The sequence below is a fragment of the Anopheles maculipalpis genome, chromosome 3RL (genome assembly GCF_943734695.1).
Source record: "Anopheles maculipalpis chromosome 3RL, idAnoMacuDA_375_x, whole genome shotgun sequence".
NCBI lineage: Eukaryota > Metazoa > Arthropoda > Insecta > Diptera > Culicidae > Anopheles > Anopheles maculipalpis.
This window is the reverse complement of record NC_064872.1, coordinates 91,997,526-92,135,149: the sequence shown is the minus strand read 5'-3', so window position 1 is coordinate 92,135,149 and position 137,624 is coordinate 91,997,526. Positions and strand designations below refer to the sequence as shown.

At 44.8% G+C, this 137,624-nt stretch overlaps 19 protein-coding genes across 22 annotated transcripts in view; 11 read left to right on the top strand and 8 right to left on the bottom strand.

Annotated features, from left to right (window-relative positions):
* LOC126561551 (ras-related protein Rab-32) overlaps positions 1-1,001 on the top strand; it is a 7,868-nt gene extending 6,867 nt beyond the window's left edge. For all 3 annotated transcript variants that reach the window (XM_050217767.1, XM_050217765.1, XM_050217766.1), the window contains 4 exons: positions 1-128; positions 187-368; positions 446-589; positions 667-1,001. The exon at positions 1-128 is cut by the window's left edge and continues 89 nt beyond it. In XM_050217767.1, the coding sequence (XP_050073724.1) occupies positions 1-128; positions 187-368; positions 446-589; positions 667-777 (565 nt within the window). In that variant the 3' untranslated portion in view covers positions 778-1,001. The remainder of the gene's footprint in view (positions 129-186; positions 369-445; positions 590-666) is intronic.
* Positions 1,002-5,498: 4,497 nt separating this feature from the next.
* Positions 5,499-8,391, bottom strand: LOC126563596 (protein brown). The gene is made up of 7 exons (XM_050220242.1): positions 8,220-8,391; positions 7,962-8,010; positions 7,484-7,673; positions 6,942-7,318; positions 6,558-6,876; positions 6,117-6,480; positions 5,499-5,893 (listed from the first exon to the last, which is right to left on the bottom strand). Exons 1-7 carry the CDS (start codon positions 8,389-8,391, stop codon positions 5,499-5,501), a joined length of 1,866 nt encoding a protein of 621 aa, XP_050076199.1.
* Positions 8,392-17,155: 8,764 nt separating this feature from the next.
* LOC126562020 (homeobox protein 5) lies at positions 17,156-18,813 on the top strand. Its single transcript, XM_050218430.1, has 2 exons — positions 17,156-17,670; positions 17,745-18,813. The coding sequence occupies exons 1-2, from the start codon at positions 17,156-17,158 to the stop codon at positions 18,811-18,813; spliced, it is 1,584 nt and encodes a 527-aa protein (XP_050074387.1).
* A 3,219-nt stretch (positions 18,814-22,032) lies between these two features.
* Positions 22,033-35,408, top strand: LOC126561221 (syndecan). Its single transcript, XM_050217169.1, has 5 exons — positions 22,033-22,197; positions 33,087-33,206; positions 33,281-33,521; positions 34,804-35,082; positions 35,173-35,408. The coding sequence occupies exons 1-5, from the start codon at positions 22,033-22,035 to the stop codon at positions 35,343-35,345; spliced, it is 978 nt and encodes a 325-aa protein (XP_050073126.1). The 3' UTR covers positions 35,346-35,408.
* A 5,283-nt stretch (positions 35,409-40,691) lies between these two features.
* Positions 40,692-42,084, top strand: LOC126562531 (DCN1-like protein 3). Its single transcript, XM_050219076.1, has 2 exons — positions 40,692-41,032; positions 41,115-42,084. The coding sequence occupies exons 1-2, from the start codon at positions 40,897-40,899 to the stop codon at positions 42,032-42,034; spliced, it is 1,056 nt and encodes a 351-aa protein (XP_050075033.1). The 5' UTR covers positions 40,692-40,896; the 3' UTR covers positions 42,035-42,084.
* A 6,066-nt stretch (positions 42,085-48,150) lies between these two features.
* On the top strand, positions 48,151-58,316 carry LOC126561615 (nose resistant to fluoxetine protein 6-like). The gene is made up of 10 exons (XM_050217875.1): positions 48,151-48,806; positions 55,356-55,594; positions 55,681-55,874; positions 56,248-56,505; positions 56,580-56,855; positions 56,959-57,204; positions 57,285-57,510; positions 57,594-57,768; positions 57,863-58,005; positions 58,104-58,316. The coding sequence occupies exons 1-10, from the start codon at positions 48,164-48,166 to the stop codon at positions 58,314-58,316; spliced, it is 2,613 nt and encodes an 870-aa protein (XP_050073832.1). The 5' UTR covers positions 48,151-48,163.
* Positions 58,317-64,505: 6,189 nt separating this feature from the next.
* On the top strand, positions 64,506-66,503 carry LOC126563614 (synaptic vesicle 2-related protein). Its single transcript, XM_050220258.1, has 6 exons — positions 64,506-64,985; positions 65,054-65,178; positions 65,245-65,308; positions 65,390-65,515; positions 65,629-66,125; positions 66,203-66,503. The coding sequence occupies exons 1-6, from the start codon at positions 64,506-64,508 to the stop codon at positions 66,495-66,497; spliced, it is 1,587 nt and encodes a 528-aa protein (XP_050076215.1). The 3' UTR covers positions 66,498-66,503.
* Positions 66,504-66,845: 342 nt separating this feature from the next.
* LOC126561220 (protein MTO1 homolog, mitochondrial) lies at positions 66,846-69,063 on the bottom strand. The gene is made up of 4 exons (XM_050217168.1): positions 69,011-69,063; positions 67,158-68,948; positions 67,013-67,073; positions 66,846-66,944 (listed from the first exon to the last, which is right to left on the bottom strand). The coding sequence occupies exons 1-4, from the start codon at positions 69,061-69,063 to the stop codon at positions 66,846-66,848; spliced, it is 2,004 nt and encodes a 667-aa protein (XP_050073125.1).
* Positions 69,064-78,776: 9,713 nt separating this feature from the next.
* On the top strand, positions 78,777-82,295 carry LOC126562233 (retinol dehydrogenase 12-like). Its single transcript, XM_050218680.1, has 4 exons — positions 78,777-79,293; positions 81,253-81,358; positions 81,427-81,992; positions 82,061-82,295. The coding sequence occupies exons 1-4, from the start codon at positions 78,812-78,814 to the stop codon at positions 82,275-82,277; spliced, it is 1,371 nt and encodes a 456-aa protein (XP_050074637.1). The 5' UTR covers positions 78,777-78,811; the 3' UTR covers positions 82,278-82,295.
* Positions 82,296-83,151: 856 nt separating this feature from the next.
* On the bottom strand, positions 83,152-84,097 carry LOC126561219 (27 kDa hemolymph protein-like). The gene is made up of 4 exons (XM_050217166.1): positions 83,629-84,097; positions 83,424-83,568; positions 83,244-83,361; positions 83,152-83,169 (listed from the first exon to the last, which is right to left on the bottom strand). Exons 1-4 carry the CDS (start codon positions 84,095-84,097, stop codon positions 83,152-83,154), a joined length of 750 nt encoding a protein of 249 aa, XP_050073123.1.
* Positions 84,098-87,087: 2,990 nt separating this feature from the next.
* LOC126562622 (coiled-coil domain-containing protein 34-like) lies at positions 87,088-88,414 on the top strand. The gene is made up of 5 exons (XM_050219175.1): positions 87,088-87,167; positions 87,238-87,625; positions 87,700-87,797; positions 87,871-88,133; positions 88,203-88,414. Exons 1-5 carry the CDS (start codon positions 87,088-87,090, stop codon positions 88,412-88,414), a joined length of 1,041 nt encoding a protein of 346 aa, XP_050075132.1.
* Positions 88,415-88,502: 88 nt separating this feature from the next.
* Positions 88,503-90,210, bottom strand: LOC126562628 (27 kDa hemolymph protein-like). Its single transcript, XM_050219182.1, has 6 exons — positions 90,149-90,210; positions 89,558-89,891; positions 89,321-89,484; positions 89,096-89,249; positions 88,889-89,018; positions 88,503-88,823 (listed from the first exon to the last, which is right to left on the bottom strand). The coding sequence occupies exons 1-6, from the start codon at positions 90,204-90,206 to the stop codon at positions 88,707-88,709; spliced, it is 957 nt and encodes a 318-aa protein (XP_050075139.1). The 5' UTR covers positions 90,207-90,210; the 3' UTR covers positions 88,503-88,706.
* Positions 90,211-91,680: 1,470 nt separating this feature from the next.
* Positions 91,681-95,344, bottom strand: LOC126562943 (calcyphosin-like protein). Of its 2 annotated transcripts, none has more exons than XM_050219547.1 (4): positions 95,292-95,344; positions 92,215-92,492; positions 91,975-92,127; positions 91,681-91,909 (listed from the first exon to the last, which is right to left on the bottom strand). In XM_050219547.1, exons 2-4 carry the CDS (start codon positions 92,490-92,492, stop codon positions 91,693-91,695), a joined length of 648 nt encoding a protein of 215 aa, XP_050075504.1. In that variant the 5' UTR covers positions 95,292-95,344; the 3' UTR covers positions 91,681-91,692. The 2 variants fall into 2 exon arrangements, with proteins under 2 accessions (XP_050075504.1, XP_050075503.1); XM_050219546.1 differs by lacking the exon at positions 95,292-95,344 and adding an exon at positions 93,354-93,410.
* An 8,763-nt stretch (positions 95,345-104,107) lies between these two features.
* Positions 104,108-111,427, top strand: LOC126562034 (facilitated trehalose transporter Tret1-2 homolog). The gene is made up of 3 exons (XM_050218444.1): positions 104,108-104,403; positions 109,953-111,095; positions 111,167-111,427. Exons 1-3 carry the CDS (start codon positions 104,175-104,177, stop codon positions 111,364-111,366), a joined length of 1,572 nt encoding a protein of 523 aa, XP_050074401.1. The 5' UTR covers positions 104,108-104,174; the 3' UTR covers positions 111,367-111,427.
* Positions 111,428-112,829: 1,402 nt separating this feature from the next.
* Positions 112,830-113,837, bottom strand: LOC126562797 (eukaryotic translation initiation factor 3 subunit G). Its single transcript, XM_050219379.1, has 2 exons — positions 113,374-113,837; positions 112,830-113,284 (listed from the first exon to the last, which is right to left on the bottom strand). Exons 1-2 carry the CDS (start codon positions 113,822-113,824, stop codon positions 112,920-112,922), a joined length of 816 nt encoding a protein of 271 aa, XP_050075336.1. The 5' UTR covers positions 113,825-113,837; the 3' UTR covers positions 112,830-112,919.
* Positions 113,838-114,454: 617 nt separating this feature from the next.
* On the top strand, positions 114,455-115,424 carry LOC126563675 (serine/threonine-protein kinase Nek7-like). Its single transcript, XM_050220319.1, has 2 exons — positions 114,455-114,580; positions 114,639-115,424. The coding sequence occupies exons 1-2, from the start codon at positions 114,516-114,518 to the stop codon at positions 115,387-115,389; spliced, it is 816 nt and encodes a 271-aa protein (XP_050076276.1). The 5' UTR covers positions 114,455-114,515; the 3' UTR covers positions 115,390-115,424.
* LOC126562869 (probable U2 small nuclear ribonucleoprotein A') lies at positions 115,412-116,565 on the bottom strand. The gene is made up of 4 exons (XM_050219464.1): positions 116,380-116,565; positions 116,165-116,312; positions 115,611-116,098; positions 115,412-115,500 (listed from the first exon to the last, which is right to left on the bottom strand). Exons 1-4 carry the CDS (start codon positions 116,459-116,461, stop codon positions 115,475-115,477), a joined length of 744 nt encoding a protein of 247 aa, XP_050075421.1. The 5' UTR covers positions 116,462-116,565; the 3' UTR covers positions 115,412-115,474.
* Positions 116,566-116,898: 333 nt separating this feature from the next.
* On the top strand, positions 116,899-118,156 carry LOC126562734 (uncharacterized). The gene is made up of 2 exons (XM_050219310.1): positions 116,899-117,188; positions 117,263-118,156. The coding sequence occupies exons 1-2, from the start codon at positions 117,165-117,167 to the stop codon at positions 118,109-118,111; spliced, it is 873 nt and encodes a 290-aa protein (XP_050075267.1). The 5' UTR covers positions 116,899-117,164; the 3' UTR covers positions 118,112-118,156.
* Positions 118,157-119,599: 1,443 nt separating this feature from the next.
* On the bottom strand, positions 119,600-127,110 carry LOC126561969 (pancreatic triacylglycerol lipase-like). The gene is made up of 6 exons (XM_050218366.1): positions 127,016-127,110; positions 122,814-122,956; positions 120,718-121,593; positions 120,418-120,636; positions 120,004-120,337; positions 119,600-119,920 (listed from the first exon to the last, which is right to left on the bottom strand). The coding sequence occupies exons 2-6, from the start codon at positions 122,941-122,943 to the stop codon at positions 119,815-119,817; spliced, it is 1,665 nt and encodes a 554-aa protein (XP_050074323.1). The 5' UTR covers positions 122,944-122,956; positions 127,016-127,110; the 3' UTR covers positions 119,600-119,814.
* Positions 127,111-137,624: the final 10,514 nt, after the last annotated feature.

Below are 137,624 nucleotides of genomic sequence, written 5' to 3'. Positions count from 1 at the left end.
CATCAAGCGATATGTGCATCAATTCTTCAGCCAAAACTATCGCGCAACTATCGGAGTAGATTTTGCGCTGAAAGTGCTGAACTGGGACCAGAACACAATCATCCGTCTTCAGTTATGGGATATTGCGGGTAAGTTATCCCGCATCTCGTACTATCCAAAGAGGTCATCTTTTTTTTTATCTTTCAGGGCAAGAACGGTTCGGGAACATGACCCGGGTGTACTACAAAGAAGCAGTTGGTGCATTCATTGTTTTCGACGTAACTCGCAGTGCCACATTCGACGCGGTAATCAAGTGGAAAAATGATCTTGACTCCAAAGTGCAACTTCCCGATGGAAAACCTATTCCGTGTATACTCTTAGCCAACAAGGTGCGTTTGAAAGAATACATCGTAATACCCCAGTTCCTTGCTCTCCGTATGACATTCGCTGTTGCTTCTTTCCGTAGAGTGACCAACAAAAGCAGGGAATTGTGACGACACCCGCCAAACTGGACGAGTATGTCAAGGAGCACGGTTTCGCGGGATGGTTCGAAACATCGGCAAAAGAAAACGTTAACATTGAAGAAGCGGCCAAATCGTTAGTTAATAAGGTAGCGGAAGTTTCTCGTCATTCATTCTCGTGTTATGATGAATTATGCTAACGTTTCATCTTCTTTTCATTTCGTAGATTTTAATGAATGACAAACTACTGAACACGGGTGAGGTCATCGATTCCGAACGGTTCGGCCTGGTCGGAGGAAAGGCAGAAACGAGCCAGAAAAAGTCCTGTTCTTGCTGACCAAACCATAGTCCAAGCAGAACACGCCCCAACACACCTACACACCAGCGACCGTATTTGTTTATATCGGTGTGTTGGAGCGTGTGCTTTGTGTGTGTGTATGTGTGACCATTTTGCTGTTACATCGTCGCTTATGATTTGCTTACGTTTGATTATTTGTTTGTTTGTTTGTTTGATTAACTTTTAATTGTTTTTATCATGTTTGACTTTCCCTGTCTTTCCCTTTTGTTCTGCATTCCCAACGTTGTTTTTGCCCCTTAACAATACTTTGATTATCACTAACTATTATACTACTCTTACACTGTACGCTACTCTCCCCAACTATGAACATAATCGCGTTGTTACTAAAACACTAGGCCATTAACTCAACCAAAAGCAAGCCAAGTTTACCTTCTTAATGCCACCATTAATCAACTTTTGTTGCATACGATTCGCGATGTTTTCGGTTGCTGCAAACTACTAGGGTAAACTAACGTTGCCACCTAGAATCATCTAAGCCGAGCCACTTACACGATGGCACCCGCCAAGGATGTCACCCCGAGACTATCCACAGAGAAGAGATATACAAAAAAATGAAATTAGGATCCAAAAAATCCCCCCTTCCACACCGTATTGGGTGGGCGATTGATTGTTATTGTTGAAGGTGTTTTAGATCTTGTTGGCTTTTATTATAAAAAAATGGCAAAATACCACTGGCGTAAATTAGATTCAAGTTGATCGTAAAACCAAACAAAAAATTAAAAATGTTGCAGGAACATGTGTTTGTAATGTGCTAGTAATGAAAGGGCAAAGGAATATTTACAGCTCTAAAACACAAACAATCACTCGCTTTAAAACACATGCAAAATATGCCGGTTTAAAGAATAGAAAGTGTAACAGAAGCATATTATATTGAGAGCATCTGCATCTATACAGATGAGCATTTGCCCTTCCGTTTGGATACCGTTTATTAGTGGCATCGTGCTTTTATCGTAAAAAAAAAACAAACTTGGCTAACACTGCGCTCAACAAACCCATCGTTTAGCAGGCAACCGATCAAATGCTACATTTAGGAGGTAGAACGCCATTATCGGTGTAACTTATTCGATTAGTTTGTTCGCGCCTCATATTGCGTAAGATTCTTGTGCAACCGAATGCAGCTGAAAGGACATCGTATGATAATTTGATAGGTTAGAAAACAAAAGATAAAATCTTTTTGAAAGAGGTCAAATTGTTTGCCTAACTATGAAAGAAATCAACGTGTTGTAGGGGATAAGCACACAAGCAGCAAATAACCAGAATCAGTGGTAAATGTTACACCACGCAGACCGAAAGTAATCGCTCCTTGCTGGGTGTAGCCTTCCAAGGTAATGATAATCTATTTTCATTTTTATTATTCTTTTCGTTTTTTTTTGTGTATGATCTTCTATAGCAGCTAAAGCTGTGCGCACTGAGTAAGAGTGAGTTAGTATAATCCTGCTTGTGAAATTAAGGTTTCAAATCAGTACAAAGAGTTTATGACACTCTCTTTGCTATTCACTTTTTCTCACTCACTCATCCACTATCTGTGGCGATTAATAACTCACTCTTTTCACTTTATAGTCATTAACTCACTCACTCTGTGTACGAAGTACTACCGTGAAGTGATCCTTTTGTGAAATTGCATAGGGGTTAAGGAGAGTTTTTTTACAAGGAGTTTAAACTCATCGTAGACACCCTACGGACGGGACTTTAGCACTTGCAAAAAACTTTCCTTGGGCCCTATGCACCCTCCCAAGGGATCACCTCATGGTTTAATGCGACACAGCGTGAGTGATTGACTATAAATCGAAAAGAATGAGCTATTAGTCGGGACTGCGAGTGAGTACGTATAATTCGAATAAAATGAATGTAGTGCATTACTTTTTTATGAATCTTCAAAGAGTGAGTGAATGATATACATATTTTTAGTCACTATTCATTTTTAAATTCATAAATGATGCCCTTTAGTAACTCTTCATTTTTGATTCAAATCACTAAAAAGAGTGAGATTTTTCATCTCTATTAGGAACCGGAACATTCCGTCAATTAGAACGAAAGTGCCAGGATAAGTAGCACTAGCTCCCGTTCTGATTGTTTTCCATTTCCGCTGTGCAGCGTACCAGCTGTCGGCGCTCGTGCTCAGCCACAACTATTGAGCAGTTTGTGCTGGAAAATGCCAACGAGTAGATGAAGGGGACCGTACTGCCGGGAAGGAATCTTTGGTAAAGGGTAAGTTTGAAAATGCTTTTTTGTTTTGGTTTATTGGTGGTGGTTGGTAAAGGAGTTATTACAGAAAAACTACTTATTTACATGCATACATATTAGATACTAAGCCGTGTTCTTTGGTCGTATTTTTGCTGAATTTGTCATTCCGAAAATAGCAGTGGCTTATTGTTAAAACTATCAAGTTGAAAAGCAGGTTATTTCTTTTTAGAAAACTAACCAATTAGCCCTTTGAAGGAATACTCAACATTGAAAATAGAATCATCTCGTAACCACTTTTTTAAGACTCTTCACTAATAGCGCACGCATCCATCCAATAGCCAGATCCATTGGTACGCACCATAAGAGACAAGGAGCTAAATTGACCTATAGGATTAAGTACTAGGAAACACCACCCGCACAGGTGGAATCGTAATAGCTTTCGTTAAAAAAATCGGTACAGATTAAAACCGGAACTTCCGCGAAATGTGGAAGGCAGCACCAGCCCAGTACGATCGGAGTTGCGCTTCACTTATGCACGATCGACCAAAATGAAGATTTCAAACGGTAGCAAATGATGATGATGCCCATTTTTTCTTCGCCGATTATAGTTGGCTATTTACGCTCGATTTTGGGCACGCGTTTAGGCCATCTTTAGGTTTTTTTTGTGGCTGTACACCGCTACCCCTTTGCTCCTTCGTTCGCCCAGTTCGATATACTTCTCTTCTTTCGAACCACCTGAATTCCACCTGATGCTGGAGCTGCCTTGAATGTGTTTCTGTTTTAACAACTAGCACAGTTTAACGTATAATTAATCCATCGGGAACGCAAAGTAGCACCATATCGCGGCCATGGAGCAATGTGGCCGTGTGGAACAAAAGGGGAGAAGGATAACAGTGAGGTAAAAAAGGCGCGAGTAAAATCAATTAGCCCAAACCGATGAGAGGCGGCCGTGAGGCCAGCATCGTCCGCTTGGGCGTTATTAAAAGAGTACACGAAAGCACCATCAAAGGGTGCGAAGAGATAAAAAAGAGGAGAAACACAAAACATAACTGCACCTGCTCGTCTGAACTTCCGCGTCACCGTCCGGCCATAAAACGGACCCATGGAAGAAAAAAAAGGTTCATCACTGAGCTCGGCAAGGCATAAATGGTGAGAAATGGAAAATAGGAAAAAGCGCGCACCCAAATATCCAGCAAAACACCCCGTGCCACAAAAAGTGCCACAAACAACACCGATTAGCGAAGGGAAAATCTGGTCAATCTGGTCCGCCGGTATTTTTCGGACCGCCAATTATACGCCTTTTTTACACACACTTACGCACTTATTAATTGTGGGGCGAATGTTTAACGATAATAATCGGTGGCTTGCTCCTGGTGTGTGCCGTTGTTGATTATGTTGTAATTGTATCCTGACGACTTCATTTCCTTCGAGACTATTCTCTCTAAATGAGCCCGCAGAAGATGCTATTGGGAATAGTTGAAAAAAGGTTTAGTGCTGTCTATTTTGAAACGAAAGTTATCAAAAACAGTTTGTTAACTTTAGTATTATTGCCAATTTGCCAGTGGGTTTGGCCGGCGTACAGAATAGAAATTACAATTCAGAAAAAAATATAGCTACACGTCCAAAAGCCCCCCAATATCCATTATAAATTGAGGGGAAATAGTTTTGCGGATGTAAAGCGGAAGAATGTTTCCGAAGCACCTCGTGCTGATCTTCTCCCCCAGCTCATGCAGAGGAATGCCGGATGAAAATCTCTGTTCGATTGAAAAATAATCCACGTAATGCTTTATGCTATGTATCAATTAGCTTAGGATAAGCGCGCATGAAGAAATGTTGTTTGATGGATCTCTCACATGTGCATGAACAAAAAATGTAATTGCATTTTTTGTTGGATTGTTTTATTGTGCGTATCTGAGTATCTGAGCATCTGGAAACATTTGCCACTATGAAATGAAAAATACATCTCCACTGTATATATTCCGAACCTCCGCAGTGTTGAAGTAGGGCTGAGGCTTTGAACCTCCCGATTCCGGTGTGCAAGCGGCATCTTCTGTTTTTTTACTTTTTGTTTTTGCGGCAATGCGCTAAAAACTATGGAAATAATTGTTTTCTCGTTTAATGTTGTTACCTACTTGATTAATGCTTTGGTGAGCTCGACATGCTTTTCGAAGTGCAATTCATGAAGTTTTCCTTCATGCCAGACTTTCCAGACGGAGCGGTTCCAGCCCTAAGGCCGGCATCGATCGTACAGAAATAATCATACAGAAGGAAGCTTACATTAAAGCCCATTACGACGAAAGTGTGGGCTAGCAAGCAATCTTAGTTTTGTAGTAGTGTAGTGTGTGTATTGACGAGTGTAAAAAGCACACAAACATAAGTGTAAAGTTGATGGATGCATCCTGCAATGGTCTGGAGCACTGGAGCAAATGGGGAGTGATGGAATTATAGCTGCAAACGTGTCTTTGCACGGACGCACAACAGCTTCCACCGAACAGCTTTTACTCGGATGAATAATATCAGTAGAATCCAGCCTTGCGAACAAATTTCCGCAGCAACACGTAAGACACCAGATGCACCAGGATAATTTGTACCGTCAGGACAAGGAAGTTCAGGTGGAGTTCGTCATAAGACGTAGCGTATCCTGCGTCTTCTAACACAGCTTTCCCGTTCGCCAGGCAGGTGATCGTTACGTTCCCGTCTAAGGAATCGTTGCAAGGGATCGATTCCACCGGAAGCCAATAGTACACGGAAACGCCCTCGCTGGCGAAGAAGAAAAATGAAAGATACTTCAGCAGCGGGAAAGCTCGTAGGTTGAGATACAGACCGCCAAGTAGCATAAAGGCTAGGAATACGATATTGCTAGTTTCGATGGCCATGTTCATGGTACCAGCTGTGCAGGAAAGTAGATAACCTGGTAAGAAACGTAGAAGAATCATCACAAAGTTTAGTGTTGTGAACTACGAAGGGAAAGGCTTAAGAGAAGTGAAAAGAACGTGGTCTCACGATGAAGATCAATGTGGAAAGATGTTCGTTACACTCGTTTTCGTTGATGTACGTCCTTTTCCATATGTATACTGAGTGAGACCGCGTTCTTAACCTTAACTTGGGAGGTGATGAAACAAAAAACTCTATACCGTAAGCCATTGCAAGTATACTTGCACCACTAGCCACTAGTGACATGCAGCAGTACGTTAGTACATCCGTGGTGAAGCCAACAAATGCATACACCACACCAATAAACAGGAAGGATTCTAAAAACGCTTTCGGGACACTGTACAAGACTTTGTGAACGTAGTACACGGAAAGGTTGTAGGTCTTTTCGCCAACCTCCCGACGAATCAGTGGCATTTCGGAGGGAAACGTGTAAAACACACCGTAGCTAATCGTGTAGACCAGTTCGCTTATCATTAGAAACAGTGCTCCACGTATGTCCTGGATTGACGTTTGAGATGTTGGACGTACTTCGTAGTACAACGACGCTATCACCACGCTGGTAAACTGTTGGGATTGCAGAAAAAATACTAATGAAGCAAAGGGGTGTAACTACATGGGTGCATCTCTTTGAAATTTCTTACCAGAAATATTGCCGTCACAGTAAGATATTCGCGTACGTTTCGAAAACTATCGAGTGCTGTCCGATGCATCAGTATCATCAGTTGTTTTGCCCGGGATACGCGATGTTTATCTTTGGCCAATTTCTGGATAATCTTTGCCTGATGATACCGGGTCATGAGACACTTTCGGGCGATGTTTTCTCGACAGGCCTTACGCACAATCTCATACCGATGGATGGCTTCTTCTGCTTCACTGGCCGCGAACGTACTTGCATCGGGGCTTACGAGCTTGAAGTAAAAGTCGGCAGGATTTCCGCTTGCCGGAAGTTGCTTGCCGATGCTGGAAAATCAAATGCAAATGTAAATTGCTGCATATAGCGAAAGCGACACGCAGTGTTGACTTACGAATGGAAAAAATCTATCCGATCTGCTGTTGGTCCCTGATAGAAGACGGTTCCACCATCCTGCATCAGGATAACATCGCTAAAGCACTGAAACACTTGCGAAGGGGGGTCGTGTATCGTGCATATGACCGCGCGTCTACCGTTGGCACACAGACCCTGGAGCGTTTTCATGACCGAGGCAGCATTGAAGCTATCTAAGCCAGTCGTTGGTTCGTCGCAGAAGAGAATCTCTGGCTCGGTCAGTAACTCACCTGCCAAATTGACCTTCTTTCGCTCCCCGCCTGATAGCTGGGCAATCCGCGTCCCCCAGCAGCCATGTAGGCCAAGCTCGTTGACGATGCGCAGCACAGTGGCACATGTGACATTTTTAAGCCTAGCCTATCGGAACCCAGACAAATGAGGCAGACTTTAATGAGTGGAGTAGTTAGATGGTAGGACCAGCCCCAACATTCTCGCGATTGTGCTCTCAACAGTAACGGTTTTGCTTTGGCAAACAAAGTTTCTGAAAGCGATCCACAATCACATGCTGTCTACAGGACCTACCACAAAGTTTAGATGCTCGGCAAGGGTCAGCGTCTGTAGGGCGATTTCGTACTGCGGCACGAACCCAGTCAACTGTTTCATCTGCGTCCTGGTCACGTACAGACCGTTGATAAGCACCTTTCCATGAACGTTGGTTGAGCCAGAAATTCGCATTGAAATGGCGGCAAGTAGCGTTGTTTTTCCAGCACCACTAGGGGGATAAGAACCAAACCATTGATTATAGTTTAACTGACTGTGACTAAAAGCAACCCCCATTTAGAGTTACACTTGTTAAACTTATCCACATTGAGCGAATGTTAGAATGTTTTGTTCATGCTTATTAGCACAAAGTGACTCAACATCGAGAACAGACTTTAAGTTAACGCATGGCAGTTTCGTAATACTATTGAACTGTTGTTGATTTTACACTTTGAGCGAATGCTTGTTGTATTACGAAAGGCTATGCGGGTCCCATTTCGTGTAGCTTGCCTCTACTAACCTTGGGCCCATGATGGCCACTAAGTTGTCGGATCGTGCTGCTCCGCTAGCTGCAAGGGAATTAGCAAGTGAAGTAAAAAAGGTTGTTAATCGATGCGGACGATGAAGATATTTAGAGCTCGGCTCAACAACATTATCACTGTCTTATTTAAATGGCAGTAACAACGTTCAGATCAAGGTTTGCGAACAGACTCACTATCAGCACAATTTGAGCGTATCGTTTCCTGCCTGCGACAATTTGAGGAAGCCATTAACGTACCATTTCGAAGAAGAGTGATTTCTCGTTTTTGTTGATGTCCGGGTCGACCGTACCATTGGTTGGCGGATGCCCCTTGTCGATCAGATGATGGTCGCACACTGACGGTCAGGTTTTTCCATTCAAGCAAGACTGCGCCATTTGGTTTACTAGGATCTGGTTTGTTTTTACTCATTTCGTTTTAGTCAAGCTACGTAATTCACAATTGGCATCACCTGGCAGAGAACCATACACTATAAGTAATCGAATCGACTTCTAATAGTGGCACGAAATAGACCGCTACCGTACGAAACACTGTGCACGATCGCTGTTCGGTTGGGACTGATGCGATTGCATTCTTTGGAGTCTAGAAGATACGCTAGGTCCGAGCAATCGGCATTCAACGCTGATAAGGAAAGGCATGCATAGGCCCACTTGCCGTTATTATTGTTTCAGCCTTCTCTAGCGACGCTTTTTCAAAATAAACCATAGTTTGTATGCTTATTACGAGAGAGCTGGTCGATTCGAACGTCTGAGCTGGATTATAATTTTTGCTAAATTGTGAACCAATGGCAAGGTTTGCGTCCGAGGTTCGATGTCAAGTATGTTTGTGTGTTGTATTATGAGTAATTATTTGAAAGCTGATAAGATACTCATATGATGGTCAAACCAATCCATAAAAGGAGGAAAAGGAACCAAAACAAAACGCCACATACAGTCATAGTTTAGCAGCCCAGTCGTTGACAACGATTAGTTAGCGCACGTGTTGGTGTGAATAAACGCTGTTTTAATCCTTTCTGGCGGTTTAATCCTCTCTGTGAAGAAACGCTGTTTTAATCCTTTCTATACATAATTCTTTACAACAATTTATCATAATATGTGGTAATAAAAATATAATCTAATACGCTAAACTTAGAGAGGCGAATGTAGTCTCTAAGACTCAAAGCCTCTATAAATAAACGAAAAAAAGAAAATACGCCAAATTGTGGCCAAACCCATATCACGGGTTTGCTTGCTCTGGAAAAGGGAAACAGCAATAGCAAGCATAATGTCAAGCGATAATTATATAACATAATGATGGGCGTCCCGATGGTTTAGGCGACAGCGGTGCCGGTCTTCAAACGGCAGGACCGGGGTTCATATCCCATCCGGACCGTGTCCCCCCGTAGTGAGGACTGACTATTCAACTACGTGGTATCGGCAGTCTAGAAAGCCATTTCGATGGCCGGCATGACCTTAGAGGTCGTTAAGCCAAGAAAAGGAAGAATGACAAGAAAGGTAAGGTGTGCAGTGCTCTCAGGATTTTGGACATGAATTGCAGGCTGTATCGACTTGTAAAACAGGTGTAGAAACAATAGGAAATTATTTAAGGACGAAATGAGTAAGAGTAGCAGTTGTGCTAGTAAAAACAAAGCACCTTAGCTTGATGCCTAGTTCCATCCTGATTTTAAGACAGGTAGGGCAAAGATCATCAGTGTCTTAAAGGATATTTTCAAATTCCAGCTGAAAATAGAGACAATAGAAAATGTCTGATGCGATGGTTTAGAAAATCGAATACCAGGTAGCGAGCGAAAATTATTCTGTACCTGTGTTAGCATTAAACCCCGTAGAGCAGGACTTAAGATAACCTTTAGACAAATGATTACCCACGGCAAACCGACCTTCTACCACATCGAAGCGGATTAGCTTACAACGGCTGGCAAACGTTCCTGTTCGGCTACGACTTGAACTGCTCAAGGACGACCCTAAAAATATAACATAATACCGGTCAAACCATAGCAGCATGAACCCAAAAGTATGCCATTGTCTTCCAAAGTACCTGATGCAGCCAGAAAGGTACCGATGCATATTTAACAGCTAATGCAGTAAAAAACAATATCTTGTACTGGCTTTTTTAATGTTGCTGCAGACCATTTGTAAGCTTACTCGCCGCTCCTTTTTGCCGGAGGAAAAAACAGGCTGGAGCTCAAAAGTGGTAAACTAATATATGCCTGCCCTAACGAGTACAAACGACTTACCCTCGAAAAGGGTGTAGAAAGATTGTTTGGGATAATTTCCGGTAAAAATGAGGTTCTACTACTAGCCAGCCAATGGCCACGGTGGTCATTGGCCCAACCGCCTCTAACTACATCGAGATGTCTCGAAGTGTGCGAGGCCGTAAGCAGCAGGTTCTTTTTGGGATAATTAGAACGAGGTAGAACATTTTCCTCTCCGTGTGTGCTAGACGGTGCCTTCCGGCACTATTTTTTCTCTAAAGAGCTCAAATCATCCTGCACAAGTACTTCCTAAACTCGTTCCGCTGGAGGTCCCAGCTTTTTGGTAAGGGATCGTTGGTGAAGCACGGAAAGTGGCAGACCCAAGCGAGAATGATTTATTGAGCGCGCGTAGGCTGCACGAATTTCTTCCTCCACAGTACCAGGTGTCCGTTAGAAAATGGGCCCTCATTCCCCTTCCTTCTTTTGTCGGATATCAAAACGGAAGGAACAAACGGAAAAGAACGTTTGATGTGATTGATCGATTTGAACGATCGATGGATTGAGCAATTTTCCAGCTCCAGTTACCACCGAACCCCTGTTTTACGGATCCGGGGCTACATGATGGGGCTTTTCCTTTGGTTTCGAGTACGGATACTTTGCGTACCATTTGGCGGATGTGTGGTTTCGTTATGCGTTATCTGTATGCAGGTGATTTTGAGCATGGTCTGAGCTCTTTTTTCTGCTTTTTGCAAATAAATGCACACACAATTCATTATTGTCTAAAGTATTGATTTGTAAGTACTGAATGAGTAGTCTTCACGTCGTTTGAACTTCACAGGATAACTTTTCTCACGCCACCAATAATACCCCGCACGGACCACTTCATAATAAGCACCAGCACACAGCTCTTAAAGCGAAAAAGGCAACTCAATCAAAATTGTTCCAATCCATCGATTAAGGCGAAATTTTCCATACGACCTCAATAGATTTTCGCCATTTTCACGACGCTTCGGACGCACGGCGGGTGTACAAAAAATCAAACTATTACCCTGTGTTCAATTCTTCTCCCGTGTTTCTCGTACTGCCTCCGTTCACAAAGATCATGAAATTGTTCGCGATTTCATGGTTAATAAGCTTGGCGAGGGCGGCTTTTTTGTTTTGTGGGAAAGGCTAGACTATATTGAACAATTAACGATCCTTCCATTTACGTCTGCGCGTTGCTCAGTCGATTTACCACCAACCGAAATGTTGGAAGGTGCAGTAAAAAAAAAAATGCAATTTTCCATGGCAGTTTTCCGACCTGGGGAAACGGGTACGGTGTGTATCGATTATGCTACACAGCCCTGGATTCTTCTTCTTGGCTTAACAACCTCTAAGGTCATGCCGGCCATCGAAATGGGTTTAGACTGCCGATACCAAGTAGTTGGTTAAACAGTTCTCACAGTTAGACAGGTAGACACAGGATGGGATTTGAACCCCGATCCTGCCGTGTGAAGACCGCCGCCGCTGTCGCCTACACCACCGGACAGCCCCAAACATTCCTGGATTATACGATTGATAATCAAGCGCCGTAACAACACGCAACACAGAAAATTTTAGACGACTGAGGAAAATTTCGAAGATTTTCTGCAAACTTTTCTGTTGGTTGAAATCTAAAGGTTAAAAGCGTGTGTGTTTTTCCTTTACGTGAAACGTGACTTTTCTATTCCGATCATTTGAAAAGTACAAACCGAGTACACCCGGGATAAGGTGCCTTTCTTAAGGATCCGGTGCCGTTCGGGATAAGGTTCGGCGGAGAAAATGTCTCCCAACCAGAATGTGAATTGTAATTCGTGGTTTTCGAAAGAGTTTCAAAAGTAACATTCAGTAACAGGGGTGAACCCTTCGTCGGCGGTAACTGTTTCTTTCATAAGGACGAACAGACATAGAAACGCACAAAAAGCACATCCGTCCTTCTAGAATGCAAGGATAAAGCGTAGCCAGATTAAACATTTCCATTTCTGCTGTATTTTGCAGATGCTCAGTTTGGCAATACACCTGTGGTACCCACAAAGGCTGTCCAGAATGCATTTTTGAAGCAATGCGTCTCGGTGATCTCTTACGTTAATCTTTTGTCCTTATTTTCGGATCCTTACTTTTGCATCCGAGATTTTGGTCTAGCACAGAATGCTAGGAAGCATACAAAGTCGCACCCTCGTGTATGTGTGTAGAATAAAGTGTATGTGTGTAGAAGACAGCCGGATCACAACTCTCTATGCTGGCAACACGAACGGTCTCCGGACGGACGCACATGCGCACATGCGTACTTACAGCAAATGTTCGTCTGTCGAAAATACGGTAAACAAATAAGTCAAGGTTTTTTTTCTCTCTCGCCTCCTGTTAAGCACCTTGTCTTCGTCTGCCTGCGCCATGTGATTCACCCGGCCTCCTTAAGACGTTTCGCTTCTCCTTCTAGCCCATTCACGGCGGGACCGTGCATTGCTGTGGGTCAATAGAGTGTAATTGTGGTGCCTCTATTGGTGCCTGCTCGTCTCGCTCCTGCGCGCTTTTGGGCGGTGTGGTCCGTTCTCTTTCCCGTGTGCGGCTCGTACTTGCGTTGGTTACGGATGCTGTATTGGCATTGTTATTTTCGTTGCCCTTCCGCCGGGCAGCATCCCGTTCCCCGGTGCCCGGGAACCTTCCTGCCTCCTTTTGTGTACCAATATCCTACCACCGCGGGACTGATCTTCTCTTGTCCATCATCTGCTTTGGGGGGTTTTTATTTCATTTTTCTGCTGCTGCCGTTGCTGTGTTTGCGTGTGCACGCAGCCACACACACATTTGTGTGGTTGTACGGCAACGAAATCCCAAATTCCGGCGCTCGTTTCAGGGGAAAATCAATTTTAGTCATTAGTAATATTTTATTACCAACGTACCGCTGAGCTTGGAAGGAAGTACACAGCCGGGCAGCCTCCGTTGTGGCAATTTAAAGTGCGAGCGAGATCGCACGCACAGTTTGATACGGTTGCGTCGGCGTTGTGATCGCGCGTGCCGTTCCAGCATTCTGGCGTGTGGAGAAAATCACAGTTTCGCGCAGTCCGGCAGGCCACACTCAGATTCGGTGGGTTGTGTGCCGAATTGTTTGTTTTCATTTGCCCCACCCTCCGGAGCAGTTGCTGCGGCTGACGATCAGACGATCTAATCCGGTACGGTCCGGTGCAAGATCACGCTGCAGCCTCCATCAAACGGGCAGGTGCGTACGAGTCGTCTGCGTGACGTCTCATTCGGTGCGTGGCTCTGATCGGGCTTTGATATCGGTGACAGCGGAACATGCTCGCAGTTCTGAACCGCAATCGCACTTGTCTTCCTAACGGATGACTAATTTTGTGTGTGTGTTTTTGTGAATTATCATCAGTGAATCAGCCATTCAGTGATCAGAAGTGAGTGTGAGTGTTATAAATTATGCGGTTTTGATATTGTTGTGTTTGACGTATGATTTAATTCCATCCTAAGTACAAGTTACTAAGATCGAGGTGATGTTGTTAAGTCCTTGTCCTCACAAGTGCTCGCAGTGCTAATCAGTGTGTGAAATCGTGCAGAAGATTGCTGCTAACTCATCACCCTACGGGCCATCGTCGTACCATGTCGGAATGACGATAACGAGACAAATAGCAAATACTGACTGTCAAAAATTGATTCCTCCGTTCCCCGGACGAGTGCCTCCGCGGAACGTGTTTGGTTAAACTGAAAAAAGCTATTCCTTCATCATTTGCTCCGTCCCATTGTGAGTGTGTGGCTCAACTGTATGACCCGCTAAAAAGGTGCTAACGGACATCGCAACGCGTCACCGACTGTAACTAGGGAGCAATAGAGTCAGCCAAATCCGTCCATGAGTTGATCGGTTGGCGATTTAGCAGTCTCCCAAGTGTGTTTGTGGCTATTGGAAATCAGAATCAACCGCCGTTGCGTGCAGCTGTAAAAGGTAAGTCGTCATGATTTCTATTACACTTTCTGGTGGTGGTGGCTCATTGGCTCTAACGATTTCCGCTCCATAGAATAAAAAAGGCGATAAAAACTAGAAGCAATGCGAGACGATCGTGTTAACAAATTCAAAACGCTGATAAAGCGATTAAGCAGCCATGTTTAGCATAATGTGCATAGAAAGACTTCAACATACAGATAAGACACGAACATGCGCTTGATTGTGAGATGCATTCTTCGCATAGCAGCGTCGAGTGATTTCTTCAAGCGGGTATCGAACTAACGCCACTGCTTAATGAGGAACCTTTCTTTCGTCCATTGCTCCACTGTTTTTGTCATGCTGAACTAAATCATATTTTTTATTTTGTTTTTTTTTTTTGCAAACGGGCTTTGCTACCAACATTGACCCGCATCCGTTCGGTATGGCTTTGAGCCGGACCAGCCCAAAACCACCCAAACGCGATGATAGGCGAGGATTCTTCAAACAGGTTATATAACCTTTGGTCGACAGTTTGTCTAAAATTCCATTGAGTTTTGGGGCGAAATGCCACACCATGCGGAGCCATGCATATAATTTTTTTGGAGTTTTTTTTCTCCTTTTGCATCTGTCTCGACCATTCGAGCACAAAAAAATGATCGTCCATAAGATTCTTTTTTGCTCAGCGTGGATGATGATGGTTCAGATGTTGATTATGAATGTGGGAAAGATGTGGGACAATATCGATTAATTACCATACCTTTCGGGGCAAACAATCCGCCGAATATGTTAAATTCAGCACACAGCGCAAGTACGCGCGACAAACGGCGTTAAAAAGTGGACGGAAAGCGAGGAGGGGGAAGTAGACAGAAAGAGCTAGAAACAGTAAGTGTATTTGGCTCTTGCCTGGGACTCTTCCCTTTTCCTCAATCACCTTAAGCATCTTTACTTTGCTTAAGCCTCTTTACGATGCCTGCTCATCGCGTACCATCCGGAAACTTGTCCTGATGGCCAAAAAATCCAAACGTTCGCTAGTAAGTACTGTCCTAGAGGGGAACCAAATCTCGACTCGCGCTAGCCCTCTTAATCATGTCGATGTGAGATTTTTCGACGCTTCACCGACAAAACAAAGCCAAATCCACTCGACTAAGCGGTCGGTGGTGTGCGTGTTAGTAGTTGACGTGATTGGACAGCCGTTTTTGGGGTTTGAATTGAATTTAACTTATTCACGTACCCTCTCACCTTCACGAAATTAAACGCACCGAGATTTTGTTTGAACGTCTCAACGCGCTTCGTATACATTCGGGTGCTCACACATTCCCCGTCTGCCTTCTTTTGTCTTCCCTCCAAACGCGTGAAGCTTAATCCCCAAAGAAGCAACAAAAAACTTTTCATCCCCAAAAAAAAATGGAGTCTTGAACGAAGAGGGGCAGCCGATGGTCGAACGAAACATGCGCATGGTATTGAATAAATTCGATAAAGATAATAACAGAAACTACACAAGCACTAACCACCAAGACCAACAAGAGGAACATCAAGATCAGCAGCAGCTCCAGCATCATCATCACTCATAACTGACCGGTACATGATGACGATTGTTCATAATTGTTCCTGCAGACCATACCCATCACAACAACAGGCTGGCAGGCAGGTCGAGGCAGAGGAGGCAGGGTGTAGGGTGGTCAGGTACTTGCGTTTGTGTTGTTACTCGACGAAGTTGCTCTTAAAACTTGCGCCCTAACACAGCCGCATCGCGCCCTCTCGTCTCCATCACTCCACCGGTGTAATTCCTCTGTAGTTATGAAAAAAATGTATGTAGAAATGACCCCCGATCTTCAGGCGTTTATCTCACCCCTAGAGCCTGGTGCGTATGCCCCAATCGGTCAGCATGTATGTGTTTGGCTGAATGAGAAAACAACCCCTAAAAAAGTGCCTCCCGATCTTCTATTGAACTGCTTCGGACCACGATCGTCATCTTCCTATCTCGGTCTCTCTAACTCTCCAGCCCAACACCTTGCCCACCCTGTCAATTCCGACTTGTGTGTGAGCGTAAGTGTATGTGGCTGCTGTACCTGTCCTCGGGGTTGCTTCTGCTCTCCATGCCCAACCGTAGACAGGGGTAATATTTTTAAGAGGCTGAAGGTTTTAAGCGCGCATAAGTTTATTTAAAAATAGGAGAATAAAGAAGGTAATAATTAGATATTCGATTGTACCTCTTTTGCATTTACACTGCCTTTACCCTGGTGTTCCCGGTTCGCCCTACCGTTTGTATGCTAACAGTGTTAGGTGTAAAGATTGAGGCGAACTACTTTCTTTCTCTCACTGGTGTACCCTAGTTTGATCGTACGCTTTTCGAACGCACGGGGTCTGATTTAAAAGATCGTTATGTTAAGGAGTATGATTATTGTTGCATTAACCACTAAGTGACACACATGTGCGCCGCAGCGTGAAAGTAGCCAGTGTGCCAAAAACTAACATTACTTTGGCAACAGTTCTAGCACGCATCCTTTAGAGCACGGCATCCAGCGCAACGGGGGTGAGTTTCAGCCTCGTTCAACCCTTTTCGACCGGTTAGATGTTGAGCGAGTGATAAGAACGTGCGCTGGTTGATTAAGAACCGTTTGCAATCAACCGTAAATAGGCGAATTAGTGGATCAGTGTAGCGAACGATTACGATCGAATCTAATTATGTTTCCTTTCCTGCTGTAAATACTCAGCAAGGGAGAACGCTGTGCAACTACGGCTCCTATTTTCCGTTCGGATTCGGATGGTCCGACCCTTACTTCTGACGCCTGAAGCAAAGATTGTTACGACCAGATTTTTGCTAGTCTGCTAGATGATCTGCTCCAAGCAAGCGGAAGGAAGTCATTTGTAGAGTATGCTATCTTATTTAACACGCACTTCAAATCCGGCTGTCTGTCGGGAACTGGAAACTGCTGCTTTTATTGTGTTCTCTCGTTTTCGCTATTTTCACTAATCATTGGAAAATGTTTGCTTTCTTTACAGATACATTAACACCGGAATCGAAAACCTACCTATTGACCACCATGCTGCAAAGTAGTCTCGGACAAGCGCAGCGCTTTAAAAAGCGTGAACGCACACAGAACTGGGCTTACGAGGAGAAACATTTTCTGCTCGAACTTTGCCGCAAGGATATGCACATCATTGAGAACAAGCGGCTCGACAGTGCACTAACGACGCTGAAGAACCGTGCGTGGAAGATCATCCACCAGCAGTTTGCGATCGCGTTCGGCACTGACCGGAACTGCAACCGGCTGAAAGAGCAGTGGCGTCGCATGAAGGCTTGCACGCGGGCCGAAATGCTCGATTATCAACAGCGAATACAGCGCTTCGGACAGGAGGTGGCTGATCGCAAGAAGCCAAGCCAGTTCACGTTCGAAATCTGGGAGTTTATGCAGGAAGCGAAGAAGGTCTGCAAGAATGAATTAATGGACGATGTTGACTACTCCAAGATGAAGCTGTCGCTCGAGGAAAATCTTCCGCAGGGTGTTTCGATAAAGGACTGCAGCGATGAAAATGACGACGAGAGTTCCTCCATGTGGTAGGTAACGGTGTGGTAATTTCTCTCTTAGATCAAACAAGCTAATCACTTTTATTTTTTTATCAATTTCGTAGGGATAAGAACTCACAAAACATTTGCGAGGTTCAAATCAAGGAGGATTCGCACGACGAATTGGATGAATACGATAAGGGACCGGCGACCAAGTACCCCCGATTGCGGGGACTTTCGAGCACTTCGTCACCCTTCGGAACGGGTTCTTCCGCAGCGGATGCAGCCCACAGCCGGTTCAGCGAGCTACTAGCGTCCAGCTTTGCGAACCGTCTGGCCAACAGCGATCATCATCATCTTAGCAGTACCGGTGGATCCGGAAGCAATCACAATAACAACAATAACAACAATACCGCCAGTGGCAACAAACTGCTCGAAAGTCTTGACGCGTTCAACCGGACAGCTTTCGGCAGTGAATCAAGCCTAGCCGATCTGACTGCTCACGGAGGTGCGGCAAACGCAAATCTGTCACAGACGGATCTGAGCAACACCCTCGAGGCGCTGAACCTACTTAAGAATCGTTTCAACCGTATGAGCGAGCTAGGCCACTGGAAGAATGCTTTCCAGGAGGCACACAACCTCAGCACGGTAAACCACCATCAGCCACCGGATTCACCGACCGGAGTAGGACACAGTGCGGCGGCCAACCATCTACTACAGGGTCTCGCAAACGGAGCCAATGGTGCGCACCTGCACGATGATGAGCACGACGGTGGTGCACATCCCGGCACCGACTCACCACTGCTGACCGGCAGAAGTGCAAACGCCGGTCTGAAGAAGTTGCTCGAGTCGCAACACCAGAGTGAGCACGAGTTGCGCATGCAGATACTGAAAACTGAACTAGAAACAGCTAAACTGAACAAAGAAACGGCCGAACTGAACCGACAGTTGGCACTACAGAAACTCCGAAGGGGCGACAGTACCGGTAACAGTGTAGGTGACGTTATCAATCACTCCGACCGAAGAGATGAAGACGATCCGGATGCGATGGACGACAATACCTCCAACTCGACCGTACTCGAAGGCAGATTGGTTGTCCGATCGTTATCATCTTTGGAAGCACCGGCCGCCCCACTACCACCCTCCGTTCCATCTTCACCGTCGTTGTCCTTAAAAGGGTCCAAAATCGAGTAGTGAACTTAATTGAAGAGATTAGTGGAGGGTGATATCAATCAGAGGCCACCAAAGGCTAAGCTCGTAATTCCGTCTGTTAGCATTTTAGGACACCCGATGCCCGGCTTTGTTTTGACGACGCATCAAGCCCTTCGGAACCGTATTGTAAAATAAAAGTTGCTCTAATCAGTCGCACAACAGTTATCGGTAATCACGATAGCCGATCGCAAATTTTCTATGGGGGGCTCTTGAATTTAATCCTTAGCTCAATCCGAGAACGTGATGAGCGGTGCATTTACCGCACGATCAAGTGAAATAGGTACTTTAAAAAAAAACTAACGAACAGCAACAAAATGAAGATTGTTTGAAAACAAGAAATCTAAAAGCAATTTTACGAGGAAGTATATTAAAGACTGCCGAGGACTTATCGATGGCTCAGAAGATGAGGGAAAGTGAGCATTAAATTTATTATTAGTAGCCAGTTTTATAAAAATAAAATAATAGTGAAATGAACCATGTTTCGTGTTGAAGTAGCAGTAGAGGTAGCTAGAGTAAACATAATTAGTGGCGCATAATGGAAGCAACACTGTGTAGGTTCAGTACGTGCGTAGGTTGGAGAAATTGGCTCAAGATAATTTCCTATCGAGTCAAAACTAAACAAATGCCGATAAAGAAAATGCCAGCAAGAGAGCGTCTCGCCAAGCTGCTTGTTCTACGACGGGCAAAAGGAGGGGCACTACGTACGTACCTGTGCTTGCAAATGCCGAATCATGGGGGTGCGGTTAGGTGGAGAACAACGGGGTGGTTTGTGGAGAGGCTTTATCATGTTATCGATGATTTTTTTCCTTTTCCGAGTGCTACTATTACTTGGTAATTTTTTCATATTTGTTTCGCGGCTGTCCAAAATTGCAACCCAGATTTAGTGTGTAATTATATTTGCCCCACCCTGGGGCGTTGTGTGGCTGCAATTTAATTATGGGGAAAGCGGCACCCATCAGACAGCAGTTTAATGGTGCGGTGTAATTTTTAGGCATTTTGCACAAATGGTTGGTACACTTATGAGGTCAGCAGCGCCTACCAGAGATAGTCAAGGAGCTGAAGGGGCTTTGGTGTTGTTTAACGATTGGATGTATGACTTCGAGTTCGATTTTTGTAGGTTTTTGGGCGTTAATAGCATACGCGTGAAGCGTGTGCTTTGCTAATATGGTATTTAGATGTTGATATCTTTGTAGTGTGTGGTAGTTTCTTGGATTTAAAATCCAAATTGATAACGGTAACGCGCTCTTTTTGCCCACATGCTCATATCCTGTTGTAATGTAATGTGTGTTTGAGTATTTTCATGTATCGTATAATTTCCTTTTTATCATTGTTAAACGTGCATTGCGCTCGCAACATGGACCCCAATTGGATAAGAGAATCATTAATTTAAGAGTTGTGACGATTCCTTTTCACCCAACCGATTGACTGTCCGACTGAGCTAGCTAGTGCTCAGTTGTGTTTGGTACTCAGCTTTAGTTGTGTTTTATTCTCTATCAGCAAGATCGAGACTTCTACTATTTTAATTTGCAATGGTCGGTAGTTAATGTGTTTGGTACGCTTTTTACTCATAACGGTAATGCACATATCCAGCACCAAAGATGAGAATTTACCGCCAAACACACTCTTGACAAGTCGTCATTTCAGTCAAGATGCAGATAAAACTTTACTAAACTGCGACTTTTTCAATCCAAAATAACATCCGGTGGGTTGTATTTATGAGATTGACTTTAGAAAAAAAAACATTATTTGATTTGAAAAGTGGTTTTCTTTTGCTTAAATTAATTTGCATCATTAATGAAGTAGGAAAAGGCCGTTTTCGGACGGCTTGATCTTTACGTCTTCTTATTCAAGCTCACAACCGGTGCCGTAAGAATAAAGTTATTATATGAAAATAATGTTATTTTTAAGTGTTTCAGTGTAAAGGGTCAAACTGCTCAAACTGAATCGGTAAAATAGAAATGTTTAAAGGCCACTTTTTTACATTACCCACGACTTTTACGACACCTTTGTAATACTCGTCTTGGTTGTAATTTTCAGTTGTCTGCCAATCAGACGTTAGAAAAATGCTACTTGGGGCAATGTCAAACGTCTGACAGATCATTCCTTGTGTAAAGTGGAGCTGTGCAAACTAGCTGTCGGGAACATTACAAGCCAGCAAAAAGCCAAGAGCCGTGGAAAAGGGCAGGCTGACGCAAAATTTACGCAGTTTCCAATCGTCAAAACTGTGCGTTGTTACATTTGCTGATTATGCACCCAGTTCGAGGCAGTAATAATTGTTCAGTTTGTGGTGTGGAATTGTAGAAAGTCAGCAGTCGCTACAGCGTTCAAGGAAGAGAGAAAGAAAGAGCGTGTGTGTGTGCGCGAGAAGTAGGTGTATGCGTGTGTTTTTTTGTTAGTGCGTTGCTGTTCGTCTGGATGTCGTGGTCGTCGTCGTCGTGGTTTTACGCCAGGAATGTGCGTTGATATTCACCGTCACTTGTGTTCTATTGCGCTGGAAAGCAATTGTGTGGTGTAAAATTGTCGCCCTGATCGCAGCAAAACGTGTACAACGGCAGCGCTGACAGTCAACACGGGCAAACACAGCAACTGCATCGGCTGCTAGGATTGTGTCGAAAATTGTAGTGTTTAGTGAAGTTATCGGTACTACCAGCGACGCACATCCGTCGCGAAAAGTTGAAATTGGTGGAAAAAGCGACCAAGTGCATCGTTTTTGCTCACTCCCGTGGTGTTGTGTACGGAGCAAAGAGTGTGTGTAATCGTGCGTGTGTGTTCATCCCCATATCCTTGATCTAAGAGGAAGGAGCCTTCCTGTGTAGCAGTAATTGTATGAGTGCGTGTGGTGTGTAGGAGCGCGCAGTGTTGTATTGTGGTGTTGTCTAGTGGTAAGGGATTTTCTAAAGCCACCTTTAACATCTCCGTTTCCACCGTTTTCCGTGCTGTGCTCATTGTGTGCCCAAGTGTATCCATATTTATTTATACACATGTGTGTGTGTATGTGTGTGAGTGTTAGTGGAAATTTGTTGTGGGCAAGTGCAGGCCGTAAAGCATAAAATAATATAGATAATAAAGTAAAGTAATCCGTCCAAATAGGAGCTAGTGTCGTGTGTTGTGTAGTGTAAAAGTCTGTAACTCCATTACACGTTTCCTGTCCCACCGTAACGTGGAGAAGTGTCCGATCTAATTCTGAATCAACATTGAAACATGTCGCTCGCAATGCTCAACATCAAAGACGACGGCGTTAGGCACGGTGGCAACCGGCGGAAACTGGCCGCATCGTCAACGGCGACGGCAGCCACCTCCTTCCTGCTGGTGTTGTTCCTGGTCGCGATCCCTTGGACGTTGGCGGCTGCAGCCGAGAACGATCAGGTATTGTATTATTATTGTTCATTTTACCGATGCCTTCCGTCCAACATGAAACAATAAATTGGTAGCATAACTGGTACTGCTATGGTTTGTCCAAAACATCGCCCTCGACTACAAACATCCGTTCGACTACAAATTGCAGAACCTTTCTCGCACTCAAGCCCCCCAAAGCCCTCTGGAACTTGGATGGAAAGTGTGGAACGAATCGGATCAAGCGAAAGGTGGCTGACAATAGGTGAAGGGCAAGAAACGATCGGCATTCAGCTCTTCGGATGATGCTCCCGGTGCCGTCCTCTTGTGCGTGCGTGCGTGCGCGCGCGCGTGTGTGTGTGTGTGTGCATATACGCACAAGATAGCTCATCCAATGTTGGTATATTTCAACGAATTCCTCTCGCCATTGCACAGACCCTTTGGACGTGTCGCCCTCGTCATCTCGGTTACCCATGATGAGCTGAGATGCTCGTACGACGTTATTCTCACTGCTCACTCCATTTCCAAGTTTATGATCAGTCCAACGATCCCGCTTTTTCCCGCAACACCCCACCGTTAAGCTCGTAAAGTCTATAAGCCGTTCGAAACATACATACATACACACACATACACACCTGTCTCAACATAAATTTCAGGCCTGTTCGACTAAACCTTTCGTTCCCTCTCTGGATGAGAAGTGCTACGGGATGTAGAAGACGGTAAAAGCAAAGGAGCGACCGAAACGGGAAAAATCAGTGAAAAAGGGCCGCCCTTTTAGCATGAACGAGGCAGAACGAGATGTGCAGGGAGCAAATGACTGAAGCTGAGTCTGGAATATAGACAGCGATGTGTCGTGCGTCGGTAGTTGTGCGGGTGCTTTCCTTTTGCATTTGGAAAGGTGTGGGCTGTTGTCGGAACGTAGGGATGATGGGAGGGTTGGCTGGGTGATGGGGTGCTTGGGCCCGTGGAATCGAAAGAGAGCGAGATTTTTGTAATGCGTACATGGTGCGTGTGTATGCGACCACAAGAGAATACGCATCGTTGTTGTGTATGCTTGCTTGTGTGTGTGTGTTGATGTGAGATGTTGTGTATTTATATTGATTTTATGGTCCCTCTAGCTGTTTCCACTGCGGCTGGTGAAGCAGCTTCGCTCGCGACATTCGACAGCGACCATAAAACGTCCCGCCGAAAAGCAGCTGCCAAGTACAATTGTCTTGTAGTAGACCGGACTTGCTAGATGAAATCCTCAAGTGAACAGCAATATTTTCATTTCCGTTTCATTTGGTACCGGAAGAGAGAAGAAGAGAGTTTTCCGAACGTTTTTGCTCAACATTGATAGAGATGGAGTGAGAGAGAAAGAGAGAGATAGACAGAGAGAGAGAGAGAGAGAGAGAGAGAGAGAATGAGAGAAAGGAAGCAAGGAAATGTACGGAAAAAAATGCCAAGATCTTGCATGGAAAGAATGAATGAATGAACCGAGTACGCGACGTACCTCCCCGCGACGAATTGGATGTATTGGTGTAATCTTGGGTTGGAACCCTTGGGAGAGGGTGTGTGTGGGCTTGATCGAGAACCGCAAACGATGGCCGCAGTGGATAATACCGAACGACACCCCATCTCCAACCCTGTACAACTCTCGTCGTAGCAACAATAGAGAACACGCATTGGAAATCCCAGCCCCCCAGTCCCAGCACACTGCAGAACGGGAATGTGGAGGAGTGTGTTCGAAATTCCACCAGATGGCGCACTCGTGTGGTTGCTACGTGCACGTGTGTGTGTTGTTGGTATTAGTTGTTTTGAAACCAGCGATTAATTCTTTCAGATTGTAGTAGGCTGCGTTTCTGTTTAGTAATTGTTACTGCTGCTGCTGATGTTAATAATTATGGGTTTGGAAGTTTGGGCGTTAACTACGGTGGGCGACTGGACGCAATCGAACGAAGGATTGATAGTCGGGCCAGGCACGAAAAAGCACCTGGATTGTATGCTTCTCGCAAAAGAAGCCCCCGCGCGAAAACATGTTTTGAACGGTGTGAAATGCCAGCGCCATTTTTGAATGAATTTTTTATGCTGATCGGTCGGAGTGGGAGGAACTGTCTGCCCGGTTTGCTCAAGGATTAACAGCATCGGTTGATATGTGATAAAACAACGGAACGAGTATTTCTTGTTGACTGACTGTATGCTAATTAGTAAGGCAGTTTGTGTATTCATATGGCTTAGGAGGACGTTGTACAGAAAAAATAAATTCTTTGCACATAACACCTGTCTCGCAACATTGTGGAAATCAAGAAATTCTATCCGTTTGGTACTTGGAAAATATTGTATAATAAAGGGAGCATCCGTCCTCAAATTACAAAAAGTCTAACGCAAGTACTAAGGGCAAGAAATAATCAAAGACTAGGAAAGAATGTCATAAAGGAACATTTTTAGCATAACTATCGATGATTAGTTGATGAATTTTGCATCCATTTCTTGCATTCGTACCATCGTCTCATCTATGGATCAATCCGTCACGCATACAGATGACAGAAAAATTGAAGACGATTTTTTTGTTCCCCCCAGAAAGTTGGAGTCTTTTTTCGCTATTTTCCTCAATGCGTTTCTTACCGAGACACACAAATTTTAGGCAATCTTGAGCCTAGAAAAAAAAGGTGTAAAGCTTTTGCTGGAATGTCTGCATTGTCGTTGGGCTACACGCTGAATGTATTATTTTCTTGCCAAGATTGAAAAAAAGAACAGAGATTAATTATTCAGGCATTAGAATAGAGATCGTTGTATGTTATGAGTATGAAGCAACTCTTTTTAATGAGCAAAGTAGGATTGAATTCGTTTCTGCTGCTTGTTTAGTGAGCCTTTTTTCTCACCAATAGCCATTGAAAATTTGGGCTTCGTATTAGAGATCGTTGTGTGATATGCGTGTGAAGCCACTCTTTTTAATAAGCACAGTGGGATTGAATTCCTTTCTGCTGCTTGTTTAGTGAGCCTTTTTTCTCACAAAGTGCCATTGAAAATTTGGGCTTCGTATTAATTACATTATCACTTTTTCTTTCCGGGCCATGGGCAGAAGGCAGAAGGCTTTTCTTGCCTTGTGCTTCAAATTCCAAAAGGATTTCCTTATCCTTACTCCTCCCCGGTGGGGTTTAGTTTGACGACGAAGTAAGATGGCAATGTTCGGTTCGGTCCATTTTTTGACCGCTCCAGTTGGTGTTCTGTGCTGGTTTTTAGCAATGGTTTTTAGTACCAGGTGTTACAACATTGCTACCGCACCAATGCCCGGAGGCAACAACGATGCAGTATTGAAACGGAAAGTTGTTGATGAAACAGCCTACACTACAGCAGCTTTGGACCGGTTCACCGAAGAGAGACCCGGGGGCGCTTTTTGTCAATTTACGTGGGCGACCGGGACCTTTTTTTTTGCTTTCGTTTTTGACTCGATAACGTCTCCCAAGCAAACCGTCGAACATATTTTTTAGACTCAGTTTTTGCCAACCAGTAGTGGACAGCCTCCGCTCGGCAGGCTTAGGAGTGGATCTCAGCATTCAAGGTGCGGTGCACACGGTTGCCTGATTGCGACTAATGGTAACGTTGCTGAAGTGTTTTACCTTTGCTCTTTTACAGAGGAAACGACTTAACGTATGTGTGTGCGTGTGTGTGAATGTCTAATGATCCATCACCATCGGTCCCATTTAGCTAAACCTAGCGTTGAACTCTGATATGCTGTGTTGTATTGGTTGGTGGTTGGCAATGATGAGCTTGTCTGATGCCTGCCCGAGGTAGCAAAGCATACAAGCATAGAACACTGTGGGGCCATCCAAACACGCGCGCTCACACACTTCATATCGCTTTGATTGGTGGTGGCGTTTGCGGTGGGATACACCTCACACAAGTATTTAGGCTTAAGATTCGGGTCTCGTTTTGGTCTTTGATCATGATGCAAGGCGCCTGCTAGCGTTTTGGTTCGGGACCTTGAATTTTTCGTTTTCTCCTACTTCGAGAGGCGTTTCTTTTATGTCCTAATGTACAAATTTATGTTCGCCTTAAGCAGGAAGGATGGATTCGCTCGTCCGGAGATTCGAAAATGGACATCAAAAAGGATGAACGTGGTTCGGAAGATTCGTATTCGATGCAAATGTTTAAAGCGAAGATAATATTGAATTTAATCCTGTGCTTACACACCGGATGCGCACAAGAAAGGGAAGGACAGGGCGCGGTCTTTGGGAAACGGAAGTAGCTAGGGAGCGGAAAGCTATCGGTAGTGTAGGCCTAAGGCGAGCTGCTTATAAGCGAACGTTTGTTAGGTGGAAGATGAAAGATCTTGCTGGAATTAAATATCCGTTTCGTGGTCCTTGGACGGCCTAGGCCAACTTGCAGCAGTGCGCTACGGTGGTTCAATCCGCCGTTTACTCCGTTTTCGTTATGAAGCGACTCGAAGGATGGCACATTCTTTGGCAACGGAAGCGAAGAGTGTCTTGTGTTTTGGTGTATCTTCCGCCCGATAACGACCAAGACGATGCTCGAACGAGCAAACATTCCTTGAGCGAAGGATGTCTTTCCTCGCGAGACCGGCTAACCGGGAGCAGTTGGTATGTACCAGCAACACACATCGAACCAAAGGGACCTTGGTTGACGCAAAGAGAACTTCCTACCCCGTGTACGACGACATCTCTGCAATGGAATCTAAAACTCTGCCCTCGTATCGATCTGGAAAACGACCCGCAATCCAACGAGCACCATGTCTATGTGCCTGACCAGGGTATGGGTACTAATTGATAAATTGCTACCTCTACGGCAACTAAGGAGAACACGAAGGGTGCTGCACGGATGCCATGGGTGCCATGGGTACTAAGCACGCTACACCTTCCCTTACCAATCCCAATAGGATTACAAGAAACAGGACAATTATGTTGGCATAGTTTCGATTTGCATCCATCATCACACGCCACTCACTGGCGACCGAGATCGATTGTAAATGCTTTTCCGCTCGCTGATTAGCGAGCGCTGTTGCCAATCACACATATTATGCATTTGGAATGTGATGTTGATTATGGAAACGCGCTTTGCCGCCACCGCCACACTTCGGACTTATCACGGCTCAGTAATCGGATACGAACTTGAATTTGTATTGGCAATTAAAAATTAGCTCCAGCTCTGTCTAACGTGTCATATCACAGGCGTGACTCGTAATCTCATATAAATCAGATTTCTTTTCGATTGCGCGGACAATCATCATCAATGCACAATCTTATCATCACACCGTGTCTGTTTGGTTGTGTGGTTTTTTTTTTTTTTTTGCTATTCTGGGAAGTGTCCAGGGCGTTTTTTTTTCTTCAGGTTGTTGTCAAACAACGTTGTCTTATCAGCTATAAAGAGCGGCCTAACCACTCTCCAGTGTTTGATTCTTCCTCTTTTGTGGAATACTGTTCGGAAATAATGCCAACCAAAACAAGCGAATGGTTCGACTGGTACAGCACTCTGTGTTTTGTTTAAATTTTGTTTTACGTGGAAATAAATGCACAACATAACATTGATGATTAATCACATGACCTTTGGATGTACTGGGTTGCGATTAGTAATAATGCGCAACAGCTTTTTTTCAAATAATTCGGATTTATATAAGACAGCTTGACAGTTGCTTACAACTGTAATTACGTCTTTATTTATTTCCTTTAGTAAATGCAAAATTCATCTGTGTAATCTAATGATCGTTTGTGCATCGTGCGTGCGTGGAAAAACACAAACATTTATCGAGTTATTACGCTCTGTTTAATGCTCGGGCACGTTCAGTCGATCTAAAATTGATCGTCCGCATTAAAAAAAAAAAACAAAAATCCTTCCCCGAAATACCTAGCAACCAGAGAAGGCAAAAGTGCTATCGAGGCCGACACGAAATGGGGTCGGAATGTTGGGATTCGGTACAGGATTTAAGATAAACATCTGCGGCTGATGAACTACGAGCTGAAGAAATTCGCCGAAAGCAAAACCTTTTTGCCCGCCGACTCGCTCTCGCTAAGGGTAAGGGCGAGGAATTAATGGATAAATTCAAGATTCCTTCACGCCAGTCTCATATCATTTGTCGAATGATATAACTCGGTGTTGTGCGCTCGTTCGTCGCCACAAATTGCCACAAAGAATAGCCACAAATTGCGATGCTTCAGTTCGCAGTCGCGATGTGCGTGGCCATTGATTTGTTTCGTTTGTGATGAATTATACGCTGAAAAAGACTAGACGATCACGTAAGATCATGGTTTAAAACATTTGAGCAAGCATCTCGGTCCGATGTGTTATTTGATTTGGCTAAGAGTTGGACTGCATGTTGTAGAAATTATTAGTACAATTATATTACCGCTGAATCGTGTGCACAAGCTCACCTTTTCTTCTATATACTATGAAACAGTTCAATATATGATTCATGCCTGGGACCGTTGTGATTTGTGAGCGATAATTGTCACACTTGGTCACTCTCTTTGTGATCACATTCCATTAGAGATCACAGCCATTTAGCGATATGAGCATGTTCGCAGTTCAAGTCATCTCAAAAATATGTGTGACGAAGCATCGTGTGCGGACGACGACCGTGTTTTGAAGGACCTAATTACTGCGCAAAACAAAACATAAAAGAACATGAAACTGTTAAAAGTGGAATGCAGTCAGCCCCCTTGTATTTTGTACTACTTGTCTTTATCCCTGCGTGCTGTGAAAATAACGATGATGACCTCCATCTGTCATAAACTTTTCTTTGATTTTTAGCTTCGTCCAACGTGAATCCATTACTTCTTTACTGTATGTTCTCAATTTAGTCGACAAATAAACGATCTGCAGTAGGCGCTGGATGCAGCTAACGAATTGCGCAATTTGAACTGTACGAACACAAGAACAGGGACGCTGGCAATGTGGTGAATAATAAGTTTGTGTTGATCATATTTTGTAATCCCACCTCCCATATGTGTCCTGCTGCTCCACCTCAAGCCGGCCATCGTTTGTTTCGGCCCAGCGCACACACACGCGACCATAACCGCAAACATACAGTGCAAAGTACTGCATTCAAATCCTAGAATGGACTCGAAACTCCAAAATGCATCCATCCAATTGGAATCTAGCAGCGCTCGTGTGTCTTCTGGTCCCTGCGTCTGTCACTGACACTGCTAAGCGTTTGACCACCCCGGTACATTAGTTGTATCTTCCGTGCTCTGATTGTCGTACTCATGAAATGGAGCAAAATCGTGAAAACAATAGATTAAACAACGGCTCGTAATGACGGTGGTGTAGGGTGGTGTGCGCAAAGGAGATGACATCGGATGCGAGATGTGGTCAGATTTTTGCACCTTTCCTTTAGCGTGTGCCCGGAAGTTTTTAGTATTGGTAGTGATTGGTTTATATAAAATCAAACCCTTGCTGAAAACGGGATTTCCGGGTTTGAATGGTATCTACAATTTCGGACAATAGTTTCCCGTTGTTGACAAGTAGTATTTGCGCTGTTGAGCAGGCCTGATACCAACGAAAGATAGATGCACTCTCATACACAAATCGATCGATCCTTCCTACATTGCTCATACTGAATGTACTGAATATCCAACACATAAGATGGACGTTTTTTTTGGTTTGTTATGGTTTTGCGAGATCGTTAACGATTATCTCGGTGATATATGTACATACATCGGCCCTTTATAGTTCAGGGTTGCCACAGGGACTGGGAAGGCAGAAACTTCAGCAAAATGATGAACCAACGCGGTAGAATCTAATGGTAAGGAAAATACAATAATCTTCGTTGCAATCTATTTAACGCCTCCAGCACAATACACTGTCACTCAAAGCATGGATGCGCTTTGCAGCACTCCAAGTTTTGGCACGCCGCTTGGCAAGTACTTAATCGTGGATCCTACGAAGTGCTTGCTCCCTGCGGTTATCTATGCTTGCCTTCAAAACCGTGCACTAGTAGTTTTTGGGGTGGCTTATTTATTTCTCATGTTTTTTTAATGTCAATTTTCCATTCTGTCTCTTCCCTGTTATCGTATCGGATTTGGAGCAGTTTCGCTCTGTTATTTCTTCGTTGTTTTTGTATTTTATATCTATCGTTTGTTCCGCTTGTAATTGGAGATTTTTGTGGATGATAAGAAATTTAAAGCTGTTATTTGTGTGTATGGAGGCTTACTAAGGATGGAGTATTTGTGTGTATGGAGCTTACTGTGTGTATGGAGGCTTGTAAGGAGAGTCCGAGCATTTGAGGCAATGTTCGATATTAATTTGAAATTTCAATTTCTCTTTATCAGGCCATAACTTTAGACAGACAGGCCACCTTCAGGGGTAGAGAGGGTATCCTCTATTCGTGAATGTGAAAATAACAAAAAACAGCCAAGCGGATATATTATTTGTATATTTTATTTATATATTCTTATATGCATCTGTAATATTCGTTGATTTTGGAAAAGCTCAAAACATCCGCTTGTCCGATTGCAAACGATATCAAGAAGCTTTGGACTTGAAAGCTTGCAGCCTAGTAATCAAAATGGCACCACAATGAAAGTAAGATGAGATGAGATGCTTGTGAGATGAGATGTCCAGAAGCTTTTTCATGTAACATTAGGAGGCTGTGAATTTATGCTCCATGTAGCCTTTCTCGCTCACGAGATGGAGTCCTCTGGCGTGAGAGCAAATTGTTTCGCTTCTCGCCAACGACTTCAACCGTTTTCGCGCATGTACATCGTCCAACACGGTTGTTTATCGCAATGTGCAGGACGATGTGAGCTTTGGTAGCTTTGCAAAGAAAACACCCAGTCCCAAAGGGATGATTCGTTGGAGCTAGCTTATGTAGTTGCTAGGGAAAGAGTGTTTTTTTTTTTGAAAATTCTCCTAAAACAGAGAGACACCGTTATACTCATTACTATGGGAGATGAACGGTAGAGAGAATCGATGACGGAAAATTGAATTGGCTGCGATTGTGAGATGCACGGAAGTTAGAATACATGAAATGTGAGCAAGTTTAGTTTAGAACAAAAAAGCATTGGCTTTTATGTTCTCGAAAGCTCCCATTTGGTCCAGCATGATGAGCGAAGTGGCATGCATTTATGAGATTTCCATTCCGATATGTGCGTGTGTGTGTGCGTATTCTTGGCAATCGGGTTCTCTCGTGTCTGTTTTCGGGACTGCTGCTTGTGCTGCTGCTGCTGACTTGTCTCATAATCGTCTCTATGTTTTTGAGCGCTTCTGTGCGGAGCTTCGTAGTAGACTGTGCGGATAGCAGATAACTACTGCAGTGCATTTAATTCCTATCATTCCTACCGTGTAACAGTGTGTATTCCTTATCGTACAGTTGTATGCGTCCTTAAGGGACCTGCCTACTATTAAGGTATTAATCGAAGAATACGTCGACTGTTATTTATTGTTGATTTCATTTCCGTTTTTCAGTTGCAACCCGTGCTGTATACTGTTTCGTAGATAAGTGTATATGTGTAGGTAAATGTGAATTTGAGTGCCAATTTATCCTTCCGGGAAGGCAAGCAAACAAGCAATACAAGGTTTCAAAAAGGTTGATGGAAAAGATTCACGCAGCGCTGAAAAAAAAACATGGTTTGGGAAAAACGGTCATCAAGTTCGTTCGTTATTTATGCGCCTTGTCTGACATTTACCCTCCTCTATCCCACGTCCTCCATGTCCTACACCGATGCCCTAAATGAGGAATGTATTTGTGTGTTCAATGTTCTGCCTGTGCAACGTGGCGGGTGTTGGGCTAGGGTTTGTCTGTCTTGTTCGCCTTTGTCTCATGTTGCCCAGCAGGAAGGCGGCCTGTACGCATTTTGCAGGACGTCATTGGAAAGTAACACTTGTAATGCCAGTGGCTTTGTACAAGAGTAATTCGGCATTATTTCACGGCTAGTAAAGCCCGGTCCTTTCCGGTCACCATTCCTATTCCTATCCCTAAAGGCCAAACCTGACGGTGTGTTTGCAAGTGACCAAAAGCTAATTTAATGGTTTGCTAATCCTTGCAATTCGTCATTCGTAATGGTTCCAAGAAATGAGAGATTGTCGGGAGTGTAATAAATTTGCAACAGGGGCTCTGTTTCGTTACGAATGCACGACAAAAAATGGATATGCCACTCGACAACGTGGCAGGGCTGTTAGACATTACTTAAAATGTGTAAAGTTCTACAGCGCTAAGCACCGTTCGCTTATACAATTCCGCATGCATATAAAAGAAAGGTGTGGTATATTGGTAATTGAATTAGGGGCCCTTTCGGTCTTTCAGTCCTTTGGTCTCTCGCAGCCCTAAACTAACGATGCCGATGACGCGCGAGTTTGTGTTTCTGTAGGGTTTGCCCGTCACGATGCTTACCCGTTTTTCCTGTACCGTTTTAGTGGTTGCAGAATGATGAAAGGAGTGAAAGCTGCTCTCTTGTTTCTTCACGGCGAACTAAAAGCGTATCTTTCCTTTCTGTCCCGTGCGGCATTAGGCAGTGTGTGCGTTATCAGAGTTATGCAATTTAGCGTAGCCGAAGTAACGCACCGAAAATCGATAATAATGTTTACGGGATGTTGTCCGCCCAACCGAAGGAGAAACAGAAATATATGAGAGAGAGAGAGAGCGCGAGAGAGTGTGGAGAAGAGGTAGGTGGCATTGTGATTGAAATAACCAAGTAGACGTCGATCGGTAAGAGAGAAGCGAGAATACGAAAGGGAAGTGGTAAGGGGAAAAAGGATATACCATAAACTAGGACACTCCAGTCAAAGACGTCATCATCATCCGCGCAAAGGTAGCCCCAAGGGAACGATATCTCACCTTCATTCGTAGTTGCACAGTGTCTAACGAGTGAATCCAGTGGCAAAATTGAGTTAGAAGTTAAAGTTGTAGGATTACGAGTTTTATAACACACGCCTTCGCGGTTCGAGAAAACTAATCTATTTTCCTGTGTGTGTGTATGGTTTAATTACAGAACTCTAATAATCGCAACCTAAATCTCGACAGTAGTTCGTCCTTCGGTGCGGCACCATCGAACCAAAATGATATTTACATCGATGACGAAGGTTTGGAAGGTTCTGGCAGCCGCGGTGAAGTAAGATCTTCGGATAGTAAACAATGCGGCCGGGCAGAACTTAGGAACTAACACCTTTAAATGTATTTTTGCAGGTGCGGGACGATTTAGAGAAAGAGGACGACGAAGCATCCGGTTCTGGTTTCGGAGATGATGACGAAGATTCCACCTCGAGTCGATCGTCGCTACCGTCTTCGTCGTCATCAGGCGGCAATCTAAACATACTGCGCGGTGGCAGCGATAACCTGCCAGGTTCAGGTGATCATGATGATAATGATCTCTACACAGACACCAACCTACCCACCGTTGATCCATCGACCACCGACGACGAAGATAGTCAGTTTTGTTTGCATGGCTTTATTTCTATTATAATTTATTCCCAAACTAAATCTCCTCACAACATATTGATCGCTGCACAAGTGGTCGCTGTAGTGCGGTGGACCATTAATCTCGGTTCGCTTCCCTCTGGCAACGGTAGTGCTACGTGTGCAGCGATAATATCTGTTTCATCTTAAAAACACAGAATAGAAATTAAATGAAGCAGAGAAAAAACAAACATCATCAAACTCCTCCAAAGTCGAGCGAAACAAAGCTAACGCCATCGGTGGAAGACGCACTGTGGAACATACAAAACATAAAACAATCGAATGTGTATTTTATTGAGCAACGATTCCGTTAGTTATACATTCGAGATGAATTTTCAATCCCACGTTGGGATCGTTTTGTCAATACGCGACACTAAAGGCATCCTGTATGTTTCGTTTTTCTTACTTATACCCTTAATTACGCCTTCCCTCTTTCAACCCACACTGACTATTTACCGTCTGTCTTTTCGGATTGACAATTTATATGGTCCGATTTCTGTCTAACTGTAAAAACGTTGTTTGATCGTTTGTTGAAGCCATCTGAACATATTTCCTTTATCTCTATAACGTTTTCACTTTCTAACTGTTATGCATGAATTTATCGTTAATTTTTCTGCCCTGTATTGTTGACATGTTTTTCAATCTGAAAGTTGCTAAAGATATTTTTCTTTCCTTCATCTATCGCACTACTTGCAGCATGATGAAATTTGTTGTCCTCATATTTACACCATCGCCATTTTGTGCATTTTCATTTAAATTTAATCTTTTTCATTGTCATTTTCTTATCCATCGGTCAAATTTCGTGCCTTTTTCAATCACGATTCATGTCCATTTCATGTCCATTCGCCAGTGTCGCGCAATGGTACTCTCATTGGTCACTTCATCTTTATTTTCATATGCCTTGTTCATTTTCCATTCATAATGCCATCGCTCTCGCCATCATTTTCGGGATGACGAGAGATACAGAAGCATATCATTCGGTAAATGTGTTTATGTTTTTGTTTTGCAGTTTGTTTCACTCCTTCATAATGATGTTCACGTGCGCTTAGAAGGCATCGCCTCAGAAGAACACGTTTGGTTTGAGTTTGAATTTGAGTTTGTTTTTTAAAGCGTTTAGTTGAAGCTAGCTATTTTGAACTATTAAAGTGTAGTGTGTTTTTACATCATGTTTGTTCTCATCGCGTGATCAACATCCTTCCAGTGCCATTAATGCGGTGAGTTTTGTTTTTTTATACTTTAAATCCTTGCAACAGTGCCCATTGGCAAGGATAATAGCAAATCCTCATCGTCTTCGTCCTCATCGGGATCATCTTCGTCGGGCGGAGTTTATTCACGAGGTGGAGATATCATTGAAACCGGAGAGAACGACCTCGATCTCGCTGGACTGCCCCGGCATCACATAACACCCACAGAGGGTAGCATCAACCATCACGACAACACTCAGTACGGTGCGGGCAGTGGCGTTTTGATAATGAATGCCAAGAACGATGACCGAACGGCCAGCTTCTTTGCGCAGCCTGGCATTTTGGCAGGTGAGTTTGAACACCGTGTAGTTTGCTTCGTTGACAATGTGTTACATATACTAATTCATTCAATGAATATTCCTTCTGGTTTACGTTTAGCTGTGATCGGAGGAGCTGTCGTCGGTTTATTGTGCGCAATACTGGTGGTAATGTTTATTGTTTACCGGATGAGAAAAAAGGATGAAGGCTCGTATGCGCTAGATGAACCGAAGCGATCTCCAACGGCCAATACCTACGCCAAGAACGCGAACAACAGGGAATTCTATGCCTGAGATTACTCGATAGACTCGAGTGACGGTGATTTTTAAGTGAGCCATTTTCTTCTCCATCGCAGTTACATCCACAGCAAAACACTGCGCTAGCAAATGGTGCAAGCGAAATGAGGCCCAGCACAGGAGGAAGGCTTAAAAATTGCCGTACAGTGCGAGATAACAAAGCATACACCTAGAATTAGTGGAAAGAGCGAAACGAACGAAAATGAGTGGCAGAGAAAGAGCGTACATGCATGTATGCCGCAGGAAGACGTAAGGTGGTCATATATTGTAGTAAGCACAGTGAAGCTACTGTAAGTGGGGAGGGATACAGAAGTGCATCGAACACGAAAGAATCTTTGCAAATACTCCCACAGCATACGAGGGAAGTAAACTGCAAAAAAGAAGGGATTGATTGTATGAATGTAATGCATATAGGCGCGTACGCACAAACCTACATGCACCGTTCTAGGAATTCATTTAATTTTCGGTAACCGGGTCCACCCTCTGCGCGACGGGACCTGTGAGGGCAGGGTGTTATTCGTTATTCTAGGATATGATTTCAATATGGGAAGCATTTTGATCAAAATACGAGTGGTTGATCCATTCTGTTAGCTTATAGTTCTTTTCCAATTTCCTTCGCTGTGTAGGTTTGTGCGAAACACGTGTGCATCATCGGGGCTTATGCAAATTTCATTTTAATATCTTGACCTAAGTTTTAATTTTGGGGGGCGCGTTAAGCTGGAGATGAGTTTCTCGAATAAGTAACCGTTGATCGTAGATATTATGGGGGTTGTGTATTGTGTTGTGCGTACAATATGGGATTTGGTTGCTTCGGATTGTACAACTTCGCCCAAGGTATCTATTTCTGACAAGCAGCTACAGTGAACAGGGGGGCAGCTTGTATTTCAAAATATTGAGCTAGGTTTGGCAGGATTGTAAGAAGTTTTACATTGGACTGCGTGTGTCTTTGGGTTGAAGAACTTTTGTTGAATGTGGTCCACCGACCGTAGTAGTACACTTCTTATTTTTCTAAATTAAATAACTGTCTTTATTTTCCATTTATAAACAAGAGCATACGAAATAATATGTAACCTAGAATGAGACTATCTTGGGGATTGTTCGATAAACATATAATCGAAATTTCGGATAAAACAAACCTGATAATGATATATAATTCATATATAAGCAAGAAGCATGAGGCGTATGGCGTTGCAACGCAACAAAACACAAACATACATACATGAATCAAGAAGGAAGATTGAAGGCTAAAAACTCTGTAGTTCGTAAGAAAGGATAGATGTTACTTATTTATAAAAATAATAAGTGCAACAGAGGATGAGCGGAGCGGATACCGTTGCCACAGCCACTGGTTGCAGGCATCGTGGATAGATTAGCAAATCAAATCCTGCAGTCATCTGACTAACGGAGGAAGAAAGTGCGCGCTACATAAGCTTTCTCGTAAATTCGTACGCACCCTTGGTGTATGTGTGTGTGCGTGTGTGTGTATGTGCGCGCGCACACCTCGATCAGGATAATTAATTGAACTTCTCTTTGTGTGTCTCACTGTGCGTATGTATGTTGAGGACGATGGAGAAGGGAAAATGGTTGGAAAATGGGCTATAATACACAGCAGACAACAGATAATGATTAAGATGAGTGATTATGGATTTTAGTTCCATTCGTGTAGAGCCGAGTGAACGGAACTGTAAGATCACAATTTAACAAAACACAAAACCATAAAGAATAAGCTCTGCCGGCCACGGTGGATTGAAATGTAATGGCAATACTTTGTTGTGAAAGTATATATAAAACAGAAGAAACAAAAAACAGATGGCAGGCAATGAGGATGAAAATTTGGCAAATTATGCCATAACTACGATAGTTTACAATGTTGATTTTTATACACAATCCTGCATTTTATCGCCCTATGTTTCCAAACGCTTGAATTCAATCAAAACACATACATTGTACTAATAACAATCTCTAACATGTGCACATGTGTATCATACAGGATGGAACTGAATAAGAGAGGATGGTCAGGATTTGTTCGTGTCACAAAATGTGACAAAAACAAAACATGAAAACATACAAGGAGACCAATCCATCTATTTACGATAGGTAGAGCGTAGAGCAAGCTTAAAATAGGCTCCACACTCAGGCATAAATGCCAGAAGTAAACATATACTGTTGAGGCTTTCGTTAAAGAGAGAGGACACGTTGACGTCAGTAGAAAATGTACTTCTTGACAATATCTGGCGTTGGGTTGGCTTTTGATTTAGAATTTCCATATTTTAAAGACACTTTATTGGGAAGAAGGAAGGAGAACAAGTCAGTTGAACAACCATTTCCTACACGAACAAAACAACACAATGAAAGGCATAGTGACGGCTGTATTTTTCGAAAAGAATTATCCATTTCAAGCGGACGAATTCTTATGCTGTGCTTTTGGGATTCATTTTGTTTAACTAAACAACTCGATCATCTGACTGCTGACTGGTTAAAAAATAGTTGCTGTAGTGGGTATTGGCTACTCATGAATGGAACTGGAAATGGCAAAGTAAAAGTAGCAAGCAAAAAAGCATGCGAACCCCATCGTCTGTCTGAATCGAAATATCATCATCTTGCTTAAAACAAGATCGTTGGACCATCAATAGAAATCCTTTGAAACATAGGATAGTTAAAAGAAGACATGCACATAGTACGTCTGTAACAAATGGGAATGGCTTATCAGACAGAATCACCGGGTGTTCGGTGATATTAATTCAATGAGACAACTTACTGCGCCACGAGCAACACGAAGGGATACAGCTAGTAGTTGAACCTTTTGGCAATTACCTAACAAAAAATGGGCAACAAACTTCAGCAACAACACACAGTCAATAGTAAACTGAGAGAAATGCAAAAAAAAATTATTTGACCTGAAAAAAAACAAAACAGCTTGACGAAAAAACGAGAAAAAAAGAGTAAACGTTATAATGTCTTATTGTAATATTCTAATAATCATATAATACGACATTTATATGGGAGGCGCACTGTTAAGCTATAATAACAGTAACTAATATAAATCTTTTCTTTCGGTTTGGTACTGTAAGAAATCATCCACCTCATGCTTAAAGCAAAGCAAAATAGGGACACCCGTTCAAGGTCATATAATTGAAATTTTTTTGTAATAATTGCTACTTCATATAGCGCTATCTTGGCATGTGTGTGATGTGAATTGATTGGTCACTAGTACGATGGAAATGATTTTATTTTGCTTCCGATTTTGAGATTACGTTGACGATCTGTGGCTGCTCCTTTCTGTTCTTAAGAACAATCCCAGTGTGACCGCAAACGTATGGGCTTGCTTTTAAAATTGATGATACATCGAAGACATATGATGTGAGAGCCATTATCTGTTGCACATTCAGTACCAGTTTTTCAAGTGCTTTAATGCAAATTAAAGTACGGATCTAAGTTGCGTCGCATGCAAGGCCTAAATTTAGGTTGGTTTTTGGCAGTTTCGATACAATGTCGCGTAAAATGTATCGCAATACTTTTGTGAACCGCTTTTTGACTGAAGAACTATATATGTGGCATGGAAATCTGAGTATAATAGTAGACATGCGCAGTTAGATGCTGGGATTTATTAAACACTTAAGCTTCCACTATTTTATGTATCTTTATTGTTTAAGTTCTTACTAAAAACAAACCTATTTAATCAAGAGCGTTCAAATTATTTTACTCTCTTTCTAACACTTTAATTTTGTGCCATTGGTGATGATGGACACCGTGATGCGCGTTTGATCCGTTCCTTTAAAATGTGTTTGCTTCCTGTTTCTGTTTCTCTTCCTGGTAAAATGTCTCTATCTATACATAGAATGCTCTTAAATATAGTCAGAGTCAGGCTTTCTTCAAATCATTGATCTTCATCATCAGCTTGATACAATCACTACCAACAATTATCGGACGACTCAAAAGGGACGTTGAAAGTGGGCTCTCAGGTCCAGACAACCAAAAAAAGCATTTATTAATCAAGAGAGCAACAGTTAGACATTCCGAAGGAGGATGGTCGAACCAAACAAAACGATAATTTCTTTTTCAAATAATCAAACTAAAGAGTTTTTCATTAGTTAACGGAACATTTGTTCGTTTAATGATATACTTCAAATTACTTTATTGCAAGACCGTATCACCGATTGTTTTCCATTGCTAAAAAATAGAAAAATGTTGCTAAAATGGGAACGAAATAGAACAGAACTCTGTATTTGGAAATGAAAAAAAAAAAACAAAAAAAATAAACCAAGCCAGATTTTGCCAGACATACGTAGTCAAACATGCACAGTGAAATCTATATTCAGCGAAGCATAAACAAACTAAAAAGAAAATCACACATTTTGAATACAGCCGCCGCATCAGCAAAGGAAGCGATAATGTAAACCATCGTCTCTCATATAGTAAAAGAAACAGAACGACAGACGGTTGGTGAAAAGTAAGAGAAAAATAAATTTAATATACAAACACTACAAAAAGAGGAATAAACACGCATGGAGAGTGCATACAAGAGAAAGCATTGTAAATAAAAGAATCTTTACAGTGTAATAAACAATACAAGTGGTTTATGCTCGAGGATGTTTAAAACCATTGAACAATTTTATAAATTATCCAATTGCAGTGGTAAGCAAAATGTATAAAATCGCATGGTACGTTTTAATTATTTATTAGTTTACTTGCTTCCGTTGAATTTTATCTTCAAATATTTTAATTATTTGTATTATATCATTCTGGACATACCACTGTCTAAAATGGCCGCCTTGACCAATATGGACGAACCCGGCTACTGTCAAATGGCTGCTGTCAAAAGATATGAATTGACAACTAGCAACAAATACAAAGAACAAGAAGCAACAACAAAGCATAGCAAACGTTCTCAATTTGCGGATTCTTAAAGTGATACAAAGCATCGAAAAACACGTTTTTTACTGTGCAAAATGCTTCCGTAACCATGTGCGAACATTGTATAGAATAGTGGTGCAGCTGGTTAAACAAAGTGTTGCTTCAGGAGTGGTGTGCTAGCATCGTTCAACAGCAGGGCAGCATCCCGTATACCATTCCTGTTCGAACCTGTTGTATCTTGTTGTGGCTGAAGTGCGGACCGTTCTGTTGCAAGTGTTGTACCACTTTTGCCGTGCTGCTAGAGTGGCCAAATGCAACGGAAGGAAAAACCAACTACAGTGACGTTGTGCCAAACCAGACAGAACGAAAATCGTGAGTCAGTTGCAGTTGTTTACGTGCCGCCGGTCACCCGAGCCAGCGTACGGTACCGCCAGAAGCTGCAGTGTGGCACAGTATAATGTGAAGAAGTTTTATCGAAATTCAAACCATCACACTTTACCAGTATGATCGATGCGTTTTCCGCTGGTTTGGAGTTGACGGAACCCGTGTCAAAACTATAGCAACGGTTAGATAGAATTGTGTGAAGTTATTTTTTTTTTATTGAAAGTCACTTTCCGCCCTACAATCATCGGATCCTTTCGAAAGTAATAGTTCGGGGATCGCTTATGCACAATAATTGCTTCAAATTACCAACATGGGCAGCTGCTTGACATGCTTTCGAACGCCGCCAAACGCCAATGTTTCTACTGCCACTGGTATTCCAATCAATGTCGGGGGAACGACCCAAGATACCGCTCTGACATACACCGAGATGGACGCAATTGGACATGGTAAGTACGCAACACTCTAGCCGATTGCTTTACGGGCGTCGGGGAAAGATTAATCGATGACTTCTACTGACTCTTTTTGTAGAAACAGACGATCTCCTACCCGTGAGTGTGGCCGCACATCATATGGACCATGGAGAAAAACATACCGGAGGAAGCTTTAAAAAACCCACAGTCGGTGGAATGCTGAATGGCAATATTTCATCCGCAGTGCCAGGTAGCGGCACGATCGTTGGTGTTGGTGGAATGATCGGATCGACAGGTGGTTTAATGGCGGAAAACATGAATAATAATGGAATGGGAAGCAAGGAGCTGTGCGGTGGTATGAACGGACCGCAAGTATTGCTCTCCGACAACGATTTGAACAAATTGTTCGAAAGCTATAAGGATGCACAGGAAGACGCGATACTGTCGGAAGGGATCGAGCGACTTTGTGGTGATCTCGGCTATAAGCCCGACGATTTTGCGATACTCGTACTCGCGTGGTGTTTGGACGCGAGTCAAATGTGTCAGTTTACGAAAGCCGAATTCATCCAGGGCCTACAGCGCATGAATGCGGCCAGCATCGAGGACATAAGAGCCCGGCTGCAGCAGATAGTGGAACGATTGCGAACGGACGGTACCGAAGATTTCAAGTCACTGTACCGGTTTACGTTTCGGTTTGGGCTCGAGCCCGGTCACCGGATACTTTCCCTAGACATGGCTATAAGTTTGTGGCGGCTCGTGTTTACCGTCCACACGCCAGATATTCTGCAGCGCTGGTTGGACTTTCTCGAGCAGCCCCAAAACATCCGGGGCGTCCCAAAGGACACCTGGAACATGTTTTTGAATTTTGTGGAAACCTGTGATATCGAAAATTATGATGATACGGAAGCGTGGCCAAGCCTCTTCGACGATTTCGTCGATTACGAACGTGATCGTACGGGGCATGAGGCTGCAAAGGTGAAGGACGACAATGGCGGAGAGCCACCACCACCGGAGCATTCCGAGTACACCTGCTCATAGTATTTTGCTAGGTAACGCACCCTTTACCCACTGTATTCGTCTCCCCTGTATTGAGCAATGTGCACGTCCTCCTATGCGTCTCCTGTATGTGGTGGAGGATTTTTCTGTGTTGAGAAAATGTACGTGAATCACATCGTATACTCGGGATGCTGGTTGGATCTCTGGTACTTCCTTCTTTCACTGCTGAATGTTCCGCCGTAATTAAAACTAACCATTTTTAGTCAAATGTAGCACCAGACTACATTTCCTTATCGCTTTAATTTAGTTTCTTTCTACTATTATTTATTGAATTCATCGTATCGTGTCTATAGTGCCGAAGTTTTTATTAGAAGCCCGCGAAAGATAAGCCAATTTTACAAAACAGATCACATGTACGATGGTATACAAATACAAGAAGTAGCTTCGTCACGTATTTTTATCCTTCCGCTTTTGTTCGTTCGTTATCAGTGCGAAATAGTCACTCTTCCATTCGCGTTTCTACACCAATAAAATGTTTCTAACAGTCTCTAAAGTGTGTGAAGCGCATTGATTCGTGTAAAGGTGTTGTAAAAACAAAATGTTAACACAAAGGGCAGAAATTAGCACAAAGAAAAAAGCGTGCATCAAATCATAGAAGACAAATTGGATCGTTTGTTGTTGAAATTTAGCTCGTTGTACAAGTTTTAAGATGGAAGCGATGCGACGTTCGCTTACTTACGGTTCATCCCAGGATTGTATTTGTTCGTGATTCCAACCAAACAATACTATAGCAAAAAGTGACTGTGCAGACAAACACTGTAAAGAATCACATACAAAAGCGTAGGATAAACGACGGATCACGAAAAAAATCCTAGAGACAAATATTTATATACAGAGAGCGTAATGGCTGTACCGCGCGCATTAGCCGCCGAAAGATCGCTGTTAGGCGAGTGTACTGAGTATGTAGGCAAAAGAAAATCCCCCCCCCCCCCCTCTTTAGCGAAAGCGATAATAAGCAGACGTGGATCAATGTGATTAATTAATACTATTTAGTGCACGATCTTTATTTTTCGGTTTTCAAGCGTGCTATCAAATAAGCATAGTATTTAACTACGCCGCTACGATCGATTGCAATTTATTGCTAAATTTCTGGTGGAATATCGCTGTGGCGCGTGCTGCGGTGACTAACTGATAACTAACCACATCGTAGCGGGCCGATCGGTGGATATCAAAACTTAGTGTAATTATCGCATTAACTTCAAACGGTTTTGAAATAAAGGAAACAAGTATATCTCTAACCTATTTTGTGTGTGTGTGTGTGTGTGTGTGTGTGTGTGTGTGTGTGTGTGTGTGTGTGTGTGTGTGTGCCGTCCTTGTGTATGTCTTTGTCATTCTCTTTGGTTCTTTCCTTCTTTCTATATGTCTCTTGTGTGTAACATTTGCATGTCTCGTAATGATCATTTACTCCTTTCTTTGTACTATAGGAGAAAATAAATCATCGTTATGGATCATTGGCTTCGTTTTAAAGGTAAGTTTCTTTTAAGTTTCCACTAACAATCTATGTGAGTTTTGAAGAAAGATTTACCCTTCTGCAAGTGCTTATATGAACATAAGCAACGCACAGATATATCACCAGGAGAGGAGGGAGCATTTGCATCATTTAGGGTAATATTATAGTATGTGGGCTCGAATTTGTTTATTGTGCACTCCCAGAACGAAATAGCCGCTATGGTGTAGTAATTTGATTTCCTCTGCCCTTGAAAAGCTCCCGTAAAGTCTTTGGCCCAGAAGTCATGGCCATTGCCTCTCTGGTTGAAGACCGAATGATGGATTGCTTCCTTCCGACGTGATGGAATCAGCGCAACGGCTGCCATTTATTTTGCAGAAGAAATTAGTAAAACTGCTCTTCTTTCTTTCTTGGTTGGCTAGCTAGCATACTGCTGAACCGCGCGCTGTGTCATGTTGTAGGGAATGCCGCCACAAAGGGAAATGAGTTTCGAAATACGGTTCGGCTTGATTCGTTTCGGTATTAAAGCTTTACAACCCAATCAAGCTCACCGTACGAGACGGCGTTCGATAGATTTACCCGTGTCCAAAAATTTACCAAATCATTCTATCAGGGTGTTCTGAAACTCATGCGAAGTTTCAGAACTTCTTTAGAGTTTCATGCGTACTTTTGAACAAATTTTGGTTTTAATTCCGACCAGTTGAAAGCTTATGAAGAAGGCTTAATTTGTGGCTAGCATATTAGAGAATAGCGTACTGGGAAAAATGTTCTACAACTAATTGTGCGGTTAATAGGTTGGGTTGCATCACTCGCCTGTATACCACCAAACAGAGGCGTAAAGCATTGTTTGCTTTGCTTGACACGGACTGACGACTCGGTTAGCAAAACGTGGGGCAATAGATGGGAGACCTGGAGGACAGTGAAATTGGCGCAACTCACGTATCGAGAAGCAAATAATAAGGGAGTTTGGTGAGCTTTCTGAAGCCTTCGCAAAATCTGCTACTGCAGAAGGCTTGTGGTTGCGTCAAATCAAGCATCGGATTGACGTCATTCCGGCCGCCGATGAATCTGGTTTGAAATGGAGAAGAACGTTGCAACGCAATTGCGGGCTTATTTTCCCAAAAACCCACTCGGTGGTGTGCCCATTGCTTGTTGATGGATTGACAAATGCGCCCTCGTGCAGAACTGAACCGTGATCCTGATTAAATACAATCGCGATGTACGTTTTAATGGAAAAATTAGGCAAACGGGGAATTTCCGGTACGATGGTTATTAACCGACGTGACTATCGCTTTAAGAGAAGGTCAATCAAAATAGGTGGTTAATTTATTAATCATTGTCTGTATCACGTATCTGGGAGCAACAACACGGACGATGGAAAGGAAAGTGGGCTGTGGTTGTCGCAACCGGGTAGAATGTCATCACCTTGTTGTCGACTGGGTGGGTTTGGGAAGGTCATCAGACTATTAGAACATGAATTTATTTTTCGGAAATGTGAGCAAACAAAGAACAGTTTTCCACAAATAGGAATTGTTTTCCCTGCGATTATACGATATGGAATGCTGTCCAAAAATTTATTAACTGGACGTTTCAAGGCACTGACATTCGTTCTAGAAAAATAGGAGTTCGTTTGAGTGACTTGATTATATTTGCACTGACAATATAATGCCATTTGGGATGGCTTAATTGGTTTATACCAACTATGATTCATTTGCTTGATTGCGCACATGCTATATTTCGTAACATTATTTTGTTCGACGCCACACAGTAATAACGTACGCATACTAAATAGGTTGATTTTTATGTTTTCTTTTCGTTCAATGACTCTGTTGTGCTCTTGGAGTAGATATGGTCAACATATTCCTCCGAAGATTCTAACTATGGGTTTTATCCCTGACCGACGAAATTATAAATAGAACGGTTATAATTGCCTCAAGGATTGCGCCCACTAAACAGTTTGTGTCACTCTGACGGAATAAATAAAATCTTTTCTTTGCGAATCTCTAAAAGAATTGTCGGAACATTCTTCTACATTTTGAGAAAATATCCTACACAAGATGGATATTGTTATACCGAATTCGCTGTCCATGTCCCTGTCCATGTCGATCGAACATCCTTCCTTAGGATCTTAGGTGCGATCAATTGATTTTCTAAAGGACATTTCTATCCGAGGACGACATTATTCAACCATTTTGTAGCTAGAACCCAGTAGAAACTGATCTTAATGCTACTATATGCTTTGGCACAGCTATGGCTAAGCGATCGGTATCTTCTTCTTCTTCTTGGCGTAACGACCTCTTAGGTCATGCCGGCCATCGAAATGGCTTTCTAGACTACCGATACCGCGTAGTTGGTTAGTCAGACCTCACTACGGGGGGACGGCCCGGATTGCATCTATTAAGTTATATGTAATATTAACTTTCATTTCATCGGCTTCCAAAAACAGTATACGGGAACGTTACCCCACTAACATTACATGCGTTCGCCATTCTTTACAGGCTCGTTTTAAGATTTAACAAACACGCGGAATTTTGAATAGGATTTCCGAATAACTCTATTGAATAAGTGATCCACCGAGTACACCCAGTATAAGGTGCTCTTTCATGGAGAAGGAAATGTCTTCTAATTTAAGTGTAGTGCAGTGAAGTGAAAATATCCTAGTGTCACACAGTTCACGACCTTTACGACCTTCACCTGTTGGAACTAGTTCGTCGATCGTCGATCGATCGATCATTCTTGTATCCGCTTCGCCGCAGATTGCTTCATGCGAGATAACGATAAGATCGGTCTGGGTTCGGATAGCCATTCGAATCTCAACTCGATCGATCGATAGTGAGAGTAAAAGTCGTCCTGCCGTGCCAAGCGAGAGAAACAGTTCAATGGATTGTGGACGACTACACTCTTCAGTTAAAATGAGAGAACCGTGATGGAGATGCTGTGGTTAGTTCAATGGATTGTGCTGGCTTCCACCATGCACACACGACGCATTGATTATGTTGCGCGCCGGTCAATATATCAATATATCAGCATCCTACACTCTCATCTCGCATGTGGTTTGCCACGCGCCCACCAGTTCCCAATCCCGCTCCTAAGAAGTTCCCATCGTTTCGTACGGGCACTGTTGTCATTCCCCTACTCTTGCGCTGCTGTCAACAGACGCGGTCCTCGGGTCGTGTCGCTCTCGGCGAGAAAACCCGACGACCGTGTTTGACCGGGCCCGGTTTTCGGCAGCAAGATCATTACGATGCACGCGCTGGCCCAGGTCGCACGCACATTGTTCACGCACGCTCGCCTAGCCGAAAACAAGCTGTCGCCGTGATTCAAAACGTAACGCAACCGCGTTAGCTCCAATACGGGGCCCGGCCCCAGGGTAGTGCCGAATTTAGGGGTGATTTTCGTTCGCCCGTACGGTCATCGCAAGACACATACCAATCGTTATCGTAGTGAGTGTGAGAGTGTTTTCCCCGACCGGTGGAAGGAAAATAAGCAACAAAGTGCGAAACGCCGCCAGTGTTTTAATCGTTCCGCGTATGCCTTTGTTAAGCGGTTAAACAGCCGTCGTGGTTAAAGAGATTTCGTTAGTGTGCTGCATTTACTACCCGTGTGTTCCGATTGTGTATTCTGCTGCATCTTTCTAACCTCGTTTGGTAGTATCGAGCGAAGACGTCGAGAGTCTGGAGTGGAAAACAATCGGGCGCAAAGCACCGAGCGGCATTTTGGTGTTGTGCGTTGCGTCGTCGAACGACAGCACACTCAATGCGGTCGTTGATTTTTGTTATGTGATCGATGAAATTTGCGCGATCGCAGCCTCCAAACGGCCGCCGTCTTTGTCGTCATCGCAAGGGGCTGCAGCGCTGCCCAAAAAGTGCCCAAAAAGGAAAGAAGGAATCAGCGAAGCACGCGAAGCAGCAACGGTAACAACAACAACCGAAAAAACCACCCCGTGTGGTGGTCTGTGTTTGCCCCGGTGGTTGTCCGAAAAATTGCATCCAGCAGCAGCGGGTACGGGCTGTGCCCGTTGACTGCCGTGTGCTCTGTGTTGCAAGTGGGGCGGAAAATTTGCCACCTCATTTGCCTTCGTGTTTCCCCAACGTCGGAATCAGGGTGATCTTTCCGAACCGGTCATTGGTAGGAAAGATTGTAGCGAGAGACGAGAGACGGGAGAAAGGAAACAGTGCAAAAGGGTTTTAGTCGCAAATCAGATTCGTCGGTCAAGTGAAGATCCGCGCCGTGCGTTGTGTTGTGTTCCGGGATCGCCGTATCCGTTTCGTCCACTCATCTTCCGAGTTGGCACAGTGCCGGGGTGTGATAATAAAGATTACGTAAACAAGACAGCCCCGACAATCTCCCAACAGTGTGGTGTGTACCGTTCGGCCTTTTTGGCTAAGTGATCTGACCCAAACGTGGAGTGTGACCTGGAGAGGAGTTAGGAGTTGTGTGGAAGGAAGGAGAAGCGCAAAGAAAGTGCTGAATAAAACCACACCCTTGACTGCGGTTCCTGTGTAACACGGCTGCCGAAATCGACGTGCTAAACGAAGGATTTTGACAAAGGTGACATAGAAAGGGCGAATCGAAGCGATCCGTTGGAATCGTGAGCAGCAGCTGCAGCTACAATAGCTCGTAGCAGAACACACAGGTAGAGAACTTTTCTAATTCAGCTACCAATGATGCAGAAGAAATTCGGTTCCATTATCTGCGTCGCAGTCCTGTTGGTAGGGCTGGGACTGACGATCGTCGTTGGACATGCAGCTGCCGGCGGCGATGAAGATGATAGCACAAACAATATGGTTAACGCGACCCAAACTGATGCGCAAACGTTGAACAGTTGCAACGGTACGCAGACAGTCACTTCCGACACAGGGCCCAACAGCGGCCCCTGTCCCGGGGGCGGAACGCATTCAACGCATCAGGCGCGGCTGAGAGGCAAATTAAATAATACGACGTGCGTGAATGCGTTCTGCGGTGTGAACGATGGTGACCGTCCAGTGGACAGTTCGGAAGAGATGGATGACGATGTGATTAACGCCACCGTTAGCAAGGGCAGCCACTCCCATCAGCATCAGCATCGATCGCATCTGCTTCCATCGCCGGTCGGGATACTGGTAAGCGCGGACGAGGAAGCTGTCGACGCGGCACTCGAGTACGGTGGCAAGAAGGTGGTGCTGAAGGCGGAAGTGCTCAAGCATACTTCCGTTCTGTACGGTCTCATCTCGATCGCCGAGCGGGACGAACTTTCGGAGCGGTGCTATCGTGAGCTGCAGCGCGTGTACCATGGCATCCAGCAGAAGGAGATCTGGGCGATGAAAGGTAGGCATTACTGGTTCACTTATACTTCACATTGTTTTTACGTTCGTGGAGGGGTTTTTGGTAATCACTAATCGGTGTGATACCTTGCAGCTGTTTAAACAACGTTAAACGAGCGGGGAACACTTCTCGTTAGCGTCTAATCTAATTCGATTTAATTCTACGCTACGCAGTGCGATGGATACTCCCCAATTCGCCAACACGTGTGTCACATTGCGTGATGTGGCCGTTTTGTTGTTATTCATGTTTTCGAACCGCTCTAGAATGGGGTCCTTTTCAAAACAACATTCGCGCCGCCGGGAACGAAACGATTGTTTTATTCCCTTCAAGAGCGCGGCTCCGAGCAGTCCGAGTTGGTGATTCGTGTTCGATGTTGCGCAGCAGCCTGACGCTGCTGATATTACTCAACGTACGCTTTTACTCTCCATTCGCTACCCACCAGCGCGAACGACACTAACGTCGTCATCATCGCCTTCGACGTCATCGTACACGCGGTATGCGGTGGAGCAGTAGAGTCCACCCGATTTGGCGCTATATTGGCCCTGTTGGAGTCGCCACTATCCCTTCGCCGAAACCGCGGGGAGGAAAAATGCCGGAGCGCATTTTGTGCATGCGCCGGTTCGCACAACAACAGCTACGACTAATGCATCAAATCGAATGCGCGTATCTGGAGCGACGCCAATTCATTTGGTGCGTGTATTTTCGTTTGTTTGTTGTGGCTCTTTCGCTCGAAGGCATTTGGCGGAAAGGAGGCCGGTTTGATTTAAGCTTATGCCGCAGTGGAAAATCACTTCGAGCAACAGGCAATGTTCAAGGTCAGGAATTCATCAGCAGCTCGTCCAGTGTATATAGGGGTACTTTGGCATGCGGTGTAGCGTTGTGTCGTAGTAATCCCATCAGTGTCGCGATCTCCAAGCAGTTTTGGGGGGGGGGGGGGGGGGGAGGATCTGTGATCGATCGTCACGTGATGGAAAGCTAATCGATGCAGCCAATCAAAATCGATAATTTTGGCCATTATACTATTGTGGGAACACCTTCGCTGATCGCTTTCAACGCCTCACGCCCTTGTCTCTAACCCTGGTGGAGAATGAACCTTTGTTGACATTCTGATCATTTCATTCAAGAGAATCAACTCTGCCCTGCCCTACCGATTATGCCTCGTCCGGTTGGACCTTCTAGAAAGCCTAAATTTTCATCGACCGAAGGACGATAAGCCAGCAGCAACTTTAAATGGAAATAAATTGAGGGTTACAGTGCACAAAAACCGCTTTTCTGTGCTGTGCTTGAAAGAGTAATCGCCCCAAACACTGGTCTGGTGACAGAAGGAATCCATGCTCTAAACAGTTGCACATTTTGGAATCACTTGGAGCGAGCGAGGTGGAGCAGCGGCACAAAAACTAACGAAACGCTCAACTGTTTACCTTGCTTATTTCGTTTTGTGCAATTTCAACTAAAGATTGCATTGAATCGAATGTTGCACTTTCGCACGCATTTTTTTTTTTGCTTGTCGGATAAAAATATACCCTTACCCATCTTGGTGTCCTTCGCTCGTGAGAAGCACTTTTGAGCCACCCCGTCCATGGTCCATGGTAAGACTGTACTTCAGTCTTTCATTGTTGCTGCTTTGCTCAATTGCATCACAGCACAACGCAACACAGCTTTGGTAATCTGTTTATTTGCTCACCAAAAGCTGCTAGCCGAAATGCTTCGTCCGTGATGGAAATGTTAGAAAACGAAGAATGAACCAAACGGCATGCAAAAAAAAAAAAATAATGCGCCTGATGGCAGGCTGCTGCTGATCTGAACGGGTGCTTCACTCAAGATTTGTGCACTTTCGCACTCGTGATCAAACAGGCGGAATGCAACAAACGAATCAAATGCTTAAAACGTCTCTCAAGTCCATTAGCAAACATGGGTTGATGATCGAACTTAGGTTCGGAAACAATCCGCAACATAAAACGCGTGTGATGAAAAAAAGATGCCATAAATCGTCATAAACTTTTGTCATGATCATGCTCATCTCGCGCGTCCGGAGAGTCTGCTTTCAAGTCTTCGATCTGCACAGCGAATTCCCCGTGATCTATCGAGAGGGATACGAGTACGATCGTGGGTAATCTGGCTCAAGGTTGATAAGGCTGACATATTGTTTGTTAAATATTTGTCTGATCTTCAGCGCAAAAAAGAAAAAGAAAAGGAAAAACGGCCTTAAGACACCCATCGTCTATTGAAGGAGGCAAAAGATGCCAACCTTGGCTCCAGCGTTACAAAAACATGCGCGACTAATGTGATGTATGACATTTTTTTTCACACAGGAACAACAAGTGCGTAGTGGCCACTTTGGATGGAGTTAGTGAACTAGTGGGTTATTCCACTAACCTTAACCTTTGCTACAACTTGATGCATGATTCGTTTTGTCACAGAAGTATTTTAACAATTGAGTTGGCCTGTGGCAATGGTTCTACGATTCTAAACGGAAAAACGGTTAAGAACGTAAAAGCAACGGTGAATCGATTCGTCCCCCGTGCTCGATTATGTAATGATCGGATGAGGACGCGAAAGAGACCAACTGTTCGGGGGGAGGCTGCGTTTTATTTTTTTGTGCACCGATCGAAGCGCCATCCCATTAGCATGCAACATATCAGCATCGAACAGGGGGAACTCGCTTGTCCGGTCGTCCGGGATGTCGTTGATGTATTTTATGTAATCAACTTGAACTTCTGCTCGGCTGTCACGCCGAGGCCGCCAGTATCAACTGCGGTGAGGAGTTTTGAGAGCGGCAGAAGCAGATCGGTTTGGTTTTGCTGCCAAACCATCTTTCGAGGCGTTGTACGATAAAAACAAAACTTTGTAGGTGTGCATCAGCATGGCATGTGTAAGCATTGGACGAAAATAGGTTACGTCCGTCAAGACGGCGTGTGTGTGTGTGTGTGTGTGTGTGTGTGTGTGTGTGTGTGTGTGTGTGTGAGTGTGTGTGTGTGTGTGTGTGTGTGTGTGTGATCGTTTTATTTTTGGTTATTTATGCTGCTTAATCCGTTTGATTTTGTTGACAGAATCGCATCCCTGTGGGTGGGTAAAGAAGCGTTTTGTGTGAAACAGAGAGCGAGCTAGAGAAATTACATTACGTTATTTTCATTCTCATTTCCCACATTATATGTTTATTTCATTATTATTATTTCCCTTTGCCGTTCGGCATTCGAGAGAGATTTGGCGCTAGCTCACACAGTGTTACGATAATGCGTAATCCACGGTGCTGAAAATTAATCCCAAATAAAGCTCCAGATCAGTGTAAGATTTACAGCACCGCCTTTCTAATGATCTCAATCAATGCTTTCTATCAATATCTCACTATCAAACCCAACAACATGAGAAAGCTTTCATTTTTCACACCTCTGTGGGTAGACTGTGTAGTCCCTTCTTTAATTGGTGGGTCGTGTTTCTATCATCTGCTACTTACCTGTACCAATAAATCGATCGACCAAACGACTCTACAGCCTGCATAAAGCAATACTTTATCATCACCCTTATTGAAATCGGTGGGATTGAAAGTTTTTGCTGTTTTCTATTGTATGGTTATTAAGACAAAATCATGCACTTTAAGTTGCTTGGATGTAACGCACTGAGGGAATTCAATATCCTCGATCAGACGTTATTAAAGATGATTGATCTTCTACAATTCTACAAAAAAAAAGTTGTTAACAAAACATGTGTTGCAATCATTTTAAACCAGCCTATTGTTGAGCAAGACGGGCAAAAAAGTAGATACAGATAGGAATAATACCCTAAATGACACACGACAGCGTATATTGTGATGAGTTGACTCTCCATTCTTCATAGGTCCAATACACGTGACTGTGCAGAAACATTTAACCTTATTATCGATCATATCGATCGATCGCACCATCATGCTGGTGAATTGGTAAGAATTTTGCAAACAGAATAACAAAAAAACACACACACACACACACTTACACAGGGTCAGCAATTTGACGTGCTAGGGAAAAGGAATTTTGCAATTTTTTTTCGTTGTACCATTACATGTGGGTATGTTTTTTGCAATTATTTCGTGAAAGGTCGGTGATTGAGTCACTGTTTGCGATGGGGGAAGTGCAGCGAAGGATACGCGTTAGTTATCGCCTGCCTTTTTGGGCATGAATGGGCAAGCTGTGTAGTCTAGTGTAGATGCTCATTTCATCATGTGAGGACACGAATTGAACGGAAGGAAAGATTACACTTTCAAGGTAAATCGTATTGAGTCGCTGAAGAGGCAGATCAATAAAAATCTGTGTATTGCTGCGATCACCGCCGCAGTTCAAGCCCTCGAGGGGGTTTTATATCTTGTATTGGTCACATGTAGTCACTCATAAACCAAACTTTATTTTATGATAGCTTCCAACTTGACAATGTGTGACTACGGAAATGAGCTGCGGGTTCTAATGAGCACGTGTGTTGTGGCAAGACACGGAGCATGATTGAAGGTAACCCTTTTTGATTTTAAATATTCAAACAACATAAAAAAATAAAGGCAATAGGGAATGGCAACCGCATTAGCTACTCGGAAGCTTATGTTGAAAAATAGCAGTTATAAGTGCTATCGTACAGCATTTCTGTTTCAGAGCCTCAGGCCGTCCAAAAAAGACATAAAATATTCAATTCATTGTTAGGTGGGCTGATAGAAAAAGAACGGGAATCAATTCGGCCGGCCTGCCATGTTCATTGGTCCGGTTTTAGTAGGGGTCCGGCAGTCAGGGCTGTTGGCTCATCCACAGACAGCGTCGAGTCGAAAGCCACACTTAAAGAAATAACGGATTCCTTCCGCAGGGTTAGGACTGCCACCGATAAACCTTTGGAATCCAGTGTTGCCTGTTTCTGCCCGCCTTCATAATAGAATTGTTCATCGTACCAGCCCTTTTGGTGGGAAAAAGTTCCACCGAGAACCCTATTTAGATAAGAAAATAGAAAGTGACCAAAACGGGTTCGTTCTCGGGACGCAAACTCGTACCACCATTCGAATGTTGCTTGTGCGTGCATTGAAATCGTTTGTGCTCATGCCACAGCCAACGAGAATCGAGAGAAGGCAACAAAAAGCAAAAGTGTACCCGCCCATGGAAACGCTAAGTGTACCATCAAGAAACGTTCAAGTTACCATCAAGCGAATGGTTCAATTCGCTTGAGTCGAAAATCTGACCAATTTCATTCATACCTAGCATTCAGGGATTTTGGAACGGGAACATCCGCGTCCGTGCTTTTTAGTGGAGACCGTCATTTAGACTGATTTTCTTCCCGGTTGGATCACATTCGTTCTCTGCTGATTGAGAGAGCATTTGGCGTACGGTTCGATGAGATGCATTTTCAACGGACGCGGACGTTTTGTTTGCTCCGTTTGATCCGGCGCACGGACACGAAGGAGAGCAAGAATGTGTGTGCAGTGTACGTCCCGAATCAGTTTAACGAATGGCCAAACGCGATTTAATGGAACATCAAACATTGACACACGGAAGACAACAAACGAACGATATGAGGAAACAACAATCTAACGTTAGTGTCAATCCGATGTGAGAAGAATTTGTTCTGGCCTTCACAGAAATTTGTTTCCTGTATTGTATAACCCATTCTCGAGGCTCGCAGCTTAACAGTTTGACAAAGCGTCCAGACATACTAGCCTGAACGAGTACGGGTTAAACGGTACAGTGTGCCGAAAATGCCAATGAAGGACGCTTTCGGCGCACCGTGGTGGGCTTATGGCTCACTAAAACTTATCGTACAGTGTTCTAGTCTAGCAACTATCTGTTTCCCTTAATTTATCAGGGCGAAACACATCCAACCGGTCGGTAGTGAATAAACGGTTTCTTTCGGTCGATCGACAACAACATATATCTTTGACGCTGTCGCGTAGGGTTTTTATTTCCCGCATTGTTTACGGTTAATTTTTTCAATGTCAAACAACTCGTTGTTTAAGCACATCCGATACAAAAGATAAAAAAAACTCAATCCGAAGGTGCAAAAAATATGATACGGTACCTGTCGGTGACCACCGGGCGATGTAGAATGACCATAAACGATCTTTTATGATTGGTTTATGCAAATTGGATCTATTATTCACCACTATAGTAGTACAAGCGATGCGAGCGATGGTGACTATATTTCAGGGACAGGAAAATGTATTCAATGCGACGCTCATTCACGGTATATTAGTAGTTTAGTTCGTCAAGGACATCTTTGGCTTGGCTGGATTGGATTATCTGATCGTGTGCGAGACCTATTTTCTAAAGATTTGTTACCATCTGATTAGACGAGGCATGGCTCTTTCTTGTTGTTGTTGTTGTTGATTGACACATTGATCTTTGGAGCGTGAAACAGAACTAATCAGCTCTTCTTCATAATTGGCTCAACAACTGGTGCCTCGGTTGCCAGATCTAATGGACGACAGACATTTTATTTGATGTGTTGATGCTATGTGTCGGGTCGATCAAGGGTCATGTTGATTTGATTAGTTGAACCGATTTTCAGCAGCATTTCTTTAACCATTATATCTACCACTGTTTTATCATTCAGTGCTGGACGCATCCGGGAGCCAGGAATCGGGTTTTATGTGGGGTCACAATCACTGGATCGGTTCCGAAAAGGGTTGCGAATCGACACGTACGCCACTTTCGATCACGCTATCCGATCGGTATCGGCGCAACATGAAGCGTAATCTGGTGACTGCCCTAGCGCCGTTTGAACTGGACTATCGGATCGTGTTTGCCAAGCATCAGTCAGCGTGGCAGGTGGACGTAAAGTTCCAGAGCGAGGTAAGTTTGTCCTGTGCACAACTGTCGTTCTTTCGCCGTTATGCTCACTGACCTTGCCGCTGAGCGGTTCGGTTTGGTCGTTTCAGAACATTCTCCACATCGGTGTGTGCATTCCGCGATCATGCACGAACGATGAGTTGCACAATCTGACGGCGCGGTACTTCGACGAGAACCTGGTCCTGGCGCAAGACATCTACGAGTTCAAACCGAACGTGCTGCACGTGAAGAACACCACGCTCGATCGAGCTTTCTGGTTAAAGCCGAGCATTTTCATCATCGGGTAAGTGATCATCGCAGGTCATTAATCGTGGTGTGTCCGTGGTCGTAGTGAGAGGGCGAACGCGCAAATTGAGCCATTCAGCTGAATTGAATGTTCGTTCATAATCATCGCGCCCCGTACGCGATTGGTTTGATCTTTTGTCAGCCCTCTGTGTTGCATCAGCTGGGCCCGAGCGTCGGAAGGTATCGGTCGTGCTGCTAATTGGTACCGTCAACACCAAGAATAGGCCACCATTCTAGAAACGGTGCATTCACCTCATGGTTACGGATTTCTTGTTATGTTGCAACCGACACTTACTTAGAGCATCATCTTACGCAGCTTGGTGCTAAACGGTTTGAATTTATGTACCATTTATCTCTCACCATTTGTCAAGACTCTCACTCGCCTTCACCTTGCTGATGGTCTACATGGCGCATAGCCGAGAACAACGGTTATTAGAGGAAAAGAACAATAATCATCCGTCCGGCTCAACCACTGCTCCGGCAACTGCAGCGTCTACCAATGGCGATCTGGCAGAAGAAACCACTTTCCTCGATCGAGTGATCGATAGCTTCAATGTGCGCAAGAACTTGAACACAATTTTTCGTACAGATACTGGCCCGCAATCGCTGCCAGTGATTTGCGGGATGAAGTAAGTAACGCAAGACAAAATGTTTTGCTATTTCGACCTGCTTCATGTTTGACCGTCATTCCTTCCTGTGACAGGTCAATTTGCTGCTTCCTGATTCTGTGCTTCCACATGCAATGGTACACGTTCTACACCGTGCACAATCCATCGGTGATGCTCCATTATGCTGAGCAGATTCGGTTCCAGCTGGTCAGCAATGCGCCCCTGCTGGTGGACGTCTTTTTCGCCATCAGTGGCTTTCTGCTGAGTTACAACTTCATCCGCAACCGGTCCAAAGTGCAGGAGGTCAAGGCGAATACGCTGTGGGAAAATGGCAAGTTGTATGGCAAGATGCTGTTGCATCGCTACCTCCGGTAAGCTTTTAGCAATCGTGAACGTGCGTGTGTGCGTGAGTATCACATTTAGCATTTGATCGCGGTGTCCGTTGTGTTCGTATTCCCCTCCACCGTTGTTTAGCCTTTCGCCAATGTACCTGTTCGTGACGGTTTTGGGCGAGCTGACGCACAGCTACATCGTGGAGACGTCCAAGTTTTGGGTGCACGAGCGATCGGATCTCGGATGTCAGCGGTACTGGTGGCGCAATCTATTTTACATACAGAACCTCTACCCCGTGGACGACTTCTGCCTCAGCTGGACCTGGTCTTTGGCCTGCGAGATGCAGTACTACATGCTCTTCACCATCCTGCTCTTTGTCTACGCCAAGTAAGACGTACCCAATTGCTTCGTACGGTTAAACAGCAGCTCTAAAGCTAATGACAATTCCGTCGACCGTCTTCCTGTAGGAGCTCAAAGTTCGGCAAAAAGATGTTTGGTGTGTTCGCAATAGGCACGTTGCTCTTCAACATTGGGCTGACGCTGAACTATCGCTTCATTCCGTCGTACGACGTGCTGTACAACACGGGTGATGCTCTGTACACTGCGCCCTGGTCTCGAGTGTCTCCGTACGTGGTCGGGGTCTACTTTGGATGGCTGATGGCGTCGTCTCGCGACAAGTTCACCATCACACAGGTAAATATCGAGATGCACTTTACGGAACGTTACAATGTATTGCAGCGGCAGATTTGCTGACTGAATTTATCTTTTCACTACAGAACCAATATCGATGGTACTGGCTGTTGGCCTGCTTCTGCGTGATATTCAGCATGCACTCCACGATCAAGCGCAACTTCCCGTTTCCGATCGCCTCGACCGTCATGGTGGCTGTACGGTGGCTGATCTCGTGGGCTGCTTGCTGGGTGATTCTAGCCACCGGATGCGGTTACTCAAGTAAATATCCTTCCATCGAAGAACGTTTCCCGTTTTTCTTCATCATCATAGATTAATGTTTGTTTTTTCTTATTCTTATTATTTTTTCTTGCAGATCTTGTAACGCGAGTGCTTTCTTCTAAATTTTTTGTTCACATCAACAAGCTGACGTACGGGATCTATCTGTTGAATCCCTTAATAATCATCGTCACCTTTGGAGTGTCAGATTCCAGTGCCCATGCCGACCCTATACCAGCGGTAAGTCCAAGATATTCTTACTCCTCCAAACGGTACATTTCAACCGAAAGGATGTTGTTTTTGTATTCTGGTTTCTAAATTGTGTTTCCCTTCGTTAGATCGTTATGGCGTTCGGCGTAACATTGCTTTCCTACATGGCAGCGATCGTCTTTTCCGCCTTCTTTGAGATACCCTATTGCAGAATCTCCAACGAGATCCTGAAGCTCAATCGGAAGGTTCCCATAATCACGCATCCTTCTCCCACCTCTACCAGTGGGCCCAATCACCCTTCGTTTCCCCCCGTGATCGCGAGTGAACAGAAGATAAAATGATGATCCGTGCAGTGGATTGGATCGGTTTCACACGTCAGGGAATTTTTCGCCCCCCTAAGGAGTTGTATAGATGATGCAGTTGGGTAGAAGTGCATCGTTGCTCGCATATCTTAATTCTTACTCTCCTCCTTCCCACCTCTCTCGCCTCACCCTTTGCTTAAGCTGGGCCTGAGCGTAGCAGGCGCTCCTGCTGGTTGGGGGAAGCTAGTGGTTCGTTCTCTCGGCTTAATTGTGTCAAATCCAGTCGATTTAGCTCTGTAAGGCAGTGCAGCATGTGATATCTCTTCTTATCGGTGATTCTTATCGGTGCAGAGAAAGGCATAAGGAAGCAGGATCTTGCCGTCTCCAAAAGTTTAAGTGTTAAGCGCTGCTCACTTTACTAGGTGGAAAATGTTATTTATTAATTTACTTACTAAGAGACTTGTGCAGCGAAGGACTCTCCGGTCTTGCCAAATAAACGACATGAACATTCATCACGATTAGGCCTTCACACTGAAGCTGCGCCAGAATAGAACAGCACCGGTAGCAGCATCGCATGAACAGTTTCATGATGACACGTTTTCCTGCCGTTTCTGCCCTTTAATATGCCGGCAGTTACATCGTGAGTTCAGCTATTATTTCAAAAGTTTGCTCGTCTCCTAGGGCGCTAAAAATGTTGCCATCGTCTTCATTATTCAGTAAATCGTCCCCACTGGATCAAGGTCACGCGCCTGACGTGCAGATCGTATGATGCCCTGTAGCCAACGCAGATCCCTCCATCCCATTGCCAACACTCCCCGGCGCGACCTCGTAATCTTCGCTTGTATAATGTATGTACGACGAGACGACAGACAGTGGGCACGAAAAAAAAAGGAAAAGGAGAAAGCGAGAGTGTGTGTAGATGTAATCGCAATGCTCTGCTGGAGCTTTTTTTTTGTCTTCCTCCCCTTTATTTCATCTCTCTGCTTATTATTTTCTTTCTTCCACTGCTGGTGGCTTTGCGAACAACTCGGCCGACGGTGGCATCACCGGTGTTGACTGGAGTGGGGCAGGCGACAACCGGCTGTCCCAGGTGGTAAGATGCGATCCGCTTCCCCCTTTTAACCACAACCCGGTGAACCACGACACAACTGAAACGACCGACTGATCTACTAGCATCGAATCCTGGGCGTCGAATCGAATCGCTACGAGGCTCCTTTTGCGGGTCACTTGATGGACAATCGGTAGCCATGATAAAGGCTCGGTAGGGTCGTGAAATTAAGAAGAAGAAAAGGAAAAAAAGTACAGATGGGATCAGGTCTAACTGGTTTTTCATGGGAGATCTGTTTGGGGATTTTTTTACAATTTTCGGAAGGTTCACTGTGTTGGTCAACACTGTGATCATATGATGTGCTATGTGTATGTGCGTGTTTTTTGGGAACGTATATCTCAATGGATCTGACGAGGGGGTCTATAAACTAACAGTTGGCACGTTTGATTCCATCCCCCACTAAACCCCATCCCCCCGGCGCATGAATTCGCGCCGAGGAGGGATGCTGTTTTGTTTGCTTCTCATCTATGTGGTGGCATTTTCCCATCGCCAAAAAATGAAAACACAAACAGCAGACTGCAGCGCAGGCTCCGCACACGACCTAGGATAGTTTGGCTAGCAGCAAGCTGTGTGGATGAGCGTGACACAGACCGTCGTCGTCAGTGCAAATGTGTGCCGAAATTGAGTAACCAGCTCTCGTGGCGGTCTCATTTGCTTGTGCAGACGACGAGTATGAGAAGGAACTCGACAGTTTACGAATGACTGTCGCAATTGTACCAATCACTCGCAAAAACGCTACATCGTCATTGGTGCACTTTTGGCAAACCGTTTTAAGGAGGAAGAAAATTTTGCAAATTGCGTGGAATCGTACCAGCGCGCGTGTATTAGAACAAGGGTGGGCCAAGGGTCCAAGACGGGGAGACAGAAGAGAGGGATGGAAAAAGCCATACCACCAGGGTTAAACAGTGCAACCACTGCAATTACCGCAACAATACACTTCAAACCATTTAAAGCTTGCACATGGGGCACACAAACGAGGGCTATCGGTGGCGAACAAAGTTACTCCGCGACAAATTGTAAAATCGCTTGTGACTTTTTAGGCAAGCGGACAGTGCCGGTGCCGTGTTATAACGATGGATGAGCCCGACCGTTCACGCTTGTTCGGAAGGTTATGTGATTAATGTGCGTTTTACAGCAACCGAGAAGATGCTAAGACACAGCGCGATTCCTTTCGTGAAAAGGTTTACTTTGGCGGGGTGCTTTCTATTTGACCAATGGCATAGTAAACTGTAATTTACAGCATTCCCATATGTTACATCTCCGGCTACCGTTGAGCACGGGTAGGCTGATCGGAAACCGTTCCGGTGGATCGGATCTAGCCGCGAATGTTTGTTTACCTTGCATCCAAGGTGTGTGGTGGGGGGGAGTCGTATCCAGGTCGGCGGTTTTGTGTCCAATATCGGACGTCATCCGAAATGGTGATTGCATAAGCATGAACCGCAACTACGATTTCTTTCTCTTTCGGATGCAACCGACCTAAGCAACCTCCCCAAAAACAACACAACACACTCGTCACACAAAGTCCGCTTAGATGCGCAAGACCGCATCTTAGGCGCTAGCCCAGACGGCAAAGAGGCAAGTTGAGCATATTCACTTTGCAGCGTTAATCGTGCGTTCGTTTCGTCACACGCATGCTGTGGTCTTAAGGGCTGATGGTACTGTCCAACAAGTTTCGTTCCCAAAAAAACGGTTCGCCAAAAAAACATACGAGCTCCGATAACGAACGATGTGTTTGTTCGGAGGTGGTCGTCTACGGGTGGTGTAACTAGAATTGGGTAACTCCAAAATCCGAACGATACCACGCACACCTGCCAGCCAGCCGGGTCAACCGGGTGCGAACGGAGACAAACTTTTTAGCAACCATTTCGTAACAAAAGCACTTCACACACTCGGTTCGAGTGTAATCTGGTGCAAAGTGGCAGGTGTTAATTAGATTTACCTGAACTTTCTAACCGCAAAATTGCACGCGCGGAAAATTTACTCCATCAGTCAAAATCAGTCAACAATTACCACTGACCAAGTAGCTCATGCAAACACCTACCTACCTTACATATGACCATGTGTCTTGCGATAGCTATTACAAGAAAACGACTGCCAAGGTTATTCCCAGCAAGTAATGGTACCGCAAAAGGAGCTATGAATGGCAGCATCCGACCCCCCCCCCCCCCCCCCCCCCTTCCCCATTGACGGGGTACGCTTTTCAACTTGACCATCCGAATGCTCCGGACGGTGCATCAGAATTGATAAATGTGTAATCATCGTACCAGTCGGGTGGCGTCGGATGCGTATTGCAATCCGTTGCATTGCACTTCAATGGAAGTGAAGTGGAAGTCGTATTCTGCTGGTGCCATTGAACGCTGAGAAGGGCATCCTCGCTCGCTGAAGACACAATTCAGGGCCAAATAATTGTAACCAATCCCTGTGGGATGGGTCTGTGCCTTGCAAACATTGCTGCAGGGCGGTACTGATGGTAGCTAGTCACCTCAGCCCTTTCGATTACATGCAGCTGAACGACGCCCTGCGGAAGCTATTTGTAAAGGGCTCTGAAGGCCAATCTATGCATCAAGGTAATCGTGTGCGCTAGGCTTCCAGGTCAGGAAGATCCTTGTGCACCTCGGCACGCTGCAGTATTTCCGCTTTCTTCTTTGTAGTATGGACCAAACTACCAGGCTGCAATTGGGACAATTATTTACACCTCCAGCAAATGGTCGATTACAACGTTCCTGTAGGTCAGGTACGGTGCGAATGTGATCGGCTAAATATCACCACACAAAGAGCATTGCCTCGAACCTCGGCCGTTTTATGGCTGCTAGTAGCGCCCCGATGACCCAGATTTATGTCCATCCAGCAGCAGGATAGTGTGCGGGGAGAATCTCCATCGTATTGGTAAACTTGTGAGCCTTCCCGACCTTCGTCGATCTGTTCCTTTCACCTGCGAACAGCACGTAGTGCATGCGTTGGCCAGGATATGCAGAATTTGGAGAATGGTTTGCAGAAATCCAAAGGGGGTGTGTTTTGTTACTGGCTTTGAAATTAATTTACTGCTTTTATCGTTTGCAAGCTCCTCATGTCCATCCAAATCGGGCATCGTAATATTCGAAATCTCGTCAATGTCACGCTGGCAAGCACGTGTGTGCGTATCGTGCGGGTGTTATCCAAGTCTGGTTCATTTTTTTTTTTTTGTTAATCTCATACGAATAACGAATATTAACCTTGAAAAGCCAAATATTAAAACATCATGGGCAAAAAATCTGAACCAATCGAACAAGTTTAGCGCATGGGAGGAATAGTATAAATGGAGTGGTCACAAGCCTACCAGCCAGCTGCTAGTAATAGCAACTTATGTAGAGATAATTTTCGTTTCCAATCCCGTTTTTATGCTTTCTTAGCAGAAGTAGACAAAAAAGGGACTTATTTCTGAAACTTGTACATCAGTTATGTTAAAAGTTCTTTTGGAACGTATCCGTCAATCGTCTAAACATTGATGCAGGTTTAATTTGAAATTCGATTGCATGCAGTCACGATCAAGGCTTACACACCCTGTGCTAGGGAGACCGGTCTCCGATTACTTTGATTCACTCTCCGTTTTCTCTCTCTCACGCATTTCCCTGTGATGGTGTAAGTTAAAAAATTTGAGCTATTGCAGTGGTCAGCAAAATGAGCCAGTTTAGTTGAAGAGGGAAGGCTAAGCAGGGATCATTTGAGCGGTAGTCTGTCAATTTCATTGAAATTTTGACTGAAATGAAAAGATTTCTTGCACGACATGAACAGTGTGCACCTATTCAACAATGAGCAAGGCAAAGTGAAGCCATTATTCAATTCAGAATAAATATACAACTATTAACGCTTGACGAACACTGCTTTACCAATCGGTCTCGGTCGGTCGATCGGACGATCCCGTTTTGCTTCGGGGCCAGTTCATGAAGCGTCTATTGTGCATTCCGTTGGACGCCTCGTTTAGTAGTCGTGTGCATTGAAGACGCACCGTGTTTTACTGCGGTTTGTTCGACTCGGAGGGAATGTGAATTGTGGCTGGCCATTTCCAAGTGCCACACAGTATACAGTGGACGACGTGATACAGATTTTGGGGCCAAAGCCAAGCTTCCCGTATTTGGTGTGAACTATTTGCGCACCTATTCGAAACCTCGTGCGTGCCTTCATGTGTGTGCGTGGCTATATAGTTCGTTTGCAGCCGAGTGATTTCCGTATAGCTTTCCCGCACCGACGACCCAGTTCCGGAGAAGGAGCTCCAACTCGACAGCTGATCAGCGAAAACGACACTTAACTAATAGCAAAATTCTGGCTCCACAACAACGACGATCATCTCTCCAATCGATGAGTACTTTTGGAACGATCGCACACAACACAACACAAAACAACGAGCGATCCGTTAATCGTACAACTAATTGGTAAGTATGGCACTGTGCATCTCCCCCACGTCCGACCAGAGATCATTAGAAATACATTAACATATGACGACTGCGTCAACTACCTTTCGTATAATCGCTCGAACGCAACGGTGAGAAATCGAAACGCAGCCTGCCTTGGTTTGTGAAGACTCACTCCAAAAATAATATGCTGTGCTTTTTCCGCATGCCTGTCTGTGTGCGAGGGTGCCGCTGAATGTGTGGATTGTGTGTGTGTGTGTTTCGGGTAGTTGCGTATTGCGCCTTTCTTTGGCGAGCGCGCATACAAAACCGTTGTGTGATGGCCAATGCGAGCACAATAGTGCCCAAGAAGTGACTCTACAACACACGAACAAGAAAAAAGAAGCAGAAATAGAAAATGAGTGAGGGGAATAGGCCCCGTTGCCCCAGCGAAAGCGTGCTTTTTTGCAAGTGCAGGTAGTGATGCGTATTGTGGTTTATAAATAGACGGTCACACACACACACACACAAAACAACCTGGGGCTGGTGGGAGTGTTACCGATTTTATGGACAGGAAAGACTTTTCGCGGGCCGGTTCCAAGATAGGAATGTGCGAAGATACGAACAGGAAAGACAGCAACGTGCAAGCAAGTGATGAACCGCAACTTCCAGCTGAACTGAATTTTTGCTTAATATAATTGTGTTTATTATTACCGTAGATCCGATTACATTCGGTAACCCAAGCCGGATAGAATGAAACCAAGACGTGTTGGAATGGCACGAGGGTACGAGGAGATGGATGGGGCAAATGTTCCTCGTCCGCCTGGATCCGTGGGAGCAGTAGGAGGTGCTGCCGGAGCAGATTCCACAACGGGAGTCGCTGGAAATGTATCTTCAGTTACCGCTGTCGGTGGAACAATGCTGGCCGGAACAGCGCCCGAATTCGAGCTGGCATCTGTCAGTGTAGTTCCGGATGACACGTACACCGTCACACAGGCCGTAAATGCGCTGGGGTTTGGGTGGTTTCAGGTGAAACTGTCCTTGTGCGTGGGACTGTGTTGGATGGCCGACTCGATGGAGATGACCATACTGAGTGTGCTAGGACCGGCATTACACTGTGATTGGGGTATATCCCGCTACCAGCAGGCCCTAGTAACGACAGTCGTCTTCCTCGGTATGATGCTTAGCTCCACCTTTTGGGGTCATCTAAGCGATCGCTACGGACGGAAACCGGTAAGTGGTCACGGTAAAAAAAAAACATTTCAGAGTTTTTAATCACACCATTATTATGTTTATTGCAGGCTTTGACACTATGCGGAGTACTTCTTTTTCTGTACGGTTTGCTCAGCTCTGTCGCACCGAGCTTTGGCTGGTTGTTGCTGCTGCGTGGACTTGTCGGCTTTGCCATTGGCTGTGTACCACAGTCGTAAGTAGCGCTGCACCTACATATACATACAGACAAACTGTGTTATTCTTTTTCTTTATTTTTTAGTGTAACACTCTATGCAGAATTTCTTCCCACGAAGCAACGTGCCAAATGTGTCGTATTGCTCGATGTAAGAAAGTGTGGATCACACAAAAATACCGAAAAATACAGACATTTTGATCAATTACGTCGTGTTTGCTTGCAATTACAGTGTTTCTGGGCGCTTGGAGCCTGTTTCGAGGTGGCACTAGCACTGGCCGTAACACCGACGCTTGGCTGGCGCTGGTTGTTGGGTTTATCGGCCGCACCTTTGTTTATTTTCGCTATAATTACTCCGGTAAGTTACAATGCCTCATATTATCGGGTTTTCGAGGATAAAGTGAACAAATTCGCAAATATATTGATTTGTTTAGGTATTTGCTTGTTTCAATACCTTTTCTTTTCTTTCAGTGGCTTCCAGAATCAGCCCGTTACCACGTTACCAGCGGTCAAAGCGACAAAGCACTGAACACATTAGAACAGATCGCGAAGGACAACCGTCGACCGATGTTGCTGGGTCGGTTGGTGGTGGAAGGTCCAAGTGGTTCGCGGGGAAGTTTGAAGGCACTGCTCGGTAGCTCACTAAGACGAACCACGCTGCTGCTGTGGTTCATCTGGATGTCGTGTGCCTTCTGCTACTACGGATTGGTGCTGATGTCTACCGAACTGTTCGGTGGTAAGAACAAAACAATCATCGACAGAGGCATGGCGGTAGACGATGGCATTACGATCGACTGTCAACCGTTAGCTACGACGGACTATATGGATCTGCTGTGGACAACGTTGGCCGAGTTTCCGGGCATATTTGCGACAATCTATGTGATTGAAAAGTTTGGCCGAAAGAAGACAATGGCACTGCAGTTTCTTTTCTACGCCGGTTGCGTGCTTATGATTACCGTAACGGAAGTGTAAGTACATTTAAGATATTGATTGATTTTAATATGTTTCTTATGCTTTCCTTTCCTTTCCTATCCTTTCATTTCAGGCGCGTGTTACTGACAATTATTTTGTTCATGGCACGTGGCGTCATTGCCGGTCTGTTCCAGGCGGCATACGTTTACACACCGGAAGTTTACCCGACGGCCTTGCGATCGGTCGGGGTTGGTGGTTGTTCTGCGCTGGCTCGTCTCGGAGCCATGGCAACACCGTATATTGCTCAGGTGCTCTTCCAGTCGTCAATCTGGAGCGCTGTAACGGTGTACGGAATATTTGCTGCGTGTGCCAGTGTGGCCTGTATGCTATTACCGTACGAAACGCGTGGTGCTGACCTGGCGCATTAACGGGTCGGGTACACTCTTGCGACCCTCATACTCATATCTATCAACAGAAATACCTCTTCGCGAAATCAAGTAGCACATATGCGCGCGCCAGTGGAATTCGTGTTTCCACGTCTTTGTTCTGTTTTTGCTTCTTCGTGTGCTTAAGTAAGGTTAGAGTTGCTTAAACCGTTTTGTATATAGTATATCATAGCCGTATAGTCCTAATTGTTCATAACGGATAGTTATTTATATACCTATTTATTTACCACCATATTATTAAACAAGCTTAAAACACATCGTGTGTAATTCGCTCAGAACGATTTTTGTAGCGTGACGAAAATCAGCTCTCTGGCTTGGCCAGGATCACTACTAGATGGCAGTAGCACTTAGTTTGTGTTGCTTAACGTATTTTACCAAACGCACGATAGACGATGGGGTTATTCCTTGAATACGACTAGCGGCAGCAATCTATGGAGAGATTAATCTAATTAGTAAGGTCATAGGCTCATACCCTACGGGAGGAACAATTCTCTTACCGTTTGAGGTTTAATTTTGACCAATTTTTCTTGCTCTTCAAATGAAAGATTTAGAGATTTCCTAAAAGAAAGAGCAAAATAGAACAAAATCATTATCCTTTGCCAACACTTGACGCTGTTACAGGAATAGTGTGATGTCCCTTACGATAGATAGTCAATAGCGTCCGGTATCCTTAAACTCTCGTTCCGTAATACTTCCTCCACTTCACGTGACTGATCCTCGATTGAAAGGCTGTATAAGGCTTCGATTTTAAGTCGCTGGCACAGCTCTGGATCATGCAGAATCCAGCCCAGTACGGTTGGCTCAACAGCACACACACGCTCGGTTGTGATTTCATCGTTCGAGATGGCCAACATCTCGAAGGCACTCTTATAGACGCTTGCCTTGGCCGGTGGTAGATGCATTGCTGCACGCCACTGATTGCTACCCTTCTTTACATCGCACAGTAACTCCACTGCCTTGGCCAATCGCTGCCGTATTGAAACTGTTCGCTGTAAGCGCTCCTCGGACACTAACCCCATGGCAAAGCCCTTCTCGGTGAGCCGTAGATCAGCGTTATCGGGACGCAAGCTGAGCCGGAACTCAGCACGACTTGTGAACATGCGGTACGGTTCGTTCGTTCCGAGAGTGGTCAAATCATCCACCAGCACACCAAGATAGGCCTCTGTCCGGCTCACGGTAAGCGGTGACCGGGAAAGTGCATGTGCGGCAGCATTAGCACCTGCCAGAACCCCCTGAGCGGCCGCTTCTTCGTAGCCCGTCGTACCGTTGATTTGACCTGCCAAGAACAATCCCTTCACACGTTTGGTTTCCAGCGTTGGGAACAGCTCACGAGGGTCTACAAAATCATACTCAACGCCGTACCCGGGCCGTACCATTACGGCCTGTTCCAGTCCTTCCAGACAGCGCACAAGCTTTGCCTGTTCATCGGCCGGAAGCGTACAAGACAATCCATTCGGGTAGATCAATTCACTGTCGAAGCCTTCCGGCTCGAGCCATATCTGATGCAGCTTGTGGCCAAAGCGCAGGATCTTGGACTCGATCGAGGGACAGTAGCGGGGTCCGGTTAGTTCCTCGGTGACGTGTCGATTGCAGTGCAGATTGCGCAGTACGATGTCGTTGACGTGGGAGGTCGTCTGCGTGAGAAAACAGTCCAGCTGTTGGTCCGGTTCGAGCCAGACGCGATCGTTAAGAAACGAAAAGGGAACCGGCGGATCGTCACCCGGATGGCGCGCCAGTCGCTCGAAGCGTATCGAATCCCGATGAATGCGAGGTGGTGTGCCAGTCTTCAAGCGACCTAACCGGAAACCCAACTTCTCGATACTTTTCGCCAGTCCTACAGCCGGATCATCTCCGATTCTTCCGGCAGGACGCGTTTCCATTCCAATATTTATCTGACCGCGTAGAAACGTACCCGTAGTAATGACAAGACTGTTCGTTCCAATCGTACGGCCATCAGACAGCGTTATGCCATCCATTCGAGGATGCTCTTCTGCGCAGCATAGCATAATGTCCTCTACCGATGCCTCGATTATCGTCATGTTAGGGGTATTTTCGAGCGTTTGTTGTACTTCGCGCTTGTAAAGTGTTCGGTCGATTTGAGCACGTGGCCCCCACACTGCCGGTCCCTTCCGACGGTTTAACACCTTATACTGGACACCGCTTCGGTCACAACATCGCGCACAAACACCATCCAGAGCATCTACCTCACGGATGAGATGGCCCTTGCCAATACCACCGAAGGACGGATTGCAAGACATTTCTCCGATGGTGGACCGTTTCTGCGTTACCAGCAGCGTCCGTGCTCCCATGCGAGCGGCCGCACTGCATGCTTCAGTCCCTGCATGTCCACCACCGACCACTATAACATCGAACGCATCACAAGTTGATGGCGAAGATGAGACGGCGCGTCGAACGTCATTTAAAAACAGGTTTCTAAAACAGTCACAAAAGGGATTCTTGCATGCTGATCAACTATTTTTTTCCAATCACCGTACCTGGTGAAGATGTGTGAAGAGAATACTCGCCAAAGCTGAGCTGTCCGTAACATTCCTTCGTTGTTTTAAGGTGAATTTTTGTGGCAGTTTATTTTGCAACTGCGCACCGGTTATTGAAACGTCACGTGTATTGTTTACAAACATTCTGCTCATCATATGTCAAACCGTCGTGACGTTTATACGGTAAGTTGGTTTCTTGCGTGAAATTCACGATTTTTTTCAATTCTAGTTCCAAAAACTGTGTAATAACGTATAAAACCATAAAAAATGTTTGTTAAAATATTTCCTAGCTAGGAATTTACTGTACATTTAAACTGTATTTATAAAAAGTTTACGTATTAGGATGCATGCAAACCAAGAGGCAGCATTTAAGTCTGTTCCATGTCAAATTTTACAAAGAGGGGAAATTGATCGAAACCGGAGCAAACCGTCAAAAGCAATCAAGAAGAAGAAGGATTCTTCGATCGAGGGAGTAACGCACAAATAAGATACCAGCTCGAAGCAAAATGGCGACTCGTGCTTCGACATACCCACCTCGACCGGTTCGATGTGCTTGGTACAGAACAACATGAAACAATTTCAGATAGATAGTTACCACCATACCGACTATGTGCAATCGCATCGACAGCCTTGTTGGTTGGCAGTACATATCGCTACTGAAACACCGTGGAAAGCACATGGAACAACAGCATCATCATGGCAGTGCAGTAGCTGGACCTTCTGGAACGGCAACGGCGTCTCTTGCTGTAACATCATCTGCGACAAAGTGTCCACCATCAGCACCGACAGCGCTGGTGGCCACTTTCACAGTCGGTGCCCGTGGTAATCGTTCCAGCGTTAGCAGTGAGTGATGCTGTGGGAATGAGGAAGATCTGACGGCTGTCACCGATGAGCAGCAGCAATACTATCGGCTCAGTGCGGAAGTCGTGAAAAAGGATGATGCTGGCAATAGTTGGTCGAAAGCCGCAGGTCCTGATGCAAGTGAGACTAGCGTTACAGGCGGGTTCGGAGCTGCTGAGTGTTGGTAATTCTTCACCAAGCTCGTCGTTCTCATCCACCCCACTGTCGTCCAGTTCTGTTGATACTGATCTGGTGCAGAAGAAAAAAGTAAATACCGAGGGTACGAGTTCTCTGTCGATCCGCGTCTGGAGAATCGTGGCGTGGTTCATCACACAACCATCCTCATCACATCAACCTTTGCAGCAACAGCAGCATAAAAAATCGACTCGAATCGACTCGCATCCGAAATGTTAGCTAATTCCCCCAACCTGATGATCTACCACCGCCAATGAAGAAGAAGTGCAAGAAACACAACGTCAATCCAATCTCACAGGAGCTGGTTATCGGAACTCCATCAATTTCGTTCCTGATCGACACGCTGATCGAATATCGTCACGAGGGTGAGACAGTAACATGGTGAATCCGACTGTTGAGTCGCATTATCGGCGTTACCGCACGCAGCAGCGCTCAACCCGTGTAAGATCCAGCTTGCAAGGATACATACGAGAAACAGAGTGATCGGATGCGCTACTGGTACGTACTGCATCTACGTAATATGGAAGCAGCACGGTATTGTTGTCAATTTCATGCCCTAGACAGCCATGTAATGAACCGACGGAAGGAATCCCTCCACCGGTTTTTGGTGGTGGAACAACACCGCAACAACCTTCACAGTAACCTCTCGTTGCGATTAATGCTGGTGCGGTGGCTGTTTATCAATCGATGCAGAAACACCGTTCTCACCCCTCGCCTCAAGCGTACGGAACATCACCACTATATCAATCTGTTTCAAGAATGTCTGGTGTGCCACCTCAAGAACCACCAACCAATCGCCTGACAGGCAACCGTCGTTGCAGCTGAAATCAACAGCAATTACCGGGAGTGCCTCCTATACAGGTGGACGGTCCAACAGGGAAGCGGTCCTTCACAGCTAGTACCCCATACCCTACCTTCTACCAACAAACATACCCATCTATTAGCAGCAGCAAGATTAAGAAGACTTTACCAATATGATTCGAAATACCGGAAGACAATGATCAGTTTCAAAGTTAATTGCAATCAATTAAACGGTATGTTTCGTTCATTAGTGTGAATTTTACGCTGTTGTATTTATCACTCACATTACATATTCTTCTATCATTTTCAATACTCAATCGCAAAACAATATAGCTTCCGGAGGTGAAGAATAAGCTGCTAGTACCAGTGTGTGCTATCATTTAGCAGAACAATAACAACGACAAGCAAGGACATGTACAACACCATCTTGATCGGAATAACGCCAGTCACAACCGCATGAGCAACAACAACCTTCATCAGAAAAACGCTGCAACGCTGGGCAACGATGCAATACGCAACAGGCTCTTCCGGTGAAACAACAACAGCAAATGCAACCGAAACAACTTCAGCCCAACAAGTAGCAACAAAAGCAGTACACAATCAGCAACAACAATATTTCGTGGTTCCATGGATCCAAATTTCGTTGCTGCCCACCGTTCACCATCTTTAACAGCAGCATCCATCACCTCCTCCGCCACCAACGCAACATCATCATCTGTCCCATTTGTATCATATGCACTAACATCAGCTACAGCAACAGCATCAGCACCAATACCAATTTATCAGCCGTTGGCCAGTAAAATTTTTGGCCGGCCCGTTGAAAAAAAAACATTTTTTCAACCTAGCCGTATTGGAAGGAAAAATTTATTAAAAAGCCAAACAAATAGGAGAAATCGCATCAACATCAGTGTGGAAATCGACATCGACGTTATACCTTCGTCGACGGCTTCGAAACGTCATGTTGATTGCGTCATCTGCGAAAGTGTACGTGCACCGTCCACGTCAAATAATGAAAAACGAAGATGGCGTCATTCGGAGCCATGCCGCGGAGCAAGCAGAAGGTACGCCGCTAGCTCCTGTATGAAAAATCGCGAAAATATCGATGGAAAGTGCAGTTTCCTGTTGCGCTCAGTTTTGTGGAAGGTAAACTTTGCCGAGGAATATGTCTTTCTTTGTAATTTAGCTTTTCCTTTCTAATTTCATACCGTTTTTTGTTGTAGCGCCTGTGTTTGCCAAAACCGGAGCTTTTTTTGGGCTTTTTTTCTACCAGTACTTTCTGTCCAAACAACCGATCAATCAACCTGCTTAGCATGACTGCTCCAAGTAAAAAATCCGAACATCAAACTATTTTGTCCAAAGAATCGTGACGTTACCGGATACGCTACGAAGGCCGCTGAAACATGTGTGTAGAAATCCCCCTCTTGCTAGTATTTCCATGATTGCAAGTATTAACCAGCATCAAAAAAGTGATCTGGACCTGGGAGCTGGACGCCTGGTATCCTCATAATCATAATGACACGCAACCAACGCACGTTAGTTATTTCCCCTCTCACTTTGATCGGACGTGTGTGTGTAATATCAACATTATCTCTTGAAAAACGAAGATGGCGCCATTCCAAGCCATGCCGCGTAGCAAGCAGAAGGTACGCTGCTAGCTCCTGTGTGAAAAATCGTGAAAATTTCGATGGAAAGTGCAGTTGTCTGGTGTTGACTGTTTTGTGGAAGGTAAACATTGCTGAGGAATATGTTATTTTTTCTACCAGTACTTTCTGTCCAAACAATCAATCAATCAATCAACCTGCTTAGCATGACTGCTCCAAGTAAAAAATCCGAACATCAAACTATTTTGTCCAAAGAATCGTGACGTTACCGGATACGCTACGAAGGCCGCTGAAACATGTGTGTAGAAATCCCCCTCTTGCTAGTATTTCTATGATCGCAAGTATTAACCAGCATCAAAAAAGTGATCTGGACCTGGGAGCTGGACGCCTGGTATCCTCATAATCATAATGACACGCAACCAACGCACGTTAGTTATTTCCCCTCTCACTTTGATCGGACGTGTGTGTGTAATATCAACATTATCTCTTGAAAAACGAAGATGGCGCCATTCCAAGCCATGCCGCGTAGCAAGCAGAAGGTACGCTGCTAGCTCCTGTGTGAAAAATCGTGAAAATTTCGATGGAAAGTGCAGTTGTCTGGTGTTGACTGTTTTGTGGAAGGTAAACATTGCTGAGGAATATGTTATTTTTTCTACCAGTACTTTCTGTCCAAACAATCAATCAATCAATCAACCTGCTTAGCATGACTGCTCCAAGTAAAAAATCCGAACATCAAACTATTTTGTCCAAAGAATCGTGACGTTACCGGATACGCTACGAAGGCCGCTGAAACATGTGTGTAGAAATCCCCCTCTTGCTAGTATTTCTATGATCGCAAGTATTAACCAGCATCAAAAAAGTGATCTGGACCTGGGAGCTGGACGCCTGGTATCCTCATAATCATAATGACACGCAACCAACGCACGTTAGTTATTTCCCCTCTCACTTTGATCGGACGTGTGTGTGTGATATCAACATTATCTCTTGAAAAACGAAGATGGCGCCATTCCAAGCCATGCCGCGTAGCAAGCAGAAGGTACGCTGCTAGCTCCTGTGTGAAAAATCGTGAAAATTTCGATGGAAAGTGCAGTTGTCTGGTGTTGACTGTTTTGTGGAAGGTAAACATTGCTGAGGAATATGTTATTCTTCGGTTTTTAGCCTCTCCATTCTAGTTTCATGCCGTTGTTGAGTGGTTCGAGAGTATGAGTGTACTTGCTGCAACCGCAATTCGTGGTAGTAATGTATCCGCCGCGGCAGACGCAGAAACATTTACAGTGGAAAAAACCCCCTTTGCCAGGTGTATAAATGAAAGCGGCTGCGGTCCGATAAATCGAACGATTTTTTAGCTAGGTGTGACGCATTCAGAAGCAGTGGGGCAGGCACTCCAACTGTTGAACGTGCGCATAACGCGATACCGAAACATAAATATTTTATACATATCACACGCTGGGAATATCACTTATCTTTTAATCTGTGAATCCTGTTATAAATGACACCCACACCGACGTATACTCCCCAGTGATCTCCTGTGATCGGTTGACACAAGGCTATTGTTGCATCCTGGTTTAGACGCGCTCGTGGTACTTTAATTTAAAAAAATAGACTGGTTTTATGGTAGGTGTGTTTTAAAAACAATTAAATCCGTCAGTATAAATACATATTTTTATTCGCTTTTAAAAATAACCGTAACAAAAGCAGCAACTGAAATAAAGCAAGCGAAGTAAAAATAGTCTATTGAAATTTTTTATCCAAATAATCCTGCATTTGCCTATTTCAGCACCCCTGCAATGAATATCACACGCACACTAATGTAAATGATCGATATCCCTTCTTTTTCCAACAACCAATCAAATCGCTCCATTAGATCGACATGATAAGTCGATTTCCCCTCCGAAAATAGTAGTTGGGACAGGCGAAAAATTCGCCAAATGTCACCTCCTAAAATTCCTGCTCCCCTGTTACATAGGCTGGTAAATTTAGCTGGTTTTTGGGAGAAAATTTGCCCAAGTACCAAACGAAAATCCGGCAAATGCTACCTCCTAAAGTTCCTGCTCCCCTGTTACATCAACTGGTGAAATTGGGCCCGACGAAACCGCAAATTCTTGCCCAAAAACCGGCAAAATTTACCGGCCTATGAAACAGGGGAGCAGGAATTTTAGGAGGTAGCATTTGCCGGATTTTCGTTTGGTACTTGGGCAAATTTTCTCCCAAAAACCAGCTAAATTTACCAGCCTATGTAACAGGGGAGCAGGAATTTTAGGAGGTGACATTTGGCGAATTTTTCGCCTGTCCCAACTACTATTTTCGGAGGGGAAATCGACTTATCATGTCGATCTAATGGAGCGATTTGATTGGTTGTTGGAAAAAGAAGGGATATCGATCATTTACATTAGTGTGCGTGTGATATTCATTGCAGGGGTGCTGAAATAGGCAAATGCAGGATTATTTGGATAAAAAATTTCAATAGACTATTTTTACTTCGCTTGCTTTATTTCAGTTGCTGCTTTTGTTACGGTTATTTTTAAAAGCGAATAAAAATATGTATTTATACTGACGGATTTAATTGTTTTTAAAACACACCTACCATAAAACCAGTCTATTTTTTTAAATTAAAGTACCACGAGCGCGTCTAAACCAGGATGCAACAATAGCCTTGTGTCAACCGATCACAGGAGATCACTGGGGAGTATACGTCGGTGTGGGTGTCATTTATAACAGGATTCACAGATTAAAAGATAAGTGATATTCCCAGCGTGTGATATGTATAAAATATTTATGTTTCGGTATCGCGTTATGCGCACGTTCAACAGTTGGAGTGCCTGCCCCACTGCTTCTGAATGCGTCACACCTAGCTAAAAAATCGTTCGATTTATCGGACCGCAGCCGCTTTCATTTATACACCTGGCAAAGGGGGTTTTTTCCACTGTAAATGTTTCTGCGTCTGCCGCGGCGGATACATTACTACCACGAATTGCGGTTGCAGCAAGTACACTCATACTCTCGAACCACTCAACAACGGCATGAAACTAGAATGGAGAGGCTAAAAACCGAAGAATAACATATTCCTCAGCAATGTTTACCTTCCACAAAACAGTCAACACCAGACAACTGCACTTTCCATCGAAATTTTCACGATTTTTCACACAGGAGCTAGCAGCGTACCTTCTGCTTGCTACGCGGCATGGCTTGGAATGGCGCCATCTTCGTTTTTCAAGAGATAATGTTGATATCACACACACACGTCCGATCAAAGTGAGAGGGGAAATAACTAACGTGCGTTGGTTGCGTGTCATTATGATTATGAGGATACCAGGCGTCCAGCTCCCAGGTCCAGATCACTTTTTTGATGCTGGTTAATACTTGCGATCATAGAAATACTAGCAAGAGGGGGATTTCTACACACATGTTTCAGCGGCCTTCGTAGCGTATCCGGTAACGTCACGATTCTTTGGACAAAATAGTTTGATGTTCGGATTTTTTACTTGGAGCAGTCATGCTAAGCAGGTTGATTGATCGGTTGTTTGGACAGAAAGTACTGGTAGAAAAAAAGCCCAAAAAAAGCTCCGGTTTTGGCAAACACAGGCGCTACAACAAAAAACGGTATGAAATTAGAAAGGAAAAGCTAAATTACAAAGAAAGACATATTCCTCGGCAAAGTTTACCTTCCACAAAACTGAGCGCAACAGGAAACTGCACTTTCCATCGATATTTTCGCGATTTTTCATACAGGAGCTAGCGGCGTACCTTCTGCTTGCTCCGCGGCATGGCTCCGAATGACGCCATCTTCGTTTTTCATTATTTGACGTGGACGGTGCACGTACACTTTCGCAGATGACGCAATCAACATGACGTTTCGAAGCCGTCGACGAAGGTATAACGTCGATGTCGATTTCCACACTGATGTTGATGCGATTTCTCCTATTTGTTTGGCTTTTTAATAAATTTTTCCATCCAATACGGCTAGGTTGAAAAAATGATTTTTTTTTCAACGGGCCGGCCAAAAATTTTACTGGCCAACGGCTGATAAATTGGTATTGGTGCTGATACTGTTGCTGTAGCTGATGTTAGTGCATATGATGCAGATGGGACAAATGATGATGTTGCGGTGGTGGCGGAGATGATGGATGCTGCTGTGAAGGATGGGCAGCATTAAAATTTGGATCGCACGCGTGCCAATGGTGGCACAGGCCGTGTGTGACTGTTGCTGGCGTTTTTGCAAATACTGCTTTTTAAATTAAAGTACCACGAGCGCGTCTAAACCAGGATGCAACAATAGCCTTGTGTCAACCGATCACAGGAGATCACTGGGGAGTATACGTCGGTGTGGGTGTCATTTATAACAGGATTCACAGATTAAAAGATAAGTGATATTCCCAGCGTGTGATATGTATAAAATATTTATGTTTCGGTATCGCGTTATGCGCACGTTCAACAGTTGGAGTGCCTGCCCCACTGCTTCTGAATGCGTCACACCTAGCTAGAAAATCGTTCGATTTATCGGACCGCAGCCGCTTTCATTTATACACCTGGCAAAGGGTTTTTTTTCCACTGTAAATGTTTCTGCGTCTGCCGCGGCGGATACAGTACTACCACGAATTGCGGTTGCGGCAAGCACACTCATACTCTCGAACCACTCAACAACGGCATGAAACTAGAATCGAGAGGCTAAAAACCGAAGAATAACATATTCCTCAGCTATGTTTACCTTCCACAAAACAGTCAACACCAGGAAACTGCACTTTCAATCGATATTTTCACGGTTTTTCACTCAGGAGCTAGCGGCGTACCTTCTGCTTGCTACGCGGCATGGCTTGGAATGACGCCATCTTCGTTTTTCAAGAGATGGCGTTGATGACGTGCACACACGTCCGATCAAAGGGGAAAAAGTAATCGACTGTTTCATCAAATCGTGCAAAGGAGGAGAAGTTGACCGGCAAAGTCGATCAATCAGTACCCCATCGACAAAGCTTCCTTAATAGGGTTAATAAGGGATTTGGTATACATAATACGCTCTTAATAACACTTTTAAGGGAGATTTTGTCGGTAGGGTATAAATTGATTCGTTGAAAGTATGCGTGATAACTACACACAAGGATCAGAAAAATAGGGGAGGAACTACACCAAGGGGCATTAGAATGTACCAGCTAGGTTTACCTCCTAATGTCATGCTTGACTGGTGTAAAAATCCTTCCTTCGTTATTCTACGACGGCTGCTACGGTTGCGTAGCAGCCGTATTTTGAATCAATTTTTTTTAAATTGACAAATGGTTATAATAAATAAATACTTACATTATTTACACTACTTACGAACAAAAACATTCGATTTGAAGTTTCTTTCAGAATTTTAAGTATCAGTTTTAAGTAAGCAGTTTAAGTATCCAAATATGGCAATCGAATTTTAAAACATTTAAATGGTCTTAGGTCACTCATCTGATGAGACGCGTCAGTTTTCTTTCGATTTCCCAACTTATTCAGCTGTCCATCCACGTCCTCAGCTTTGGCTAGCATTGTTCTAAGTGTAAAATTGCAGTTAAAAACATGGAACAGAACAGCGCGTTGTTCTTCAACCTCAACGCAGTGCCCGTGATCGTCCATTCTAACCGCGGCAATAAACACACACAGTACAACACGCGCGTAAGGTAACAACGAATCGATCACCTGCCATCGGGTATCCCCACTCCCAGGTAGGAGGATAGACCCTGACGATGGGGTTGATGTGGAGCCGTTGGAAAACTCGTGCCCAACGCGTGGGCAAAGCGAATGTTGCGATCGACGCGCGAACAGCATCAGCAGCTTTCTGTGGTTTCACGTAACAAGCTCAAACGAAGTCGTGCTGTGAGATTTACCGTACCGTTCCGATTGTTCGGTGAAATTGTGCCAAAAAGGGGACTCCTTCTAATAATTAATTTCAAAAGAATTATTGACCCGTGATAAAAAGGTGATGCGTGATTTTGCGATCCTTTCTATCATGTGAGCAGTGTGTGATCTTTCACGAGGAAAACGTATAATTTGAGGGTTCGAATTCGTACCAGAAAGATTTGAAAATGGTTTGCCGGAGTAATTGTGTTCGAAAATCTGTGATATTGTGATTTTGTGCGTTCGGTTAGCAAGTGGAACATTCTCGAGAGAATGCGAAAGACGTCCTTATAACTGATCAATTGATCGTTACTCCACAACCACGCTTCGATTCGTTTGCTTTCTCACTCTTGCTTTCGACAATTGCATGACATTGGACATTGTGTGTTTTAGTCGCGGCCAGTTGTCCTCGCTGGTGAATCGCGAATTGTCTACCACCCTTTCCGCCCCACGCCCCCCACAATCTCCTATCCTTCTCACCATCTTCGCATACGCTGCCACCTAATGAATGACCAACCAACATCAGCAGGAGCAGCAGCCGGGGCAGCAGGAGCACCAGCAACAACGACAGCAGCAAGCTATTGCAATTACTATTCGGGACACATGCACCACGTCTGAGGGCGTCACGGGCGAACGGAAAGTGAAGCTAATCGTTAATCGATCGTCCCCGGTGTCCCCGGCATCGGGTGAAGTCAACTCTACGCGTACCACCACTGTCAAGTCTGTCCCAGAAGTGTCGGTTAGCCTGCCAGCTCCTAGCATGTCCATTCCACCGTTACCGCAAAGTCTGGACGCTAGTCCGCATCACCAGCAGCAGCAACCCCATCAGCAATCGCACCAGCAACTTCAGTACCAGTACCAGCTACATCAGCAACAGCTACAGTACCAGCAGCGACAGCAGCAACAGCAGCAACAGCATGACCTATTCATGATCGTCAGTATTTGCCTTGGATCGTTCATCCTCATCTTCGCGATCGTTTACTTCGTAAGGTAAGTGCGACGTGTGCGCCGTTTCGCCAATGTCGTCGAGTGCGCTGCGAATGGCGTTCGATTGGCCTTCCGGTGTTCGGTGTTGTGCGATCGCTCGTGGTTGATCGCTTAATTAGAATTTGACCGTATGGGAGGTTGAGTTGGATACCTCCGATGGGAATTCCTTCCTCCTCCCTCCCCACAAGGCAAGAATGTAATCGCACCGATTCGCAAGACAATCTAATGTATAACCGTGTTGCCAATACGATACGTTTCACCAAGAAGCACAATAACAATACGTTGATGAAGCAGGGTGATCGGGTGTTCGTTTTGTTTTTTGCCAAGCGCTTATCATTCTAAGCGCGATAAAAGCGCCAACCTGAATTTGTGCAATGTACGAGATGTTCCCGCATTCCTCGTCACTGTCGACAAAAACCTTATCTATTTTGTTGCCACCAAAAAAAAAAAAAGACGACGGAGCCTTGGACCGTACGCACTATGAATTGGCCGTAGTAGGTTCGAGTGTTTCTGTTGAATCAGTTGTGTTCTCTCAGTCTTCGGTTTACCATCGCGAGGGTTCGCCAAATTCAAGGTGGAAATACAAAGCATTACCGCAACATGTACGTTTAAAATTTGGAAACGTTTAACGTTGGAAATTTGGAGCTATTTTGGAAGACGTTTGTTGGTTTTTGCTCCCAGCCAGTAGGTGCATCCATCCTAATGGTTAAATTTAAACAAATTTAATAACATACGAACGGGCCGGATATGCGGCCGTCGACAGCTGTTTTGCGTCAGCCTCAGCCGATAGAGCCTTCCGAGGCAGCGTTTTAAGCTAGTTTAAATCCGCACTCACCGCAACACAAACGATAAGTGGTTGCGTTTAATTATAGGACGCAATCGTCTGCCTACCCTCCCTTTCCCGCTGCCCCGTCCATCAATCGATCCATGATGGAGCTCATACTATAAGGCCCTTAATTGCGAAGTGCATTCTATTGTTTTTGTGGGTGCAGCCGCCGGTAATACGGAAAAACGGTGCGAGAGCTCTCTGAAGGTTCCGACTTATCGGTTGCACATCTCACGCAAATCATCCCCCATTTCAAAGTGGCCGGGGCGGTACATCATCCCCCGGCTAGTCTCACCCACCGATTCCACCCGATTTCCTTTTCAAGAGAGCATGGCGAACAAATAGTGCATTTGCGTGCCAGGTGCATTGATCAGCGTAGCTCCCGTTCCCTTTTGTCTTCTTCCACCGTTTTTGGTGTGGGGCGGTGGAAGAGGGAAGGCGAGAGAGAGAGAGAGAGAGAGAGAGAGAGGCAAGTGGAGGTTTCACGGAAAATACGAACAGTTCAACCAACCCTGCCATTGGATTCGCTAACAACCCCAGTTAGCAAAAGTGAATGATGTTAGACAAGCTCGTGAACTTACACGTGACATTATGGCTAGAGGATGAAGCAATGATTCGCATATCTATGGTGGAAATGTTTTCGACCATTGAAGGCCTAACTATTAAACAAACAGTCAATTAATAGCTTAACTTGTGTCACCTGAGCAGGTGTCTTTTAGCAGAAGCTTATCTGAATCTAAACGCCCTAAACTCCGATAGCCTCGAACAGTTGGGTTAGTTTCATTGATAAGATTATGCTAGGGTGTTCACTTTAATGCTGAATACGTGCTTTGTTGTTATATTTCACCATCATCGTCGTTCCTCATTAACAATCATGCAATTTTCTATTCATTGGCACGTGATCATCATCCCCCAGGAGAGCCAGAAAGTGTGGAAGAATGCATATTATCGCGCTCCATACGCATCGCTAAAAGTACATTAGCCAGGCTGGGTAATAAAGTGTTTTAATCTATACCAGCTTTTATTGTTGGCGATATTATTCACACATTAGCGCCACTAGTTGTTAAATTTGTTTTCGCCATCGTTGATCTAAAAATAAATACTTTTTCTCCAAATGCGTGCTCTCCAACTGGCAGGAAATTTTTTCAGGGTGGTCAATTCAAGAACAAAGACATCCGGCTTGATGCAAAGGTCGTCATCATTACTGGTGCCAATGCGGGTATCGGAAAGGAGGCAGCTATAGTAAGTAGTTTCACCCAATCAAGGTGTTACCTTCTGCTAATCCTGTCTCCCACTGGTGCTTCTAATAGGAATGTGCCAAGCGAGGAGCACGGGTCTATATGGGCTGTCGGGATCTGGCCCGAATGGAGAAAGCTCGCCAAGAGATACTGGACAAGTCCGGAAGCCAGAATGTGTTCGGACTCGAGCTGGATCTCGCATCGTTCGAGTCGATTCGCAGCTTTGTCAAGACGTTCCTCAGCATGGAGCGTCGACTGCACGTGCTGATCAACAATGCTGGCGTGATGGCCTGCCCGAAAGACTACACAAAGGAGGGCTTTGAAATGCACTTCGGTACCAACCACTTGGGACACTTTCTGCTCACGAACCTACTGCTGGACGTGCTGAAACGTTCCGCACCCAGCAGGATCGTGACGGTTTCTAGTCTCGGTCACAAGTGGGGCCGCATCAACAAGGACGACATCAATGCCGAGAAGGACTACCGCGAGTGGGATGCGTATATGCAGAGCAAGCTGTGCAACATTCTCTTCTCGCGCCATCTGGCAAAGCGTTTACACGGTACCGGTGTGAACACGTACGCGCTTCACCCGGGCGCCATCAACACCGAGCTTATGAGACATCTGAATCCATGTATTAGGTAAGCGGTGAGCGCATCAGCTTGGTAGACGAGTAATAATGTAAACCATTTTTGTTTTCTACCAAAAGAACGATGGCCAAGCCTCTATTTTGGGTATTTTTTAAGACACCCAAATCCGGTTCCCAGACTACGCTGTACTGTGCAATGGAACCATCTATCGCATCCCAGACGGGCCTATACTACAGTGACTGCAAGCTGAAGGAACCGGAGCCACACGCGCAGGACGACACGATGGCGGAATGGCTTTGGAATCTGAGCGAAAGATTGACCGGACTGTCACATTAGCGGTGTTGCTGTTGGCGTTGCTGTGTGTTTCCTGCAGACCGTGCAGGAAAGGCCCTTGTGCCCTTACTCATCCCACTCTTTCCCTTTATCTATCAATGTAAAGAACAACTGTAGACCATAATCAATGATTGCTTTGTACGTAAGGAATAGAAACAATATGTATAGCATTTCAACACTCGAAACTGATCGTCTGCGGCCTTTGTTTGTGTGTTCAAAAATGCACCAATCAAAAGCGTATGAAAGAAATTTATTCAGCTCACTCACTATTCAGCTGTTGCCCTCGTACGTTTATTGACATGGCAGAACAATATGCTTATTATTGATCAACGACCGGCGCGTCACGTTGCTCAGCTTATCACACCTACTCATCTCTATCGTACCGTACAAACGAATCGGGAGAAAGTAATGCGACGGTTTTGTTGAAATTTTGTTACTTCTGCTTTTTTACGGGAATTGATAACTTCAACCGGAACTGATAACAGTGTTCCACACTAGCAAAAGGGATAGAATTATTGAATTCATTACAACACGTTATCAGTCGCACGGAGCAACCAACCCTTTGCAGCAGCAGAATTCATCAGAATAAGCTAGTCAACTATCTGAAGAAAGCAGGAAGAGTCCACTTATCATGCAACCGCTGTAGAACCGCTTGGTTGAATTTACAAATGAGGGCAAACCAGATTAAAGCGCAGTGGGGGAACTTTCTCACACAGAATTACAGGCGCAACACGAGTGTGTCTTGCCATTACTTCTTCACTGACATCGCGTTCTAATGCAACCATTTATTTAATAACAGCAGGGAAAACGCTTGAAACGTACCTTATGCTTTAGATCTTTTGAATGAGTGTAGTCCTTCTTCCAAGGTCTTTAGTTCTTAACGTCCCGAATTGTTCTGTAAGCGTGAAGGTGCAAGTAATGATCAGCTTATGAAATTATATTTGTCATTAAACTGAGCATACGACTTACCGCACACGGAGATCCCTTGCGGACATATCGGAACAACGATTCAACCAGATTGGCCGGTGTCGATTCATCACACTGTTCCAGCTCCCGCACCATGCAGGTTTGCAGTTTGTTAAAGTCCCTAAAAACCAGAGAATATTGTGATACTCTTCGAATATCCCATCTACACTCCGAGAACCTTACTCGCATTGCTTCGGTCCTATGACTAGCTTGGGGATGGAGGTTAGACTAGTCTCTGGTATGTAGCTGGAGAAAGTTGTATTGGCGCAGGCAATCAGGTCGTTCTTTTGCTCTAGGAAACATTCGGGTCCTTGCTCTGCGATAAACACTGAAAGATAAGGTTTTAGGTACGCGATATCTACATATCTTCTACCGTTCCAACACATACGTGCAATCTGGTCACCATCCTTGTGGCACACGAAGTTTAACAGATTCTTAAAAATATCCAACCCGGATGTCTTGAACACCTTCTCTTCCGCTTCCAGGCAAGGATCTATAGCGTTGGCGAGTGTGTTCACACACTCGATCAACGTTGATCGCTTGCGACAGTATTTATTGAAAACGGTGTCCAGATCACCGGTCGGTTTGGCGGCTTCCACTTCCTGCTGGAACTGCGCAATATCGATCAGTCCTTGGCCACACTCTACAAAGGTTTTCGCAGCTTCTTTCGCATTATCGTACGCATCCTCCGGAGCACCAGCAGCATTGCATTTGTCCCGTAGCATCTTTTCCACCTCCTCCATTGATGGGATCGGCAGATTTGCCGGAAGACGGTCCCGAATGGCGTCTACGTCGATTTGGTTCGACTCGTCGGCCGTCGTTGTGCAGGCTGCTGGACCATTGAACAAGTCACACATCACGCGTCATTGGTGAGATGGCGAATAAAAGGATGCTTACCGACAAACGCTAGCACAACGACACCAAATAACTTTGCGGTAAACATTTTGTGACCGACTGAAAGCACTAAAACACACACAGTGTAGCGAAAAAGTACCGCAGCACCGAACCGACCGAAACCGCGAACGGACAATGAATTAATCGCAAGCCGTATTGGCTTTTATACGTTGCCGTTCGATTTCGTTGCAAGGGTCGTGATCTTCGGGCCCATCGGCTAGCGTTCCGAAGACGACACACCGCTAATCGTAATAATAAACTGATATGAGCTCTGCCGGGCACGGGCAACCACAGCGAACGGTCTCTCGATTCCGGAGCACAAGCCACTCAACTAGATGATCATGCACCCCTTACCCTTAGCGTGGGGAACGATGGTACTAACGATGCGCTAATGTCCGGATGCTGGGAGTAAAGTTCGTACTCGTACGACCGCTTGTAAAGAACGCAAAGAACCTTGCATACCTCCGCTTCTATCGGACGAAGCAGCCACTCAATTGAGTGTTATTGACTCAGTAATCCTCACCATTCATTCGTGGTATGATAAACGTACAAATGCACCCGTCAATATGATAACTTTGCGTAGCACGCTCTGGTCGTAAGTGTCCGTATTCTTCTTTTTTTTTTGTGTAAGGATATTGCCATTGTAGGTTATAGGCATGGTGGAGCATTGTTGTCCGGATATAGTTTTACAGATTCGTAATACTTTTCTGGATCCCGGAAGATCACGATCTGAAGTACGGAACCACTTGTCTCTTTCTTTTGTACGACTAGCAGAACTCAGCTTGCGATGGTACTAAACAAACTATCAAATATTTTTATGTTGTATCAGATAGAATATCTCTATATTTTTTCTATATATAAAATAACGTAAGGGTAACACCCGAGCGCGTGACGCACCCGAACTTCATCGTCTTCGTCGTAGCTTAGCAACAGCGAACAAGCGAGCGAAGAAAGGAAGAAGAGAAAGTTGGGGGTGCCTCCCTCCAACGAGCACTAGATTACACGATTGCAGATTGTCAAAATTATATCCACAAGCTCATACGGGAAGCATGCGCTTCTCTAGTTTTATTATTTGTTTTACGTTAATTATACATTCCTGATTGAACAAATTCGAAAAATTCTGAACTATAATTAGCATTATAAGAACAAAATACAAAATTCTTAAATTAAACCAAGGGAAGGAGTCAGGGAGGGAAGCTAGATAGAGAGAACGCATGAGAAAAAGCACGGAAGGAAGATAAGGAAATGGAGAAGTCAAACCGATCGGAATAAGAACTAATTAATTTATTGCTTACAAAAACAGATCGTTCGTACCAACAGAAGATATCTTTGATGCAATCGCAAGCGAAGGACGACAACGAACACGGTGCGTGGGTACATATATAGATTAATGGATGAGAGTTAGGAAGGAGCATCAATGGCATTAAGGAGAATGGAGGCTTGACTATGTGTGCGACAAGATTCCAAGGGCTTCAGACCCAGCAAGTAACAGTGTACAGGATACGATTTCAACGCTAGTGAAAGTCCTCTAAATCCGCTCCACTATTGCTATAGCTCCCACGCTAGAGGGGGATCAAATTATTAAGGCATATTCTAACGATGAGCAGACTAGGGAAACGAACGCTTATAGAAAGATCCGCCAATAGGACCGAGCAAAAAAGTGAGCTTAAGATTGAGTAGCGCTGTGTAAACAATCGGAGGGATGCGATGACAGTTAAAGGTATTGACAGTTGAAGGAGGGGAAGGACCTGTTGCTTGAGACCAGAACTGCACTGCAGGAGCCGCAAACAAACTAGCTTAATGTTCACCCAAAAAGGCCACATATTTCGGAGCGAAGCAATAATCGCTCTAAGTGACATGTAGGAGAGAATGTGATGTGAATTTCTGCGATTATATAATTATGATGATGATAATTATTTTTATTTTCTTTGTTTGCCACTCAGGTTATACAATTATTTCTTCATACTATATTTTAGATCCTAGATACTAGATTAGATCCTAAGCTAGATCGAGACAAAAGAGGATTGTAAAAATATTCCTGACTAGGACATGCAACTCCAGGAAAAAATATACATGAACAGACGAAAAGGGTTAGGAAAAAGTTAATCAAAACGTAAGTAAGGACAAACATTACCGATGCATTGGGATTTAAGGAAGAAAAACGGGAACGGAAATATGACAAAGATATGAAGAAATCGAAGTGGTCAATAGATCAGTGAGACTAACTAAAACAAGCAAGGTGCAAGCTCATCGGAACTAAAGCGTTTGTTACGATAAGGAAGCGCCAGTGGAGGACGAAGACGTTAAAATCTGGAGTGAATGGACATGTATATTGTGAGCAGAGCAAGAAGAGAAGGCGTATCGATAGAATCTAATAAAGGAGCTTGAGCCCAGAGAGACGTAAATTCAAAGTTAGAGTTTTCTAACAATTATCAAAGACTCAAGCCCAGCATTTGCTTTGGAAAATTGAGGATGGAAAAATAACAAATTCTAAAAACAAAGAAACGATTTCAAAACCATGACAGCCAACAAGAAATGTTGTCGGCCTATTACACCTATACAAACGGGTAAAGATGCCATTTCCTGGCCATTTCGTAGAAGAAAATGTATTCCAACCAATTGGAATATCAAACACTGCTATATTTAGTGTTAGTTATACGACCAGGCTGTCCAATGAAATAAAAAGGTTTAAGGTTTAAATGCATCTCAGAGTTTCCATGCATCTCGAAGTTTGAATGCATCCTGGAGTGTGCATTAATCCCGGAGTTTACGGACACACTGGAGTTTGAAGGTACACGGGTAGGTTCTATCGGGCCTTGACTAGTATGTAGTAAAATATTATCCAAATAGGCAGTCCAACAACACTTTTGTAAATTATTTTCAATCGAAGTGTTCTATGCTTAATGTTCAGACGACATCTTCATTCACCCAGCGAGCGAACATTGAATTAATTATGGATGTCCCGGAAGCTACTCTTGAACTACATTTAAAGAATTGTGGACAAAAAGAAGTGAAAAACGAGGAATATAGTGGGTAAGACAGAAAAGTAAAAGTAACAATCGTATTCGAGATAAAATTACCCTTCTTTCTTTTTTGTTCTTAGAATAAAAGCAATTCATGTATCAACGGGAGGAGATTCTCAAGATAGCGATACAGACGATGGCGATAATGATTGTTCCGACATGAAAAACGATGAATACGAAAATGAGCTTTGTCAAGCTTTTAAGCTTCTGTCTTTCGGTGGCACTAAACGGAAGGCCAATGAAGAGCCCGAAAGTAACGAGCTTCCAGAGGAGGGTTGTGACAATGGCGTTGATAATGATTGCAGTGTACAGGTAAACATTTCAACCGATGATCAAGAATCCAGCAAAAAAGATGACTATCATAGCTCGGGTGAATCTAGTATGACGCTCGAATTAAGTAGTGGAGATGAGGACGAACAGCAATACTTTCCATCAGATTGTGGCGGTGGTGATGCCGATTTGAATTCGGTAGGTACTTTCAAAATGACACCGTCGGGACCAACATTGTTAAGATTTCTATCTAACCATGATTATGCTCTTAGAATTCTGATCCCAGGCGTCAAATAATTAAAGTTAACGTTGTACATAAGCGCCGCGAACGTGATCCGGAAGCTTACAAGAAATGGCTCAAAGCAAAAAAGTAAGTAGGCACGTGGATAAATTACATGTAAAGAATGGATCTTTTCTTCATATCACAATTTCAATATGTTTAGCGAAGAGATACGTAAAAATCGTGAGAAGGAGATGCAGCATCAGCAGGAAATTGAACGGCAGAAAGTGCTGGAAAAAGAACAGCGCAAGGAAACTAATAAAAAAAAGATCCAAGAATGGATGGAGCGAAAGAAGCAGTGCGATACAAAGAGAAGCATAAAACCTGTAAAAGACAAACTGTCTCATACACCGTTCGAACATCTCCAGTGCAATACCGACACTACTTACAACAATTGGTTATTAAAAGTTCGAAAGCAAGAAGAAGGTAATGCATTGCAGACGTTTTATCGTATACATTCTTATCATCATACTGGCACTATTTTTGCATTCACAGAGAACAGATTACGAAATCTCGCGGTGAAGCAGTTGGAGCAGAAGATACAGCAGGAGAAAAAGAAAATATCAGAAGAAATTTACCAGGAATGGTTGAAAAACGCCAAATATAAACCGAAACCGGTCCCACTAAACCAAGGGCCCAATACTTTGCGCGGAACTGTATCGAAGATTTTCATCAATCCCGAACCGTGGAAGAGCAACATTGAATGAGGGAGATGTTTGCTAAGCTAGCCCGAACGATATGATTCCCTGTTTTCAGCCCCAAATTCGTTGTGTTTATCAAAGTTTTTCACTGTACGCGATATCTTTACCAAGTCCTGTTGGAAACGTTTTATTGTTAATTGTTATAAATTCAAACATGGAGCATTGTAAACACTTTTTTCCTACACTTCCCCTAAAGTCCCCTGAAATTGGTTTGCAGTTTCACTTAGTAGAATGATTGGTTTCTTATTGATCAGTCAGCTTCGAATTAGGAACATTCATTTGGCACCGGATGCGGTTTCTAGCGTATCAGCAATTTGGCTACCAGCGCCATTATCAATGTGGAAATTATAATCTGATGGGAAGCTGTCGTTAGTTTTCCAGCGCCTCGGGCCTGCTGCTTCCTGGGCGTTGCTTCCTGTGAACAAGTAAGATAGTCATTGATCATGTTTTGCAACACTTTCGTTCGCCTTTGCTACTTACCCCGGTAATATTGGCACATGGGGTTTCCCGACGCACAAACTTGAACAACGATTCGACCAAATTGGCTGGAGTTGACTCTTTACAGCCTTCCAGTGCTTGCACCATGCATTCTTGAAGCGAACTCATCTCGCTTGGAAACAAAAACATCACTTGGAATTAGTTTTCTTTTGCATGCACTCTGTTATCCTCGCACGGAACAATACATACTCGCACTGCTTTTTTCCCATCACAAGCTTCGGAAGGCCTTCCGTTGCCGCTGCAGAATCATCCTGCAGGTATCCGGAAAGCGTACCGTTGACACAGTCAATCAGCGCATCTTTTTGATCGGAAAAGCATTCCGGACCTTCCTCGGCAATGAACACTGAGAACGGGAGTGATGATGGATGACGCGATGCATGTTAATTGGCAACAAAATCCTACACAGCTACTTACAGGCAATCTGATCACCGTCCTTGTGGCAAACAAAGTTTAACAAGCCGTGCACAATGTTGACCACCACCACTTTGCTTTCCTTTTCGTCATTTTCCAGACAAACGTCTACCTTGTTCGAGAACGTATCGATGCACTCGATGGCAGCGGATCGCCTGCGACAGTATCTGTTGAAGTCAATCGAAGTCAATATTGATCGTTTGATTGCACCAGCATTGGGTAAAAATGCAATGATTTTACTTGTTGAACACTGTGTCCAAATCGCCCGTTGGCTTTGCCTTCTTGATCTCTTCCTGCAGATCGCTAAAATCTACCAGATCCTTCATACAATCGCCAAACTTTTGGGCGGCTTGTTCTGCTTCCTCGTACGACGCATCGCTGCCGGCTACGCGGGAACATTTGTCTTTGATGATCTTCTGAATGTCTTCCAGCTTGGGAAGGGTAACGTTTTTGAACTCTGGCGGCAGTATGTCCGCGAGAACGTCATCTTTCAGCTTATTGATGTCGATACTGTTAAGATCGATCGTCCCTTGCTCGTTGGACGCGTCTGCAACCACTTCACTGGGATGAAATGCTGGTAGAGAGTGCAATACGATACGTAAGTTGCTATTGCTTTCCTATGCTGTCTAATTTTTCTTCATTCTTTTCGTGCAACAAAGACCTTTGAACAGGGTGATGATTGTTATCGCTGAGTCTTATGTTGCTTATCAGTTTAGCCATGCCGTGTACCACATTCATGAGTAATACAACCTAAACCCCAGCTCAAGTTAGCAGCTTTGTACCTCGACCACCCACTGATCTTTAGCATTGAAATTCAGCAGTTTAACTTACCGACCAACAGCAGCAGCGCACCGGTGCAAAGATATCCAAACCGAACACCCGAAATCATTCTATTAACGTGAGACGAACCACCAAAGATTTCTACCCAGAGCTAGCCCAAACACTTGCTCGCCACTGCTTGCATCGACGCACTGCTACAGGGCAAACGATTGGAACCCGAATTGAGTGACGCGAGTGGACGCGATGCTTGATTTCTTATCAATGAAACCGACTGTATAATACCTGAAGAAACAATGATGATAACGGATTTCAGTTAGAGCAAAGAAGCGATTGAACCGAACTTTTGCACTGTTCACTCGTGAAAGGCATTTTTATTTGATGGCAAGGTCATGCTATAACCTCAGGAGATACCTCACCGCTGTCGTCACAAGCAAGCTTCTTGTCGACTCATTAGCTGTGCAAATACTGTGTAATGTACAAGGTTTGTTTTCAACCTTTTATCCCTCCCCATGGCGTACTGGCGTTTTGCTGTAATCATTCTAAGTACAGGTGCTTGCAAAGCCTTTTCGGACATTAAAAAAATCCACACGGGACAGCAGCGTGAAACAAAATTTATGAGTAAAGAAAACGAGCTCATAAAAGTGTTGAACTATGCACAAACTACATACCACGATCGCGTTAAACGCTCAGCACTGTTGCACTTTTGTAACAAGCGTAAAATGACTATTGACACTATTTCTGTATCCTGCAAACAAATAAATTGTAAGCAGACACAAACCAACAACAAAACTGTTAAGCTTGGTGTTGGGGAATATAATTATTTCATGAACATTTTTTGAGGCTGTCTGTCCACACTTGATCTCAGTGCTTCGTTCAATTCCCGTGTTGTGTATGCACGATAGGAAGATCCACCCCATGCAAATTCAGCCTATATTGACAGCCATCAAACGCCGCCGAAACGAATGCACCAACTGGGAACTAACACACTGAGACTCACTGCACTACCGGTGTTGGAAAAGAACGCTGAACACCGTTTTTACACGACTGTTTAGAACTTTGGATCATTCTGCAGTATCTTTACTTACAAAAATGGTTGCAGCGGTTCAATAAACTAGCTTACACGCTAGAGCCGCATGGACTGCTGGTGTTGTTTACAATTTGTAAATGATCAAGCTAGCAAATGTCAAATATTAACCCTTAATGCGCCAAGACAGTTGTAACAAACTAAAAATATCTGGTTATCGCTCAAAGCCCGTTCATGGCCGGTAGAACTTAGATTAAAATTATACATTTTATTGGGAACATAAAATGGTACGTTTATTGAACGTTAAGGAAACACTTGTGCATTGATTTGTGTTCTAACACTCGGAAAACATTTGCATATTTTGCTCACCCGTAGGACAAAGGACATTCGTCACGGAGCGTGTCACTTTCAACTTTGGTTATTCTCCTTCATCTCTAAAGGCAGTTTGTAGTTTAAAGTGTGTTCAAACATGTTTCGTATCGATTATCATCGGTTTTTTTAAAATAATTTGCAATATGTAAGATGTTTACTGGGTATAAAAAGTGCCATAAATCGATGAGACGGGAAATGTTTACAGCTTGAATGCCTGGCGCATCATCAGATCAAAATATGCATCCGAATCGATCGAGGCACTCAGCCCGGCATAGTAGTTGAGAAATTCCTCTTTGGTCACGGTGCCGTCTACATTTCCGTTCTCCTCGAAATTTGCCAAATACTTCCGCAAGATGACATCCTCGGTTTCTTCTCCGCTTATGTACAATGGATGATTCTTCACAGAATATACGTTCCTAAAGCGAATCATGTGAGAAACATTAGTATCCGCTACAATACACCTTCTCAAATGGACTTATACTTCAAATCCTCAATGGTTATCGTTCCATCTCCCGTCTTGTCCAGCTTTGCAAAAGCCTGCTTTACAATGTTTACCCTGGATTCTGACATGTTTGGACGAATGGCTACCAGAAATTCGGTCATGTTGATAGAACCACTGCCATCGGTGTCAAATCTGTTGGAATGAAATGGAGAAAAAAATATTCTAATCGTCAGAAACAAGAATACTCTAATTGATGTTTAGTAATCGCCGATGATGTACTTGTTAAACATTTCTGTTGCTTCCTCTGCTGAAATGTCCAACCCGGTATCATGCAGACCCTTAATGAACTCCTCAAGATTCAGCTGCTTGTTGCCATCATCGTCCATGCGGCGGAAACACCGGCCCAATCCAAGAATGCCCGACGCGCCACGGGCAAGGCACATGTGTCGTAGTTTTTCAATCGAGTCCGTTAAGGTTCCAGAGGACAGAGCACGACGACTACGGTTAATCATTTCAGATTCTTGACGAGACATTGCGCTGACGGGGCGATGTGCCATCTGCAAAAAATAGAAAATAAAAATAAATACCAAATAAAAAATACCAAATGAATTTGTAGTGACTTTTGTAGCGATATATTAAGAGCTGATTTCCTAATGAAGGTTGATGTAGCAGTTCTTGTTATACTAATGCACTACCAATACGATAGACCGTCAACGTGTTAATGACCTGCAAACGATAAATCTATTTCGCGGTGTACTAAATTATAGAGCATGTCATGGGAAAACGATTGCCTAGCAACTATTGGTAGGATTGTATGTATAGCTTGTCACGCATGAACAAGGTATCTCATGCCGGATATCGAACCGTTTATGCCTTGCCACTACCCGTCCCTTTAGCACAGACCCCAAAATTATAGATTCTATTGTATAGAGAATGATTAATATGAAGTTGCATGAAACCTCGACTTGGTGCTGACAAAGGGTATTCAATTCTGTAGGCTTCTTGTTTCTATACACCGTCCCTCCGAGAAATGGGCGTCATCAGCGTCATCGTCCTTTGCTAACTCTCTTCGATCCTTTTTAATTGAACAAGGCGCTCGAAAAGAGGCCGACAGACGAAAGAGAGGAATAGTGCGTATCTTAGTAGCACCCATTGAGGGCGACGAGCGTGGGTGATGTATTTAACTACGATGACCTCGTTTTACTGACCCATGGGGATGCCAATGGCATCCAGAAAGCAGGGCCGCCCGTTTGAGGAAAACTGAATGCGTCGTGAGGCTTGAATCCAAGGATGGAGGAGCTTGAAGCCTTGACTTGGGAAACCTATGCCCCTGTCCATACGAACTGCTCGTGTAGCTACGAATTCATCGATTGACAGCTTCTAGGACTTTCTGTACGGTAGCGACTGACCAACATTACCTTGAGCGGAATGCGATGATTGAACCGGTGGATGGCCCGCATGGTGGTCGATGGAAATTTGAGGTACAGTGGGAACTCCACGATGGCGAGTTTATTTGTCACAGATCTTGGACAAAACGGCAATTTTGGGATGAGTAACGTGCTAAGCGAGGAACGTCTGTTAGCTTTGAGGTAGTTGGTTAGTTCGAGGGATTTTCCGTTGGTAACCGCGGCTAACACGATACGTTGATCTCGCGCTAATACAAGGAACCTCCGGCTTCGAACCGACTTATGAGCGAATTTTTTATTTGTTCGCAATGTTAACCGTTGCCAGCCGTTGAGTTTTCGCGCACCACATGTACAGCTTTCATTGCACTGCTACTACGGTATTATCATTGATAACAGACCACACTAGCCACCGGAACCGGAATTGGGTTCGCTAGCGGAAACGAAAAACCCCTATGCGATTGCTGCAAAGGCACAAACTGGACTGGGTCTCTCGTTGGCAGTTACTCCGCATTGGGTGGTAACTTATTCGCATAACACTAGTGTAACAACCACAGTGTCGGCATTTTGCCCTTTCGACCACGTGAATGACGAGCGAGAGAAAGAGTGAGAGAGTATGCTAGGTGTAAAAGACCTCTGTATGTAGAGCATTCGCCTGCTGTCTACTGTAATCCGGCGAGAACGGATCAACATTTGGAATTTGAGAGTAAAAATGGACGTGTGGACGAGTTCATCGGGGAATACTGGTACGCTGGTCAACAGAGAGCCGTCAGGCACAGTTGTGGTCAGTGGAGTAATGGGTCAGCCATAGGAATGCTGATTTTCTACCTTCCAGAGAGTCCTCAAGACTGTCCTTTGCACAACCAGCACGGATGGATTGACTCGCTTAGGCCGGAGGGTGAAAGCGATCAATAAAGTAGTCACCAAGTCTAGTACATTGATTCCTTTGGGCGATTGAAAGCTAGCCTTGTACGTGACGGATTTGATCGCGTTTGTTTACGTCTTTGTTGTTTAACTCAACTGTTTGCAAACAATTGCCCCATTCATTGGCTTTAGATATTTAACCTGGATGGATGGGTTTGGTTCAGCGGGAGTTGAATGGAATAAAAACAGGGTGATTTAAAGGTGATGGCAAGCACGTGCAACAGCTTGGGTTTCCCCTATCGTTCTAAACGGTGTTGTTGAAAAAATGCGTCATTTTCTAGAAATGGTAATAGAGTACAGGGACGCCTCGGCTGAGTAACTTTATCCATAACACACACAACACAATAACACACATATCGCCATCCACAGCCGAAGGGGAAGGAACGCTGAAATTAGCAATTGCATTACAATTTGCTGATGCCATTTCCGATATTCTGTTACCCACACACGAGTGTATTAAAACTTGGCATAATCCAACCATGCGTTAAGAAAACAGCAAAACTAGTTCGCTAATTAATCCACCGCTCTCGATGGTAATAGATTTTAGCAGGTTCAATTAAATAATGACTATTCCATCTGCTGTGGATCTTTAAGTGGAGCTTCTTACTTTTGGAAATCAACTTATTGCCAGCCATGGTTCGATTTGCTATGGTTTTGATACATTCATTTTTCAAACGCAAAATCACACCCGTCTGCCGATACAAACCATCCACCGTAAAAAGCGTAGCACATCCGTGAAGGACGTAGATGTTGCGAAAGACAAAAATAAGCACGCTAAGTTGCCGCTTCTTGATTCGAGTGTGCGACTGATCATCGTACTGCTGAACTGTGTGTGAGTCACATCGCGTTATGCTTCGGTAACCGGTAACAAAATGACCACCATTTTCAATGCTTTCCACGAAGACATTCGCTTGGGGGAATTGATCACACTTTAGTGATGATGTGCATCAACAACCGAGCTTAACTCTTGCGAGGGTTAGAAACATATCTTACAGTAAAGATAGTCAAAGTATTTAAAAAAATATTTACACAATGGTAACCGCCGATCGAAAGACAAACGTTTGTTCGTTTGTTGCGTTGAAGGTGTAAAGTTGTTGCTTCTTAACTTCAAACAACTGTCGGTTGCTCACGGGATGAATACAGAACTGCTAAGACGATTAGCAAAACACTACAGCTAACACAAATTTGCGGTCAGTTTTTCGATCCGATCTCACCAGGGCACAGATGCCGAATGAAGAAACCAGTTTCACCGTGTAGTCGTACAGACCGCGACCAGCGACCAAACTGCAACCAGCGCAACAAGCCGCCGAGGGAATGGTTGTAGTCGTGTTGCCGGTGTTGGCGCGTTACTCATAATATCCAGTGTTGCTTCTCCATGCTTCAAGCTTGACCTTGCACCAGTCCGGTGGCATGCGATGAATCTGTATCTGTAAGCAATCTTCTGAATTGCGTCCGTGTGGAGGTATAAGCGCCACTCTGACTAATGAACCCTGTGTAGCTGCATTCTAATATGACGCTGTCGTTGCCGAGCGGAGGTTAGAAAACATAAAAAAGCTAATACATTTATTACACATTTCTTGGTACGGGCATTAGTTGGGAACTCTCTCCCTCTGTCTCCCGGAACTCTATGCGTAATGAATGTTATAATTTCGATACTTAAAATCCCATTTCTCATCGAATCGATGGCCTCCAAAGCGAAATTCAAAGGACCTGCGACGTAATGGAAAGCTGTGTGGTAAGTGCATTTTCATGCCGCCCCATCCTAACCACAGCCAATGTTTCTTTCTGGCCGTGGCCCACATACTGCCTGCAAACCGACTAAAGCTGTCCTGCACGTGCGCGAGATACAATATCGCGACGCTATCATCATCATCCATTTCGATCGATTTCCACCGATAGGATCGAACATCAGGGATAGAAAAATGCGACATGAGTGTCACCGGATCCGGGTGTTTGGCGGAAGTATGGGTAGGGATACATAATTTATGCTTTTCTATCGCATTTGCATGAACACAACGGACACACCAGTGTTGAGTAGGCTTTCACATGCATTACATTTCACAATAGATCGATTCGATGGTAGCGTCCCATTAGAACGTATCACACATATTGCACCCTTGGCCCTGACCTGGCGGGTAGAATTCAGACGAAAAATAGAGGAAACAGTGAGGAAGAAGGAGGTGAACGATGAGCACATGTGGAAGATTTAAATCACTGGTTAGATGTTTACCAATGCTGAATAATTTCACTTTTTGTAATGAATTGACACACATACGTGGATTTTCGATACATAAAGCAAACATCTGGTCGGGCGCTAATCACATTGACGGTTAAGTGTATGAGTCATGTTGATGAGCTTGCTGCTGTGTCGATAAGGAAAAAAAAACGACAATGTCTGCTTCCTTACCATTAAGAACTTATTGCAATACTTGGCGATTGAAATAACTGAGGAAATTTTATTTTCACAATAACGCACTCGGATTTCTGGAGGTACTGGATGAAAAAATACACCGCTTGTGTACCGTTGTGTTTACGGAACTAAACCGTTGCGACCTAACCAGTACAAAAATATTTTACGAATAAGCTCTCGAATTTTGTGCTAGTTTCGTCTTGTAGCGATGCGTCGCTTCGTTTTTCCTCACGGAACTGCTCTGCCATTTATCTCTTTTTCCTTTTTTGTTTTGGGAGGGAAATTACACCTCCCCAAGGGTGCGGCATCATGAGCTTTTTTTTATTTCGTACTTCAACACGTCACCCCATACCCGTTTATGCTGCCGTTATGCGACCGTGCGAGATACTGCCGTTAGAAAAGTAATGTACGGTGTCACACATTTCATTGTGACGCGTGAAACAGTCCCATTTGTGGTAAAGTTCTACTACACATTAGAGGGAACTCTGTCTTGACGTATTGAAATTTATTGAAATACTACGAAAAGAAAATTGAAATGATTTTAAGCTTTATAAAATGCACACTCTACGTAGGGGTTTTTGTTGGCGTCTTGCGGCTGGAGGCATATAGAAGACAATCAAAACCATCTGGAAAGGGGTTTGGTGTCTCGCCGTGTTCGTTATATCAACATCCCCTAGCTAGCTCACCCTGTTGGCGTTCGGCCAGCATTTGGAACGGCACTCTTGGGGGTAGCATGGATCTTCGGCTCCATTTATCGCAACATTTCAGACATTTCCCTTCTCTAAGGCCATAAAAAGTACACGCATCGGTGATTTTTGTTGGCAGCCGGCCAAATAACCAAGATTCACTTTCAATACGATTTTCGTACTCCGGAAGTCGAATTCACACTTGTATGCGTGTATCTTGAAGGAGTACATGTACATGTAAACTACATCATAATACAGACAAAAACTTGACTTTGGTCTTCATTCTTCGTACATTGTTTAGAGTCGCTTACGAAACCAGTGTTAGATAAATCGATCTTACCAAAAGCTACGTGTCCAACTAATTTGAAATCTTTTTAGAACAACGATACGTTTTCCTCGTATGGTTGAAATATTTCAATATGCAATGTTTCACGCTTGCTGCGTGCAATTTACACATGGAACAGACACGCCATTCTTCGGGAGTAATCAATTCTTTTTGAATAATAATAAATATAATAGCAATACGGTCTGGCCGTCCTTTATGAATAAAAAAATTAATTTAATAAAACGAAAATAAGTTTTATGAATAAATGTTCAAACGGCAGGACCGGGGTTCATATCCCATCCGGACCGTCCCCCCGTAGTGAGAACTGACTATCCAACTATATGGTATCGACAGTCTAGAAAGCCATTTCGATGGCCGGCGTGACCTAAGATATCGTTAAGCCAAAAAGAAGAAGAAGTTTTTTTAAAATTCTGTTAATAATCAATTAATCACTCTTTCTGTTGGACAATACGGCACTGGACCGTCATAATTAATTATAAATAATCACTCTTTCTGTTGAAATATTCGATTATTAAACATTATTTATTACAACATTGTATCGAAAGTATAGAACCGGTGTTTCGTTTTTAGGAAAATCAGTAATATGCTAAAATGTGAAAAACTTCTTCGAATACTCTTTTAGGATGAATGATTCTTTCGATGTGTTGCTCGGCATCCTCACGTGCACAGTTGCGCGGGGCCACTTTTCCACCACGCTTCACGCACTAATCAGTATTATGAAATTGACCCCAAGGAGAATCACGTTTTCGCGTCGTGCTTCCGGAAAGTTCAGTTTGCGTCTGACCGTGTGTGCGTGTGTTTTTTGCACACCGAACAACACAAGCGCACGTGCACAACAGCTGACAGTCATCGATAATGGCAACATCGCGCGCCAACGAGAGGGAAACATCCCATAATTGAAACGCATTGCACGACCACACAAGGACCACCGTTTTAGAGTGCAGGAGTGCATGCTGCCATTGACTGGTGGATTTTAATGTATACGATATTTTCAATCGAGAGAATGATACAAAAAATTACAAGCGGGCTATCGACGTGTGGAACACAGCAGGGTCCAAACACTGTTGAATGTAAATTTATACCTATGTAACGGAAGCCCTCAACGTTACCCGACGATCAATTCGACCTGACGGCCTTCTCGCAGCATCGAAGGATTTCTACTCCTGCCTCGGGAGCAATAAACAAAAGTGCCGTTACGACCATACTACCATACTGTGGGAACGAAAGAATAATTTCCCGACCACACTCACAACACGCGGAACAGTTTCCAACTGCTCCATATGCTCCTTTATGCAATGATAATAATGTTCGAATGAGCGGCGAGGTTGCGACTCGCCGGGAAACATATCGCAAAGCAATCAAACACAATGACAACATTTCATCGTAAATAGGCCCTACGTTTGTGGCACTATAAATAGCGTTAACCAGCACTATTTGCCGTTGCTATTTGTTCCATCTGGTAGGCATCTTCCCGGTTCACACACGTATGGGACGTCTTCGTATCTCCAGATTAAGGTATCGGCATCGGAACTATGAACAGAACTACATTGTCCGCATTTGTATTGCGATTCAAGAGTTCGAAGATGGAACATTCTTAAATGCGGTGCGTTACCTGTGCCATGTAGTTAATTCCCGTGTGCGTTGATACGAAGGACTCGTGAAACCATGAAACGATGTCATTCACCTTTGGATCCATCTGTTCACGAGCGCCGGGTGACTTCATCGGAATATAAATCGACTAATTTTGTAGTACTAGGCCTCCATCGCACAGTAAGTCGAAGGAAGGCGCATGTCATGGGAAGCATATGATCGTCACTCGACCACCGTACCGTTTACCTACCCTCCGATGAAAGAGGTTCATCTTATCATGAACATTATGCGTACTCCATAAACAAAAAAGGCAACAAAGTTCGAGCAGACCAGTCATAAGCCCATTTCCCCATTGCTCGTAAGTGTCTGCGAACGACACTAATTGTAAACAAATAAATTAAACCTTCATCGCCAGTTTTGTAGGGTAGCAGCGCTCCAATTTAAATACACAGCTGCTTGTGGTCGTTCAGTTCACTGCCGTTGTAATGATTTAAAAACTTCATTTCATAGAAAATAGGTTATATTGCCTGCGGTTTACAGTAGCAAGTGCGACTCTGTGACTCATTGGCATCCTCTAGCTCTGAGCGAGGGAATTCCTTCATAAACCAAACAGTGACCGTCTCGCTTGTGCTCGCTACTCTGTTAAATGATCCGATCACCGCCGCGATGAGCGCGAACCAGTTGCGTCGGTTACAATGAAAACTGCCCTGGAATTGACTGCTTAAATTCCACCAGTGGTCCGCGAATGTATTTAAAAGATAACAAATGATGCGTCTTCTTGGCCGGCTTCTGCTGGTTCGTTGTTGGAGTGAGGGTTGTGTTGCACTAAACGATTTATCGTGCCTCTTGTTCGGTAAAGCATGGTCACCAGATTTTGTGAGCAACAACAAGCAATCTAGTCAGCACTACAGTCAACCCGACTTATAAATATGTCCAGCGATCGTGCTTGTTAGTATGTTTTCATCTACACCTAGTTCTCTAAGGATGTAAGCTGTTGTTGTCAGCCAAATAGCACCGCTTTTGTTGTGTTTACGGTGCCAGTTATCGAAATGGTATCAACGCGCTCCCCCATTGGCAACAGTAACGATCCCTTGACCATATATGCCCAACGCATTTGATCATTTGGCACCATTTTAAAGCGTTTTATTTCCCCTACTATACAATCGTTTGATGGTTTCGTGTGTACCTGCGAATATTCGCAAATGGTAGCTATGCTTGCTATGAGGACAGCAAGCATCGACCTCGTTCTTAGCTCCCCCGTTACCGTGCTTCGCACGTTCCAAAATTCCCGCGTAACCAAGATGATAGCCGCCAATCGCAACGGCAACTAAATCCGTGTTAGTTTGATTGTCAATCCAAGCGATGACGTCAGGCTTACGGAGGACATTTGTACAGCGATAATAAGATCGAGCGATGCTATCCGTATCGCAAAGTGCAAAATATTTGCTTTGATGATTGTTATGCTCCGAGCAGCGAGCGAAATCCGAGGTAACTTAATTGCGAACCAGTGTTTAGCTCTAACGTCATGCTTCGGTCAAAATATGTTCCTGCAGGACGTTCATGTTACGTAACCCGCAGACAGGAATGAAGGACCATTAAGCATAGAAACCGGTTCCAATGTTTTATGGTTTGCAACAATGCGGCGTTGAATCAGGTTATCTCGATCGTTGCAGAATGCATACCAAGAGCAATCTGGAAGAACTTTCGCTTTCTTCCGTTCGGTTTACTGGCTGCCGCTGATGCAACGCTCATTATATGCGCAGTAATTTGTGCTGGCACGTCAACAGAAACATGCGTGCGGTAATGGAAAATATGATCTGATTGTGTGATAGGGAACATATTCAAACACTGGACAAAAAACAAACAAAAACTTTTCAGTTTTTTCTGCGATTCTACAAACAAACTTTACCAGTTCATAGCCCTAGAGCCGTGCACAGTTTACATGTGCTGAAACCGGTACAAAGAGCCCATAAATAACATCTGCTCTATGGGGCTAAAATTTAAACAATCAATAGTAAATAATCGATAATGCTAACCTTATGCAATGCACCTGCATCCCATGGGTTCAAGATTAAAATTCTTCCAATCTTGCAAATGCATCTATGACACGTGCACGAGATGCACGGATGACGTGGATTGAGACGGAGGGCGATAGTTTATAGCTGGCGATAGTAATTCGGTTTTACCTCATTTCCCATCAGGCAGAATGTATTGGAACAAGTCTTAAAAGGCTCCGGTGGGTGCTATCGGTGTCTCGAACACAATCGTTATCAGTCAAGTACCTTTGAAATGGGGCTCATTTGTCACGTGTGCATGGTAGTAACATAGAGTACGAAAACTACAAACTAATTTGATCCATGAAAGTATCCGGTAGCAGAATAGTGTATTTATTACCCAGGAGCGACATGGTGTTGTTTGATGTTGTTCCAAGTGTGTCGTGTTTGTGGACGAGTTTGCTCTTGACCTAAGCTAATTAGGCAAGTACTTTAGCATTAGAACAAAATACGAAGTTGTTTAGCACGTTATCTGGCCTGCTGGCTCAATCATCAAGCGTGCCTTTTTTAATCTAATCATATCGAACAATTCGGTTTATCAGCAATTGCAGACATATTAGCTCGTTTCATCTCGATCTGACCGGTGGTAAAATGTTTCCATCAATCATGTGTATTGGTTAGTCGGATGCACTAACACTGTCGTAACGCGGAAAGCCAGCCAGAGCAATACTAACATTCATTACTTCCGATGTTCTGCACTATGGGCGCCCGCGATACTACACATATGGGCGAAAATGCTGTAAGCATTACTATTGCGCATGAATACTATTGGTAACACAGCACGATCGCAGTAGAATATTACGCAAATAATGTGAAATTATAATTAAGCAAAAAAAAACTGGTCATTTTTAGTACTCATCAATAAAAAACAGAACGGTAGTAACACAACGTATTTTACGTAGATTTAAACAAGTGATCGCGAATTATTCCACCACTACACCGTTCCTTTACGACCAGTGTGCAAGAGAAAGATGAGGCGTTGGGTTTCACGCGTATGCACCCATTCGTGGCTGGCCCGTGCTCAAGACGAACTGCGGCCGAAAGCATTTAAGCGACTTGTAGACGTATAGCGACATTTTAGATTGAACACGGGTACGGCGTGGTGCGGTGTTTTTAGAATTTTGCTCCACCACTCCGAGGGACACGGGTGTGATGATCGACACCGGCAAGCAGTTCAAAGATCGTCAGATGCAGGCAAGTGTTCTTAAACCTTTCAAAGCCGGCTGGCAGAAGTGTAGCAAAAGTTTCTGCAACTCCATAAATTGTGCTCTGTTAGTTAAACTGTTGCATAAAACTGTTGGATTGTGCGTGTGTGAGTGGACAGTGAACTAGTGTAGTTACTAACTGAAATGAGTGTTTGGATCTCGACTGCTTGTAGAAGGCATGTTTCTGTTTTTGCTTTCGTCGACTTACTTTTCGCATAAGCAAAGTTGTGCTCTTTTTTGAGACCTTTCCTATCCTACCAAGCACGGGATATCCGCTGCAGACGGCGTGGTTCGAGCAGGGCGTTTTCTTTATCAGCCGTTGTTTGCCATATTCAAAGCACTGGCAGCTGTGCTCAACGCTGACTCGTCCGAGCAATGCGCCGAGTGAGCAGCACCGGTAGTTTGCACACTTTCCACAATGTTTGTGTTCGCTGTGAAATGGTTGTGAAAAATACGCAGTTAGCAATAAATAGTGTGTGCACATAAAAAATGTGTGCAGTTTCCTTGTGAAGGAATAAGATCAATTTGTTTTAAAACAAAATGAGAGTACAACCATCCGCCGGTTCTCTGCATAAATAGTCACTCAACACAGGCAAAGCACAAAGGAAACACCTACCACGCGGCTAGGCCAAGGCCTGTTGTTTTGGTCCGTTTAATGACGTTGCGTAGTTGTCCACTGCATGCGTGCACATGCACAAGCAACTTCCACTTCCTTAAGGATAAGAGGAGAGATCACATCATTTCCGGGTTCTTTTAGCGATCCTCCCCATTTCGTACCAAGGATTAATGTGTTTGTGTATTTTGTTTTCCTTTCCCGTTTCAGAACAGAGTGCGTGATATTGTGTTGTGCAGTGTTTTGTGAATAAATCTTAAGCAATTTCTACCGAAGATTGTACCAGTTCAAGATCCAGTAACCGTACAACACCGTACAATGAACCCAACAGTTGTGTTCGGTGGAATGCAACCGATGATTGAAGAATACTTTAAGCTGATTGCCTTCTAGCGGCGCGTATGCGGATGCGGTGGTAATTTTTGTGGCAAAAACTGAAACAACGTGACAAAATAAGCTAGTATTAAGCACTTGACAAATCTCTTCCTAACATTCGTTCATTGCTGTGATACAACGTTGACATACGCAAAAACCCCTCGAGAAAACTCTTGTTTTGTCATTCCACCGAACGACTTTGTACGTGCAAAACAATGCTGTGAGTAATTTTAAGTTGCAGTTGCACCGCGGCAAAGAATTGTGTGTTTGTGTGTGATATACGACGCATCATTGGGTGAAATATTGTATGCTGGTAGCGCGCTGTACCAAGAGAAACGTGATATTGAACTAATCGCTTACAAAATGACTGGGTACGTATCGCTGGTTTAAAGTCCACAAACCGTCAGTGCTCTTCTTTTGTACCTTGGACATTTGCGAGAGGTGTCAGGGCCACTTGGGCCACTTTTGTTGTGCACAGTCGCATTAAAGGTCCAGTGGAATAGAAGAATCATGTTATCATTTGCAGATAGATAGTGAAGGAGATAAATATCTCATGCGGATGATTTCCGTTTGGTTGGTGTTCTTTGCAGGAAAGATTCGGTAGTGCTGGTGGACAATCACACAACACCGCAAATTATGGCCACCGGTGAGAAGGGAATGACGGTCACGCTAGCTACCGTCGAAAGCCAACCGAACAAAGCGACTGAGCGAGGCAAGGCCTTGCGCCAGGTGATAGCAGCTTTCGTTGCCAATCTGGGCACGATCAACACCGGACTCATCTTTGGCTTCTCTGCCGTGGTTATTCCCCAGCTGCAGGCCACGGATTCGCTTATCCCGGTAGATGAAAGTCAATCGTCGTGGGTTGGTAAGTATCATCGGCAATTCCATGTATAGGGAAAAATCTCACGAGTCGCACACCAGCACAGGTCAGGAAGTAGGCAAATTACTCGAAACATATGTTCTCTCGCTCTGGCGTGGCGACTTGTCTGCACCTCGGGGAGTACAAGGACATCGGAAGTCAATCACTTTGCTCCGCTCGTGTACGTGTGTCGTGAGGCTCTTCGTGCACAACTAGCCAGACCGCTAAATTTAGCCGGCTGTGTGCATGTGGACCGAACTCTGATCATCGTGTACGTGTCTGTGGTGTCCGTATGTTCGCTGCTCCGCGTCAGCTGATCCAATGAAGCAAACAATATTGCTTACCAACGATTCGCAACCGGTGCATCTTGTAAGAACTATGAAAGAGAACCTGTGCAATACAAGACCCCTCCCGCCCCCCCCCCTACCCACCCCTTGCCAATTAGCCAGAACCACAGATCAAGACGGTCTGCGAAAAAACAAACAGATCTTTAACCTTTGCTCTCACTTAGATACTCAGTACACGTCGTTGGCCAACCGCCGTATCTGCTGTCCGCTAGCAAAGCACTTTCTTTGTCGATAAATGTTTACATGTTTTGTTTTAGTATTACGATGTATACATACTACCCGATGTGAAGAGTGACACCTGTTTTTCGTTCGAGCCTTTTGAAGAATACATGTCCCATCGTACAATTGATTTGTCATTAGGGTGAGACACGCTTTTCGTACCAGAAGTGACCCACATTTTCGAAGCAATGTATGAGAACTGCTACGATCTAGTTTTCGGCTGCTCACTTAGTTCCCTGCACAAGGTTACCGGTTCCTCGATTGGCAACATGCAACGGTCTGTATCCACGCTTCGGGAAATGATCTAAATGACAACAACGGCGGTATGATGGTTTGTTTATCAAATTATTTTTAGCAGCAATGCAATACGAAGAGTACCCACCGTTACATTTGCCGATGTCTTGGAAACGGTCTTTTGATTGAGCTTTAGTGCAAGCCGTCCAAACATCGCCCATGTGTTAGCAAACACGATCCGGTACAAGTTTTCTTCCGACTCGTGGCTTCACAATGATAAACCACACGTGCCGCTTATTTGGAGCAATGCAGAATTGAACATACTTGTCCTCCTTGCCTTGCCCTAGCAACCCAGGAAACGTCCATAAACGTTTCTACAGTTTCGCATAGCACTTTCCAGTTTATAAAGACAGAGCAAATGTATTGATATCATTCATTGCGGCATTAGTCTAATCTTCATTGGGAAAAAAAGTTTTCCGAATGTCTCTTCACATGCCGGCAATGTTTGAGTTGTACTGTTTTTGGTGCACATGCTATCGGCCCCTTGCGGAGTATTTTTATTTGCTGTCTTTCCTCGAGTTGAGTGCTCTGATGAGATCGATTCGCTTAATAAACAGTGCTTCTCAGCTGATTGATAAAGGGAGACATTGAAGCATTAGGGAAAATAATTGTTGTTGAGACAATCAATGTTGCTAAACGATTGTCATCGGCCCTAGGGTACGTTCCGTCGAACGTGATGATGATGGTCATTTATCTGCGCTTCTCGTTTTACCCTGACCCGGTTTTAACTTTGTTCCTCCGGAATATGTCTACCATGTCTTTGAAGGCGCGAGTCAGTGGTCGAAACATCCAGATCTGCCATCGTCGTCTTCGTAGTGGCCATCGGTCTATTGATTTTGCCTTGTGTCATGCAGCGCGAATCAGATGGGAGGGAACGCATCCTTCCGATAGCGCCCGCATGCCCACCCAGTGCCGAGTTAGTTCCAGTTCTTCATTGTTGACCAATGGTTCGGTTACGATGAAGCGATGACGTCCCGTTTGCCACCTACCGCGATAACGATCGAGCGCAAAGTATTATGGTCGGCTCGTGGACATTTCATCACATACCGCAGACATCGGCAAGCCGGAGCGATTCGCCAGAAACATCTCACCTTTTTACTATCACGCATCAGCTGCATGTTGCTTTACGCATTGCTGCCGGTAATGATTGTGTACGACTAGCAAAATCGATATACTTTTTCATTTTTGGTTCCTTGTACCATCCTTAATCAACGTGTGAGACAGGCTAAAAAACTTGGAACCATTCGCAAACCGGATCACAGCTTGGTTGATGCCTACGATTGTACAACCTAGCGCATCATAAAGCATTCGGCGTGGAGGAAGAACCAAGAAACAGGAACTTAGATAAGGACTTACGTTGACGTTGTTGTAACATTTAATCAGCAAGCACTTCGTAGCACTTCGTGCAAACCCACCACGGGTTTGCAAATCGTTGTTCAAACGCACACACCGTTTATCGGTCTCATCCAAAGTTCAAATGCACACGCCCTTCTAATGACGACAACCTGCTGACATGTGAAGCCATCCAGATTCTTGACATACATTCGCTCAATCCTCCACAAATTCGCCGTCAGTTCATTATCCTTGCTAAATGAAGTGGCGATAAATTTTGACACTCTCGGTCGTCAAGTTGAAGCGCTACTCCGCGTGAGCAGATATCAAGTCGCGGCAAGTCGCGGGGAAGTCATCGGTCAGCAACGGTTGTTATAAGGATTCGTAACGATTTCACCCGTAGTCCAATGCTTTCATTTCTCGCTACTACATGCATGGCAGGAGCAAGAACAAAAAAATGTGTCCATCAATCTCGTCTATTTTGCGTAACGCACACAGTCTAACAACGCTGACAGCATGGTTAGCATTTTGTTGGCAATGCTCCCGAGGGCGTTGGATATACCATTATTTGACTAACCATAAACTGATAAGAAAGTGGTGAACTCGTCTCAATTCCTGAAACTGGCGACGGACGTGTTATTACGTGTGGAGTGGATATGTCCACAGACTATGATGGTTGACGAATGCGATGAAATTTACGATAACGCACATCACATGTGGTTGTTAGTTTGTTTATGAAAACGAATATAAAAACAGTTCCACTTTTGCCTACGTTATTATGTCTTTAATGCAAATACAATGTATAGGGGGCTCGGTGAAAATGCGACAACGGCGCCGGTCTTCACACGGCAAGACCCCGGTCTACCCGAGGTCTTGCCGGATGGGGTTCAAATCCCATCCGGACCATTCAGTCAGACAGTAGTGAGGACTACCTATCCATTTACGTAGTTATAAGCAAGTCTAGTAAGTCATTCAATGGCTGGCGTGACCTAGAAGGTCGTTCAGCCAAGAAGAAGAAGTTCCAAGACTTCTTGCTTCACCTTTTTTCCAATAAATTGACGGTCGTTGATACAATTGCTTCTGGACCATCTTTCTGAAGGCATGAACTAGCAGGTTGTTGAGCAAAAAGTGTGTATGTATTCTGTTGTCGATGTATGTAGCAATACCGCACTGATGGGTATGGATCCGACTCCTCTTGGGGACATCATAGGCTCTCCATACTCTACTCCGACTCAATACATCCACGGCGTACAAAATGGTAACATATCTTCCTAATATCTGAGCTTGAGTATACGGGGAAACCCAACGCCTTGGGAAGATGTTAGGGGCAGCTGGTTGTCCTTCTGTCCTGGGATCTTACGGGAGTTTAATCAGCTAGGCAGCGTAGGCCCTCCGAGGAGACAGTTAGTTGAGGGAAAGGCCTTGCAAGCCACCCCCAATATCATTGCAATGAAAGGTCACAATAATGCTTCGAATCGGATTGACGGATACAGAACAATGCTACGGGACAAGGTAACTCACAGCACCCGGAAGTACCCGCATTCTTATGGACAAAGTGAGAGCACACGGCTTCGGAGTAGTAGCACCTCAGGAGGTGCGCTGGAAAGAACGGAGCGCTCCTAACGCAGTGATTGCATGTTCTACCAAATCGGTGGAGAAAAGTATGAACTCGGTACGGCGTTCCTGGTCAGAGGTGAGATACGGCAGCGAGTGATCGGGTGGTGGCCGATCAATGAACGTATGTGCAGGTTGAGGATCCGCGGAATATTGTTCAATCTGAGCATTATCAAAATGCATAGTCCGCACCTTGGAAGCACCGATTACGATTAAGACAGTTTTTATAGGAATTGATACAAATTACGACAGAAATTTTCAGTGCCTACCAGCTGATGAACGGCAACGGGCTTCGCATCCCCCAGTACATGACCATTCGCAGCACCTTCTTCCAGCACGCACCTCGCTTCAGTTACACCTGGAGATCACCAGAGCAGACATATTCCCAGATTGACCTCGTTCTCATCGATGGAAGGCACTTCTCGGATGTTATTGACGTAAGGACCTATATAGGAGCAAACGTCGACTCGAGTCATTTCCTGGTTATGGTTAAGTTACTCCATAAACTTTGCGTCTCTAATAAGCTGCGCTTTCAGCCTACCCCAAGGCTCAACATAGATCGGCTGAGGCAAGCTGATGTGGCGAGGGGCTTCGCAAATGCGCTTGGGGAAGCGCTGCCGGAGGACACCACCTCCGAGGCGATGTCTCTCAATGACCGCTGGCATATGGTGGAGCAAGCCATTAGCAACACAGTCGATCGAACAAATGGCCACGTGACACGTAACCAGAGCAAGGAATGATTTTATGATGAGTGCAGGCGAGCACTATCCGAGAAGAACGCAGCGCGTACCCGCATGCTCCACTGCGAAACCCGGCAAAACGTGGAACACTACAGACGACTGAGGAGGCAGCATACACGGCTCTTCCAGGACAAGAAGCGCAGCTTCGAAGAGTCGGACCAGCAACTGATGCAGCAGCTATCCCAGTCGGGGGAAACTCGCAAGTTTTACAGGATGTTGAATGCGGCACGAGGCGGTTTTACTCCCATGATCGCTATGTGCCGCAGGCGAAGGAGAATGAACCACTTGCTAGCTTAGCTGTTTGGCGGTGCTGACATCCAGACGGTAGTCAAATCCGGAAGGATACGTTGGCTGGGGCACGTGATGAGGATGCCGGACTCATGCCCCACCAAGAAGGTGCTCGGCAGCGGTTCGGTTCGGTGCATAGAGAAACACAGCGAGCTCGTTGGCTGAATCAACTGGAATCTAACCTGTCCGAGATTGGATGTAGCCGTTTATGAAGGACTGCAGCCCTAGACCGAGTTTCCTGGAAACTGATTGGCGACCTGGCCATGTTGACGTGACGGATTCAATCCTGAGCAGGCCAAGAAGGAGTAGCAAGGATGATTAAACTGTAGTGCCCAGTTGACCAGGATTTTCTACACTCTGCGGTTCATTGTGAATCTGATCTAATCAATGACTTAGTCATTGTTTACACTGCTGTGTACCGTTGTTTACATAGATTACTTTGAGAGCATTATTTAGGTCTAAGACAACTTATTTAAAATTAAATGCAAGTAAAGTATTTTTTTTCAATTGGTTTACTGCTGACAAACAACAGCTGGATCATCGATCACGTTGTTTGTGTATGGTTATAGTAAACGATGTAAAATGAGCTTAGCTATGCATTCTTACTACTTGCGCCACGTGACAAACAATCACTCGAGCCTGTCTTCTCGTGAGCCTGATTAATCGTGACGTAATTTCCCCCTAAAGCAGCTCATTCAATTTCTTTCCCTTTTTTCCACAGCATCCTTATCAGCAATTGGAACACCGATCGGATGTCTCCTGAGTGGCTACGTGATGGACACCTTCGGACGAAAGAAGGCGCTGATAGTAACGCAGATTCCGACCATCATTGGCTGGATCATAATTGCTTGTGCGTCAAACGTGGGAATGATCTACGCTGGTCGTGTCTTGACCGGCTTCGGTTCAGGTATGGTTGGTGCTCCGGCTCGTGTCTACACGTCGGAAGTAACGCAGCCACATCTGCGCGGTATGCTTTGTGCGCTCGCCTCCACCGGCATAAGCTTGGGTGTGCTGATCCAGTACACCCTTGGTGCGTTCACGACGTGGAAGTTCCTATCGGGCGTATCGGTAATCGTACCGGTGGCCGCTTTCATTTTTATTTTGCTTATGCCTGAAACACCGAACTATCTCGTTTCGAAGCAAAAGCCCGAAAAGGCTCGCAGGAGTCTGGCACGGTTGCGCGGGTCTAGCTACAACATCGATCGTGAGGTCGAACAGTTGCAGTCGTTCGCGAACAAGACAAACGCAAGCGGCAAAAAGAAGCTCAGCATGCGTGAAACAATCCAAGCACTAGTGCATCCGTCCTGTCTGAAACCGTTCGCCATCCTGACGATCTATTTCATGATGTATCAATTCAGTGGCGTCAACACGATTACGTTCTACGCGGTTGAGATCTTCCGAGACTCGGGAACCAAGATGGACAAGAACACCTGTACCATTCTGCTTGGCGTGGTTCGGCTTATTTTCACTATAATAGGTGCTATTCTGCTGCGTCGTTGCGGCCGACGTCCACTAACATTCATTTCCGGCATTGGTTGCGGTTTTACAATGGTTGGTCTTGGCGTGTATCTCTACTTCAAGCGCCAGTGGGATTTGGCCGATCCTCCGATCGAACCTGTTGCTACGTGGTTCCCTGTGGCGTGCATCTTTATATTCATCATCACTTGCACGGTCGGGTTCCTTGTTGTACCGTGGGTCATGATAGGTGAGCTGTATCCGATGAAGGTGCGCGGTTTGGTAGGTGGTTTTACAACCTGCATGGCACACAGTTTCGTGTTCATCGTGGTCAAAACGTATCCCTTCTTGACGCACGTGTTAGAGCGTCACGGTACCTTTATTCTGTATGGATGCTTTTCTTTCTTGGGTAAGTGAACTTTATAACCCTGCCCTGCGGTGATTTTATTTTTCAATTGTTCTTATGATTTCATCCTCTAGGAACCGTATTCTTCTATCTTTGTTTGCCAGAAACAAAGGGCAAAACATTGCAAGAGATCGAAGATTATTTCTCGGGCCGCACCAAGACTCTGAAAAAAGCAAAACCGAGTAACAACGATCAGCAGGATGACCAGCAGCTTCTGGCTAATGGCGCTAAACCGTCTGTGCTATCGCCTGAAAAGAACAAGCTGCTTCCATAACAAAATATGTAGCCAATTTCTCCTAGCCGGTGCTTTGAGACAGATCTGCCCTCAACACACAGTCAAAGCATCGGTAGCCTCCTGAGTACATCAGCACGGATCCGTTTTGTTCCTAAGTCATTATTTTCAATAAGAATGCCTTCTGTACTCTATTTCTATGTTCACGCTCGTACTGCAAAACAGATAGACGCGCAGTCCTGGTACGTTTTGTATTATTTTAAGCTGATATCACTAGAATATTTTCATGATTCGTTCATTTTCCTCAGTCAGACATTAAGTATTAGTTAGAAACGTGTATTGGATAGGGACAAAGTGTAGATAGGATGTACTATAAACAAATAAGAGTTTTAAAATGCTTTTAAAAACGGGTAAATGAACGAGAACGATGGAATGCTGCGTCTCAAATTGTACTCACAGGGACCAGACCAACGAAAAAAACAATAATATCAGATAAAGCAACAGCATAGCCCAGAACCAGCAACTGATATCTTCTCAAGGAAACAAGTAAGACATTCGCCAAAAGTGCCTGATGATCAGAAGCAGAACGGAAAAGCAGATGCTGCTGCTACGCTTAGAGTCTTCACAAAAAGACATAGAGAGTAATCGGCCGTTTAAAACGCTACCCTTGTAATGGCGCACACCACGCCTATTGTAGTACTTAAGGAATAGATGTAGTAAAGTCTGGTAGGCTAGCTCATTCAACACGTCAGAAACGCGAGCGCAATCAAGTGTAAGTATCGATTGATTCCCTATGATGCTCTTCTCACTTACTGTTGCACAATAAAACACCAATTATTCAATTAAATGTGACTGTCAAAGTGTAATATTTTCACTTTCCTGTGCAGTTGAAAATATCATCTTCCTGATGACGCTCAGTTGAGTAATTCAGTATTGTGTTTACTAATTTGCACTTCCGCGATTCATTGTCAGCTGAACATTGTTCTTCAACCTAAATGGTGATAATGAGGTATCGTCACCGGCCTGACCAAACGCTTATTGTACCATTTTATGGCTCTTCGTTTTACATCTCACTCGTTATAGAAAAGATACAAGAACTCCAGACTTACCTGCACCGTCTATTCTCCACGAAGATGTGCCTATATGGCCACTAATGTTGATAGCGTATGTTTTGGACCTTGTCTGGTTTGCCGGATCACAATGCTATATAAATAAATAACAAAAGATCAGAAATAACAGGAATAACAGAAGAAGGTAAGAAAGATCAAACTTTAAGCCGAGCTGATACATCCAACAATATGAGCACTTCTGCTTCAGAAATTGCCACATCCATGGTTGGAGTATGCTGTTTTCTTTACGGGAGTTTATTTCCCTCATAGTTCGGGATGCACATCATATATAAAGTGATACATTAAGATTTTCTTCCCCTTTCTCGTACTTTTTTATATTTTGCTTCTTTTTTATCTCCGTTTCTCATGCTCGACATGCCACTTTATCGTCTCCCGTTCCAGCCAACACCATGGACAATCACAATAGAAAACGGAAGATAAGCACGCCGTAATACTCACTTCACACAATATTGCTCCCGGTGCTGCTTACTGCGGGTTTTGTGGCTTAGACCATTCAACGCTTAGAATCAGATGATCGTAACCATAACCATTGAGAACTTCGATCGCAGTTGCGGCATCGCGGCGAGAACGAAAATGAACGTAGGCAAAACCTTTGCACAGTCCAGTGCTTTTGTCGCGAGACAAAAACATCTTGGTGTGAGGCCCAAATTTCTTCACCAGTTCTTCCAGATCGGCCTCTGTCATGGCTTCTGACAGGTTCGAAATACGAATTGCACTGGTATCATCACGTCCACGCATCGCACCACCAATGCCGGCCTTGCCTTGTGTTTCCTTCATGTGTGGCGGAACATATTTGCCGGGTTTGCTGGATGTTGTCGTTTCGGGTACCGCTAAAATCCAAACAATTCAAAAAGCAAAATATAAGCTCACTCTTTCTCTCTCTCTCTCTCTCGATCCTTCAACCGTTTCGAATACTTACGAGCTGCCGCAGGTTTCGTCGGTTTGTCGAACGAACTGTTCTTGTACGGACAATGGAATGACCAGTGCTCTCCCTCGCAAGTACGACACTTGACGATGTTTTTCATCGAATCCAGGGCGTTCTCATTCTTCTGTTCCTCTTCCTTGTTCGTAATGAATTGCATGAAAACGTCTTCCGAAACCATGGTTGTTTGTGGGTTCGGACCCGGACGGTCGGTAGCCGAGTCGCCGAACTTGGCCAAGTTCTTTCGTCGGGCGACACACTTCGGCACCACAATGCGGCTGATTTTATACGTGCGCACCACCTTGATCTTCTTGTCATCCTTGTTGTACTTGTACTCGGTTACGATCTTTTGTCCATTTTCGATCACTTCCGATGGTGGTGGGAGCGACGCAGTGTCTGACTCGACCTCATCAGCCCACGAAGATTTAATATCGTCCAACGCTGGCATGGTGATGTTTTGTAAAGATAGCTGTAATCAGACAAACAATCGCATTAGAAAAAAGATTTTCCGGAAGACAAGAAACAGGCTGCATCGTGGATTTGACAACCCTGTTGTGCTTGGGAAAAGGAGAAACATCATATGCCACAGCAGCACCAGCAGCATGCGTGTGAAAGACTACCGGAAAAAGCTCTATTTTCCTTTGCATTGCACTAACTTCACGATTTCCAGTGCGCTACATCATTAATAAACACTTACCACTATCACTCACGATTATCAACGCTTTTCCGCAACGATAAATTGGTTATTTGTGGACTAAAATCGTAGCCGCAATGCGTCTTGATTTCGTCACCGAACTACAAATGGCAGATGGTTGTCAAAATTGACAACACAGTCACACACAAAACAGGAGCACAGAAGTATTTTGTTCGATTTTCATTTGTTATTGCACAATCAAATTACGTTATCTGTTAGAATTTTTGGTTTCGATTAGTAATAACGATACATGTTTATTTTACACCAAAATTGGCTAAAAATAAATGCCGACGATTATGGCTAGATACTTGATGTAATGTACACAATCTACATTTGTGCTGATTTCAACTTCATAGAAGCCGGAGACCGGTCTAGGTGTCAATAGGTAGTACACATATCAAACATGCCGAAATAGTATCGATAGCTAGTGGTCTAGCGGTAAATTATGGACGAGTTTAACTATTCAGCCTTGCATTTAAATAAACTCTTGGCCGAAGGGTGTTTTGGAAGGTAAATAGAAATGGAAGCATAAGGCAGAGTTATTTATAATTCTTCAATTTTCCCACAGTTTCATAGGTTTATACCAATACTACGATGAGTACGTCGTTATTAAAAGTATTCCTTACGATAGTTCAGATTATGCGTACACGGCCGTTTTAAAAGAGCACACGATTCTTTCCCAAATTAGACATCCACGAATCATACAATATATGGGGTACTTTCAGACTTCCAGCAGCTGGAATATTGTGCTGGAGTTTGCAGAGCGAGGTAATTTGGCTACGTTTATAGAACGACGCTCGGCCGACCGAGCTTTTCTGAACCAACACACCGTGATGGTGAAATTTGGCGATATAGCAGACGGGCTTATCTATCTACATCAGAGAAACGTTATTCACCGTGACCTAAAGCCTGCCAACGTACTCATCTGTGCGGACAATCGATTGAAATTAGCCGATTTTGGAATCTCAAAAATTATGCACGATGACGACTGCAACCGGACAATTGTCGGAACACCTCTTTATATGGCACCCGAAGTGGCTTCCGGCAAAGACTATGATTACAAGAGCGATGTATGGGCGTTGGGCATAATTTTATACGAACTGTGCATGCTGGAACATCCTTTCGTGAAGGCCGTCGCAACTGGACGGAAGCAGAAATTTCGCGTGCCACAAATTGATTGGAAACGATTTGGATACTCTTCGACCATGCAGCTGCTATGTGATATGATGATACAGAAGGATCTGACAAAGCGATGGAAGTTGGAGGACATTTTCAAGAATTTTCACGTTCAACAATTAATCAATCGTACGACCATTTAGTATAACTTTTCCCGTGTATTTCACATACTTCTCGACCACACTTTGACCAACTGATCGTAAAATGTATCTGTTCCTATCGGAGCTCTTAGTTGGCTTCGGAGTCGTTGTTACCTAAAGTGGATAGAAAGTAGAATAAAACATTTGTTCATTACTAACTGCATTTTTCCGTTCATTGTCGAAGCCCTGTGTGGGATAGGTTAGAGTAAATTAGAAGCCGTTACCGTTCAGCATGTCGCCAGTTATTTGACCAGATTGTAGCATGCGGTTTAGCCGTTCAACTTCGTGCAGGTTCGTGGCTCGCTTAATCGCTTCCTTAATTTTCTGTATATCTGCCGGGCTAGCGTTCTGCACTACTTGCTTTTCCGGCGAACTAGCACCGCCCGCTCCGACAGGTAACGCTAGTTTCGCTTTTCGCACGATTTCCTTGTGCATTTCTTTTCCTTTCTTCGACTTGAACAGCTGGTTCGCTGCTTCACGCTCTTTCTGTCGAATCTTGCGGAAATCTAAGAGCCGCAGATTAGGGAAACGGAAAGCAACGTACTCACGATAGTGTTGCTTGGTTGATACGGGATTCGTTAGCAGGCTAAGCGTCTCCAGATTCGGCAGCTTTGTTAGTGGTTCCAGGTCACCGAGCTCCTGTATGTTATTGCCGGTCAAAATAACGCTCTGAAGGTTGGGAAGCGACTCGTGTAGATTTTCGCTTATTCTTCTGCAAGTGAACAAGAAGCCATCAGCTGTGATAATATTCAAGAAGCCTAATCCGAGGCAGCCATACACAATCCGGTTGTTATTGAGGAGAAGACATTTCAGCCTAGGAAGCCGGGGGAATCCGTCCAGCTTACGAATATCGTTATCAGAAAAGTCAATCGTGTCGAACTGATCCAAAGTGGCGCCCATATTTTCGATTTGCGGTATTTTGTAGCCTGAAAGCGGACCGCAATGTGTGTTTGAACATGGAACACAGCGATGTACGCGGCTCATTCAACTTACCACGTAAATCCAGTTCTCGATCACGACATGGATTCATGTACTGCATGGATTGGTTTATCAAATCTGGCGTAAGTTTAACCATTTTCAATTGTTTATATGTGCGATGGAGGGAGCAAAATAACACGCCGATAAATGTTTATGTTTGCAATCTGACGCTTCTCGATCCGCAATAAAACGCTCGAAACGCTTCATCGCTTCATTTTACTGCCGCTCACGATGATTAAAGCAAAGATGGGGTCGCAATCGCAACGGCTGTCAGATGACCGGTATCTTCCGTCAAACATCGCTATTGTTTTTCGCGTTAAGTTAAACCGTACTCAGGAACAATTGGCATTCGCCGATTTGTTTAGATACATATTTTTTCGTTTTATTTTAAACACGTTTTATCTTAGCTTAAGCTGTGGCGAAAGATGTAAAGCTTAAAATATCTTTCATCTATTGATTTCTAGCGAATCCTCCTTAAAGGGGCTATCTCATCTCTATCCACCTTTGAATGTTGGCAGTTGACGTGCATCGTTTATGTGCCGTAGTTGACAACTCGCAATAACAGCAAGCGAGAAGCTTTGGATGAGAAAGAAGTCGGGGCGCTTGGATTCACCAAAAATATTTACACTTTTTAGCTCATCGTTCACATCGTTCGGTTATCGTCCTCATCATCAGTGCGAAAGGCGCGCAAAGCTAAAACGGTATTCTGCGGCCAGAGTTTGAAAGACAATCTCGCTAAAGCGAGCGCGCTGGCATCATCCGACGGAATAATTTACTTGGCGTGGACTAACACCGACTCGATGGAACTGATTAACACAGACGCAGTAAGTAATGAAAGTTTACGTTCGAGCCAGAAAGGGTCACTTACGCATGCTTGTGCATCTCTCGCATTGTCTAGAAGCCGAAATCTGCATCCAATGTACAGAAGGAGGAACTGGTGCTTATATTCGAGGAATATCAACAGAAGGGCAAGCTGGAAAACTTGGATGACAGCAAAGAGCGTCAAAGGTTTTGGATGGAAGCGACGCAACGTTTGAACAAAATCGACGGTGGCACAGTGAAATCGTGCTCGAAATGGGTAAAGTATTGGGCGGACGTGCTGATCAACCTGCGCCGCAAATGTCGGCTAGTGGTGGAAGGCCGCTCGAAGCGCATCGGTCCAACACCGTTCGAGGTGCGCATCATGCGTGTGGGCAACCTGTACGATGTGCTCGAACAGTGGACGAAGGCCGTCGAAAACGGCAGCGAGATGAGCACGATGCAGACTGTCGAAGAAGATTACTATCCGGAGGACACCGGTGTGCAGAAGGAAGAAATAGTGGTGGAAAACTATACAGAAGATCCGCTGGACGAAGAGTTTGTGGCCACCTTTGCCAAACCTGAGGAAGAGACCGCACAACAAACCGTCACCACCCAGTTGCACATAAGAAAACACTCATCCGAAGCCTACAAACCGATGGTCAGTACCTCCACGGCGGAGTATCTAGAACTAACGACCCTGCAAAATGCAACGAGTGAATTTTTACGGCCCAAGACTAGCCTGCCGCAGTCACAACCGCAGGCTCGGCTGAAGGAGAGTCTGAAACGTACTACAGAAAAGCTGGAAACCGTGATGAAGAAGCGAAAAATTGATGACTCCCAGTTTGCCATTGCCCAGGCCCTCACGAACATGTCCGCCGCAATATTGGCCCTTTCGACGAGCCTCAACGATTTGGCTCATGCGCTCTCGAACGGCACCATGCCGTGAGCTGCGGCACAACGAATAAGCCTGCGTAAGTACTGCAACTACGTTAATTACTGGTTAAGGGAATGTGCCACAATGTATGGATGAAAATTATTATTTGTATTATTTTGACTATATGTGTGTGTATGTGTTTGTATATGTGTACGACCGACAGAGAGATTCCCGTGAGCAGAACCAGAGCGACGACACGAAGGTACACGAAATAAATGTATCGGTTTATTTCATAATTTACAGTCATTCTTTTCATACAGGTATCACAATAATGTTTTCAGTTTTTAATGTAATAAAGTAAACGCAAGGAAAGTGTGGTCATTCCCGTCCCGTGCGTGGACGGAGTGCGACTATCACACCACAACTTAGTCTATACTATAACTTCTCCTATTGCGGGCGTCCCTTACGATTCGTACGCTTCTTACACTCTAAGTCTGCTACGCGTATTGTATTTGAACAAATTCAAAACAAACAAAAAAGCATTACATATATATGGCTCCCGAAGGGTAAAGAAAGTGAATATACAAACTGCAGACGGTGGAGGTCCTGGGTAGCCCCCACGGGTGTGTGACATGATGGGGGCGCAGCACATGCGCGACCCAAAAGCGGTGTCGGTTCTGTTTTTTTCGTCCTTCTTCTTCAAATTTCACTTACACGTCGGGAATATGATATCACTTTGGCTTATCTCTACCAATGCAAAATTCTTCCAATATCTGTTCGAACAAAAGAAATCCAATGCGAGCGTTCGCTTCAGCTGTTGTAGCTCCACGGAAGATAAAATCATCAATACACACCGGATTCAGTGGCGGATCAAGATGTTTGGAGGCGGAAATGGGGACCAACACCATCCAGTAGCGGATCTCAGTCTGAATAAAGTTTGGGGGGTGAAATGGAATTGACCTACTGAACCGAGGCCCCTTCGTGAGGTTTTGTTCGTGATTGTTCAAGACCGAGGAAGCAGAGGGGGGCATCCTACAATTCTAATGCATTGAACAGGAGGGAGGGAGGGGGTGTGGTTGCGGACTGACTATCCAGCTACATGGTATAAGCAAATCTAGTAAGCCATTCGATGGCCGGTGTGACCTTAGAAGGTCGTTAACATGCACTGCACATCTTTATATAACGAATGGTTCAACGTTGAAAGGATTCCTCTTGCCGGCGAGGCCTCCTTGTGAAGCTACTCTCAAGCGAGGTCCCCTTCTGACCGGCGTAGTCCCTGGCGGCCGCCCACTGCGCCGCCGCTGACCGGGTTATGTGTTAACTTAATCCGCCACTGACCGGGTTATGTGTTAATGGCTAAACGAGATAGACCTAGACACACAACAGACAAAAACTCACGAACGACTAAAGAGTACTACTAAGAGCAAATATATGGAGGGCAGTGTCGAATATTTCACAGAAATGATTTAAGAGAACGACACACGGTAAAGCGCAGAGATTCACCACAAACAAAAGGGTTCTCACGCACTGGGCGAGCAAAGTGTGTCTCGTGGTCGTGGCAGTAATTGGTTAGGGAAAATCAACTACAAGAGACGCAGGTGGGTTACGCTATACGCTAGAAAGGCACGGCGGGTGGCTAACCACGCGAACAGTAATGTTGTAAAATCACATATGGCCCGCGATTCGCCGCGTGTGTCCTCCTGCTGGCGTGGTGCTGAGTTGAGTTGAAATCTGGCTGAGCTGGGCGTGAGAAGAGGCGGTAAGACAGGCGTCCCTTACCGCTTGCAGTTGTCGTAGAACGAGTAAGAACCGCGGCTGGCAATGTCGGCGTACTCGCGCTTCGGAGCACACAGTTTGTTCGGGTACTCAATGTTCCGTTTCCTGGGGGAAGAACGAACCAACAATTAGACGTCAGTGTACAAGCGTGATTGTGAGTTACCGCTACTGGCCGAGAGGTAACTTACTCTCGTGACGGCATCTGCATCGTTTCGACTTGTATCGATTTCACGTACAGATGGCTGTTGCACCAGAACAGGCACAACGTGGTTGGCTCCAGTACGTTCATGTCATGTGTCCAGGCCAGCTCAACTTTCCGTATGCGATCACCAAGGTCGTGCGGGTTGGTGACCACCACCTGATAGGTTGTGCCGTGCTCTAACCGGGCCGTCCCTTTTGGTGTCAGATCGATGTTCCGCAGTGCGCCTCGCTCGGAAAAGATACCTGCCGTTAGATGGCCCTGAACCCAAGGTTCAGCTACCTTCGGTTTCGCCAACTCCACCGTAAATCGATAATGACGCTCTGTAGGAGTCGGGAGAACGTTTGCGTTTAGAAGTTGAATTTACAATAGTTCACACAGTTGAGAACTTGTGGAAACTTACGGCAGAATGGGAAATCGCGTCCCGTGGCAAGGAAGTATTTTCCCGGTTGTGGGGCTACTGGTACGCTGGACGAACCGCTGATAACATCATTCTCGGATACATTCTGTCGGGTGGTGGTGATGGGCAGCGAGGCATGATAGCCCATCAGTGCACAGTTACCTGACGTGCACTTGAAACAGTTGCCGCTGAGGAAATGCTGATAAGACGGGCATCGATGAGCTGTGAAAATGAAGACATGAAGATAATACAAAATGAGCTTCCAGCTTGAATAGCTGTAGTGTGACATTTCTGATCACTTACCAACATACGGACACTTGCCGTTGATGCTGTCAATAAAGAGTTTGATCGCGCGGATATGATTACAGGCGAGCAGAACCCGCGAGGCCTCCTCAATGCCATCCTTGATCAGTGTCAGTGGAATGGTAGCGGCACCTTCCTGTGACAACGCGCAACCGGGCTGTTCCTTGCCGTTGTTAGGATAGAAATCTAGATGGCCACAGGCGTGTGACATACCGTAACCTGGAATCTCTAACCGGAACACACTTCGTCCATCGGTGTGGATAACATCAACAAGCGTTGCATCGCTTGGATCAAGCCGCACAATTGGTCCCATTCCTTGGAAGTACGGTTCAGCCGGATCGAGTCCTGTTATACGGCCCAGCCCCGGTATACGTTCACCGGCGTACGCTGCCGTGTGTGCTCCTAGAGAATGGCCAATCAGATGTACATCTTCCGGCTGTAGTCCTCGATACTCTTGCAGTTTCCGAATGAGATAGGCAATTTCTAATCCGACTAGACGCGTGTTGGCCGTTGCTTGTGTATAGAGAGGCAACGAGCCACCTGCCCAGTCTACCACGATCACGTTCAGACTTCCACGGGTGATGAGTTCGTCGCGCATCTCAGACACCCAGTTCGAGAGCGGTGTGTCGATAAACCCGTGTATGATGAATTTGGTCGCCCAGTCCGGATTGAAGTGTGACTTCATGATGGTGTCTTTCGTTTCCGCCTGTAATAGTTGTCCATCGGTTGGGTTCTTTTCGGTGTACAAGATGAAGCGTGTGTTGATGACACTCCGCGGTAGTGGAAACACATTAAACGGTCGGAAGATCAGGTGGTACCATTCCTTGGTGATGTTCAGACAGCCCAAATCGCCGTAACATCGTGTCATATTCTCATCTGCAAGCGTAAAGCAGAGATGCAATGACATCGCTGGCAGTTAGAAGAATGGTTCGAGGTGGCGTATTTAGGTTACCAATGACACGTTTGACCCGATTACTCGCTCAACTAATCTGTTGCTACCAATTATCACAGTGCGACCTTCGCGCGTACAGCATCGATCGTACTGGAACCAAATTTCCACTCATGCCTTGGGACATCTTCATGGAAATTAAGGTGTGAAAAATGAAGGTTGTCCAACCTGCGTACTTTAACGGTCGGGAGCGGGAGCAATGAGGAAAGCATTATAAAGTGCAATCTTTGCCGGTTGCGGAGATGCTCAAATCGCTCACCATCGATACAGACGAATGCAACTGATTCTCAGCCTTGCTGTTTACGGTGCGGGAATTTCAACAACGGAGATTGAAAGCGATGGAAGCCGGTAATCGAGGCATGGCACGAGTCCGTTACCCAACGTTTCATCTCGAAAAACATTCCCACCCGTACGGGGGGAGAAAAACTGAGCAACGTAACTAGGGCACCGTGGCGTAGAGACGAGTTTTTTCTGTCCAATAACAAACGACACAACGAACAGCAAGAAAAAATCTTGATTTTGGGTTTTTATTAATTTATTAACGACTATTGCCATTGTTTGGCGTTTCGGAGCGCTAGATGGAGACGTGTTACTTGCAAGTACTCAAAGTACTAGAGAAGGATTTGTGCGCGCAGAAAATACCACCGTGTCCACATTCACCACATGGTTGATTACGAACACACAAAAGGCTCATAATTAGCTCGCTTCATTCACTAAGCCTTCTGATCTTACAAAAGGTGCACGTTGTAAATGAATGGATGTCGCCACCGCGTGGTATATGCATTAGAAACCATGTGGGTTCCCGCTCGATGAGTCGATAAAATAACGCTCGCACCGTTTCGAACAAAAATCGACCAGCAGGTAGCGTGATTAAAATCTATGTCAAGAAAGCATAGGAGATCACCACCTGACCTTGGGACGCATATTGTGTGGCTGTGAAGACAGAAGAGCAAACGGTCGAGAAGCGTACGGAACCTCTCAACAGTTGATGGCGTTCCAAGTCGAACAGCGACCTCCCTCTCTGTGTTCACCCGATCTTCGATGGCATTCAGAAGCAGAGCAAAAACATCATGTCTTTCCGCAACCCTTGTGTAGCCTTTGTTCGTTTGGAGGAGTTCTTTTGCTATCACATTCCGGGCATACTTACATGGCAACCAGGGAAGGTTGATGTTGTCCATTCGGGCCCAGTTGAGCGCATCTAGGGGACCTGCCAGGCCGGGATCAACCGAGCAGATGATGCTTATAGCTAATAATGATGAAGCTAGAAAGCTCAACATCGTTTTGGTGGGTCTGCAAATTGAGGAACGAAAAACAATAAAGTGACATCGTTAGTGTGGAAACGTGCGATAACAACTTAATGGCTAACGAAATCATGACAGACACAATCATGTACACGCACAGCTACTTCTTTACATTAGCGGGGCGCGTTTCAATAATAAATTGTTAGAAATCAGCAAGACGGAAAATCGACACCCCTGCTTTAAACCCTGACAAAAGATGACGCGTACTCCCCACCTCGAATCTCCAACTGATCAACCAACTGTGACTGTTAAGTTCCCCCCCCCCCCCCCCCTTTTGTTATCGACAGAACGACAATAAAGGGAAGCACGGTGACAGGTGTGATCATTAATAATCATGCTGCACCGTTGCGCGATGACGACGAGGACCCAGCAAGAGAAGATCCCGTATCGACAGCCAATCAACGAAACGGTCCGATCAAGCCGGTTCAGCGAGTTGAATGTTCGAGTTCATATCAGCTCGTATAGGGTTTCGTTCGCACACTCCCTAAGATTACCCCTGATCGACAGTCACCTCCTGCTAGCCGGTGACGACAGCTTGCCAGCTTCAAATATTTGGAAAGGTCGACTGGTTCTTCCCCTTCCCCGCACTGGACACACTGGTTCGGACAAGCGTGAAACTCTGTTTTTGGTAAACATTCTTACATCTTCGGGAAGCTGCTGAGAGCTCGAGGGCTAAAAGATGAGGAAACGACAAATTTCTGTGCGATCGACGCAGTTATAAGCACTGTGCATACGAATTAGAACAATCTCCCCTCGTGCTGGCTCATTCAGAGTTTCATTTGCATGTTTTGATTTTGCAGACTCAATTCGCTAAACGTGTCGTACCGATGGTCGTGTGTAGAATTAGTCGACGGTTTAATAAGTATCGTGTGTGCGCGCGCGCACAAACAATTGAAGCACTCATTTCACAATCGCTGTCACCAGTCGCTGGTCCACGTCGGTTCAAATGATTCATTAAGCGGATTGAGAAATTCACTGCAAGCGGCTGTGTGTGCACGATCGGAGAACCTGGATCGCTTGATCGACGTCAATTTAATGAACGCTTGAATGGAGCATCCAATGACGATGCATATATACAATTCCTGGGCCTCTGATGGCAGATTGGTGACTGAACTTATGGGTGATCAAGAGCTCGCCATGCAGAAGGGGAGAATGAAAAAACGACATACACACAGATTCAGATTCAATCACTAGCTTTCAGGCGTACCTGAGAAAGTAAAATCAAGTTGCAATTGAGCGTTGATTGCGCGATTGGCAGCAGATCCCGACCCAGGCCGGCATTTACTGTTGGTGCGAAAAGAAAGTCGATCGGCCAGTGGTGGGCCCGATCCGTTGATGGTGGGAGCTTTTAAACGTTATGCACCCGTCCATAAGAGGGTTCGCTCTATGGCGGCGCTTGTTTTGCAATTAAATAATACCTAATGCCTCCACTCGGCATGCTCCCGAGCGCTGAATCAGTTCCGATGTCGTAGTCGAATGCGGAAAACATTCCCAACGGTGGAATGATTGCTAAATTAATTAAATTTCGACTAGGACGGTTCGATTAGTTAGATGAGAAGGAACGGTTTATTGTGTTGTCGTTGATCGTACTTTCCTTCACCGGTGACTGGCACAACATGTGCCATAATTTATTGTCCACTGGTAAAAACAGCTTACACCTACAGCTAGGTGCACACTGTTTGACAAGAGTGATAATTTTATGTAAGTGTGTCGAGCAAAAACATCGGCGACCGCTTTTGCCTGTGTCGCCTGCATCACCTAAATAAAAGACTTGTGCGAGTGGGCTATGCAAAATAGGCGATGAACCTGAAAAATTCTACAGGAACGTTGCTACGGGGGTGCAACGTAAGTATCTTTTTCTTCTTGGCTTAACGACCTTCTAGGTCATGCCGACAGTCGAATGACTTAATAGACTTGCTTATACTACGTAGGTAGATAGTCAGTCCTCACTACTGGGGAACGGTCCGGATCCGGGGACATTAATTAATAATTTATATTTCACATTCCGGTACATGGCCAGTTGATTTATTAATTTTCCTTTCTGGTCGAATAATTTCTTCGATTGCGGTTGCCCAACTGCAAGGGCCCTATGTTGCAAACATGAAAGCCACCCTATTTTCGCGTGCCCCGCAAACAAATGCACTCGATCGAACAAAATTTGTGGCCAGTTGAGCATGCTCACAAGCACATTCATACATACACATACACACATACAAAACATACCAGCAAAAGGTGAAAATAAATCGGAGCAAATTGCTCCGAACCGACCGACCGACCGACTGTTTGCGGCCATCGTCCGCAGTGAGCATCGCGCACCTGTTTAGGTGCGGATTATATCATCCCGGTGTGCGGCCAGCAGCCGGCACCACAAGCAGGTTAAAGTGTGCGGCCGAGCCGCTCTGTAACTTTGCAAGCAGTCAAGCACGAGAAGAAGGGTATATGTGTTACCCGTGCGTACGTTACAGGCCACCTGTCACAGATTGACATAGTTTGGCCCTGAGTCCTACCGACCTACTACTGTTTGTTTGTTGTCTTTGAACTGCATTTGATGGAAACTTGCCGAACTGAGCCGCATTTCGGTGCACTCAATGTGCATGTCTAGCGACCTTTTTTGTAATCAAACGGTGTCTTCGAAAAAGAGGACAAAAGACTCGCGAACAACCATGCTGTGAGCGCTGAAAAGAGGTGCAGATTCACAGGATGAAATAATGTACTCGTCTCTTTTTTCGGTAATAGCATTCGCTTATGAAACGCTAGTGTGTCCCTGAAAAGCCATACAGTGGCCTCATCATAGCAAGTCACGCAAACCCTACACTGTGTTTACTGTGGTATCGCCGGCCAAGGTGTAAGGCTTCTGTTGTCGGGTTGCATGCAGAAAATTGACATTGCGAAGCAACAATCCTCTTCACGCTTGCAACACAGTCTCTAATGTTCACTCGCACCCTGCAGGTGTGCTTGTCAACCATCAACCAGGCCGTTCGATGGAGACACTTTGCTCGTTAATCTAGTCATACCGACACTTCCCTACTTCCTTGCACTTGTCAGGATCAATAATGGCCTATCACAAAACACGTCAAAGTGAAACCCGGTTCGTGATCATTTTCCCACTTCCTTCCTGTGGGCTGCTCGACGGGCACTTCCAGTCCAGTCTTCCGTTTCCTGTCATTAGCGTAGACAAAATTGAACCTGTTTCCCGTTGACTTTAAAGACACATTAAAAAAATAAAACATACACACACGAACAGATCGCATTTTCAAATGATCGTCGCATAAGCACCCACGACCTACACTCACACACACACACACACACACACGAACAGATCGCATTTTCAAATGATCGTCGCATAAGCACCCCCGACCTACACTCACACAAACACGTACGAAGACACCCCTTTTTCCACGCAACCTCAAGCGACAATCGATGAGCGATCAAGCACACTAGCCTTGCCATTACAGACACCCCTCAGAGAGTCGTCTCGTTTTCAATTCGAATCGCGTCCTCATGACTTGTTTGAACGGGGGTTTGTTCGCGTGAAAAAGCTTCGAGAAGAAACGATCGAGCAGTCGCCTTCGGTGGGTTGAAGTTGTTCTAAATGTTGTCGTTTGCTCGTACACTCGTACCTTGCACGATACATGAGCGCATGATTCAAAAATTGGGTCGAGTTGTCGAAAAAGAAGCCTCTCCCTAGCCGATTGTTGCGACTGGTTATTTACTTACGGGGAGCAGCAATGTGGTAAAAAAGAGCTGCGAAAGAGTGGGTTCATCTTCGGTTCATGATTTGCAAAACTGTTCATCAATGCTTGAACACCTCTTGTCGACTCGAAACGTAAACAAACGTTGCGTAAATGCTTCACTAGACCTGTTCGACTCGATCTGCCTCGAGTGATCTGCCCCGTCATTCTTCCACAGTACAAACCCGGCACTAATGAAAGTGAAACTGAACCATTCTGTTCCACTGGAGGGTCACTAGCTTTTTCTACAACCGTTCGGGCGTTGGGGAATCTTTTTTATCGTAATTCTGTATATTCTCAAATGCTGCGATACTTACGTTTAAGAAAAAATGCATCAAATCTGCAGAATCTCACTCGGTGAAGTGAGTGTGAGTAATAGCTGGTGGCCACGACAGTGCCACGGGAAACTGTTTCGCGTGGTTCCGAATGCTCGTGTGTTTTGCGTGGCGTTTAATACAGTTGACCGCTACAGGTTTCGCAGGACCCCGTGTACTGGACGGGTAGCTGTACACAAATGCACCGTTTTGGAAAAGGGGAAAAGAGAGAAGACAGAGAGATATAGTAATATCCCCCAAGTTTTGCGATGCACGCACTCTGGCAGGTGAAATTTCCCCGCCTACGGGGAATATAAGATAGACGTAATGTGACCACCGTCGTTGCAGCCGTAACTTGGTAGCATCAATTTCACGCGTTTAAAATCACTCTTTTATCGGTCGGCCAGATCGGTGGTGTCCCTTTTGGTTCCCACTGGCGCAGCGCCAATCGCAAAACGATCGAACGAGAAATATCGCACAATGACGCGTGCGCGTGACTTGGAACGATGTTTCGAAATCTGTTTTCTGGCTATATGCACTTTTTGTTTCCATACATTTTTCCTACTCGCTGCAACCTTTCTCTATTGAACACACTAACACAGACACACCCGAATAAGGCTATACTATGGTGCAATTGCGGTCGCAACGCGTCCTTGTCCGTCTGTTTGTCGATCTGTCGAGAAGCTTCACTGTGCTTGAAAGTATACACCAATCAACCTTCGTTGAATATCCTTTTCCTATCAAGGTCCTTGCCAAGTGAACACATTCACAGAGTATTAGTTACGAGTAGCACAAGTGATCGCGATCTTCGGTATATACGTGCATTTTTTTATAGTGTGTGAACGAACCATATCCTCAATCAATATTCATTCATACACTCAACATAAGAACGTCCCGTTATGTGAAGCCTCATGATACTTTGAGCACTGTTTTCCACAATGTTTTTAATGTATTATGAACGTTACACTTCCTCCTATGCACCAACACAATCACGGTTTAATCTACTAGCCCCGTATGTAACGGAAAACGCAACCAAACTCACTCTCACGGCTGTTGGATGAACGTGAAAAACGGAGGTGTGCGCCCAGCGCGAAAAACTTCTACGACGTTTGCACACTTTCACTGTCTGCGATCGAATGAGTCGTCCGTGGTGGATTCTCCCCAACATCATATAAGATATTTCACCCCTTCCAGCGCATGCTTCCAGCTGGTTCTCTGGCAGGCGTATGGAATTCATCAGTTGAGTGAGCATTGCCGACTCGCTTACGCTCTCACTCGTTCGGCATTGCTGTGAGAAGCTTGAGCTTAAGAGAGTTAACCCTTGAAGTGCGGTATGCAACACTTTGAAGGTAAGCCGTTGGGGTGGGGGTGTGCTTTTTTCCCCTCAAACAAAATACTGCTTAAAAATGGCCCAAACGGCTTTGGTAATTTATGAATAAGCTAAGTAGAAGAAGTCATCAATTTCTTGCAACTCATAGAAACATTTCTCGTCTAGTCGGTGCATCCGAAACAATGAAGATGCATAATGTGCGATCGATACATTTCCATGTGTCCCAACGTGTCCAGATTAGCCTAACGCAATCAACGCGTCGAAGTGCATTAATCCAGCACCGGCACAAAAGTTCCGCAACCGGGCGGTAGGATACAAGGAGGCTCGTCCTGTGGAAGTGGACGTTCATTTTACTTGCTAATATGGCACCGGTTGGTCGACGGATTCGATTTCCATTCGCGGACCACCGTGCTTAGGTTAAAAATGTCACATTAGTATGGAATTTGGAAAGATGTTCAAAGCCAACGGCTTTAGTGAACCAACGGACGCAAGCTGTGCGTGTGTTTGCCGTGGCCTTGATTTCCAATACCTGGTTTGAGTCGGCGAAGATGAACAGACGATACAAACAAACCTGTGTTAAGCGATATTGCCGAACATCAGAAACGTTGTCAAGTGTTCGGTTCCGTCCATGACAGCGGCGGAAATAAAGGTGGAAATCAAGAGGTTCGTAACCTTACACCTCACATTCATCTAATCGGTTGGTAAGCCGTACAATTGATCATCGTCTGCACATCCAATGTGATCGTGGCATTAAGTAAGCCCAAACTGCACCTCTTTTTGATCTGTTTGGCTTTTCGAGAGGCAGGCGTAGAAGCTTCTATCAGTTCCAATGGTAAGCTGTTTGACATTGGAGTGCTTCGACACTGTTGCGTTTTGAAATGTTGGCGTTGGGGGCTTTCTATTCTAAACTGTCCGTGAAAAAACTTCTCGAAACCGCTGATGGATCACGGTTCTATATTTGGGCTCGCTGGTTTGGGCGCACTAAATCGCTCTGAGAGTTTCACTTTTCATGACATACGATACCTGCTGATAAACCGACAGCTGGACTGATTAAACCCTGAAAAATAATCGTCCGGGTCTCTTCCTGGAGGAGATTACCGTCGACAGCTAATGGTAGGGCAAGAAATTCGAATGGAATGTGTTGAGCATGTTTTTATCTTTCCACCGTGTACCCTCGATCACGTCTTACACGGTTTGTCATTTCTGTCTCTCTGTAGGCATACTACAGTAAGATAACTACTTAAAGGGTTGTCATCCGAGTGTGTGCATTGTCGTGCGACAGCTCTAGGACATCCGAAGTTCTACTCCATCGTCAAACTGGTCATTAAACCCTATACTCCCGCTTCGCAGCTCCAGCACTAGCATAGCCAGTGAAGGCAACGCCTAATTAACACCTTCGTGCGATTTCCGTGGACGTCACAAAGTGCAGGCTCGCATACCGGTGCCCAAAACGTGTTCTATTGAGAGCGTTGAAATGCATTTCCACCCCATAAAATAAAATAAAAACTCTTGCCAAATGGTTCTTCGTACAAATGGCGCAATCTACAATCGGCGGTACAAAGATGTTTCCAGAAGGAAAAATCTACACTAAACGATCGGACGGATAGCTCTTCACAGTGAGTTTCACGAGGAGTACTTTACTACTTGGGGCAGCTTCTGCTTATGCTCGGTAAGAACCGATGGCGGGCGAACGCGTGCCCCTTTCGTGCAAGAAAACACGTTTACCAAGGCGCGGAGTTTGCTGTTCAGTCAAGTGGCCACCGTTTAGGAGAGGTGGTCAAACGTAGGCATGCTCGCGGGATTGCGCAGATCGGCAACCTTTCTCCCGCTGCTCCAAGTACCCTCGACTCAGCGGCGGTAGGTCAGCGATGTGTGGAAGCTTCGATGCACTTCGAACTTGATGTGTTTCGGTACTTCGAATCCGTACGTACGTCCGTCCGTCCGTACCGTTTCAGCACACAGCCATCGCTAGCACCCGAAACCAATACATCCACCGATCTAGCCACCCGGCACACTGGCGTAACGAGCCGAGAACACGAAACACACTTTTGCGCACCCGCGAGCACGTGCGTGCAATGGCAAGATCGACCCGCCGTATAAGCCATAGTGTCCGGTTAAGCTAGGGCTGGTTCCAAACCGGTGAGAGATACCAAAGTGTAGAAGAAGGAGAGGGAGAGAGCATGGTGGAGCAGACAGTGCAAACCACCTTCCATCGGTACCCAAATATAAACGTAAATATGCTGCTCGCGTCTAGCGCAGCGTTGCGATTGAGCAAGAACCAGAAGCGGTTTTTATCCGACAACTCAAACAAAAATAAAATACACTCACACCGTACGGTGGATGGACGATAAGCAATTTCGACCCGGGCGTGACGAAATCTCAGTCATAGCCGCCATCCTACCAACGCGTTCCGCCCGGCTGCACATCGATGAATCTTCCTTACGCGCGCGATCGTTACCTACTCGACAAGATTTAAACGACAGACTAAGACACGAACCGCGCAGCTCGCTGCGTCAAACCAAGCGCTTCAAAATACGCGCGACAAACGGTTGCCTTACCTCTGGCCATCCTTCCGCTCCTTCGGCTTCACTGCTTGAAACGTAAACCGTTATCGCGCCATTCCGATGAAAATGGCTTGCGCAATGGTGCTTAGAGGTGATGTCTGCCGGTGGCCCATTGGCAGATAATCGTGACGTTGCATGCTTGTACGCTAGGCAAGGTATGGGATTTTGGGAAAGGATCTACAGGGCTTCTTCAAGTGGTCCATCTATCGTATGTTGTGGTTCTCTTTTAGAGACTCTTTTTGGTAGGTTTGCTAACGACATGGATGGGGCTGATGGCGTCATTTCCTTGTTATTGTCTTTGGTTTGGCGGTCCAGGGATCGCGGATTCTCGATCATTATGTCGTGATGGTGTCTAGTGATATAATGAATTGTAGCTGAGTACGTTGAGTATACATAACTTTTCGGAGGGAATTGAAGTTAATCGTATGTGTTCAGAATGCGATGATGACTGCAGTCTATCCTACAACATTCTAAGCGAATGAATGTCCTTCGATACAATGAGTCATTGGGAGGGGCGTGCAAATATGTATTCGATAACCAGCTAGATAACAGCAAACATCCCACATCATCGTCATCTTCCTTTGTGCGATTCGCTGAAATTTGCAAAACGATCGTACCACGAGAATCGAATCCAACAGGTCGCATCGTGATCGTGTTTCATCTACTGTCCCCTTTAAACAGCTCTCTCGCTAATATCCCAATAGCCCAACAATGCTACACTTGCTTCTCGCAACCGTGCCCGGGTTCAGTGTCGGGTTGTCGGGTCAGGTTCCAATCCGGGTATTGATGCCACAGTTCGCCACTGAAAGCAAAACGGCATGCAGCAGCGTAACGATACGCGCCCCAAAGTCGGGATCATTCGATGTACTGTGCCTGGCTTTTGTTTTCCTTTCGCGTCCTAGTTCACCATTTAGGGACGGGACCGAATGGGAGCCGGAGAGCAGGAGAATATTTAGATCAAAACACTGGTATGCACCAGCAAAAAGTGGCGCAAAAGTGTGTCGTGGTTATGTAAAACGCTTCGCTCGCGTCTATCGTTCCCCGAAGCATATGCGTCTTGTGCGGTTGTGGCCGCTCTGGACACTCTAATCTCTATGTTTTATTACGATTTCACTTCCTCGTTCGCATGCCGATTTATCTTTCCTTCTTGTTCGTGCCCACAAGACGTGTGCGCCAACTCGATGGCTCACCCTGGAACTTTGCGAGTTGCTAACTTAAACCAATCTGCTTGGGGCCGTTCATACGTGCGTACACTTTCCATCGAGGCCAAACCGATCGGGGGGCCCGGCATAGTAAGGCTGCTAAATGTTTCTCGCACCTCGTACCGCCTCTCACCGCTTGGTACCTCGTTCTCGGTTCACTTTTTTTGACCTCAGTTCTATTGCTTTGCCTTTCGTTTGCAGTGTGCTAATGCAACCCTCAACAACCTCAACCTTTCCTTAAGCGAGGCCTTTCGAGTAGAGTGCTTTCTTTATTTCAACGCTAATTTTTAGGGTTTGGTTTTTGCTCGCGTAATTGACTTTGGAAGGAAACGGAATCAAGAGCAGAATTAACGCGTCTGGTGCATCTGATTCTCGCAATATATGGCGATGTGTAGATGTGGAAATCCTGCTGCGAATGACGGCATCGTCTTGGTTGTTGGTTAAGAACTGATTTTTTTTTTGTTTGTTATCGTTTTTTGGAATTAATACTAACGAACGATGTTCCCTCGCGCGCGGTCCAGCTTAAGCACAACAAATCGTGCAAGCGAGTAACAAATAAAATTTATCACATCCTGTTTGTTTCGCGAACTTTGGACTGAGTTAAAAAAAATTAAACGCTTTCCGGTTTTTGGGGACAGCAAGGAACGGGAATACGGTGTTTACTTCACCTTGAAAAATCAGCATATTTGAAACGAAATGGTTTCAGAACGAAATCTCAGTTTCGATAACCGGTTAGCAGTTTTTTGTCGTTTTCTTCTTGTTATTGTGATACAAATTACTGGGGCTTATCTTATTTTACGATGAATTTATTCAAGTTTTAGTTATTCATTTAATATTCCACATCCCACTAATTTGCGCACCAAGTTTCAGGTTTCCCACTGATTGTTGTTGTCCCTAATAGATCGACAAGCTTGGGCGACGATTAGGGTTTTGGCCAACGGCTTAGGGATGCTGCCGGATGGTAGAAACGACTCAAAAACACCATTAAGCCAGTTCGTACCGTTTCGTTTCGATGATGCAATTAGGAGATTGTTATAAGAACTTTATGTCCCGCATTAACGCACTAAGCGTCCGCAAGCGTACAGCTCATTTAAGATGAACTTGAGTTAAGCAACTTGAGGTCGCAAATAAGCTAGAGTGGGGTAAGAGCGATCGTTCTAAAGAACCGAGATCAGCGTCGAATGCATACGCAAATGGACGCAAGGGTACGGGAAAGCCTCGACGGCGTAACTCGAGTTAGGTGTTCTCGGGCCACGTTCACCTCAATCATTTGGACCCCGTGCGAGAGAGCTTAACCAACGAGGGTCGGCTTAATTGAGGTCCCCACATCTGGTTCGGCTTGGCTTGGCGTCATACTCGTACCGGTATTACGTTGTCTGACACCGGACAACAGTAAGAACGCCTTGAAGTTGGTCAACAAGAACAGCTTTAGAGATTTTTCTTATAGAATGGCTTGATACCTTTTATTCCAATCAAGCCCCACAACGGACCACTGAATCCCTCATCCCTTTCAACGATAGTGACACGCAAACAAACAAGTTGGAATGAATGCACCAGAACAGTTTCCACTTCTTACTGCTTGCTTTCATAAAATGCGCATTGCACTTTTGAGCAAATGCACCACGCTGAAGGTCTCCCGGTACATTCCATTACTGTCCCATAGTTGGGTTGCGAGAGGCGACCGAGTGGGATGAAAGAAAAGCTTTTTGTAAACATGGCAAGGACGAATGAATCTATCGGAATCTCGGCTGTCCGCTGCCGGAGCCGGTTGTAACCGGATCGGTGTCCAGCACGGTGCTGAATTATTATGCTGCTTCGTTGCATTCACTTACAGCACTGCTCTACCTCTTCCACGCCTCATCAATCGACGATATTGGCGTAAGTTGTAATTGAATTATGGTCAGTGGTATCTTTTCAACACCATTCGCGTGTGTCTTTCGCACAAGGGGCTCGGGGTCGGCTAGGGTGTGCTCCCGGCCAAGAAACGAAAGTGAAAACAAAAGTGCAGCACGAAAGGCAGCACAAACAAATGGAACGCGGGTGTTGGGTGCTGGGAGATAGATGTTAACGTCACTAACCTTACCTAAAGATTCCGTTCTCCGATCGCGCTCAAGTCGACCGGAATGACTAGCTTTGCTGGTGGGGAATGTCTGGAACAATGGCGCAATGACCTCATTTAACCCGGTTGAGGTTGGTTTATGCTTGGCGCCATGTTTGTGGAGCACAGGTCACACGAGAGGTCACCAAGTGAACGCTTCCAATGCATCGTCTGCTGCATCTCGTATCATTTCTGTTTTTCACCGCATTTGATCTCGTTATTCGTCGAGTTTTCCATCTGGCGTTCGTGATCACGTGCTTGATATCACGTACTTGCTTTTCTTATGAATACGATGGAATGCTACAGCCATTATGAAACACAACCAACAATGGAGATCACATGTATGTACATGCTCGTCGAGTCAACAATTTCATGCATTTTTGTGCATTTTACTGTCTTTCTTTTTGTGTTACAGTTATGTTTTCTTCTTTGCATCAAGTTATCAGCTCAGCTGAACCATAATGTTTTTGTCTGATCAACATGGAGTAAAAAAAAAACAAGCTTGTTCTATTTTTTTTAAATGTTTTATTTACACTATTGGCACTAAATCTACTCAAAAACACAGAGGAAACGTATCGAACAATTCGAAAGATTTCGATCTGCCAGACGAAAAGCAATGGGCTGGGTCTCGTCGTAACCACGTGACGGCCGCCTTTTTCGCCGAGTCGCGAGAAGAAAACGCCTACCGGGCGGAGTGAGAGAAACCATCCGATGCTGCTGAGCTGTTGGTGGTACGATCGAGCCTGTACACTTGAGGCGAGTGAGAGTGAATCTCGTGACATAATCTCACTCTGATCGTCCGCGCGTATGCCATGAAACCTCATTCCGCCGCAAACCGGGGGATGATTGAATCGTACTGGCTGGAACTGTAAGTAGAAATCATAGAAGAAGTAAGGCAAAAAAAAGTGTAATAGAAAAGCTTTCCCGTCGTCTGGCTGGGGCAAGCAGAAAGACAGCTCATCCCTTCCCAGTGTAAACCCTTCGAGTGTCGCAATGTGCCTCACGAGTTGTGGCACCCTTGGCAAGATCGATCGATCGATCGTGTATTAAATAAGCAGTTGAGTCGAAATGTAAAATGAATGCATAGAAGCATGGCAAACGATCCCTGAAGATGATGTTGATGGTGGAAGGATTATGTGCGATAATTTCGAGCATTACGGGTGCAGCACATCCTCCTGGCCAAGTGAATGTGCGGATGGCAGAGCGTGACGATCTAGATCTGGTCAATTTGGGCCATTGTCGACCCCAAAGGGTGGAGGGGGGGGGGGGGTGTTGAATTGCTCCGGTGAATGCGGTTTGTTTGATGTAGCTTTTCGAGATAATACACCAGACGATTACTTCTCAAAATATTCATTTTCTCGACCAGCGAATCTTTAAAAAAGAGAGAGAAAGTGCATTTTGGACGTGTGGCCAACGTATGGTACAGCAAAGTCAACGATAGTGGCATGCCTCATTAAAATCCAGTGGGGGAAAGGTAAATTAACGATGCTAACGGCCTTGCGCTTCCGGGATAGCAAGAAAGCGACAGAGAGAGAACGAGACAGTGAGAGAGAAAGGGCCAAGGATGCCCTTCGTAACATAATTATCATATCAAGGCGTCCTCCGAGCTTGAACCATTTATCACCGAGCCGCTGATATCAAGCCGAAAGCAGGAAGTAAAGGAGCGTCTTCTTGTGGCACAGGGTCTAATCTTCTACTGGTTGGTAAGTGTTCGATCGTCAGAGCCTTACCCTGGGAACGGATGCTGTAAACGATGCTGTCTTACGTTAGGCACAAGCTGTTTAATGGATCTGATGACATCCTTCGTTCGTTACGTGTTGTTTTGCATCGGTTTAGTACGTTTGGGCGGTTTATTGAGGAGAAAATGAATGTGTGACCTAAAAGATCCGTGCTAAAATCATACGGGAAGAAACGTTGAGGAAGTTTCCGCTGTAAGGATTTCGTGACTTTACTCGGCCACCTTCCCACAGAAGGGTTATTATTGAATTGGTTAATTGAATTTATTAGCGAGTCTATCGGTCTGTGCTCTGTGCGCTATCCCTTTCACCTGTCCTCTTGCGATCAAATTTCAGCCTCTTGTCGACCGTCATTTTTATGATACATTAACGGAATTAAGGCAACAGGTTAAAGTTAGTCGCCAGCACCAGCAGCAGTAACAGCCAATCGGTAGAGCCATAAATTTGCTGCTAATCAATGTGTGCTCCGGTGCTGTGTCGCGGTAAAAATAGACACACTGGTGGTCGCCCGATTAAAGTGTTATGTTTCAATAAGGCACTCCAGAAGGAGTGCCACGAACCATTCACCACACACCTTCTCGTGCTTTTAAGAATACCGAGTGCAGGGACTGTGTCACCTGGAGGTAGGCAATCGCTTGTCTCTCGACAGACTCTTCACGGCAGTTGTTGTTTGTCGGTCTGCTGCGGTTCCTTGGCTTAACCGTAAAAGTTATGTAAATAAATTACGCCACCACCGGCCACGCTTTGGTTTGACCAAATGCGCCATGCTCTTTGGCGACATGATCTTGTGCTCTGGGTCTTCGGGAAACGGTCAAATTGCCGGTTGGTCGGGTGGCATACGCGTGGCAAAGGAGCGAAACGGTTCCTTGTTTTTGGTTTCGGTTTCGGCTTAGCGACCCAAAGGTTCAATAACGAGCGAATCTGAGAGTCAGCATGCAAAGTTTGTTCTTCTGGTTTCTATCGATTTTACGCAATCGCATTGCATTGGTGCTCATGCTTACCGTTTAAACTTTCTTCCTCTGCAATCGCCTGCTCGGCCAGCCCTTCTTGCTATTCAGTTGCTGGTGGTAATTCACCGCCAAGTGCACCCTCACTGCAAACGAAAAATCGAAGGTAATGTTGGAACATTCTAGCCTCCTCGTAGACATACATGCATGCCCATCCTCCGTCCGCTCGGGTGCGATTCGGAACCGTCCTTGGAAGCTCATAATTGTACAAGCAACAATGGTTGAATATTAATGATCATTACCACCGTCCATCGAATGCAACCGATGGGTGTCACGGTATCACGGTTCTCTGCCGAAAGCAGTCCACCACAGCTTACGGATTAAATGTCATTCCCACCTTCTACCCCGTGCGAGGCGGACGTGTCGACCGTTTGACATCGAAGACGGTCGAGTGCAATGTTAGGCCGACAGGCCGCGATCGCGCGCGCGCTCTGGCGAGAGTTGATTGAATTTTCAATCAATGCGTACGTCAACATATTTCGAAACATTTCCCCGACCTTCCCTATTGGCGAAGGACTCCAAACTTGCGCTCTAAAGTGCATGGAACCAGCACATAAACAAACAAACCCCACGAATAACCGGTACACTGTTGTCCGACAGTTTGGGTGCTTGTTGAATTTTGTGTTTTGGATTTATTTGCATTTATGCTAGGTGCATGCAGGGGTAGGCTGGGAA

Bases quoted from the DNA above. Each gene is read 5' to 3' on its own strand.
- LOC126563596 (XM_050220242.1), bottom strand. From the start codon at position 8,391: ATGAGTAAAAACAAACCAGATCCTAGTAAACCAAATGGCGCAGTCTTG. The intron at 7,319-7,483 runs GTAGGTCCTGTA...GGGTTCCGATAG, and splicing joins CCGAGCATCTAAACTTTGTG to GCTAGGCTTAAAAATGTCAC. The intron at 5,894-6,116 runs GTATAGAGTTTT...GTTTCTTACCAG, and splicing joins TATACTTGCAATGGCTTACG to GTTATCTACTTTCCTGCACA.
- LOC126562020 (XM_050218430.1), top strand. From the start codon at position 17,156: ATGCTGCAAAGTAGTCTCGGACAAGCGCAGCGCTTTAAAAAGCGTGAA. The intron at 17,671-17,744 runs GTAGGTAACGGT...TCAATTTCGTAG, and splicing joins GACGAGAGTTCCTCCATGTG to GGATAAGAACTCACAAAACA.
- LOC126561221 (XM_050217169.1), top strand. From the start codon at position 22,033: ATGTCGCTCGCAATGCTCAACATCAAAGACGACGGCGTTAGGCACGGT. The intron at 22,198-33,086 runs GTATTGTATTAT...GTTTAATTACAG, and splicing joins CTGCAGCCGAGAACGATCAG to AACTCTAATAATCGCAACCT. The intron at 33,207-33,280 runs GTAAGATCTTCG...GTATTTTTGCAG, and splicing joins GTTCTGGCAGCCGCGGTGAA to GTGCGGGACGATTTAGAGAA.
- LOC126562531 (XM_050219076.1), top strand. From the start codon at position 40,897: ATGGGCAGCTGCTTGACATGCTTTCGAACGCCGCCAAACGCCAATGTT. The intron at 41,033-41,114 runs GTAAGTACGCAA...CTCTTTTTGTAG, and splicing joins GATGGACGCAATTGGACATG to AAACAGACGATCTCCTACCC.
- LOC126561615 (XM_050217875.1), top strand. From the start codon at position 48,164: ATGATGCAGAAGAAATTCGGTTCCATTATCTGCGTCGCAGTCCTGTTG. The intron at 55,595-55,680 runs GTAAGTTTGTCC...TGGTCGTTTCAG, and splicing joins ACGTAAAGTTCCAGAGCGAG to AACATTCTCCACATCGGTGT. The intron at 55,875-56,247 runs GTAAGTGATCAT...CCATTTGTCAAG, and splicing joins CCGAGCATTTTCATCATCGG to ACTCTCACTCGCCTTCACCT.
- LOC126563614 (XM_050220258.1), top strand. From the start codon at position 64,506: ATGAAACCAAGACGTGTTGGAATGGCACGAGGGTACGAGGAGATGGAT. The intron at 64,986-65,053 runs GTAAGTGGTCAC...TGTTTATTGCAG, and splicing joins ATCGCTACGGACGGAAACCG to GCTTTGACACTATGCGGAGT. The intron at 65,309-65,389 runs GTAAGAAAGTGT...TTGCAATTACAG, and splicing joins AATGTGTCGTATTGCTCGAT to TGTTTCTGGGCGCTTGGAGC.
- LOC126561220 (XM_050217168.1), bottom strand. From the start codon at position 69,063: ATGTTACGGACAGCTCAGCTTTGGCGAGTATTCTCTTCACACATCTTC. The intron at 68,949-69,010 runs GTACGGTGATTG...TGACTGTTTTAG, and splicing joins TCTTCACACATCTTCACCAG to AAACCTGTTTTTAAATGACG. The intron at 66,945-67,012 runs GTAAGAGAATTG...ATCTCTCCATAG, and splicing joins TCAAAATTAAACCTCAAACG to ATTGCTGCCGCTAGTCGTAT.
- LOC126562233 (XM_050218680.1), top strand. From the start codon at position 78,812: ATGACCAACCAACATCAGCAGGAGCAGCAGCCGGGGCAGCAGGAGCAC. The intron at 81,359-81,426 runs GTAAGTAGTTTC...TGCTTCTAATAG, and splicing joins TCGGAAAGGAGGCAGCTATA to GAATGTGCCAAGCGAGGAGC. The intron at 81,993-82,060 runs GTAAGCGGTGAG...TTCTACCAAAAG, and splicing joins CATCTGAATCCATGTATTAG to AACGATGGCCAAGCCTCTAT.
- LOC126561219 (XM_050217166.1), bottom strand. From the start codon at position 84,097: ATGTGTGACTTGTTCAATGGTCCAGCAGCCTGCACAACGACGGCCGAC. The intron at 83,569-83,628 runs GTATGTGTTGGA...CTTATCTTTCAG, and splicing joins GGATGGTGACCAGATTGCAC to TGTTTATCGCAGAGCAAGGA. The intron at 83,362-83,423 runs GTAAGGTTCTCG...TCTGGTTTTTAG, and splicing joins ATAGGACCGAAGCAATGCGA to GGACTTTAACAAACTGCAAA.
- LOC126562622 (XM_050219175.1), top strand. From the start codon at position 87,088: ATGGATGTCCCGGAAGCTACTCTTGAACTACATTTAAAGAATTGTGGA. The intron at 87,168-87,237 runs GTAAGACAGAAA...TTTTGTTCTTAG, and splicing joins AAAAACGAGGAATATAGTGG to AATAAAAGCAATTCATGTAT. The intron at 88,134-88,202 runs GTAATGCATTGC...TTGCATTCACAG, and splicing joins AGTTCGAAAGCAAGAAGAAG to AGAACAGATTACGAAATCTC.
- LOC126562628 (XM_050219182.1), bottom strand. From the start codon at position 90,206: ATGATTTCGGGTGTTCGGTTTGGATATCTTTGCACCGGTGCGCTGCTG. The intron at 89,485-89,557 runs GTAAAATCATTG...TGACTTCAACAG, and splicing joins TTGGACACAGTGTTCAACAA to ATACTGTCGCAGGCGATCCG. The intron at 88,824-88,888 runs GTAAGTAGCAAA...ACTTGTTCACAG, and splicing joins CATGTGCCAATATTACCGGG to GAAGCAACGCCCAGGAAGCA.
- LOC126562943 (XM_050219546.1), bottom strand. From the start codon at position 93,395: ATGCGGGCCATCCACCGGTTCAATCATCGCATTCCGCTCAAG. The intron at 92,493-93,353 runs GTAATGTTGGTC...TATTTTTTGCAG, and splicing joins ATCATCGCATTCCGCTCAAG to ATGGCACATCGCCCCGTCAG. The intron at 91,910-91,974 runs GTATAAGTCCAT...GATTCGCTTTAG, and splicing joins ATAACCATTGAGGATTTGAA to GAACGTATATTCTGTGAAGA.
- LOC126562034 (XM_050218444.1), top strand. From the start codon at position 104,175: ATGGCCACCGGTGAGAAGGGAATGACGGTCACGCTAGCTACCGTCGAA. The intron at 104,404-109,952 runs GTAAGTATCATC...TTTTTTCCACAG, and splicing joins AAGTCAATCGTCGTGGGTTG to CATCCTTATCAGCAATTGGA. The intron at 111,096-111,166 runs GTAAGTGAACTT...TTCATCCTCTAG, and splicing joins TGGATGCTTTTCTTTCTTGG to GAACCGTATTCTTCTATCTT.
- LOC126562797 (XM_050219379.1), bottom strand. From the start codon at position 113,824: ATGCCAGCGTTGGACGATATTAAATCTTCGTGGGCTGATGAGGTCGAG. The intron at 113,285-113,373 runs GTAAGTATTCGA...TTTGGATTTTAG, and splicing joins GACGAAACCTGCGGCAGCTC to CGGTACCCGAAACGACAACA.
- LOC126563675 (XM_050220319.1), top strand. From the start codon at position 114,516: ATGGACGAGTTTAACTATTCAGCCTTGCATTTAAATAAACTCTTGGCC. The intron at 114,581-114,638 runs GTAAATAGAAAT...ATTTTCCCACAG, and splicing joins GCCGAAGGGTGTTTTGGAAG to TTTCATAGGTTTATACCAAT.
- LOC126562869 (XM_050219464.1), bottom strand. From the start codon at position 116,461: ATGGTTAAACTTACGCCAGATTTGATAAACCAATCCATGCAGTACATG. The intron at 116,313-116,379 runs GTAAGTTGAATG...GTCCGCTTTCAG, and splicing joins TCGAGAACTGGATTTACGTG to GCTACAAAATACCGCAAATC. The intron at 115,501-115,610 runs GTAACGGCTTCT...TATCCACTTTAG, and splicing joins AACTGGCGACATGCTGAACG to GTAACAACGACTCCGAAGCC.
- LOC126562734 (XM_050219310.1), top strand. From the start codon at position 117,165: ATGGAACTGATTAACACAGACGCA. The intron at 117,189-117,262 runs GTAAGTAATGAA...CGCATTGTCTAG, and splicing joins AACTGATTAACACAGACGCA to AAGCCGAAATCTGCATCCAA.
- LOC126561969 (XM_050218366.1), bottom strand. From the start codon at position 122,943: ATGTTGAGCTTTCTAGCTTCATCATTATTAGCTATAAGCATCATCTGC. The intron at 120,637-120,717 runs GTAAGTGATCAG...TCATTTTCACAG, and splicing joins CGGCAAGTGTCCGTATGTTG to CTCATCGATGCCCGTCTTAT. The intron at 120,338-120,417 runs GTAAGTTTCCAC...CGACTCCTACAG, and splicing joins ACGCGATTTCCCATTCTGCC to AGCGTCATTATCGATTTACG.